The sequence below is a fragment of the Chiloscyllium plagiosum genome, chromosome 2, assembly GCF_004010195.1.
Source record: "Chiloscyllium plagiosum isolate BGI_BamShark_2017 chromosome 2, ASM401019v2, whole genome shotgun sequence".
NCBI classification, from domain to species: Eukaryota; Metazoa; Chordata; class Chondrichthyes; order Orectolobiformes; family Hemiscylliidae; genus Chiloscyllium; species Chiloscyllium plagiosum.
Window position 1 is genome coordinate 55,626,251 of NC_057711.1, and position 144,179 is coordinate 55,770,429.

General features: G+C 40.4%; 1 protein-coding gene across 3 annotated transcripts; it reads right to left on the reverse strand.

Moving 5' to 3' along the window:
* Positions 1 to 37,668: 37,668 nt before the first annotated feature.
* On the reverse strand, positions 37,669 to 109,025 carry st8sia4 (ST8 alpha-N-acetyl-neuraminide alpha-2,8-sialyltransferase 4). 3 transcript variants are annotated; one of them, XR_006314569.1, is made up of 7 exons: positions 108,164 to 109,025; positions 106,590 to 106,721; positions 86,220 to 86,477; positions 74,783 to 75,076; positions 41,092 to 43,054; positions 39,124 to 39,220; positions 37,669 to 37,998 (listed from the first exon to the last, which is right to left on the reverse strand). XR_006314569.1 is itself a non-coding variant. In XM_043709956.1 (5 exons), the coding sequence occupies exons 1-5, from the start codon at positions 108,268 to 108,270 to the stop codon at positions 42,778 to 42,780; spliced, it is 1,068 nt and encodes a 355-aa protein (XP_043565891.1). In that variant the 5' UTR covers positions 108,271 to 109,025; the 3' UTR covers positions 40,728 to 42,777. The 3 variants fall into 3 exon arrangements, 1 of the variants encoding a protein (XP_043565891.1); XR_006314568.1 differs by lacking the exon at positions 37,669 to 37,998 and having other exon boundaries at positions 38,020 to 39,220; XM_043709956.1 differs by lacking the exons at positions 37,669 to 37,998; positions 39,124 to 39,220 and having other exon boundaries at positions 40,728 to 43,054.
* Between the last annotated feature and the right edge of the window lie 35,154 nt (positions 109,026 to 144,179).

The following is a 144,179-nucleotide window of genomic DNA, read 5'->3' on the forward strand; positions in this document are numbered from 1 at the left end:
GGGAATGTAATAAGATTGACACATGCAAACAGTAATGTACTGCAGGTTGACCGGAGTGATGGCAAATAGACTGATTAGCTTCTTATGTGGATTTTATATGAAACTCTTGGATTTCATGTTAGTAACCACATGTCCTAAATAATTCTAACAACTCTAACATCAGGGTGGCAGAGTGGCTCAGGGGTTAGCACTCACAGCCTCACAATGCCAGGGACTCTGGTTCGATTTCACCCTCGTGGATCTGTGTGGAGTTTGCACATTCTGTGTCTGCATGGGTATCTGACGGGTGCTCTGGTTTCCTCCCACAGTCTAAAAATGTGCAAGTTAGGCAGTTTGGCCGTGCTAAATTGCCTGTAGTTTTCAGGGATGTGTCAGCTAGGAGGGTCAGCCAAGGGAAATACAGTGCTAGAGGGTTGGGTCTGGATGTAATGCTGTTCGGTCTGAACCCGTTGGTCCAAATGGCCTGTTTCCACACTATAAGAGATTCCATGAACTCACATCATTCTTATGGCAAAATCTAGAATCTTTCTGTCATCTTCTGAATATAACCAGGATCCAAAATTCTTCACGGGGGTTAAGTGGTGGCATAGTGGTTCTATCACTGGACTAGTTGCACAGAACCCCTGACTAATCTGGGAACATGGGACCGAAACCCACAAGGGCAGATACAGAATTCCGATGATAAAATCTGAATTCAATAAAACAAAATCTGGAATTAAAAGCTAATCTAGTGTCAACCATGTAACATGATTGTCATAAAAATGATCTGGTTCATTAACGCCCTTAGCTACTCATCTACATCAAACTACGACAAAGCTGAACTGAAAGGACCATCTGGCATAGACCTAGGAACTGTAATAAATAATGGCATACACAGCCCTGTCAACCATTCTTTACCAATATCCAGGGGCTTGTGCAATAGCTGGGAGAGATGTTCCATAGGCTAGTCAAGCTGTAGTCTGGCATAGTCCTGCTAAGGAATCATACCTTACAGACAATGCCTCAGACCTCACCATTGCTGCTGTTGACTGTGTCCTGTCTTATTGGCAGAACAGAGGTGCCAGCATAATGGATTACAGTCAGGCAGGATTCCGGTAGAGGAATCTAAAACATTGGCTCCAGACTCCATGATATTTCATGGCATCTGGTTAAATGTGGGAAGGGACATCTCCTGATTACCACCCCTCAGCAGAAGAATAAGTACTCCACCATGTTGAACACCAGTCAGAAGAAACAATGAAGGTGGTAAGGACATTGAATGTCAAAGTGGGGACTTTAATGTCAAAGTGGGGGACTTTAATGTCTATCATCAGGAGATGCTCAGTAGCATCACTGCTGATCAAACTAGCTGAGTCCCAAAGGACAGAGATGCTAGATTGAATCAGATGCAAGTGCAACAAGGGGGAAGAAGTTCTTTGACAACATCATCATCAATCTATGAGTGACCACTGCTCAGTCCTTGTGGAGATGAAATCTCAATTTCATATTAAAGATGCCTTCTACTGTGTTGAGTGAGACAGAAATAATAACACAAAGCAGGGTATCCATGGGGTACAGAATTGTATTCAACCATACTCTCTAAACTGATGGCCCAGACAAGCACTACCCCCTGCCAACACTGCCACTCTACCATTGCAATCAAGCTGAGAGGTAAACATTGGTTCACTGAAGAATGGAGGAGGAGCCACTGCAACCACAGGGAAGTTACACAGCAGGACTATTTGCATGTCTAACATCAAACAGCAACATGTTGATGAAGGGCTCTTGCCTGAAACGTCGATTCTCCTGCTCCTCTGATCCTGCCTAATCTACTGTGCTTTTCTAGCGGCCCACTCTCGACTCTGATCTCCAGCATCTGCAGTGGTCACTTTCGCCTTGCAACATGCAATAGACAGGCTAACCAATCCCACTATTAAAGGATGAGGTCTAAGCTCTTGGTCCTGCCATAACCAGTTGTGAATAGTAATTAAATAACTGGCCAGAGGAAGAGGTTACACAATATATCCCACCCTCAACAATTGGATAGCTCGGCTTTTCAATGGAAAGGTTAAAGTATTTGCAAAGATCTTCAGCCTGAAGTGCTCAGTGGATGATCCATTTCAGCCTCCTCCTGAGTTCCTTAGTGTCACAAATGAAAGTCTTCAACCATTTTCATTCACTCCACGTGCTTTTAAAGAATGGCTGAAGACACTGCATACTACAAAGCTATAGGCTCTGACAATATAACTCAAGACTTGTGCTCTAGAGCTAGCCACGCTCATAATAAAATTAATCCATCACTGGCATCTACCCGGCAAAGTGGAAAATGACTCAGGTGAGTTCAGTGCACAAATACATCCAATCTGGCTAATTATCAGCCTATCAGTCTATTCTTAATCATTAGCAAAATGCTGAACGAGGTTATCGACAGTTACATCAAGTGAGGCCCCTTTCGGTCATGGCTGATCATGGGTTGCATCCTAGTTCTAACTTTCTGCTTCCCTGAAGCAACGTCGCTTATGACTGAAGAGACAAAGTGCTGGAGTGACAGTCCTGGTTGCAGTGGCCACATCTGTGTGTGGTCGTTGACCTGCTAGAACTGCTGCACTCCTTCCTTCATGCCCACTTGTCTGCTGCAGCGCTCTTCGGCTTCTTTTCCCCTGTTTTGAGGTGTTGGTTCAGGATGCTTCTCCATCTCGTGTGGTCAGCTGCAAGCCTTTCCCAGGACTCTGTAATGATAACAAGTGCCTTTATGTCCCTCATGCAGACAACCTTGTAGTGCAGCTGGGGACACCCAGTGGGTCTCTTCCCAATGCAAGCTCTCCATAGAGGAAATCCTTTGTTCTGCTGCCTGAGCAGACTGTACATGCTGGGAAGATCAGCATGAGATAGGACCACAGCGTTGGACACTGTCTTGCCAGGATATGCCCAGGAAATGGTGGATACTCCTCAAGTGGAAGGTGTTCAGTCTTCTCTCCTGTCAGGCATATGTAGTCCACATTTCACTGCCGTATAGCAATGTGCTTATGATGCAGGCATTGTAGACTGACATTTTTGTCTTCACTGCCAGCTTGGGATTTGTCCATACTTGAGTTGTAGGTGAGCAAGAGTTGAGACTGCTTTCCCGATCCTCTTGTCAATCTCTGGGTCCAAGGAGAGGTTGTCAGTGATAGTAGAGCCAAGATAAGTAAACTGATGGACGACATTGAGTTCATAGTCGTTGATGGTGATGACTGGCGGTGCCTCTGGGTCCTGTCTCAGGATGCTTGTCTACTTCAGAATGATAGTCAGCCCAAAATCCTTGCAAGTGTGAGAGAGGCAGTCTGTCAGTAACTGGAGTTCCTGCTGGGTGTGTGTTGCAACTGCAGCATCATCGGCAAACAGCATGTCCTTGATAAGTGCCACAGGTACTTTTGTCTTGGCTCTGAGACGAGCCAGGTTGAAGAGCCTGCTGTCTGATCTGGTGCGTAGGTAAATACCCTCCATTGCGATGCCAAAGGCATGTTTCAGGATTACAGCAAAAAAAGGTTACATCAAACGCCACTTATAAATGAATAACCTGCTCGCTGACACTCAAGCTGGGTTATACCAAAACTACTCAGCTCCTGACAGCCTTTGCCAAATGTGAACAAAGAGCTGAATACCACAGGTAAGTTGAAAGTGACTGCCCTTGATATTAAGGCAGAATTTGACTGAGCGTGGCATCAAGCAAAACATGTTCAGCAGAATCTGGGATAATTCTCCACTGGTTCAAGTCATACCTGCCATAAAGGACGATAGTTATGATTGTTTCATTTCAATCATCTCACCGCCAGGACACTGCTGAAGGAGTTCCTTGGAGTAGTACAATTGACCCAACACTCTTTAGCTGCCTCATCAATGTCATTCCCTCCATCATAAGGTTAGAAGTGGGGATGTTCATAGATGATGGCATAATGTTCAGCACCATTCATGACTCCCCAGATATTATGCAACAAGACCAGAACACCACCAAGGACAAAGCAATGCAGTTGATTAGCATTCCATCCACTACTTTCAACATTCACTCCCTTCTCCACCAATGCATAGTGGCAGCAATGTGTACAGTTTAAACGGTGCATTGCAGTAATTCACCAAGTCTCCTCCAACCATGACCAAACCATGACCTTTACAATTTTGAAGGACAGCAAATACACTGGAACACCACTACCTGCATGCTCCCCCTATAAGGATTGCACCATGCTGGTATGGTACGTTATTGCCATTCCTTCACTGTTGTTGGGTCAAATTGCTCAAATATTTTCCTAATAGTTGTGAGTGAGTGAGTTGTAGTGGTTCAAGAAGACAGTTCACCACCACTGTCTCCAGGTTAATAAATGTTGGTCTAACCAGTGATGGCCATCATATGTGCACAAATTTTAAAAATATCAAAATGTGCATAAAAGTCATGAATTATGTACAGAAAAATGAATTTTACCATTGCTTTGCAGAAAGGGCAAATACCATCCTGTGATTGGCTTTACTCAGGCATTTGTCATTTTAACACACCCTTCAATTAATCGAATTATTAGTAAATTGCTTATAGAGACAAGCAAATTTTGAATTGATTTCAGTGTGAATTTTGCTTCCTGCCAGATTTGTTTTTAATTCAGGTAATAACATTGACACTTTACTGGAATGCCAATGAACTGTTGCTGAAGCTGTTCCTAAAATGGCAAAATATTTATCTCACAGGCTAGATTTTCTTACAATGTCATCCAAAAAATATTTTATCTGTGCAGACAGAAGCATTTATGAATGTTGACAGTGTTAGTCAGGGAGGGATATCCAGTGACACCCCCATTGGTTCAAGCTGACTTATGAGACCAGCTTTAGGTAAGATAATTATGATAGGACCAAGGGAGTATAGTCATAGAGTCATAGAGGTGTACAGCGTGGAAATAGACACTTCGGACCAACCAGTCCATGCCGACCAGATATCCCAACCCAATCTAGTCCCACCTGCCAGCACCCGGCCCATATCCCTCCAAACCCTTCCTATTCATATACCCATCCAGATGCCTTTTAAATGTTGCAATTGTACCAGCCTCCACCACTTCCTCTGGCAGCTCATTCCATACCTGTACTACCTCTGTGTGAAAAAGTTGCCCGTTAGGTCTCTTTTATATCTTTCCCCTCTCACCCTAAGCCTATGCCCTCTAGTTCCAGGCTCCCTGACCCCAGGGAAAAGACTTTGTCTATTTATCCTATCCATGCCCCTCATGATTTTGTAAACCTCTATAAGGTCACTCCTCAACCTCTGACGCTCCAGGGAAAACAGCCCCAGCCTGTTCAGCTTCTCCCTATAGGTCAAATCCTCCAACCCTGGCAATATCCTTGGAAACCCTTTCAAGTTTCACAACATCTTTACAATAGGAAGGAGACCAGAATTGCGTGCAATATTCCAAAAGTGGCCTAACCAATGTCCTGTACAGCAGTAACATGACCTCCCAACTCCTGTACTCAATACTCTGACCAATAAAGGAAAGCATACCAAGCGCCTTCTTCACTATCCTATCTACCTGTGATGCCACTTTCAAAGAGCAATGAACCAGCACTCCAAGGTCTCTTTGTTCAGCAACACTCCCTAGGACCTTACTGTTAAGTGTATAAGTCCTGCTAAGATTTGCTTTCCCAAAAGGACGATAGGTTAGATTGCTCCACATGCAATGCTGTGGAATGGAGCAGGCCAATTGCCAACTCTATCCAATGCAAGACCCACATTGTATTGGAGGCCTAAACAAATTGAAGAACATTAGTTGAAATTAGTGAGTTTTGAGAAGATTTGTAGCTCAGGTTGAGGTTCTGGATGTAGGTTTGCTCACTGAGCTGGAAGGTTCGTTTTCATACTTTTTGTTACCATACCACGGTAGCTCAGTGGTTAGCACTGCTGCCTCACAGCACCAGGCTCCCAGGTTTGATTCCAGCCTCAGGTGACTGTGTGGAGTTTGTACGTTTTCCCTGTGTCTGCGTGGGTTTCCTCCAGGTGCTCTGGTTTCCTCCCACAGTCCAAAGATGTGCAGGTAAGATGAATTGTCCATGTTAAATTGCCCATAGTGTTAGGTGCATTGGTCAGAGGGAACTGGGTCTGGGTGGGTTACTCTTCAGAAGGTCGGTGTGGACTTGTTGGGCCAAAGGACCTGTTTTCACACTGTAGGGAATCTAATCTAATCTAAGTAACATCTTCATGAGCCTCTGAATGAAGCACTGATGGTATAGCCTGCTTTCTATTTATATGTTTGAGTTTCCTTGGGTTGGTGATGTCATTTCATGTGGTGACATCATGTCATATGATGATGTCACTTCCTGTTCTTTCTCTCAGGGGATGGTAGATGAGATCCAAGTCAATGTGATTGTTGATAGAGTTCTGGTTGGAATGCCATGCTTCTAGGAATTCTCGTGCATGTCTCTGTTTGGCTTATCCTAGGATGGATGTGTTGTCCTAGTTGAAGTGGTGTCCTTCCTCATCCGTATGTAAGGATACTAGTGAGAGTGGGTCACATCATTTTGTGGCTAGTTGGCAAACGGCTCTGTCAACCCTCCAACCCAATCTTTGTGTCCACTACATGGATGACACCTTTGTCATCACTAAACAAAACAAATTAGAGGAAACCCTCAAGACCATCAATAATACCCTTACTGGCATAAAATTCACTTCAGAGGAGGAAAACAACAACAAACTGCCACTCCTGGATGTTGCAGTAGAATGAACGGCCAATGTGGAACTTCAGACCAGCATCTACAGGAAAACAACACATATGGACCAAACATTGAACTACAGAAGCAATCATCCCAACGTCCACAAATGAAGCTGCAGAGGAACTACGCAGAAGAGAGGAAAATCATCTATATAATGTATTAAAAAAGAATGTGTACCCAATGAACACAGTCTGCTGATTTCTCAGTAACAAACCAAAACAAGCAGACAAAATGCATCCAGAAACCCAAGCCACTCTCCCTTACATCAAAGACATCTTGGAAATGACTGCCAGACTCCTTGGCATCATGGTTGCCCACAAACCCACCAACACACTAAAACAGCAACTAATGAACTTGAGAGACCCAATACAGATAACAAGCAAAACTAATGTCATCTACAAAATACCTTGGAAGAACTGTAACAAACACTACATTGGACAAATAGGCAGAAAACTAACCACTAGGATACATGAACATCAACTAGCCACAAAATGACATGACCTATTCTCACTAGTATTCTATGAGGAAGAACACCACTTCGACTGAGACAACACATCCAGCCTAGGACAAGCCAAACAGAGACATACACGAGAATTCCTAGAAGCATGGCATTCCAACCGGAATTCTATTAACAAACACATTAACTTGGATCTCATCTACCACCCCTGAGAAAAAGAACAGGAAGTGACATCACCAAAGGAAATGATGTCAGAATAGGAAATGACATCACCAACTCAAGGAAGCTCAAACATATAAATAGAAAGCAAGCTACACCAGCAGTGCTTCATTCAGAGGCTCACTGAAGATGTTTCTGTATATGATGACGAAACATCTGAAAACGAACTTTCCAGCTCAGCGATTAAACCTACATCCATTAATTGAAATATTTCAGTAAGCTCCTATTTGAGGTCTGTTCAGAAAATATTTCAGATATATTTTCAGTAGGGTCTTATCAATAATTCCTAAAATAAAGTCATCTTATTTTAGCCCAATTTCTGATGGAAAATTCACTCACCAAGAGACAATAATAATTCTGATTCAGTTTACATTGTCCCATCCTGGAAGATGTGATGGGCTTGATTAAGATCACTAAAATGGGGTTAGAAAACCAAATATTCCTAGTTCGATATTATGTGCAATTTTGGTGTAATTTTCTTTAGACTGATTTAAAATCTTTTAATTCCTGTTTGGGTACTGTGCATAGTAGACAGATATGAATCAGTTTAGATGAGACAAATATGTGGTTTTATTTGCAGTTGCCCACTGTATGATTCCATCCCCTGGTAATTGATCTAGCCGGGGGCTGAGGGAGTAATTGAAGTCACCACCTTGAGTAACCAGATCTCTTGGGTTTTGGTTAAGCACTTAAAACAAATTACAGAAAAGTTATGTTGTGCAGTTCAGTGTATACATATGAAAAATGTTCTTTTGCAGAATAAACAGCAGTATTCTGCGTTACTAGGAACAAACAGAAAGACAACATAAAAGGAGATGATTAATGAATATAAATGTTATTTTGGATGTTGGAAATAAAGATTGACTCATCCTGTTTCAAAATCATATTCAAACAGTCCACATCTGTGAGCTGAGTCACATGCAAAATATCATGTCACAGCTGAACAATGGCAGAATGCTTAATGTTGTATGTGGGCCAGAAAGGGTGAATACTGAGGAGTGCCATAACTGCCATCTACTATGAGATTGGAGGAGAAAGTGAGGACTGCAGATGTTGGAGATCAGAGCTGAAAATGTGTTGCTGGAAAAGCGCAGCAGGTCAGGCAGCATCCAAGGAGCAGGAGAATCGACGTTTCGGGCATGACCCCACTCTGGCCTATCACCCTCACCTTGACCTCCTTCCACCTATCACATTTCCAACGCCCCTCCCCCAAGTCCCTCCTCCCGACCTTTTATCTTAGCCTGCTGGACACACTTTCCTCATTCCTGAAGAAGGGCTCATGCCCGAAACGTCGATTCTCCTGCTCCTTGGATGCTGCCTGACCATCTACTCTGAGATTGCCATGTAGGCTTGTGGGCTGAGCCCAAAGGAGTGAGATCTGACATTTGGTCCTCCTCAAAGTCTCTGAAACGATGCAACCTGTAACTAGCTGCTAACATACAACAAACTGTACCTACAAGGACTTGAGAATATGGTGCTGGAAAAGCACAGCAGGTCAGGCAGCATCCGAGGAGCAAGGGAATTGATGTTTCGTGCATAACCCTTCCTCCTCCTCGGGAGCTGGTTTTCCTTTACCATACTAGATAAAGTTCCATTTCCACATTGAGATTAACCTCCATCGTGTTGTGTGGCACTCTCACAGTGCCAAATAGGACAGATTTCAAACAAATATAGCAACTCAAGACTGAACATCCATGCGATGCTGTGGGCCTCAACAGCAGCAGAATTCAGAATTGTACTCCAGCAGTCTGCAACCGTGTGGCCTGGCATATCGCCTCCCCCCCACCCCCAAGCCATTACCATGAAACTAGGCAATAAACCCTGCTTCAATGGAGAGTGCAGGAGAGCATGCCAGGAGCAGCACCAGACATACCTAAAAATAAGGTGTCAACCTGGTGAAGCTACCAAACAAGATTGTTTGCATAATCAGGAAGTGATAGAGCTAAGTGACTGCACAACTAACAGATCAGGTCTAAGCTCTGCAGTCCTGTCAAGTCAAGTTCTGAATGGTGGTGGACAATTAAACAACTTGCAGAAGGAGGTGTTCCACAAACATTCCATCCTCAATGATGGAAGAGCCCAAAACATCAATGCAAAAGATAGGGCTGAAACATTAGCAGTAATCTTCGGCCACAACGTCACGGTAGGTGCTGCAAGACGTGTCAGAGTGTGGACATGAATACCACCATTACACGTGTGGACGCCTCCCACCTTGTACGTGGCAGGTATGCATGTGACTCAGCCAACCTTTCTATCTTATACGTTGCAGGCAACAATGCCCTGAGGCATGGTACATTGGGGAAACTGAGCAAAGGCTACGGCAAACAGACAGGAGGGTTCCCTCCCAGTTGGGGAACACTTCAGTGGTCCAGGGCATTCAACCTCGGAGCTTCGGGTGACCATCCTCCATGGCGGACTTCGGGACAGGCAGCAGTGAAAAGTGGCCAAGCAGAGGCTGATAGCTAAGTTTGGTACCCATAGGGAGGGCCTCAACCGGGACCTTGGGTTCATGTCACATTACAGGTGATTACTATTGCACTATATACACATACAGACACTCCTACACACACACACACACACACACATAGGCACTCCTATACACACGGGCACACATATACACAGACACGCACACAGACACTCACACACACCCTTACAGACACACATGCTCCCACACTCAGAGACTTAGACCACTCTACACGCATGCACACACATTTACACTCTCTTTCACACACACTCACAACCCCCCACTCCAGATGTGCACACGCACTCCCACACTCACACATGCGCCCCCTCACAGACTTAAGACACTCTGCCCTCACTACGCACACATATACACTCTCTCTCACACTCACAAGCCCCAACTCAGACAGACACACACACAGACAGACACAAAGACCCACATGCACACATATATTTCGTGGGGTGAATTTGTACTTGCAGAGTTACATTGTACTTTGCTCAAAAACTGCATGCATTCATGTAAAACTGTGTTATCTCACTTTTTAGATTAGAATCAATCTAAACATCATGGCATAGACAGAGAACACAGGGTAAACACAAGGACTGCAGATGCTGGAAACCAGAGTCCAGATTAGAGTGGTGCTGGAAAAGTGCAGCAGGTCTGGCAGCATCCGAGGAGCAGGAAAATCGATGTTTCGGGCAAAAGCCCTTCATCAGGAATAGAGGCAGGGTGCCTGCAGAGTGGAGCGATAAATGAGAGGGGTTGATGGTGGGGAGAAAGTAGCATAGAGTACAATAGATGAATGGGGGTGAGGATGGAGGTGATAGGTCAGAGGGGAGGGTGGAGTGGATAGGTGGAAAGGAAGATAGGCAGGTAGGACAGTTCATGAGGATGGTGCTGAAGAACTTCAGGACAGAGAAGATGACCTGGGCGTTGCAGTGAGAGAGACTCACTGAGATTCTTGTAGAGAGAGGAGGAAAACTACTTCAAGGCAGGCATCCTTGCAAGACGATTCACAGTAGGGTTAAAATCACCTAGGCAAAAACAAGGACTGCAGATGCTGGAAACCAGAGTCTAGATTAGAGTGGTGCTGGAAAAGAACAGCAGTTCAGGCAGCATCCGAGGAGCAGGACAATCGATGTTTTGGACAAAAGCCCTTCATCAGGAATAGAGGCAGGAAGCCAGCAGAGTGGAGAGATAAATGAGAGGGGGGTGGGGGTGGGGAAAAAGTAGCATAGAGTACATTAGGTGAATGCAGGGGGCTAACACCTTCAACATAACAGCTAACATCAATGTGGGCGGCACGGTGGCACAGTGGTTACACTTCTGCCTCACAGTGCCTGAGACCCGCATTTAATTCCCGCCTCAGGCGACTAACTGTGTGGAGTTTGCACGTTCTCCCCGTGTCTGCGTGGGTTTCCTCCGGGTGCTCCGGTTTCCTCCCACAGTCCAAAGATGTGCAGGTCAGGTGAATTGGCCATGCTAAATTGCCCGTAGTGTTAGGTAAGGGGTAAATGTAGGGGTATGGGTGGGTTGCGCTTCGGCAGGTTGGTGTGGACTTGTTGGGCTGAAGGGCCTGTTTCCACACTGTAATGTAATGTAATCTAATCTAAAATTGTTACAGCTAACCTGAGAATGCAACTTTTAAAAAAAGGTTTTGTGATTTACACATGAAAGAAGTGAAACTATCATGGTATTCGAACAGATGAAAGACTCAACAGACAATCAAGGTATTTTTTCAATGTATAATTTCAGTTCCATCACACTGTAAACTTTTGCTATAAATTCTGTGCCTTACCATTGTGTCTCCACAATCACCTGATGAAGGAGCGGTGCTCCGAAAGCTAGTGTGCTTCCAATTAAACCTGTTGGACTATAACGTGGTGTTGTGTGATTTTTAACTTTGCAAAAGCAGAGTTAGCAACTCGCTGATAAGCTAGTAATCCCAATGTAGAGTAGTCAAAATGTCAGGGCATTTAATTGTCCTGCCCTTTAAGTCTTTCTTAAGTATATCTTAACTATTTTTTTAAGGAAGATTGCTTAGTGTTTAACTTTGATGAGAGAATCCTAAGGATTTCCATTACTGGACTAATTTCGTAACCGTTCATTATTCCAGTAGAGATGTTTCTGCTTTGTAGTTTGAAAGACAACTACAAGCAGTTATAGACCCTTGTGGGTCTATGAATGAATGAATGTTTGTTATGTTTGTTGTATGGAATTGTGAACTTGAATGAAATGCTTGTTGTTATTAGACTTTATTTGGTTGAAGGAATGTAAATGTAGTAATGAGAGAACTTTTTTCAACACAGTGAAGTCTTCAATAGATGTGGTGCTTTATTTTACACAACATTACTTGATCTTTAAGTCAAAAATGATGGTGCTGGAAAAGTACAACAGGTCAGGCAGCTTCGAGGAGCAGGAATATCAATGTTTTGGGCATAAGCCCTGCATCAGGACTGTGATCTTGATCTTATCGTTGCTTGGAGCCTGAGAGTTGCCTACACTGGATTCTAGAGGAGTTGACAAGGTAGATATAAGGACAAAGTGTTGAGTGTGTAGGACATAGGTTGGCATGGGTTAGCACTAACTTGGCACAGGATATGTAGGTAGTGACACTGCATGGGTTGGCATGGATTGGACCTGAGGAGTAGGTTGAGGTTAAGGCATCAGGGTTGAAGGAATGTTACACATTTTGCTTAGTTGAACACCAACACAGTGCTGGTACACTTAGGCAGGCCACCTGCTTGGCTTGCCTCTACATCTACCAGCATCCATTCTCCTTCTGGGATTGCCGAGGCCACCTCCTAGGGAACCACAATGCCAGAACAAAATTCTAACCTCCTAGGCCACTCTTCTGGATAAGGTTTGTGGAGACAGGGAGCATCCCACGTCTGTGCTTTCAACCTAGGAGAGAATACTCACTTGTGTCTCTATTAAGTCTAATATTCCAGATGCTTGATGAACCTTTTTCTCAACTTATTCAACTGCCTTTGACAAATTGTGCACATATACCTTCAGGAGCCTCCAATCCTTGGCCCCCTTACAGATTTCAATCCTTTATTTAATATTGCCTCTCCTCCAGCTTCCCAACGAAAGAAACAAGTACAGGTAAATGGGCTTCGTGTAGTTTGGTATTTCTTGGGTGGCATAGACATGGTGGGCCAAAGGGTCTGTTTCTATGCTGTATGATTCTATGATTCTAAAATGGATCTCATTATATTATTCCTGACATCATATTTCAGCTCTCATGTCTCCGCCTACTCCACCTGCCTGTATCCGTCCTCTTGAAGTCTCCCACTATAAATTTCGCATTTCTGTTTCATATGATCTACAACTTTTGAAGTATGCTGTTTTACGAGTTTAGGACTGAAATGGTTTGAGGATGTAGGTTGTTTTTTGAGAGTTAACTCCCACTGTCCTATTACTATTTGTTCTGAAGTGGATCACAGGAGTGTGAGAATGAAACTTCCTTATGATTTGGACAGAATTTTCATGTTTTAAACATCTACTTCAATCTCTTTGAGGCTGGACTTAGTTGGTGAAGTGCAGTTTGATTTGAAAACTAGGTAAAACACACAGACTAAAAGGATTGACTGGATTTGCTTGAAGTAATGGGTACAATTTGTTTTTGTGTGCAGTTACAAAAATATAAAACATTCAAGCTCTAACAGGCATTCTAGCTCAATTTACAAGCACAGTGTCTGTGTTCAGAAAGGAACATGTTGGCATACCTGCCAGAAGTGCATCTATCTAGAATCAATAAACATTTAGCATCAGTGTGTATTTTGTCTATGAGTGTCAATACCTTTCATAAATTTCTAAGTATAAAGCACAGCATCTTAGACATTCCCTGCCAGAGATAATATCTCTAATAATGTCTTTCTACTAGTCAATAATCAGGTAGGGATAAAACAGACTACTGCCCAAGACGAGTTTCACCTTTACAGTAAGTTTGAAGATTCTGCCAATTACCTTTTGTAATTAAATTCAATTATATTGAGCTATCTCACACTAGCTAAAATCGCAATTAAACTGGTCAATATTAATTCATATGATGAAGATAAACAATGCTGCCAACTTAAATATTTTTAATTATAAACCTCAGAAGTCAGTGTTATCTCCTCATGCACACTTGTGGTTCCTTTCAGGAATGGTAGGGAAGTGATAGAAGGATTGTCAGGCTGATAATCAGCTCATTCAACCACATCATGAGCACACATGGATCTACATATCCGGAGACAGAATGGGAATCCAGAGCTTCTAGCTTAGACACAGGGGTGTAACACTGTGCCCCAGGACATCTGGGAAGCTGTTGGTGGTTTAAATATTTACCACCCAATTGGAAAAGCACTTTAAGATTTCATCGTAATGCAATTTTTAAAATGGAAAACTTCAATTTCAGTGATGACACTTGACAATCTGTTTGACACCCTGCCTGATATTAATTTTTTGTCAATGTGTATATATTGCCTTCAATATCATAACACTTTGTGAGGCACTTCATATTATAAAGCAAAAAAGGGATTTATAAGAATATTCTGGGTCAAACGAACAAAAACCTAGTCAGAGGTATGATTTATAGTGTGTCCTAAAGGTCAAAGATGAGGTAAATGGGTGGAGAAAAGTGGGAGGGCATTTCAGAAATCAAGGCCTGAGCAGCTGAAAGCAGAATTATTAAATTTAAGGTTGCACAAGATGCTGCAACTGGGGAGTGTTGGTGGGTAGTAGTTATGGAGGAAAATGGAAAGGTCATGGAGGGTTTTGAAAGCAATGATGAGAACTTTAAAATCAAGAAGTTGCTTAATTGGGAGCCAGTGTAGGTGTGTAAAATCTTATGACCTTAAGAAATAGGAACAGGTTTAGGCCATTTGTGTCCTCCAGCCTCCTCCGCCATTCAATAGAATTGTGGCTGATCCGACATGTCTCACGTCCACTTACCTGCACTTTCCCCATAATTCTTGATTCCTCAAGATCAACAATCTATCCATCTCAGCCTTAAATATTCACAAGAACTCTGCCCCCATAGCTCTCTGCAGCAAGGAGTTTGAAAGCTTCAAAATTCTCTAAGAAATTATTCCTAATCTCTGTCCTACACTGATGCCTCTTTATTCTGAGACTATGCTCTCCAGTCCCAGACTCTTCCAGGAGGGAAAACATCCTCTCAGCATTTACACTGTCAAGCCCCTTAAGAAGCAGGAGAGTCGACATTTTGGTTATAAGCCCTTCATCAGGAATGACAAACGGCAGTCTTCACTTTCTCCCTAATGGAGGGGAGATTTGGAAACTGGTGAAGTCGATGTTGATGCTATGTGTCATAGGGTCCCAAGGTGGAAGATGAGGCGTTCTTCCTCCAGTTGGCAGGTAGCATTGATTTGGTGGTGGAGGAGGCCCAGTATATGCATGTCCTTGGGGGAGCAGGAGGGGGAGTTGAAGTGGTTGGCCACAGAGCAGTGAAATTGTTTGGTGCTTGTGGACCAGAGATGTTTCCTGAACCACTCCTCAACTTGGCGTCCTATCTCCCCAGTTACAGGAGACCACATCGAGAGTAACAAACACAGTAGATGAGAAGAGTGGATATGCAGGAAAATCTCTACCAGACTTGAAAAGTTCCTTTATAGCCTTGAATAGAGGTGAGGGGGGAAGGTGTGGGCGCAGGTTTTATACCTCATGCGGTGGCAAGAGAAGGTGCCAGGTGTGGGGAATGGGTTGGTGGGAGAGAGGCGTGGACCTAATGAGAGAGTCACAGAAGGAATGGTCCCTGCGGAACACAAATGGGGGTGAGAGGGAAATATATTTTTGGTAGTGGAATCTGACTGTAGGTGGCAAAAATGGCAGAGGATAATGCACTATTTCCAGAGATTCATGGGGTAGAAAGTGAGGACCAGGGGTGTTTATCCTTGTTGCATTTGGAGGGCTGCGGTTTGAGGGTGGAGATGTGGGAAATGGAGGAAATGCGTTGGAGGGCATGTTGATCTTGTGGGAGGGGAAATTGTGATCCTTGAAATAGGAGGGCATCTGGGATGTCCTGGAGTGAAATTGCTCCTCCTGGGAGCAGATACAACAGAGGCGGAGGAATTGAGAGCAAGGATTGAATTTTTACAGGAAGGGGGATGGGATGAGGTGTAGTCATGGTAGCTGTGGGCAGTGCTGTGTTTAAAATAGATGTCCATGTTGAGTCGGTCGCTAGAGACAGAGACGGAGAAGTCCAAGAAGGGAGGGAGGTGTCGGAGGTGGTCCAGGTGAACTTGAAGTCAGGGTGGAAGATATTGGTGAAATTGATGAACTGTTCACCCTCCTCATGGGAACATGTATGCCTCCGATACAGTCATTAATGTAGCGAGGGAAAAGGTGAGGATGGTGCCGGGTTAACTCCGGAAGTGGGAGTGTTCCACATACCGTACAAAGATGCAGGCATAGCAATCTTATAAACTTGTATTTGGTTGCCCCTTAACCTCCTGCATTCCAGTGAAAACAAACCTAATCTATCCAACATTTCTTCATAGCTAAAATTCCCATCCAAGGAAACATCCTGGTAAATCTTTTTTGTACCCTCACCAAAACGTCCACATCCTTCTGGTGTGTGGTGACCAGAACTGCATGCAATATTCCAAGTGTGGTCTAACTAAAGTCCTGTAAAGCTGCAGCATAACTTGCCTATCCTTGTACTCAGTGCCCATTCCAATGAAGGTAAGCATGCTATAAACCTTTCTTACTACCTTATCTACCCGTGCTACCACCTTCAGTGAACTGTGGACCTGCACACCCAGAACCCTCTGCATATCAATGCCCCTAAGTCATTCACTATATAATTTCCAATTGTACACGACCTTGCAAAACGCATCACATTTGTCCGGATTAAACTCTATCTGCTATTTTTCTGCCCATGCCTCCAACTAATTTAATATCCTGCTGTAACTTCTGGCAATCCTTCTCACAATCCGTAACTCTACCAATCTTTGTATTAGTGGTTTTGGAGAAGATTTGTAGCTCAGTTTGATGATAAGTGTGTAAGCTAGCTTGCTGAGCTGGAAGATTTGTTTTCAGATGTTTTGTCACCAGACTAGGTAACAGCATCAGTGAGAGTCTCTGGTTATGCACTGGTAGTATGTTCCACCTCTCTATTTATAGGTCTTGATTTGTTAAGGTGGTTGACACTCACTGATGATGTTACCTAGTATGATGATGAAACATCTGAAAACAAACCTTCCAGCTCAGCGAGCTAACTTACATACTAATCTTTGTATCAGCTGCAAACTTACTAATTAGACCAGCCACATTTTCCTCAAAATCATTTATGTAGACCACCAAGTCCCAGCACTGATCCCTGTGGACCACCACTAATCACAACCCTACATTCAGCAAAGCATCCTTCCATCACTCCCCTTTGTCTCTATGACTAAGCTAGTTTTGTATCTAGCATGCCAGCTCACCCCTGGTACCATGTGACTTTACCTTTTGTATCAGTCTGCTACACTTCCCAGAGGAGTTCATCAATACCTCATTGAGTCAGTGATGACATGTCATGGAGAGTGACGTGCAGTTCACAACATCACAGATGGCAGTCTTTAACCAATTCAATTCACTTCACATATCAAGAAGTGGCTGAATGCATTGTGTACTTCAAAGGCCATGGGCCTGATAGCATTCAGCAACTTTGATGAAGACCTGTGCTCCAGAACGAGCTGACCCCGGGCCAAGATGTTCCATTGCATCTATCTGTTAAATACCTGACAATATGGAATATCACCTTGCTATGTCTTGTAAAGAAATAATAAGGACAAATCCAATCCAGCCATTGATTGTACTATCAGTTCAATCTCAATCATCAGTAAAATGATGGGAGAGTTTGCCAACAGTAACATCAAGCAGCACTTACATAAGAATAACCTGCTGACTGACATGCAGACAAGGTATTGCCATGGCCAATCAGTTCCTGACCTCATTATTATTCTAAACATGAACAAAAGAGCTGAACACCAGAAGTGGGGTGAGTGTGAATGCTCTTGATATTGAGGCACAATTTGATGGACTATGACATCAAGTCGCCCCAACAAAATTGGAGTCAATGGGAATCAAGGAAGAGTCTCCACTGAATGGAGTCATACCAAATATAAAAGAAGATAGCTGTGGTCAGGGTCTGAGAGGGGATACATCAGACCTAATAACTGTGGTCTGAGGAACTAGGGACCCTCATGTGCTCAGGCTGGACATGGGGCTCCTGTGCTCAAGTTGTGAGTGTGTGATTTTGTATAGGGGTAGGGCAGGGGTGGTGTGATTAGGGAATGCAAGAGCAGCACTGAGGCCTGTGATTTCTCTTCCTGCCCTGTTTGTGGTCTTTGGACGTCAGTCACCTTAGCTCCAGCTCCAGGACTTCTCTGCAGGAATTCCTCAAGGTAGTGTCTTGGGCCCAACCACCTTAACTGCTTTAACAACCAACTTCTTTCCATCATAAGGTCAGAAGTGGGATGTTTGTTGATGAATGCAAAATGTTCAACAACATTCATAATTCCTCAGACGCTGTTTCCTTTGTTTGACTCGAATTTCAGCTCAGTGGTTTGGAAAACTTCCCTAAATGACAAGCAAATTTGGAAACTCCCCAAAATGTTTTTAATTTTCTGTTTCAGGGACATGAAACAGATTTCTAAAAAATTGGATGAAACAAAAACAGAACCCGCTGGAGGAACTCAGCAGGTTTGGCAGCATCTGTGCAGAGAAAGAAGAGCTAAATTTCAATTTCAATTCTGAAGAAAGTTCACTCGACTCAAAACCAGCAGCAAGGATTATATAATTCATAGATGGATTAGTGGTAAGAGGAAGAGCATCTCTGCTGAAGGTGGGAGGGATGTGGGATTCATTGACCAAAAGAGCAGAAGAGGCAGGAGCTTTTTAAAGTCATCACAGTTTAAAGCACTTGCAGGACTACATGAAAAGTAGTGTTCTGCAGGGCACCAAATTGGTTACAGGAAGATGGAAATAGAAGCCCACAGCCCAAGGCTGAATAAAACGTGAGTGTGATAAGGGTAAACTAAGCTTCCTCATCCTTCTCAGTCTGACTACAGAATCAGTTGCATTATCCTTTTTTTAATACCTCTTCAGTGTTGTCCAGTCAGGAAAGTTCCTGCTTGACGTTTTAAATTTATGAAATGTGGTTTCAATGATTAAGCCAGAATTTATTATCCATTCTTAACTGACCTCGATAAGAAGGTGGTTAGCATTGTTGCCTCGCAGTGTCAGGGGCTTTGTACGATTCCACCCTAGAGTAATTGTCTGTGTGGAGTTTACACATTCACCTTGTGTCTCTGGGTTTTCCTCAGATGGTCCGGTTTCCTCCCGCAATCCAATGCTGTGAAGGTGTGGGGAGCATTAGCCATGCAGGGTTACGGGAATGAGTTCCTCCAGTAATTTCTGTTTTTGTACAAAGTTGGGATTGTTCTATATTTTATGCTCATTAAAGTAGAGGTTGCGCTTCCACACTCTACTTTCAAATGATTGTGTATGGTCAGGTTGTTTAATCTAACTTACTTCTCTTATAAACAAGTGTACAACATGGTGATCTAGTTAACATGATTCAGAAGCACATCCAGCACACATCTGATAGTGCTTGAAAGCCAACGGATAAGATGATAATGACAGTGGTTCTTAAAGATCTGTAAAACTCCACTCATATCGTTATTGTATTTAAGAGTTGTTCTGCCATAGAGCTGGAGAAATTGACTTCACAACAGGGCATAGAAGAATTCTATGGCTAGAATGCAGTTTTCAGGAAGTCCTCCATAAAAAGGAGGTGTTTTGAATGATGGTCATTTTCCAATTAAGAGAAGCAGCAAATGACTGAAAGGGAGTTACTGAAAGGGTAAGTATAGTTTCATTTATGTCAAAAAATCAGTGATGCAAATGAGGAAGGAACTTGTCAGTCTTTGAATAGCTACTTAGGTTGGTGTGCTCACAGAGCACTACTTCCTGCTGCAACTCAGTTAATACACTTGTAGCTATGAATCAGGTGGTTGTGTGTTTGAATGCAATCTCATAAGATTTTACACTGAATGTGAGCTCAATGCACCGCAACAAAAATCGTAGGACATGTGGGCCTTCACTTAGCTGTCTCACCCACTTTAATTTCTCAGACAAAAGCTTTTAATTAGCATGGGGTGGGACTGGCCTCCACCTCCAGGTGAACCCCAACTGCGGCCATCACTTCTCCACATAAGCAATATGATTGACTTCTTCATGGATGCTCCTTGTCCAGTTTGGGTACGGCGGGGGGAGGGGAATCAACAACAAAGTTTTCCATGAGTCAGTGGAGATGTAACATTTTTTCGTGAAAGCTTTGAGGACTTCCTTGAAGTATTTCTCTCGTGGTAACTGCTTAATTTGATGGAGCTCTGAGAAAAGAGTTTGCTTTGGAAGATATCTTCCAGGTTTGTGAATGATAAAGAGAATGAGATATAGATACAGCACAGAAACCGACCCTTCGGTCCAACTTGTCCATGCTGACCAGATATCCCCACCCGGCCCATATCCCTCCAAACCCTTCCTATTCATATTCCCATCCAGATGCCTTTTAAATGTTGCAATTATACCAGCCTCCACCACTTCCTCTGGCAACTCATTCCATACACACACCATCCTCTGTGTGAAACAGTTGCCCGTTAGGTATCTTTTATATCTTTCCCCTCTCACCCTAAACCTATGCCCTCTATTTCTGGACTCCCCCATTACAGGGAAAATACTTTGTCTATTTATCCTTCCATGCCTCTCATGATTTTATAAATCTCCATGAGGTCACCCCTCAGCCTCCAACGCTCCAGGGAAAACATCCCCAACCTATTCAACCTCTCCCTGTAGCTCAAATCCTCCAACCCTGGCAACATCCTTATAAATCTTTTCTGAACCTTTTCAAGTTTCACAACATCCTTCTGATAGGAAGGAGACCAGAACTGCATGCAATATTCCAACAGTGGCTTAACCAATGTCCTGTACAGCCGCAACATGACCTCCCAACTCCTGTACTCAATACTCTGACCAATAAAGGAAAGCATACCAACACCTTCTTCATTATCCTATCTACTTGTGACTCCACTTTCAAGGAGCTATGGACCTGCATTCCAAGGTCTCTTTGTTCAGCAACACTCCCTAGGACCTTACCATTAAGTGTATAAGTCCTGCTAAGATTTGCTTTCCCAAAATGCAGCACCTCGCATTTATCTAATTTAAACTCCATCTGCCTCTTCTCAGCCCATTGGCCCATCTGATCAAGAGCCCATCATAATCTGAGGTAACCTTCTTCACTGTTCACTGCACCTCCAATTTAGTGTCATCAGCAAACGTACTAACTATTCCCCTTAAGCTCACATCCAAATCATTTCCATAAATGATGAAAAGTAGTGGACCTAGCACCAATCCTTGTGGCATTCCACTGGTCACAGGCCTCCAGTCTGAAAAACAACCCTCCACCATCACCCTTTGAGCCAGTTCTGTATCCAAATGGCTAGTTCTCCCTGTATTCCATGAGATTTAACTTTGTTAACCAGTCTCCCATGGGGAACCTTGTTGAAACTCTTCTGAAGTCCATGTAGATCATGTCCACCATTCTGCCCTCATCAATCCTCTTTCTTATTTCTTCAAAAAACTATCTCACTTAACATCGGCTTATTGATAATAACCAGTGCTTAGCAGAAGCGTTGAATGTTAGCTTGAGAGAGGACACTGTTATTTGAGCATCTCTCCTACCAGTGGATTGCAGGATTTTGTGGAGACATGATCAGTGACATTTCTCGAGGGATCTGATTTTGATTTAGAGTTTTAGATTTTATTGTCACATGTACTCAAGCACAGAAGTACAAGCTTATGGTGTAATATGTATAATGTTGCCACACAAAGTGCAATGTTAGGTACCAAGGTACCTAGGTACAAAAAAGTAGTAAGAGAAACAGAGTTAAAAAGTTAAGCATTACTTCATTGATTAAGTAGAAAAATAAGGTAATAATTAACATTAAAGTCTTTCTTAATTTAAAGTAGGAAAATAAAGGAATATGTTAGAAATACAGCAGTCTTTGATGAGTCCTCTGATTATTTTGCTCTCCAGGAGACATCAGCTGCCTTTTCTTGACACCGTGATTGCAGATACTGTTGCTGCCGTGAAGCTGCTGCCTCTCTGATCACCCCCAGTGATCACCTCAAGAACATGCCCAGGCAGGACCCACTCACGCACTGAGCCAAGACACGAGCTGGCAAGAGACCGGGCTGACATATCACCGAGGGACCAGGCTGAGATCTGCCACAAGCCACCAAGAGCCACCGAGAAGCTGGGCCAAATCACCACAAGCTGCCAAGAGACTGGGCAGAGACCACTGAGAGACCAGGCCGAACCACCACAAGCATCAAGTGACCAGGCCGAGAGACGCTGAGAGACCGAACCAACATACCACCATGAGCTGCCAAGAGACCAGGCCGAGGCTTGTTGTTTGGCCCTGCAGGATACCTATCACCTTATAACAAATTTTGATTTGCTGAGTGACCACGGGGCCATGAACACGATTTTCTCTGAGGGAAACCAGCGGTAAAAGCTGTATATGACCATGGCCATGATGAAGGTCTTGCCCAGGCCGGTGGGTGTTTTGGAAAAGGACTTCCTGGCCATGTTAAACTGTTAGGGTCGGAGCAGGTAGTTACTGGGGGAAATTGACACACCACCAGAGGATAGGTTAACACCAAAGAGAGAGGCTGACAGCAGCCTCTCAGAGTCTGGCATGGGGCTGTTTAGGCACCGCTTAGCCTCAAAAACTGCCACTACCTGCACATTGTCATCATCCCAATCCTGGAATCCATTCCCTAGCTGGGGTTGCTACAGGCTTGATCTCAGTGCTGCTCCCACCCTGGGACTGAGGCTGGGACTGAGATTGGGGCGCTGTGTTGCCCCAACTCTGAAACAGTGGATGCTGCCACCCTCTGCTCATTCGAGAAACATCTCAGGAATGATCCAGATGGTGGGTGTGATCATCTGAGATAGCTGCTTTACATTGTCCATGTCTCTGATGAATACAGAAGGGCAGGGAGAACTATTACTCTATATACTGTCAATTTAGTACTAGGTTTGAGGTCTTTCTCATCAAATACACTGTGCATGAGATGGTCAAAGACAAAGTTGGCACAGTGGAGGGCATGTTAAGTTTCATCTATTATCATGATGAAATTTAACCTCGCTGAAAGAAGGCTCTCAAGATATAAGAATTGATCCATGTTATCGACTGACTCACCATGAATCATGATAGACAGGACGTGGATGTCAGGAATCCTAACCCTCCTGAAAAGTTCAGAGAACTTAACAGCAAAGGTTTAATTCACACTTGGGAAACTGATGTATTTTCCCAACTGCCTCAATGAAGTTCCCCCACCCACCATCTTAAAATCTAAAGGTAAGCCCAGAAAACTCCCCCCATGTTTCTGTGGTTTCCCACATGTAAGAGAGTTTCTGATTAGTACAGGTCAAACTAATAATCTCTGGCTCTTAAGTTGCTGAATTTTACATTAATCTTCATGAACAGCTTAACACATGTTGACAATAAATTACTCTTGAAAAATGCAGAAAAATCTTCCAGATCAATAAGTGTGTAATATAATAGAGAAACAACTTTCATAGTTGGAATTAAACATATCAGATAAAATCAATTGCTTTTGCTTTAGATATGTTAATGGACTTGCTTTTGTCAGAAAACAGGTGGAAGGATATTGAAATTATCTTCTTTACTGTGTTCTCCTCAATTAGTTTAGTTTCTAAATATTCTTAAATTGATATTTTGTTCAGGGAAAGGTACCAGGATCATCTGAAACCATCAAGTCAAAAAACTTGTTTGACAATGTTGGCAGATGCATTTCTGCACAATTGAACTTGGTCAAACATTAACACCAGAATTTAAATTAATACCAGAAGTTAAATATTGGTTTAACCAGCATTAGATCCGTATACAAATCTTTCCATTTTAACAGTTAAGATTATTGGTTTTTGTTTATAACTGTTTTTTTCTTTAAAAAAGTGATAGATCTATCATTTGGTGCTATTTCTGCATCTGAATGAATAACCTTTCAATCATTTCTGGAATAACAGTGGATGATAAATATATTTCCTGATAAGGTATGCACATTCCTTTTGTGCTGTTCAGAATCAGTGATGACTGGCAGCTTGAATTATTTAGAATTCAACTAGTTCAGCATTGTCAGTCTTCACTGTGCACATGGTAAATAAACATGATATAGTTGACTTTTTGATCATGTTAAATTCATGTGTTGACAGGATACCGATTGCAGTGGGCCTTAGTGCAATACAATCTAAAGTTTGCACATCTGAGGTTTCTCTCAATTAAGCTCTGGAATCACTATTGCTTTGAATGGAGTCTCACATGACTTGAATTAAATGGCAATCCTGTGTCATTGCCATTCATATTTATAGACATTTTTTATTCATTTTATCAGATTAATATCCACAACAACTAATGTTCTATGTAGGCACATTGCAAAAACCAAAAACTACAAAGAGCTGTCTTTAGTGAGGCACAAAGCTACGATCCTTAATCAGATTCAGCAGTTACTTCTAAAGTAAAACAAAGACTTGTGGATGCTGGAGATTTGAAACAAAAACAGAAATTGCTAGAGAAATGCAGCAGGTCTGGCAGCATCTGTGAGAAGAAAGCAGAGTTAACATTTTGAGTCTGGGTAACTCTTCTTCAGAACTCTTCTGATGAAGAGTCGCAAGACTTGAAATGTTAACTTTATTTTCTTGCCACAGATGATGCCAGATCTGCTGCTTTTCTCCAACATGTTCTATTTTTGTTTCAGTAGACCTCTCCTGTATTTCACACGGCAGAAGAAATAATTCAAATTTCATTTGATCTCATAGATTTTGAATCAAGATGTAAATAATATTATTTTCTTTTGTGAGCTCTTCACCTTTATTCAGGTCTTCCTGAATAGTAGTTGAACCAAATGCTGACAGAAAGTTGTGGATGGGTCTTGCAATCATGAAGGTGCTGTACTGCTATTGCGCTGACTGCTGGATAATATAGAAGAATTAATATTTTAGGCAAAGTAACCCAAAATGTGCTTTAAACCATACTGCTGAATTCTGGGAATCTAATGGGTTAATTTAGGAATTCAGGCAAGTTCACCTTCATGATTAAAATCACCCCACAGAGGCTAATATTCCATCACCAAGTCACTGTTTATTTTCACATGGCCGTATCTCTGACATTCAACTTTTTATGTCAGCCAGGGCTCCCTGATTGGACTGGATTAACAGCCCCAATCAGGGAAATCATATTCTGTGAAGTCCAGCTGGCTGACCACGTTACAATCACTACAGTGTTTGTCAAAATCAATCTTCAAACTCTTGTCAGCACTTGGTTCAACCACCCAGGAAGATTTGAGAAAGGGGAACAACATTCAATTTATTAATTCATAGAGTTTGGGCATCACTGGCTGACTTAGTATTTATTGTCCATCCTTAACTGCCCTTGATCTAAGTTACTAGGCCATTGCAGCGGACAGTAAAGAGACAAGCACATTGTTATAGGTTTGAAGTCTAATGTAGGCCAGACCAGGTAAGGATGGCCTAAAATAAATTAATGAGCCAGAAGGGTTTTCAATGATGATGGTTACATGATCACCATTAGATTATCTTTTGTTTTTTTTAAAAATGCAGACCATTTTTCCATTTGCTGCATTGGAATTTGAACTCATTCTTCCCGGAATCTTAGTCTGAATTCTGTATTACTAGCCCAGAGTCGTTACCACTACATCGACTTCAAAAAGAAAAAGAGGAGTTGCACTCCAAATTCAAAATTTATTGAAATTATTAATAAAATGAGATTTGGACAGGTTTGTTATTCTTGTGGATTATTTTGTGGATTGAATAAAGGACTATCACAGTAGAAACTGTTTTCAATTAGTATCTTGTACTTCTGGACCCAGGCTATCAAGGTAACAAGCCTGTGAAACAGATGGGAGAAAACTGTCAAGAAAAGGAAATGATATCTGAGTGTATTCCATGAAAGATCAACTAATTTTATTTGGTGCTGCCTTGCCTCCCATTATTTAGTTAGCATACAGAGCAAAGTGGAAAAGCTAATTTGCCAGAAGAAATTTTGAGGAATATTTAGTCTTAGCTTTAGTTATACTATATCTGCAAAATTCGAGATGTTTTATATAAATTTAAACCTCTCCATGACCTTGCTCTCCCCTATCTTTGAAACGTCCTCCAGGTAGAGAATTTGTCTGTCCTGCATCAATTCGTTGATGCTAATTATTTGGATTGAATTGTAATCATGCATAAATGTCTTTATGTGATCTCTATTCTCTCTCTCTCTCTCTTTCTCTCTTTCTCTCTCACTCACTCCCTCTCTCTCTCTCTCACACACACACACACTTGGAAGGGCTAAGTTTACACATTCTCCTCATGTGTACATGGGTTGCCTCTGGATGTTCCGGTTTCTTCCCACAATCCAAAGATATGCAGGTTAGTGAATTGGCCATGTTAAATTGCCCATAGTGTTCAGGGATATGTAGATTAAGTGCATTAGTAAGGGAAAATGTAGAGCAATAGGGTAGGGGAATGAGTCTGGGTGGGTCAGTGAGGGCTTATTGGGCCAAATGGATCAGTACTAAGCTCTGCTGTCCTGCCATATCGAGTCATGAACGGTGTCAGACAATTAAACGACTAATAGTAGCATATTCCAAAAATATGCAATGAAATCATATTGGACTTGAAACATTAACTTCATTAACCTGCTGATTTTCTCCAGAACTTTCTTTTTTGTTTAATCAGACCTCCAGCATTTGCAGAGCTTTACTTTTACAGAAAAATATCCCCATCCTCAATAATAGATGAGCGCACTACATCAGTGCAAGAGGTACCACTGAAACATTTGCAATCAGCTTCAGTCAGAATTTCCTAGAGGATGATCCACCGTAGTCTCCTTCTACACTCCCCAGCAATGCAGATGCCACTTTTTAGCTAATTTTATTCAATCTACATGATGTCCAGAAACAAATGAAGGTGCTGAACTCTGCAAAGTCCTGACAACATCCTTGCAGCAGCATTGACCCTTGTTTACTAGAAACTGATGGAAAGAGGATATCAATGCTGCTATCAAGTAGCAGTTGCAAAGAAGAACCTGCCCACTTAGCTCCTGACCAATTTACAGCCTTGACTCAAGCATAGACAAAAGAGCTGATCTCCAGAGGTGAGGTGAGAGTGACAGCCCTTGACATCAAAGCAACATTTTCTCAAGTGTAGCATCAAAGAGTTCTAGCAAAACTGAAGTAAATGGAAATCAGGGAGTAAATTCCCCACTATTTGTGATCATAATTAGCACAAAGAAATATGGTTATGATTTTTGGAGGTCAGTTATCTCAACTCCAGCACAGCAGGAGTTCGTCAGGATAGTGTCCAAGGCCAAACCATCTTCAGCTGCTTCATCAATGACCTACACTCCATCATAAGGACAGAAGTGGAGTTGTTCGCCAATGACTGCACAATGTTCAGCTCTGCCGACAACTCATTAGATACTGAAGTAGTCCGTATCTACATGCAGCAAGACTGACCAATATCCAGGCGATAACTGGCAAATAACACACCTGGTCACATGTGACAAGCAATGATTATCTCCAACAAGATAGAATCTAACCACTGCCATTTGTCATTCAGTAGCATTATCCTTGGGTTTCTGTTGACCAGAAACTGAACTGGACCAACATTGTAAATACTGTGGCCACAAAATAAGTCAAGGGCTAAGAATTCTGAATTGAGTAACTTACCTCCTGACTTCCTAAATCCTATCCACCATCTAAAAGCACAAATCAGAATAGTGATGCAATATTCCATGAGTATGGGATGAGTGCATCCCAACAATGCTCAAGAAATTCACTACCATCCAGGACAAAGCTGTTCCATTCACTGGTACCCCATCTACCACTTTCCACATTCAGTCCCTCCACCCCCAACACACAGCAGCAGAAATGTAAACTATCACAAGTTGACCTGTAGCAACAAACCCAGAAACTTCAACATCAACTTCCAAACCCATGATCACTTCGACCTTGGAAGACAAAAGGCAGACGAATGGGACCTTGCCACCTGCAAGTTGTCCTCCAAGCCACACACCATCTGACTTAGAATAAGTTGCTGCAGTTTCACTGTCACTGGGGCAAATCTTGGATCTCCCCTCCAAACAAGACTAGTGCTGTACCTGCACTTGATAAAGTCCGGTCACCACTACCTTCTCAAGCGTGATTAAGAAACAAACACTGGCCTAACCAGTGATGCCCATATCTCATGAATGAATTTCAAAAAACACTCACACATATTCCTGTCAATGCTGGTGGCTCTGGTGGCTGCATTCCCAACATAAGTATTAGGATCATAATCCAATGATGTTTCAGCTCAGATTGTCAATGTAGGAGTGTATTGGTTGAAGGCAGTGCCACCACCAGGGTAATATAGGAATAGCAGACCAATACAAACAAACACACAAATTAGGAACAGGAGTAGGCCATTCAGTCCCTTGAGACTGTTCCTCCATTCAATATGATCATGGATGATCTGATTGTAACATCAGCTTCAATTTTGTATTTGTCCCAGTACTCTTTCAATCCCTTGTTTGTCAAAAAGATATTGACTTTTGCCTTAAAAATATTCAATGTCTCTACTTCCACCACTTTAGGATGAGAATTCCACAGACTCCGTAACCTCTGAGAGAAACGATTTCTCCTCATCTCCATCTTAAATGAGGGAGTGATTGTTTTTGCTCTGTATCCTTTTGTCCAGGACTGTCACACAAAGGGTAGCGTCCTTTCAGCATCCTCCCTATTCAGGATCTTATATGTTTTAATAAGAACACCTCTCATTCTTCTAAAGTTCAGTGGATACAGGCATGACCTGGTCAATCTTTGTTCATAGAGTACTCCCTTAAACCCAAGAACCAGTCTAGTGAATTTTCTGTGAATGGCTTCTAATGCAATTGCATCCTATCTTAAGTAAGATGATGAAAACAATACACAGTGCTCCAAATGTGGTCTCAGAGTCAGAAATGTAAAGCTACATGCCGAAACACAGAACCATCGAAAACTATACAACTTTGCTTGAATTGATGTCATGATAGGTTTGGAAAATTAGGTTGTCGATTTTCATTTTACTGTAATTATCCTTGTAAAGACAGCAAGGCTGAGAGGGGCAAGACTTTCTAAAGGGTGATAAGAAGAATTTTCTTGACCAGCATGTTTCTGCTCCAGTGAGGAAGGAGACTTTGCTGAATCTGCTTACATGGGATGCTGAGCTTTATAAATAGGCAGATAGTGCACGAAAACAAGGAAGCTATGGTAACCCAAAGTAAAATGTTGATCCAGCTTCAACTGGAGTAATACATTTACTTCTGGATACTGCACCTGAGGAAGAAAGTGAATGACTAGAGAGATGAGGACATTAGTTGGGTAGATAATTTGAAGCATTTGGGCAGTTCTCCTGCAGAAGGGGAGATTGAGAAGTGGTTTGAAAGGGATATTCAATATTGTGAGGGAAATGCACAAAGTAGATGGGGGAAGCCTATTCTCTTTGGCATAAACATTGAGAACTTGTGGACACTGATTTAAGATGTTTGGCAAATAAGCCACAGATGATATGAATGCAGAGCTTTTTTACACAGTGATGGGATAGGATCTGGAATGCACTGCCTGAGTGTGTGGTAAAGTGAGACCCTAGCTGAGATGCCTTTGTTTAGAGTCACTCAGATCAGAGTGTGCTGTAGCTATTTTATAATTCTAAAGAGAAGCCTTTAAGAGGTGGAAAGAATTGGATTAGTTATAACTTATATTTAAAGGTGAGACATAACTGCAAGATTGGAGTACATATATGCAAATTGAATGAAAAAGACAATCTCAAGAATCAGTTTTTCACACAGATCACATCAACCATGATCATCACTAAATATGATCAGTAAATGGGCTTCCTTGTTTCCGATTTCACGTTACCTCATCCATTAGAACGTTTTCCTGAGGTGCCAATGACCACAGGAATCCTTAGGAATTTCAAAGCAAAAATGCAAATAGGGACTAGACTGAGGCGAGTGGGGTGAAAGGTACGAAGTCCATGCTTGACACCATCTTGAATCTGTATTCCAGATCACACAATATGCAAGACAGCAGATTGAGTGACCTGGTATTTAAGAAGGGGCATAAGGCAGGAATATAGCATCATCCTGATTGTTCTCTGTAAACTAGATGCAATGGCCTCATGATGTAAAACATCACTTCCTCCAGATGCAGGTGTACTTGCCCCTGTTTTTACTGCTCCTTACAGTTATGGAACATCCTGACCCGCTAAAGTGAGGAAATAGTGTCAGACCGTATTTTGCAATATGTTTGGGTGATGTGCCCGCTGAAGTTGAATAACTGAAAATCTGCGAAGAGTTGGATGTGAACCTGTCAGCATCAGTAAATATAAGAGAATGGTGTGGCGTATACAGGACTGATGCCTGATTGCTAGAGGTTTTGATGGGTGAGGGATAAGGGGTGTCCTGCACTGAGGATCAGAAGAGATTAATCATGCAGTGGGTAGGAGATGTCAGGTAAAGATGCATTCACTGAATTTGACCTTCTATGTGAAAGCATTGCACTTTCTCTGCTATTGTTATGCTTGGTCTGTGTGACTAGATTCTATGAAATGACCTCACTGGGCAACTGCTCTTGTTCCATTCCTAGGTTGTGGCTTGACACCATCTTGGCACTCTCAATAGAAATTGACCCATCGGGCAGATGCAGCATGGCTTAATGAAAGGCAGGCCGTGTTTAACTAACTTCCTGGAATTCTTTGAAGACATTATGAGCACAGTGGACAATGGGAAACTGGTGAATGTGGCGTATCTGGATTTCAAGAAGGCATTTGACAAAGTCCTGCACAAAAGACTGCTGCAATAGATAAAGGTGCACAGTGTTATGGGTAATGTATTAGCATTCGTAAAAGATTGGTTACTGACTGAAAAAAAATTGGGGATAAATGGGTGTTTTTCTGTTTGGCGATCAGTGGCTAGTAATGTGCCTCAGGGATCAGTGTTGGAACTGCAATTGTTTACAATTTACGTAGATGGCTTAGAGTTGAGGATGAAGTGTAGTGAGTCAAAGTTCACAGATGACACAAACTTCACTGATGACACTAAAATGAGTGGGAAAACAAAGTGTGCAGAGGACACTGAAAGTCTGCAGAGGTTAAGTGAGTGGGCAAGGATCTGGCAGATGGAGCACAATGTTGCTAAATGTGAGATCATCTAATTTGGTAGGAATAACAGCAAAATTGACGATTTTTTAAATGATGAAAAGTTGAATCATGCTGTTGTGTAGAGGGACCCAGGTGGCCTTGCGCATGAATCACAATAAGTTGGTTTGTAGGTATAAGCAGGTAATTACGAAGGCAAATGGAATATTGTCCTTCATTGTGAGAAGGATGGAGTTTAAAAATAGAGAGGCTATGCTACAGTCAATAGGATGCTGGTGAGGTCACACTTGGTGTACTGTCTTCTTACTTAGGAAAAAATGTACTGGCACTGGAGAGGTGCAAATGAGGCTAACTAGGTTGATTCTGGAATTGAGAGAATTGGCTTATGAGGAGAAATTGAGTAGACTGGGATATACTTATTGAAATTTAGAAACATATACAATTATGAAGGGAATAAATAAGGTAGAAGGAGGGAGGTTGTTTCCACTGGCAAGTGAAACTAGAACTGGGGGGCATAGCCTCAAAATAAGGGGGAGCAGATTTAGGACTGAGTTTAGGAGGAAGTTCTTCGCCCAAAGAGTTGTGAATCTATGGAATTCCCTACCCAGTGAAGTAGTTGAGGCTTCCTCATTGAATGTTACTAAGGCAAAGCTAGATGGATTTTTGAACAGTAAAGGTATTAATGGTTATGGTGAACAGGCGGATAAGTGGAGCTGAGTCCACAAAAAGATCTGCCATGATCTTATTGAATGGCAGAGCAGGCTCGAGGGGCCAGATGGCGACCCCGTCTATATTTCTCATGTTCTAACAATACTCCTGGGCAGAGTTTGAAGTAGGAAGGGTAGAGTGCATGTTCAGGTGAAAGGCAGAGAATGGGTTGATAAAACCCCCAAAAGTAATATCAGATCAGGAACATGACATGATACCATCCACTTCCGTGTTTGACCTGGGCAGAATTACAAGCAAGTCGTAAACCTCTGTGGAGCTGTTAGGAGAGTAATCGGAACATGTAAATAAAAGGGCTAGCTTAGCATTCCAGCTTTGATAGTGAGCACCAGGATTTCCTCAGCTGTGTGGAACTTTCCAAGGTCAACTAAATTAAGATATAAAAGGAGGTCCTTGTTCAATTAGAAAACCTTCAAACAATGATTCTGTAGAGCTCCAGCCATGGGCCAATGAAGAGCTGCAGCTCACAGTACTCTTTCTTGAAGAGTGCTTTCATTGCTGGAGAGGAGTTATTTATCAGTTCACCTTGGATATCACTAACCTTCAGTTGGATTTCACTTCTGTTATCCTTCACCATGGTATGCAGGGTTTCCTTGGATTTCTAATCAGAAACATTTGGCGCAATAACACCAACAGCACTAGCAGCAGGAACATCAGCAGCAGCACAATTCACCTCCTCATCAGTAATGTACTGCTCTGCAAGGCAGAGATTATAGAAACAAAGGTCCAGCCTGAAGTAGGGGATACCCTGAATCAAGGATTGCCAGCAGTGGATCAATTCTCCCAACATGTATAGCCTCAGTTTCTCAGGGAGACAACTGTTTCTCAACAGGCACTGTTGATATCTGCAGCCTCCTACAATAAGGCCTACATCATTATAAACCAAATGGGCACAAAGTCCATCAAACTGGACTCCATCTCTGAGGAGGAGTCACTGGACCTAAAATGTTAAGTCTGATTTCTCTACACAGATGCTGCCAGACCTGCTGAGTTTTTCCAGCAATTTCTGGTTTTGTGTTTCTTTATTCATTCTTGGAATATGGTAGTCACTGGTTGGCCAGCATTTATTGCCCACCCTAGCTGTCCGTGAATGTTAAGAGTCACCCGTATTGCTGTGGATATGGATTTACATATAGGCTAGGACAGCTGAGGGAGGCAGATTTCCTTCCCTGAAGGATATCAGTGAGCCATGTGGGTTTTTCCTTCAATTGATAATTGTCATCAGTAGATTTTTAACTCCAAATTTTCTTTTTAAATTGGGCTCAAATTCCCCCATTTGCCGTGGCGTGATTCAATACCAGGCCCTCAGAACGTTAGCTGAATTTCTGGATTAATTATCTAGCGATAATACCACAAGCCAATCACCTGTATGAATGCTTCTCTGTATTTGCAGGAGATGAATGTGCACAATATAGCCAAATGTGCACTGCCTACTGGCTGTGCCTGACACAAGGCATATGTCTGACTCCCTTTGAGGAGCAGTCAGTTGAGCTGGTAGAGAGGAAGGTGACAGTGCCTGCGCTGAAGATTGAATCACTACACCATCAAGTAAGAAAACTTCTACTCTGATCCTCTGAGCTGTGTATGAAGCCGCAATGCCTTAAAAATGTTTTGGGTAAGGCTGCCCACTCACAATACTAGAGCCCACTGTAAATGATGAGACTCTGTGCTTACTCATTAGTGAGCTGAACAATCAGTGTCCATCAAAAGACTGTCACTTCAAGACAGCCCAGAGGTACCATGGTTTTCTGCCTCCCCTCTGTCTGGGGCCCAGTTGTCTCCATCAGGCCATGCAGAGGAGATTGCATCTGCCCCAGTAAGGAGAGCCTCTGCAGCCTGACTACTGGAGTGGACTGCCAGCGTAACTTGAGGCAAGCTGGCAAAGCAGTCAGTAGGCTTTTTCAAGTTCAACTGTGGCCATTGAGGTAGTGCCCAGACATAGCAACAGGAAAAGGCAGGTGACAGAATCTTGAAATCGATTTGGGCACAAGGGTGTCAATTATATGTCAAACCAAGCACTGTTCACAAATATAGCATTTTGTATCGCATTAATGTGTTCTCTTTCTTCTAAACTTTCGATTTGTTCTGTTTCTGTTATAGCCAATCTTGAAAAGAACTAATCACTGTACATCATATAAAGCTGTACCTGAGGCCTCCAGTCTCTGCTTATTTCAAGGAGAAATATCACGTTGGGGAACCAGCACCTTAAGAAGGATGTGTGGGTTTGGACAAGCATTCAGTATTATGTAGGCCCTCTGTATCTTCGCAATCGATGAACAGTCCTTGCTCACTGATGTTTGAGGAATGTGTGTGTAACTGCCATGTATTCAAGCATAACTTCACACTGACAGGTCTCATTTAGCATGGAGATAGTACAACACAACTTGATGAAAGGTATATTCATTTTGAAGATGGGACTTAATTTCCACAAGGACTATGTAGTGATCACTCTTACCGACACTGTCATGGACAGATGCATCTGTGACAGACTAATTGGTGAAGATGGGATGAAGTATGCTTTTCCCTCTTTATTTTCCTTCCATTCTCCAGATCCTTTTGACATCCATAATAGCCATACCTTTCAAATGTAACTCCCTAACACATTTTCATACCTTCATCCATGACTTTTCGGTTGAGCCCCTTTAAGCTTTGAGCCTTTTTTTGTTTTGAGCACCCAATGCCTGCCTCAGTGACGTTCAATTATGTCAATGGTTAGGCTGTCTCGCCCAGGTAATCTGGCTGAGCTAAACAGTCTGGATAATATACAGTGTATATTGTGAGATTGGTTATGAATGAGACTTCTTGAGAGCTCAGAGGACATAGCAATCTGCACCCTAACACTGTAAAACATTAAGGAATGTCTTTGTTTTGAAGAACCCAGACTACTGAAGAAGTAGCCTCCAGAGCCTCCAAGAAAAAGGCTATCTATCAGGTATAATGTAATATGTATAACATCAATGTATGTTTTTCTCACTTTTGTCAACAAAGTTGTGAACCATGGCATTAATTCCAGCAAGTTGGGGTGTAAGTGAACATTCATGGAAAAAACAAAATCAATCCTTGCCATTTACAGTCTACAAGTCCACCCTACCTGAATATTTCTGAGAATTTAACACCAAAACATTAAAGTGATGTCAGCAATCAGTATTTAGAATTTTCTCTTCCTTCATAGTTAAGTTTCCCCGACCACCTTTATGGGCTCAGGGGATTCTCCCACATTATTCAAAGGCAAGACTCCTCACAACTGAATCATGACAGACACAACAATGCATTGGGGCAAAGCCAAGTACTTCCGAGAGAGGAGAAAATGCAGGCTGTTTGTCCCCAAGTGGGCAGCACAGTAGCTCAGTGGTTAGCAATGCTGCTTCACAGTACCAGGAATCTAGGTTCAATTCCAGCCTCGGGTGATTTTGTCTGTGTAGAGCTTGCACATTCTCCCCGTATCTGTGTGTTTCCTCCAGGTTAAGTGGATTGGTCATGCTAAATTGTCCATAGTGCCCAGGGATGTGCAGGCTAGGTGGATTAGCCATGGCAAATACAAGGTTATGGGGTTAGGAAAGGGGGTTAGCACTGGGTGGCATGCTCTTCGGAGGGTCAGCGTAGACTTAATAGGCTGAATGGCCTTTTTTCCTACTTCGGGATTCTATGAGTCTAAGCCTAAATTTCTCAAGCAAGATGTTACAGTATATTGGCATAGGTAAGTTTCATCAAACGTTTGTTCCAAACTTCAGCACTACATTTCTCCCTTTGACAAATTGGTTGAAAGCAGAAAATTTCAATTGTCACAAAACCATAGGGGTTCCTTTGACAACTTAAAAGCTGTACTGAAAACCACACTGATTTTAGCAGGACCAAGTTATGAGAAACCACTCAAATCAGCCGTTGATGCCAGCAACACTGGATGTGAATGTCACCTCGAAATTCCTGTGTTGTTCCTTATCATTAGTATTTAATTTTTCTTGTGTGCAAAAGAATTAACTTGGCCAGAGCTTTTCTGACAAAGGGATTCACAACCCACCGTGCCAAGATCTAATACAAACACAACCCCATGATTACAGTTACCCTGCAGATATTTAATGTTCCAAGGTACATGATTTGACAGGAAATTACACATTTCTTTCTCACTGGAAGCACCCTATTTCCAGCAGTGCTAGAAGCTGCAATAGACTGGTCTGAACCTAATTGCAGTTCTCAGAGTCTAGGCCCAGAATCCAGGATGTGGTAAGCAAGGGACTCCTCAGGGGATGGAAGGGAAAATAAGGCTTGTTGAATGATGTACATGTTGAGGCAGGGGAGGTCAGGATGACAATGTTAGTCAGAGGTTGGGAAGGGTGGCGGGGGTGGGGAGTCATATCATAGAATAGATCTGAATAGCTGTAAAAATTGGGGAAATACCTTCACAGCTCTGATCTCATCTTTACATATAGGTCAAAGATAAACATCTCAAACTCTAAGAAGAAAGTCGGTTAGAGTACAACTAATGTCTTGCTCGTGCGTGCAGCCTCCAGACTACAGCACAAAAGCAAATCCCTGGGAGCAAGTGCGTGTACACAGACTGAGAGCTGGAAGCTTACAATCTTGTCGGTGTCCTCCAGGCAGCGTCAGTGGAAGATCTTCTCATTAGCATGTGACAGTTGGTGCAAGAGTGACTTTCTTTGTACTTCATGATTATCATTCATCCTGTATGCCTGATATGCTCTTATGATGTGGAAGAGCCAGTGTTGGACTGGGTGGACAAAGTTAAAAATCACACACCACCAGGTTATTGTCCAACAGGTTTATTTGGAAGCACTAGCTTTCAGAGCACTGCTCCTTCATCAGGTAACTAGTGGGGCAGGATCATAAGACACAGAATTTATAGCAAAAGATATGCTGTTATCAGCATTTCCACTGCCAAGACTCTGCCTCACTTTCAGGCAGAAAAGATTGTGTCAGACCAGACAGCAGCAGCTGTTTCAGAATAGGAGCATTGGGAAAAGGCCTTGGCACGATTTGAAGGATGTGGAGGTGCAGGTGTTGGACTGGGGTAGATAAAGTTAAAAATCACACACCAGATTATAGTCTCTTGGTGTTGTGTGATTTTTTGATTTGAAGGAGGAGGATGAGAACAAAAGGTATTCTCTCTGTCTTGAGGAATGCGGGGCCTTTATTTTCCTATCCTGAGGCATTTTACCATCGTTTTCACAACAGACTCGGGAAGTGACAGTAAGATGGGAGGCAAATCTCTGAGAATTGTCTTCATGCTCATTTGCTTTTGGTAGGGATGAGAATTCCTCATTATGGGTTTCGGGCAGAATGTTCCCTCCCCCAACAATGCATGCTCATACCTGAAGCCTTCAATAAGAAGGTCATTTGTTTCCTTGGAAAAGTACCCAGCAGGAGTCACATTCCTCAAACAGAAAAAAAATACTCTGGATCACTGCTGGGAAACTGAATACTCTGCCTCAAATATAGGCAATACAAAACAAGCAGCACATAAAAGGTAATCTGCATGTTTAATTGGTCTTGTAAAACTTAAGTCAGCAGTGTTGAGATTGAATAAGGCTCTGGTCAGACTGCATTTGGAATATTGTGAATTTGCAGTTTTGGGCCTCATATTAAAGGAAGGATGTATTGACTATGGAGGGGTCCAGAGGAAGTTTACAAGAATGATTGTGGGGTGGGAGGGCTTGTCATATGAGGGGTAATTGAGGACTCTGGGTCTGTACTTGATAGAGTTTAGGAAGATGAGAGGGGGAGTCTCTCAAAACTTACAGAATACTAAGAGACCTCGTTAGAGTGGATGTGGAAAAGATGTTTCCAGTAGTGGGAGAGACTAGGACCTGAGGGCACAGCCTCAGAGTAAAAGGATGACCTTTTTGAACTGAGATGAGGAGGAATCTCTTCAGCCAGAGGTTGGGGAATCTGTGGAATTGATTGCCACACACAGCTTTGGAGGTCAAGCTATTGGGTGTATTGGCAGTTTAACGTTTCCTAATTTAGTTTAGTCAGAACCCTCCAAATTCTCTGATTTAAATGGATACTTTCATGGTTCTGGGCATAGACAAATTCTGCAGTGGTATTTTCAATTTCCTCCAGAGTCTGTTATGATGCGGCTTCCATAGGGTCCCCATGTGCAAGTTCCATCTGCACTGGAATAATGGCTGTCTGGCCATCGGAAAATCTGGGTCATGATTGCATTCCCTAAAATAAGGAACAGTTTCTTAATCAAGACTAGCATTGAATTTTCATGCAGCAAGTTTAATATTATAGCTCAAACAGATTTTTTTAAAAATCAACTTGTATAATCAGTATTGGGGAAGAATATACATTAAAAATTAAATAGATAGTAAAATGGAATGAAATATAACTATTATGAATGTGATTTAAATTGCCACATAGCACGTATGAATGTGTCAACAAAGGCAGTCAGTCTGTAACGCAGAGAGGCACTAACAGCACAGGTTCAATTCCTGGAACAGCTATGAAGATCCCACCTTCTAAACCTCATCCCTTGCCTGAGGCATGATAACCCTCACATTAAACCACCAGCAGCTGTCTCTCTCTCTCTCTCTCATGAGAGTGGGACTAAAGCGATTTTGCCTTTCCTTTCAACATGTGTATGGACTTTAGATGAGGGCATACCTAGGTTTGTGTCTGATAGCCTTGTGGTGGAGGATCCTGTCAATGCCATGTATCAAACACAAATTAAAAACCATTTGGAAGACACACTAGACAAACAACTAGCATTCTGAACATGAAACAGTTTTCTAATGACAAGTGAATAGATGTAACAATCACTTTTCTCATGTATGGGGGTTGTACATTAGTTGCCCATGAAGAAAGGCTAAACCATCAGAACAATCCATAAGCATTCATTTTCCATCCATAACTAGTGAAAATCAATTCCAACGATGCGAAAAGGAAGACAGGAAATTAGAATGAAAAAGAGCTGAATATTTGAAGTGTTTGAAAGTAAACCTTATTAAAACCTTTATTTGCTTTCACACAGAATTGTAACAAAATGTAATAAAGCTTCCAGGACTCATAAATAAAACATATATATAAAACAGGACATTAACCTGCAAGAATAAAGGATTTTTCACAGTTGGGTGTCATGACACATACATTTTGTTTGTTTACAGCTCAAGATGATTTCAAAGCAATTCAGTTTTCTTGAGGAAGGCAGCAGACATCTGTGGACAAGCCTTGCTTTTCCTTTTAGCTGGATTAAGTAAAATATTTTTCTTTATATTTCCCAGTAAGGTAAATCCTGATGTGTGAATAACTGCAATAATCAGTTTTCTACAAAACCACTAATTTACTCACTTTTATAACAGTTTACAGCTATTTTTCCTTTTGACTCATTTCTGATTTCTCCGAATAATCCTCTGGTCCAGCTGATTAAGATGGAAATGAGGAGTTCCTAACAACAAAATATAAAGATAGCTGAATATAAATTTCTGCAGGTAGAACATTTTGTATAGCAGCTTGCTTTGCCTACAGACAATTGAATTTGCCTCTAACTGATTCTTACTTGGAAATCTCTGATACCACCAGAGTATCAGACTGCTCCCAAACATTACCTCAGTCAGGACTTTTCAGGAGCAAGTGAAGGCATTCTTAATAGGTATACTCTGTATAAATTATAATGAACAGCCTACAGTATCAACAAAAATGATATTCTGTCAACATTTACAGAACATGATACTACATGTTATATCATACTATTTCCTTTTGGGGGAATAAAGTCTACCCTTAGCATTGCAACCGTACTCCCTTCACTCTGTTTCAAATAATGCAGCATCTCTATAAATCCACCCTCAACCCCCCACAATGTGGCTGTCAATCCTTTACATTCCTGGATAACTGTTTCTGTGACATTAGAACTTCCTAAGTACAAACTTTCCTGTTTGACTTCAGCCACAGCAATGGAATGCTATATAAGTACACAGTTCACTTTATGCCAATTTATCCATTTTCCTTAAAACAGTGGCTCTCCTGGAAGCTTACACGTGACTCTTATCTATTATCCTGCTTAATCTAGGTACTAAGAGTCAGGGTCATTGGAAGTGGTTGCATATAAATGCCATATAGGGGACTCATGTCACTGATGGCCTTCATGCCAGCTTGAGCCTTGGCACTGCCTCCTATTGTCCATTGCTGTAATTTTATGAGGAATCAACTGGGGAGCTGCTACCTGCTGCTATTCTAAAGAATGGCATTACCTTGCAACTCTGACTCCCAGTTGACATGTTTCGCTTTTTATTCCCCATCACCTCCTCCTTGTATATGCTTCTGAGATGGATATACAGGGAAAGTGGGCAGAAGCTATGAATACTTGAGCGCCACCTGCTCAGAATGAAGAACGTGGAGAAGGTGATGCCATGACTGCAGAGTAGTCGTTCAGTCAGTAAGCCGGTGTGACTAAGATCCACCATGCTGAACACTCTCCATGGAAAGAACTCCATGATTCCTTCTTGGACAGCCTGCAATATTTATGATTGGAGAAACCCCTGTTCCCAATGCTCTGCTATTGACAGAGAGTCCTTCAAAGATGCTAGCAATTGAAGACTGTGCACCATGTGGCAGAGGAAGGGAAGTGAGAAATTTGAGGAGATGAGGCTTTTAAAGTTGAGGAAGGGGTTTGAAATTTTTACATGAAATTGCTGAGAGACAAACTGGATTGCCACAGCCACTGATGAAGTCTCTTAACAGGGTAGCACCATGAAGGTTCAATGAACAAGTCTGTTTTCAGAAGGTGAGGAGTTTTATTTTATTCATTCACAGGATGAAGTTGTCCCTGGCCAGGCAGCATTTATTGCCATCCCTAACTGCCAAAAACGCAGTTAAGAGCCAACTACATTGCTGTGGGTGTGGAGTCACATGTAAGCCAGACTGGGTAAGGAGGGAAGTTTCCTTCTCTAAAGGACATTGGTGAACCAGACAGGTTTTTCTGACAATCGATGATGGATTCATGGTCATCATTAGACTTTTAATTCCAAATATGAATTAAATTCAGATTCTGCCATCTGCTATGGCAGGATTTGAACCTGGGTCCCCAGAACTTTATCTGGAGCAACTATCCAGTGATAATACCACTAGGTCATCACTTCCCCAAATGGTCTCTATGATGGGCAAGAAGAGAGATGTTTGAAATAGACTATATCACTTGATTAGCTCAGGTCATGGTATTTATATGGCACTCCTTTCTAGTCTAGGTTTGGAAAAATATGAACCAATGTTGTAGATGCTCCTCATCAGAAGCATGCAGACACAAGGATCTCTTCATCTTACCTTCAATAACCATGAAGAATGGCTGAAACGTCTGACTAAAAGTGTAAATTCCTTGTCTCTGGTTTGGTTCCATATCCTTCTGCTTTCTGGATACTCATCAGTTACAAATTAAAAAATTGCTAAGACAGAAATTATTTGAGAGTTAGTGAGCACTGCTCCTTACTTTTCTTTTTGTCAACCAGTCTGTTAAAAATTGTTTTAAAAGGCTGTGCGTAGGTTTGCAGGCCATTCACTTGCTTGTAACAGTTTTACGCTATTCTCACACCAATACTTATATCGATGGAAATGCAAATGAGTAGACCCAGAAAACCTGTGCATAACTGCCTTAAGGAGTTTCCAGTGTATGTAAATTTTTAAAATTGTAACAGCAGTGTAGCTCAAGTAATTTCCAAGTCACTCGAAGACTGTGGTTCTATTCCAATATTTGCAGCAAACAATCTGTAGAAATAATTTTAAACATAGCAAGGTTCCAAGTCTGAGAAAGTCCTGAATTACTTTTGCCAGTTCCCAGTGTTGTTGTCAGATCTTCACTACAACCACATGTCTATTTAGTGTAGCAAGAGACACACCTCAACACCAGCAACTGGGATCAGGCACTGGAGACCTGCAATCCTCCGAGATGAGTTTTAAAGAATTGCATAAACAAATAACTTAAAAAAACAAGCAGAATCTTTACAATGCTACCACAGAATATACAATTTGATCCAAATACATTACATCATATTTACAGAAAGGAGAAATGGTGCTGATGGCAGTTCTGTGGTTAATAAGAAAATGCATCATCAGTAGGGTTTTTCCACTACTCACAGCATGAATCAGAAGGCTTGGCAGAGGAATTGGTTCATGAGTGAACTTTTGAAATGTAATAATTTGATTGAAATCAAACAATTCCTCATGCTTTAAGGATCTGGTAATCTGTGCTTCTGTCTAAATAAGACTTGTGCTTTTTATTCTGACCACTTCTTTATCTCCTGTTTCCTCCTCCTAAAACCATGTAGTAATTGCACAAGACACTTTACCCTAGTAATTCCCAAAATGTTAGTCTTTACAAGTAACTTCTTACAGGATCTTTGGTACCAGCAGAAAGGGCACCTTTAACTTTTTACAGTTCACATTCAGCACATTACATAAGACAACTGCTTTACATTCATTGAGCTATAAAACTACCAACGATACCGAACTGGAGTGCTAACAGGCCTTCAGTCCTCTCATAACTCTTATAACGGATATTACCCTTGGCTGATTCACATAAGTAGATAAGAATGTTGTGGATTGAGACTGTGACTCAGATGTATAACACCTTGAAAGCACTTTGGCATTGATTGCTTGCTGAGACAGCTGCTCAAGACAAATACTGACCTCTCGTTAACACTAAGCCTGATTATTTCTCAGGTCTTCTGAGGCTACAACAAATGCAGAGCCCTACTTCTGATGACAGTGATCACAGGCCTGAACCATTCTGTCAATCAATATTCAATCATTGTTAACACATCACTGCTTGATCTTTACTCCTCACAGTGCGATTATATTTATTATTTCTTCACAACAATCTGAGGCTGTAAACGCAGCTGGGTGAATGGGCACTTTACAGCATTGTTGTAATTATTACTGAGGCGTTATCTTTTCACATAAAATCTATAGTGTGCAAATATTGCACTAACTCTGGGTTTAGCTGTGGCTTCTAGGTTACACACATTTCCCAGTTGTTAGCTTCAGAGCTCCTTTGTCATGTAAAGATTTTAATGTTTTGAATTCCAGTGGCATCCGATGTGGCCCAGCATTAGAAAAATATCTATACTTTAGGTTGTCATAGTAGTGGTATTTAACTGGTGTTCCTTTTGAATCTTTTGGGAAGGGCCAGTATCCATACAGGTGAATTTCATCACAGAATCGAGTTGCAAGTGTGTACATCAATAAGCCAGTGCTTGGTCGCTTGATGTAAATCTTGTTTGTCAGCCAGTATCTGTAATGAAAAACAGAGAAATATTGATAAGGTAAGAGTAAATTCCTTTGTCTTACAATTTCAAAAATGGCCAGGAACATTCCTAACATAGGCTCAGCACCATATAAAAATAATATACTCATCTCTGCCTACCCAAATTTGCTAACCGCTAAGCTCTACGGACATAATCAAATGTCACCAGACATTTACTGCTTATGCACAGGTATACATTTACATCCTTGGATAGATTTTGGAAGGCTGATCAGGGTATTGGCTGATCAGGGCATTGGCTGATCAGGGCATTGGCTGATCAGGGCATTGCCTGGCAGGTTGCTGCTCCAGGCCATTCTTGGAGGCCATAAGACCAAAAGACTTTCCAATATAGGAGCAGAATTAGGCCATTCAGCCCATCAGGTCTGCTTCACCGTTTCAAATCCATCCTCCTGCTTTCTCCACATAAATTCAATCCCCTTATCAATCAAGAACATATTGATCTCTGTGACACTCAATGGCTTAGCCTCCACAGCCCTCTGTGGCAATGAGTTCCACAGATTAACCACCCTCTGGCTAAAGAAATTTCCCCTATCTCAGTTCTAAGGGGTCATCCCTTCACTCTAAGGCTGTTGCCTTGGATACTAGTCTCTCCTATGAGTAGAAACATCTTCTCCATGCCCACTATATCCAGGTCCTGTCTCAATGAATGTGGCAACCAATTAAATGGATGCTCCACAATAGTTATCTTGTTCTCGATCACAGGTATTTCAACTGGCAGGGTTACCAGTTCCAGGTGCAGGTAGAGAGGTTCTAGAAGGGGATTGAGGTGGGCAAGTGAACTCAACACCGGCCAGGAGCAGCATGACTTACAGATCCAGAGGACTGCTCCTGCTCCTCTAGGTCCATGCAAGATATGTTAATCTTACATTTCAAGTGCTTCACTGGCTGGACTGTTAGCTGGTATTGGAAAGAGTGCCATCAATGAGCTACTTCAATACGCAGTCTCCTGAATCCACTAACACTTCCCAAACCCTGCTCCTGGGGTTGTACACAAACTACGTGTGGTAGCTGTCACAGTGTTCTCCCGAGGAAACTGTGGAAAATCTCTAGGGATGAACCGCTTTAAAATCTGGTCAAACTGGACCCAGTACGAAGGTGAACCAAGTTTAACTGATCAAAGACTACTCACTTTTGAGATGTGGATGGCTTTACCTATAATGCAGTTCATTAACTTTTAATTAAGTGCAGTACTGAAATACCTGCAGAGATCTGTTACTTGCACAGTTGATGTTCACATTATTCAGAGAGTGCTCGATGTTTTCTATTTTATTTAACTGTTGTAATGGCCTTAGTGATGATCTAATTTTCTTATCCTTAGATGGACAGGCCTCAATGCAAGTAATCTGGTTTCAAGCATCTTTACCATCTTATTTTACAGAAGGTCCCAGGATATTAACATTCACTGAAAATGTTTTTTTCAGACTTAGTAAAAACTCTTCGCAAGAAATGAATGTACTAATTGTGTCACAGAACCGTAATCCCTATAGAATGCTTTATTTACAATATATTTACATGGATTAATATCACGTTATGAGAACAATTTAATTTGAACCAAACAAATCCATTATTTACTAATTAGAAAGATAGTAATTAAACCATTAAATCTCAGCATTTAGATACATGATCATTATAAAGGATGAGAGTTACTGAAGAGAATTAAGGACAATTACGATTATACTGCCAGATTTCAGAAAATTAAATGTTAATGTTGGAGAGGAAATCACAAAGGATTAATTGGAAAACTGCATTAATGTAATTGAAGAGGAATTACTTTCAGAAAGGAATGAGGAACGATGCAATTAAAATGCACACCACTGAGAAACAAAAGAATAAAGACTCGACTTTACAAAATTCCGTAACTGGTACAAAGTCTGTAATGTTCTAAGGCTACATCTGACCTATACACAGCTCAGTCTTACAAAATATTTAAAAGGTTGAACATGGTTTGAAAATGTGTTGATTAACCTATATTACCAGATCCAGAAAACTTCAGCAGAAAAGATTTACAATCATGTTACTGGGACTGGAGGGTTTGAGTTATAAGGAGGGGATGGATAAGCTGGGATTTTTTTCACTGGAGCGTAAAAGGTTGAGGGATGATCTTATAGAGGCTTTTAAAATCATGAGGGGCATAGATACGGTGAATAGCAAAGGTCTTTTCCCGAGGTTAGGGGAGCTCAAATCTTGAGGGCATAATTTTAGGGTGAGGGGGAAAGATTTAACAGGGATCTGAGGAGCAACTTTTTCATGCAGAGGGTGTTTCTTGTGTGGAATGAACAGCCAAAGGAAGTGATAGATAAGTGGCAGATACAGTTATAACATTTAAAAGACATTTGAAAACACATATAAATAGGAAAGGTTTAGAGGAAATGGGCCAAAAGCAGGCAAGTGGGACTAGTTTAGTTTGGGAAATTTGGTAGGCATGAACGAATCGGATTTCAGTGCTGTATGACTCTATGACTAAGTCCCAGCAGTTGAACAAAAAGGCAGAGAGATGCTCTCATGTACTTCAGTCATGGAAATGCGGCCAGTAACTATTCAAACCTGCCATCACACTCCAATCTGGACAGTATCCTCTGACGTCTACCGCATGCTGTTAATTAAAGGCCCCTATGATAATGCAAAACAACCAATATGATTCAATGATGGAGACCTGCAATCAATTTGAAATATATTTGAAATGTTTACAAATAACTAAATCAATCTTAAAAATAAGCAGTCTTTTGTTAAGTGCTGATAAGTTGTTGTTAGTGCTGGGAGATAACTCACCTACTCAATTTTGTCTCTCCCTCACCTCCAATAGATAATATAAATGTGAGATCTCCGACTTCGGTCCTGTCAATTTTACTTTAATTAATTTAAAAGGGCCTCTCAATTCATGATCGAATATTAACTCAAAGGGAGTGAACTGAGTAGATTCATTTGGGCATCTCTAATGGCAAACAATACAAATGGGATACCTTTATTCCAATCATGCAGGTAATTCTGAGAATATGCTCTCAACATGGTCTTCAAGGTCTGATGCCACCTTTCTAAATCTCCTGGAGATTCAGGATGATACGCACTGGATTGAAAGTACTGTATGCCTAAGCTATTCATAACCTCCTTAAACAGCCAAGCAGTAAAACTTGACCCTTGGTCGGACTGAATCTCTCTGGGTAGCCCATACTGTGTGAAGTAAGCTACTAACTCCTCTACCACCTTTTTTGCCTTGATACTCTGTAATGGAATTGCCCCCGGAAATCTGGTAGATACATCCATTATGGTTAACAATTACAGGTTCCCAATTTTAGTTCTTGGGAGGGGACCTACACAGTCAATTATAACCCACGTGAAAGGTTCTTCTAATATGGGAATTGGCAACAAAGATGCTGGTTTTATTACTGCCTGTGGCTTACCTACCATTAGGCATGCCTGACACGTCCGGCAAAAGTTAACCACATGCTTGTGCATTCCAGGCCAATAAAAATGTTTTTGTACCTTAGCCTGAGTCTTTCGTACCCTTAGGTCACCTCCTACAGGTAGTTCATGTGCTACCCATAACACTTCCTGTCTGTATGCTACCAGCAACATAATCTGGTACACTTCAGCCCACTCCTCCTCTGCACTCATCTGCCTTGATCTACATCTCTGCCTTAGGATTCTATCTTTCAGATAATAAACCTCTGAAATATTCTCTGCCTCCTTTTCAGAGTACGCATCCACATATATATCTTTTATTATCTTGTCTTGCTGTTGCAAGTGTCTTAGTCTTTCATGACTAAATACTTCTGTCTGACCCTCTACCTGTTCGGGTTTTTCCTACACCATTACATCAAACAGTGTATCCGCTAACTGATCTTCAACTCCTTCATCTTTCTCTTTACTTTTCGCTTTGTGCTGTGACTTATGATAGTGGGATCTGGCTACTACACAGTCTGGGAAAATACCAGGATATTTCTGCTTTAATTCCTCAGTTTCTTGGTCTTCTTTGGACTTCTCCACAACAAGGTGTGTCACTCCCAACTTGGATCCTGCCAAATCATTCCCAAGAACAAACTGAATTCCTAGAACTGACACTTTGTCAATCACTGCCACTGTAACTTCCCCAGACTTGAGTTGGTACTGCAACCTCATCTTATATAGAGGAATGCTAAATTTCTGTCCATTTATCCCACAAATTACCACACACTCGGGTAACTGATCAGAAAGAGTGCATATTCGCTCATCCGTTACTATCAGCGATTGGTTAGATCCTATATCTAGGAGAAAGTGAGGACTGCAGATGCTGGAGATCAGAGCTGAAAGTGTGTTGCTGGAAAAGTGCAGCAGGTCAGGCAGCATCCAAGGAACAGGAGAATCAACGTTTCGGGCATGAGCCCTTCCTCAGGATAGATCCTATATCTCTCAAGATTATAACTTCTTGTCCTTCTCCCTCTGTTCTTTCTGAGTAAACCTTACCCACAGAGATGAATTCTTTGTGGAGATCAGGTATTAATTCCATACCCATCCCCTGCCGAGGCTGTGCACACTCCTGCAGCTCCTTGACTCTTCTTGGGGTCTCATTTACTCCCTTCACTAATGCCACTGACTTAGTTTCGTTTATCACATCTTCTCCACAGTGCCTTTCTTTAACGACCAGCACTGTGACTTTACATGTCCCACTTTACCACAGTGGAAACACCGGGAGCCTTTAACCTCCTTTCCACCCTCTTGGGCTTCTTTTTTATCTTGTGGTAAATTCTTACTAGTGCTCTCTACTCTTGGTTTCGTAGTGTAGGATCACCCCTTCTCCCAACTTCTATCCCTCACAGGATGAAATTCTGGCCAGAAGCTTGTCTTATGCACCAACATGTATTCATCTGCTAATTCTGCTGCCGTTCTCAGTTCCTGAACTTTCTGTATCACCACGTGAATTCTTACCATCTCTGGAAGTGAGTTTTTAAACTCCTCCAGCAGAATAATCTCTCCTAAAGCCTCAAAGATCTTATGTGTTTTCAAAACATGCAAACATCGATCAAAATGACTGTTTAATTCTTTCAAACTCAAAATAAGTCTGACCTGGTTCCTCCTTTGTGTTTCTGAACTGCTGTCTATATGCTTCTGGTACCAATTCATAAGCACTTAATATAGCCTGTTTAACCTCTTCATAATCTCTTGACCCCTCATCTGACAGTGCGGCAGGTACCTCACTAGCTCTGCCTACCAATTTAGTCTGAACGAGCATTACCCATAAATCTCCGGACCACTCCATCTGCCTAGCCAATTTTTCAAATGAAATAAAGAAGGCTTCAACATCTTTCTCATTAAAATATGGCAGAGTTTAGACATATTTATATATATCACTCCATCCTGTTAACTTGACTTTGCTGACCAAATAGCAACGTCTCATGTTCAAATCTCTCTCTTTTTGTCTCTCCCTTTCTTCTCTCTCTCTATGCTCAGCAAGAACCTTCTCTCTTCTGACTCCATTGTCCTCAATTTTCTACCTCTACTGCACTTGTCTGTTTCTCTAACAAACCTAAGTGTTTGAATAACTCCCTTACAATTTCAGCTTTACTTTTGTCCTTGGTTAAACCCAAATCTAACTTCTTCACTAATTCTAAAAGTATGGCCGTTTTCTTTCCTTCTCAACTTTCTTGGCAAGCTTGAGAATCACCTTCAAATCCCAGAATCTCTTTAGCAACTTTAAGAGCAACTTCTCTCACATTAAATTTACTCAACCACAAGTCACCAAAATTAACACATTGTCTCACTTACATTTTATTTAAAGATCTAGGACACTAACCTGCAAGTTTTTAAATCTGCTTGCACTTCTTGTACCCCCAAACCTACTTAAATCTGCCTAAGACAGATCAAATCTCAGACCCAAGCTCCCAAACTGTTACGACACAGGGTAAACTCTCCGACTTAATTTATAACCAGCCACACAGAAAAGATTTATCCCGTGCAGTAATTTGTGAAAATTTGATAGACCAAGAACTAGTTAAAGATAAAAATAACAACTTTATTTCTTAAATTATAGCAGAGAATAATTAACTGACAATTATTTACAATTCCTCCCTCTAACCTATCTTTTACCTTCCCTTCTATAATACTCTTCAGATAAAACTCCCAATTAAGATTACAGAAAAATCCAAATTTTTAAACCAGCCAGCAGTCGATTCTTCCCTTTATCTTCATCAGTAGATTGGCTCTCCAGGTTTGTGTTGAGGTTTTTCTCTGTGCAAACTGCTTCTCTAGACAGGTACCTCTCAGCGTTCTGACTAGCAGACTACATTTGTTGGTCGGGTGGCAGATCTCCTCCAAACTCTTCAATTTTCCCCAGTCTTATGCCCCAAAACAATGGATTGTGTCATTGGCTTTTAAGATTGTCAATATACTCAATTCAAGCATGGTTGAAATTTGGTATTTTTCGAGGTACAATTTAAACTGATTGGCCGAATTCGAATCTGTTTTGTCATTTCTACCCCAGTAGCTGGAGCACATTACATTGTGTGTTACTGAGAACACTTGGTACTGTCACTGCTAGCTTTTACTCTCTTAAAGGTACAATACACCCACATCTTCATAACACTTCTATCCCCACTCTCCAATCCTGTCCAAATCCTTCTGCAGAGAGAAAGTGAGGAATGCAAATACTGGAGAGTCAGAATCAAAAGGTGTGGCACTGGGAAAGCACAGCAGGTCAGGCAGGATCCGGAGCAGGAGAGTCGACGTTTCAGGCATAAGCACTCCACACTCCTGATGAAGAACTTATGCTCGAAATGTCGACTCTCCTGCTCCTCAGATGCTGCCTGACCTGCTGTGCCTTTCCAGTGCCACATGTTTCGACAAATCCTCCTACAGCCTCCCCACCTCTGAAAAGCGACCTGTCCCTCTACCTATCTTTGTATCATCTGCAAACCATAGCGACTTTACCTTAGTAACAAGGACAGGACACTCTGCTTCCAAAAGGAAGCAAAGCCCAATGTTTTTTGCAACTCCAAGAAATGTCATCAGAAAATAAATGACCTGTGGTTCCACTGGACTTGCACCAGATCCATTTGAAAGGAGCAGCATGCTGGTGAAATAATAAAGGAAAAGCAGTTTCTAGTGGTCACCAGTTTCTGCTGGAATGCCTCACTGGACAGCCTGGATATCAATATGAACGTTACCAAAAATAAGATAGAAAGGGCCTTCTTTAAGCAGGAACAAATTGGTTTCTTAACTTTCTTTCGTTCTGTGAGTACAACACTAGTTGTTCAAATCTCTCATTAGAAACACTTTATCATTCAAGTGAATCTACTTTGAATCTATTTCTTGGCCTCAGTATCCTCTGTATTGGGGTGTCACTGCTGGTTTTCCACCAAGTTTAAAATCAACGTGATTCCAAATCTGTTGTTCAGATTCATCACTGTCTCTTTTTTCTTCTCAAAGCCTTTCTTTAAAGTAGCTGAATTTGATTTTCATATCTATCTACATTGGCAATCTTCCTTTTAAAGATCCATATTCATTCTGTGTGAAGTTGTTTTATTCCCCCTGTCCATTGAGAATGTTACTATTTAGGTTATATTTCCATACTTTTCTTTTCCCATTCACTTAACTGCCGTACTTTTGCATTCAGTTCTCCTCACAATAAATTATAATGTCCAATACATTTCCTAATTAATTGCTGTACCTGCATACTAGCCTTTTATGATTCATGCCATAGGACACCCAGGTAACTCTGCATCTCAGTGCTCTGAAATATTTCACCATTTATATAATATGCTTTCTTTTTTTTCTTTCAGCTCTCGTTTTCACCTTTCACATATCAAAAAGGGATCTGGGACCTCTGAAGGTCAGTCCACCAATCTCTTCATGCTGGAGGGCTTCCTATGGGCTTCGTAAGACTTCTTACTGTCCTTAATTAGATGGTTAATGAGATTACTGACCACTAATTGGCCTGCATGTCAAAAATCATGAGCGGCATCATGTACCATTGTAATGGGTGGGCAGAACCCCGAAATGCAACTATCATTGGGTACCAAACCAGGAAAAAAATGCAATCCATCATATCTGCCATTTTGTGCACCTGTATTTGTCCATACTCTTCCAGTGTGAGCTGAAAATTATTGTAATTAAAGAGGTATCTTGGTACAACTACAGAATGTATAAGATCTGTACAATCAGGTCAAGCACTGTGTGTCTCCTTAAACAATCAAATTGAAGAATTACTAATTAACCACAGAGTTTCACCCAAGAACAGTAAATTAAAACAGTTAATTCAGTATGAAATGTTGCTGTCTGGTACGCTTTAATAATGAGTAGCGTTGTTAGCCTTATTTGTTATATCTATAGTGAAACACAGCTCATTATCTTTAGGGGGAAGAAAGCAAATTGCCAAATGAGTCCTATAAATATTTTACTTCTATTTCCAATGGACAGGTGGATATTGAGTACACAAATACACAAGCCAAAAGAAAGCTAAATCTTCATCAAAATCTCCACTAATGGAGTTTCCATTTCAGCTTTGTGGAAGCAGTTGAATTCCTTCAGTTATATCTGAATACTCAGTGAATAGGATATTTTTCCTGCAAGCTTCAGGAGTCTTGATGTCAGCAAGAAAGAACAGCAACATTTTATGGTGCTTCTGAGTTCACTGTTTAATTAAAGATGGAGAGTCAGCCCTAACAGAGGACCAGGAGCTCTATAGGTTGTCGTAGACAGTACTGAGGCAGCTAGGGAGAATGTCAATATGTTTCAAAACAAAGGCACCCTCATTGAGGTGATAACTGATAACTGATAACGTTTTATAGAGGTGCCAAGGATGCAGGCCCCACTGGAGGGAGGAGAATCTAAGAGCAGCAATTGGAGGGTGACTCCAATTGGAAGAGGAAGAGTAGAATATTTCCCTCCTTGATTTGACATGAGCAATAATTAGAATGATATGAAAACATGGAGGGATGAAAAATTGAGAATCTCAACATGGAGATTTCTTTACTAATATCCTCATGTCTTCAAAATCCCATCTTTGAGCAGTGACTACCTTATTTACATGCATTCATCTCTCATTAAAACCTCAATGTGCCTTATTTTTACACCCTTTCCTATTCTCTTTTCCTTCCCCCAGAAATTAGACACACAAATTCCCAACATGCAAGTCAGAGCAATATTTGGCAGCTATAGTTTACCAAGTGATTCTTATGACCACCATTACACTGCTTCTTCATAACATCTCTCCATGCTCCATGATCACCTTTACCATTGACCCTTCATCCACACAAATCTAATCTACAAACCACCAATCTCAGTACATCATCATGACTGCTCTCACACGAAGTCATGCATCATTTCAGCCCTTTAACAATCTACTTTGGAACTCAGGGACACTGATAACTTCTCTGCTTCTGTCAGATCATAATGCATGCAGGGACACACAAGCGTCTCATGTGACCAGTCTGTATTTATGGCTCTTAGCTTGCTTTCTTAGTGCACAGGGTCCTTAATACTCAGCTATAGGCTACCAGCTACTGTGGCTTGCCTTGTAGTGCAGAGAGAGAGAGAGGCAGCTCACTTGTCAAGATGACATCACTGAACAGTGAAGGGGCTAGTTATGTTGTTCTATGGCACCATATTGTGGCAAAGTTACACCTACAGCAAGTGTCAGCAGTTTTTCATAGAGTCATAAAATCCCTACAGTGTGGAAAAAGGCCATTTGCCACAATAAGTCCACCAACTCTCCAAAGAATAAGCCATCCAGACCCATTCCCCTACATTATTACTCTACATTTCCCCTGACTAATGCACCTAATCTACACATCCCTGAACACTACAGCCAATTCACCTAACCCGCACATCTTTGAACTATGGGAGGAAACTAGAGCACTCGAAGGACCCACGGGACACAGGGAGAATGTGCAAATTCCACAAACTCCAAACTTTTGTGCCAAACACATTGATTTTCATATGTGACCTTTTGCATTTAGCCAAAGAGAAGCTGTCCTGAGCAGGGTGAAGGAGGACCATAGTCAACCAAGAGGTATTGCTACTATCAGTTATTAGGCTTGTCCAATTCCAGTCAAGAAAGTTGACCTTGGGTGTCAAGTCCTTGGTCCAATCAGAGTCCAGGGATCTGTGTCCTTGCATTCCAGTAACTGGATCACTGTTGGACCGGCAGGTCAAATGCAACCAGTCCTGGAATTGTAGTTATATCAGTTGAGGTGCCGTGGATAGGCCAATTTTTCCTGTGATGGGAAAAAGGGCAGAAATGAGTCTGATGGAAGTGAATAGAAGAGCAGTTAGTGATGGTGCAAAAGCAAGAGAGGTAATGAGGTATTCCTAGTGAGTGGGAGAAAGTGAGGACTGCAGACGCTGGGGATCAGAGCTTAAAAATGTGTTGCTGGAAAAGCGCAGCAGATCAGGCAGTATCAAAAGAGAAGGAGAAGGAGAATCGACATTTCGGGCATAAGCCCTTCCTCAGAAATGAGGAGGGTGTGCCAAGCAGGCTAAGATAAAAGGTAGGGAGGAGGGACGTGGGGAATGCGATAGGTGGAAGGTCGTGTTGCCATGGTCTGGCGATGGAGTAGGCCAAGGACCTGCATGTCCTTGGCGGAGTGGGAGTGAGTAGGAAGTGCAGAGGCAAGAAGGGTAGATGGTTTGGGGGGATGAGATGATTTCAGAGTCATTGAGTGGGAACAATGCATGTAATAGTGAACCTTATATCCACTAGCTTTAGGGAGAGTTGTGTACCACAGCAGGATTAGAATGAGCACTGGTCTTGTGAATCTGAGGCAACAGAGAGAACATGGTTGCATCTTCCCTCCCAGAATAAAGAATGTAATTGAACTTCCTCCTGAACCACTGGGAATTCTGCATGATGCAGGACACAGCATTGGCCCAGGCTATAATGTGAGTCCAGGTTCAATATCGTGACATGATCTCCTGTGGTGGTCTGCAGGAAAAAGGACTGCCTTCCTCTGCACTACCTCATCCCCCAACATGTGCAAAATTCTGCCCATGAGGCAGGAAGCAACCTGTCTTTTCCTGAACCTCCTCCCCATGACTAAGATAACACTATCCACTCTCTCCGAGGAGAGTGGTATTAGTAATGCTCACTTTTGTACTCAAGTGAACACAGTAACAAAATAAAACAGTTCTGAAGACAATTTAAAATTGATTCTTGGAGCAAAAGGTAAAAGCCTGTGTTAGATCGATCAAAACTGGTCTTTATTGTCTGCCTAGCAACCTGTCAGTAAGGCTGCTGGAGTCTCACTGGTACAACAATTAACAGTGCAATGATTCAATGGGCATTTTGCTGACTTTGGATTTTAATGGCCTTAATAGAACATGAAAGGAAATATATCTTTTTCCTAAATCTGCCACTCACCTTACATTACAGACAATGACATAGTACAATCAATGTTTAGTCTGCCCAGGATGCTGTTGATCAAATCACCACTTAACACTAAATGAACCTGAGTTACTGCACGTAATCATTTTGTATCTGTCTGCATCAACCCTCTAACAACCCTGAGCTTTTATTGATTCGCAATTACAGAAAGATGGAATTATTATTCTACACTGACATCCTGCCACTATTGCTAGCATTAGTCTAAAGCACTTTAAAAAGTTATCTATAGTTGATAAAGACTATTTTAGTACCTCTTAAGAATTCCAAAATGACCGCACTTGATCTCTACATTCTGTGGAAATGGAAACTATTGCTGACAAATGGAAGAGAGGTTTGATTGTGTTTCATTCTGAGTGAATAAACAGCAGATCTGTATTGATCCAGCATGAAGTCAGATACGAGTTGAAAGTTTTAACATGTCTCCAGTACCATTAAAGCAAAAGATTTCTCTGTTTGCTTTTTTATGTTGTGATTTAACTTTAGAAATGAATTCTGTAATTATTGCAGTTCTTGTTGTTTTGGTCTTGTACAAATTTCTGTACTTATGCTGGATTTATACTCATGTTTTCATATTATAGTTTTTATCCTAAAAGAGAAATAACAAATTCTGGAAGCTCAATGAGAGGAAAGAATATATGAAAACTCCATTTACCCCGGACTAATAGATAAACTAATAGATCATTATGGCTGCAGCACCAAATAGCACACTTTCAACTTTGATTCTATCAAAACTCTTTCTGTTGACTGCCAGCCAATCAGCCCAGAGTGCTACTGTCCATACTCAAACAGTAAGGTCTAGAATCAGGCCTTCAAAGCATAGAGCTGCTCAAGGTCATCCTGTAAAGCCATTGACAGTCTCCCCCACTAAAGGTTACTGGCTTTTCAACAAGCCATACTGCATTCACTGGGACAGCATTGTGTAGGATCGCTAGAACAAAGGCATAGACATAAAGGGTATGCATAAGGGTGACTAGGTGACTTCTGTATGCAATGCTGGATGGCTTGAATGTTAAATCAAGTTTGGATTTTTTTTCTTAATGGTGTATTTTGTGGCCAAGGGTTTGCAGTAATAAAGGTAAGGAAAGGTGTGACTTATTGTTGAATGGGAATTAATGTTGCATTCATCAGCGCTGCAGTCAGATGAGTCGAGCACAGGCAGCTCAGCTGGAAAGCAGTCTTTCTCCTTATTTCTACTTCTTCGCAGTTTACCACTGGCTTCAAGGTCTCTGCCCTAATGGCTGTGAGCCATTCCTGATACAGTGTGGACCCTGGGCCTGAAGGATTCCTCTCGAGTCATCCAAGCATCAGAACTATTCCTTACATACCCACTGGTCTGCTCGATGCCATTTCATACAGCATGGTCTCGAGTTAAACATGTATTGCCCACATGTGGGTTGGTTGCATTCTAAAATCATGAGGTTTGTGTTCAGCAGACAGTCCTGGTGGCCCACCGTCTGGTTTTTCATGGTGCCTCAAATGCAAAAGGCAAAGTAGATAATAGCAGAACAGATGTGTCCTGAATACAGCCAAGACACTGATCCTGCTCCTCAACCTGCATATGGTCAGATCAACTGGATATAGATGCAATGGAACCATGTGCAGTTGTAGGACATCTCCAAAGTTGGATTTAAATACTCGCAAAACAGTTGATGTATCATCAATGGCAGTCAGTATCATGGGGAAGACCAAGGTCATGTCAAAGCTATGTCCATGCACTGCCAACTTTTCTTTGGAAATGCTCTCTGTGTATACTAAATGTCAAAGTTCTAGTTTACACAACACCAAAAAACTAACAGTGGTATTTTAGTGATATTGCATAAGCTAGGGAGGAAGGAACCACATGACAAGATTCAAGGGCAAGGTGATATTACAGCCAATGGCAATGCTGCCAACCATGCTTTGAGACCCCAATTCTGCTAATAACAGGTGGCCTATTTCAGTGAGCACCATCTATTCCAAGCAAAAACACTGATTATGTTAAGGTGTGAAATCACATCCTCGAGGCCCTAGGTGGATGTGGTGTCCTACTAACATTGCCCTCCCCAAGCCATCAAGTACTCCATCCTCTCTAAGCGGTTTCTCCTCCCTTCACTCTCTATGTCATTCTGCAGGATAAGATAGGAATTATAGCACTCGTGACTTACAGCAAGTAATTTGAACAGAACTCTTGAAGTCAGATCAATGCCTTCACCACATATTGCACAATCCCATGACGACCTCACCAACTTTAATAAACAATATAAACTCCAAACTCTTCAAGTTCAGCAACAACCAGTAGTAATCAGTCTCTCGGTTTAATCTCAACTTTAATGTGGCAACCAGTTCTATTTGCCTCGAACTATTCAGCTCTAGCATGTCAGGTGGCTGAGTTTGAAGCAAGGATAAAGAAAACCTGGATCACTGAGAGACAATTTAAAAAAGGAATGCAATAGTTTTAAGAAGTATTTTATTTCAATTTATCCTGTGAATGGGATGTGGGAATCGCTGGCAAGGCCAGCATTTGTTACCCATCCTTAATTGCCCTTGCACTGAGTGGCTTACTCGGGCATTTATGAGGGCAGTTACAGTTCAGCCACATTCTGTGGGTCTGGAACCACACATAGGCCAGACCAAATAGGAATGGCAGATTCCTTCCCTAAAGGAATTAAGAAACAAAGTCAGTTTTCATTGTTGGTGTTCATTATCATGGTCACTATCACTAAGATTAGCTTTATTTTCCAGGTTTATTAACTGAATTTAAACTCTACAAGATGCCCTAGTGGGATTTGTACCTGAGTCTCCACAGCATTAGCCTGGACACCTAGATTACTAGTGTCAAAAATTGTGGTGCTGGAAAAGCACAGCCGGTCAGACAGCATTCAAAGAGCAGGAGAGTCAACATTTCGAGCATTAGCTCTTCATTAGGAATGGGCTTATGCTCAAAACATCGACTCTCCTGCTCCTCGGATGCTGCCTGACCTGCTGTGCTTTTCCAGCGCCACACGTTTTGACTCTGATCTCCAGCATCTGCAGTCGCACTTTCTCCCATCTCAATTACTAATTCAGTGACATTGCCACTTCACTACCATCTCTCCATTAAAACAATAATTTGGAATCCTTGGAGTAAAATTAAATAAAGCAGTAAAAGAATCAGGAAAGGGTTTAAACTAGTAAAGGACCATTTTAAGACTAACATCAGGAAATTCTTGTGGATGCAGTAAGTTTAGGTTGCAAAGCTGGACTTGTGGCCCTTGGAGGAAAAGGAAATGAGAGGAATTCCAATAGAGGTGTACAAGATTAAAACAAGTTTGGAAAGGATAGACGAGGAAAAATTATTCTCATTAGCTGATGATGCAAGAACTAGGGGACACATTAAATATTTTGGCCAAAAGGTGTGGATGATTATAAGGAAGAAGTATTTTATACAGTGAGTGGTCATGAGCTGAAATTTGCAGCCCATGTGTTCATTGGAGTGGAGACATATCAATGACTTCAATGATCAATTGAAATTTGTTGGGCACTTAAAGAAAATACTTGCATGACTGTAAGGACTGAGTGGCTCCAACAACACTCAAGAGGCTTGACATCATCCTGAGCATAGCAGTTTGCTTGATTGGCACCATATTCCTCCCCCACTGATGCTCAGTAGCAGCAGTGTGTAGCATCTACAAGATGCACTACAGAAAGTCACCGAAGATCCTCAGACAGCACCTTCCAAACCCATGACCACATCCATCTAGAAGAACAAGGGCAGCAGATACATGGGGACACTACCACCTTCAAGTCCCCCTCCAAGCCACTCATCATCCTGACCTGAAAATGTATTGCTGTTCCTTTACTGTCACTGAGATAAAATCCTGGAATTCCCTCTCTAGGAATCCCCTCTCTAATGGCATAGTAGGTCTACCTACCTACGGTGCATGGACTTCAGCATTTCAAAAACACAAATCACCAGCACCATGTCAAGTGCAACTAAGGATGGGCAATAAATGCTGGCCCAACTAGTGATGCCCATGTCCCAGAAGTGTATGACAAAAGAGGATGGGGCTGAATCGATTGTTCTATGGACTGGCATAAGCTTGGTGGGCCAGAAAGAGTTGAGGAAGCAAAAGCCTTTGAGTTTGTTTTACTATTTTCCTGATCGATGAATGAATAAACATCAAAGAGTGTTATTCATCAGTAATTCTGATGAGATTCTATTGGCATGCATGCCTCCAACTTGGTGTCATTTCCTTTCTACTTATTCTTTTTCTACTATCATACAGAGTGAACACTGTGATTGCTTTTTCATTCGAATCCAGTGTTAGTAAGGACAATACAACAATGCAATTGTCGGATTTCAGTGTGCATATGTTTCCCAGACACTGGAGAAGCTCATCAAGAAGAATGCAATACTTCAAATGTGATTTCAAAGACATTTCAAACACTGCCCATGCACAGTTATTCTGCCACTGCAATTATTTTCTGACTTTGCCTAAAGGTATAAATATCAAAAATATGGAAAACAGGGCAATCATATTGCCAACTCTTCCACTTGAATAGCTTATATTGCAACGAAAAGAAGTGCAGTTGAGGAAAGCAAGTGGTAGCTGGTATTTAACACCGGGATCTGCGGCAACATGTTTTACATTAATATATGTATTCACCTTTTCAATGTTAAAGATATGCACCAAACTTTTCACTTGAAATTGTAATCTCATTTGTTTTGATTAAATTTATTGATGCTTTTTTGTCCCAGACAATATCTTTATTCGTTGAAACTTTATTGCTGGAACAGCACAGCAGGTCAGGCAGCATCCAGGGAACAGGAGATTCGACGTTTCGGGCACAGGCCCTTCTTCGGCCTGTGCCCGAAACGTCGAATCTCCTGTTCCCTGGATGCTGCCTGACCTGCTGTGCTGTTCCAGCAATAAAGTTTCAACTTTGATCTCCAGCATCTGCAGACCTCACTTTCTCCTCCAATATCTTTATTCGTGCTAGTTTTGGTCACTGGCCACATTAACAATAAAACAAGTTTGCTTCTCAGAACTAAGGGCAGTATTATTGTAAAACCAGTATAAAATATGGCATCAGGAAAAGGAGTCCCAGAAACACAAATACTAAATATCTGATATAGAGTCATAGAGATGTACAGCATGGAAACAGACCCGTCCATGCCAACCAGATATCCCAACCCAATCTAGTCCCACCTGCCAGCAGCCGGCCATATCCCTCCAAACTGTTTCCTGTTCATATAGCCATCCAGATGCCTTTTAAGTGTTGCAATTGGAGTAGCCCCCACCACTTCCTCTGGCAGCTCATTCCATACATGTACCACCCTCTGAGTGAAAAAGTTGCCCCTTGGGTCGCTTTTATATCTTTCCCCTCTCATCCTAAACCTATACCCTCTAGCTCTGGATTCCCCCACCCCATGGAAGAGACTGTCTATTTATCCTATCCATGCCCCTCACGATGACGCAACATGACCCCCCCAACTCCTGTACTCAATACTCTGACCAATAAAGGAAAGCATACCAAACACCTTCTTCATTATCCTATCTACATGTGACTCCACTTCAAGGAGCAATGAACCTGCACTCCAAGGTCTCTTTGTTCAGCGACACTCCCTTGGACCATACCATTAAGTTATAAGTCCCGCTAAGATTTGCTTTCCCAAAATGCAGCACCTCGCATTTATCTAAATTACTCTCCATCTGCCATTTCTCAGCCTATTGGCTCATCTGATCAAGATGTAATCTGCAATCTGAGATAACCTTCTTCGCTGTCCACTACACCGCCAATTTTGGTGTAATCTGCAAACTTACTAACTACACTTCTTATGCTCATATTCATAAGACCAGAAGACATAGGAGTGGAAACAAGGCCATTTAGCCCATCGTCATTTAATCATGCCAGATGGGATTTCAATTTCACTTACCCACACTTTCCCCATAGCCCTTAATTCCTTGCGAGATCAAAAATTTGTCAATCTCTGCCTTGCAGACACCCAACGTCCCAGCTTCCACTGCACTCTGTGGCAATGAATTCCACAGGCTCACCTCTCTCTGGCTGGAGAAATGTCTCCTCATTTCCGTTCTAAATTGACCCCCCCTAATTTTAATTTTAAGGCTGTGCCCACAGGTCCTAGTCTCCCCGCCTAAGGGAAACAATTTCCCAGCATCCACTCTTTCTAAGCCATGCATGATCTTGTAAGTTTCTATTAGATCTCCCCTCAACCTTCTAAACTCTAATATGTTTTAAAGTCATTCTTGTATTTATAAACCAATATTCAAAAGCTCTGATCAATGGACTCAAAATTACAAGTCTGATCAAATTTTTCATTTGCATCATGGACACTAACATTAAATTTCCAACTGTACAGCAGGCAGACAGCTATGTGATATTGTTTACATTTACTCTTTTGGTTGGTTAATATTTTACTTTCTTCAATATGTCATATTGTTTGCATTAATAGATGGGCCAACAGGTTTGAAAAATTTGCAATGTCACTGGATCTCACATGATTTCAGGACTGCGAGACAGTGCCTCAGGTTAGTAGATTTATAATGCACTTTATAGGCAAACGTTGTCGTTTATAGGGAATTGCAAGAAACAAAATCAATATGAACTGTTGTTATGGCATCCTTCCATCTTTGAGAGACAATGCAGCAACCACTCATTTCAGATGCAGTGAGTTCTAATAGAGCATTTTCGCTGATGCTAAGGAGGCCAACCTTCAACAGGCAGGATCTGCCACAAGTGTCACATATGAAGGTATCAGGCAGGTGTCACTATTGTTGCTTTCAATAGTGGTATCCATTGCCAAGCCATTGTAGCCACTGGTCACAGTGGTGGTGCATGCGAGCCCACAGGAGGTGTCAGCTATTTTCTCTGGCATCAACTAAAGATCCAGTAGTGTTACATAAGACGATGAGGTATAGGAGCAGAATTAGGCCACTCAGCCCATCGGGTCTCCTCCACTATTCAATCATTGCTGATATGTTTATCAATATTACTACAAGCTTTAGGGCTTTAATGTCAATTTTGCACATATCCTTGAAGTGGAGTTTTGAACACTAACTGGTCATCTGGCTCCATCTATCTCAATATACAGGAAGACTTTGGATATGCAACTGTCTTATACACTGCCTTAAGGCATATTTCCTCCGACGCCTGGAGGAACAACACCTCATCTTCCGCCTTGGACCACTTCAACCCCAGGGCATCAACGTGGACTTCACCAGTTTCCCCATTTCCCCTCCCCCCACCTTACCTCAGTTCCAACCTGCCAGCTCAGCACTGTCTTCATGACCTGGCCTACCTGCCAATCTCCCTTCTCACCTATCTGCTCCACCCTCCTCTCCGACCTATCACCATTATCCCCACCTTCACCTACCTATCGCCCTCTCAGCTACCTTCTCTCCAGCCCCACCCCCCTCCCATTTATCTCTCCATCCTGGACGGGGGGGACGGGGGGAGTTGACTATCACAGTATCATCAGTGTAGATGAGATCTCTGATCATGAGGTAATTAGCTTTTGACTTTGTTTTCAGATTTACTGTACAGCTGTCCATCTGATCTGGTATGTGCAAGTAATGAAGAATCTTTCCACATCTGCACGGAAGATAAAAGGTCAGGAGCCTGAAGAAGATGATGTCAAACAGAGTGCGCGAGTGAGAATACAGCCCTGTTTCACTCTACTCCTCACAATGAAACTACTGGAAATTCAGACATCAAACTGAATAGTGCAGTGCACTTTGTCATTAATGGAGCATATGACACTGAGAACCTTGCAGTGGGCAGTCAATTTTCCTTATGTTATTATAGAGTCCTGCTCTGCTTACGATATTGAATGCCTTAGTATAACCTATGAACGTAAGATAACTGGGTACTCTCTATTCCCTAACCTTCTTGTTTGGCTGGTGTATAGAAAAGATCTTGTCCACAGTGGATCTGCCAACATGGAAACAGCATTGTTCATCTGGATGCCCTCTATGTACAAGCAGAACCTAACAAAGGCCTTTCTCACAGATCTCAGGAGCAAAATTCCCCTTTACTTGCTACAATCTCATCTGTTGCCTTTATTTTGTATATGATGTTTTTCATGTCTCACATATTAAAAAAATTTAAATGTGTGGCAATAGATGGGATTTCCATGCTTGAGCAATTTGCTAGGATTTCATTCTAATCAAGTATTTGGTATTTGGTATTTACTAAGATATGTGAGATTCTCAGTGCTTCCTCGTAAATTGCATGGAACTACAATCTGTAGGCATGGAAATGGTTGGCAGGGAGGTAGAGTGGAAGATGGGTGCACAGGACTTGGTTCCTTTGTCTTCATCTGCTTTAGCTTCTTCTTTACTCTCACTAGCAACATTCTCCAACATGGCATTAATAATTGTGATATTACAACTGGCTTGGTAACAAACTTGAGATTGCTGAAAGAAGGCACATGTTTTTGTGTTGCAAACAACATTGCAAGAATCCAACATTTCAAAGGGAGCAACAACTTATTTTGCACAGAAAAAGGATGCTGATTGATTGGCAAGTTGACTCTGATTAGTTGGGGTATTGTGATGGAGAATGTGCTCAAGAATTATTGTCCCTAAGGATAATCTTAACTGATTATTAGTGCAATTCTTAGCACACATACAATTGATCAGCGAGTGCTGTTCAATCGCAGAATCACATCTAATGTTAGACATTACATTTTGTGTTTTCCAAACATGCACTGGATGAATATGGCCAGCATTCTGCCTATTATAATCGGCTGATTGAATGAGTTGCTTGGTATGACATGCCAGTCACTGGGATGCACAGCCTACATATTTGACATCATGGCACATTATATACTGAAATTCATACACGTTACTGATTTGTGTGGTCAACAGATGCCAGATTAAGAGGAAACACGTCCTAATGACTGGTGGATCATGTTGAATGACAGACATTCAGAATTTGATTAACTCTTGTTGTCAAGAAAATGGGTCCTTATAAAGTTGTGAATCTTTAAATCTTTGGGGAGAACAAGAAACAGAAAAGGACCACAACACAATTGACATTTTTGCCTGATGGAACAATGGCTTATTTAAAATTAACATAGCAGGCCTGAAAGTAAAATTTGATTGTGATGAAGACCCCAGGCTCCAAAAGCCATTTTGTTGAGGAACTATGATAGGAACATCTTGAAGCAATCACTGCTTCTCAACAGGGAGACAGAAAAAGGCAACATGACTGTCGCATTGAACCAAATTATCAAAAACCTAAGCACCAGTATATGAAAGCATAACAAAGGAGTAATTGCTCTCTCTCTCAGGACCTGATCCACTCAGTCTACTTGTAAGAGCAACTTCCAGCTATTCAACTAAAGACTCCATCAGAGTTATTGAATCCATCTTCATTTTTTTTCCAATATCTTCACTTTGGAAGAAGAATCTTCAAGCCTGCCAAGGCTTACAATGATAGTTCATTTTGGTCTTATAATCTTCACACATAACTTTTATGCTTATCATCTTTAAGTCCTTGTGTCCTTATTCTTGTTGATATCTTTATCATTATGACTTGACTAACTTACAGCAGCAGTTTTGCAACAAACTAACCAGTCATCCTTTTTCAGACTCAAGTTTTGCTGATAGTTACTTTAAGTTGAAACACTTGAAAACAAGAAAGGGATGACATGGGTTACTACAAATTCTTAATTCACAGACCACTCCAACATATAGTGATTAGACTGTATCCATTGTATATGATCTAAACCTCAATTTTTAATGAAAAGTGGAATTTAATCTGTTGTGAGAAAAGCAACATTTTGAACTGCAAAGAAATTGAAAGATGGTCAGAAGTAATAATTCAAACTGTTGAAACCCAAACCACAAGTTGTAACTGCAAGCTTTGTTTGTAAGAATACTAACAAGAACTTAAGATGATGATTTCAATGTCTTAAAGTTTATGTCATGAGTTTTTAAATTGGCAGAAGTTATTATCCTCAGATATGCAGCATGTAAAAGCAATTGTTAGGACATAAAATATCTAGTAAGACAAAGAGGCAGAAATTTCTAAGAATATTGGTTAAGAATTTTGATTTCAGTCCAGATTAAATTGAATTGGAACCAGAACAGATTATATTAGCCCAACTAGAGCTAAAATTAAACTGGAAATGGAGCTGGAATTTAAGGATCAGAGAGAAAAGCAATTATAACAAGCTTCAAAAGAGATGGAAGACAATCCAGAGAAAATCAGCTCGAGAGGGGCATAGATCTTTTTCAGCTTTGAAGCTACCATTTGGAGCTACAAGTTCAGAACGAATGAGACCAAAGGCAACTTGAAGTTGTGAAGGAAAATCTTAGAGCAGTAACAACTTCAACTCTTGTTTCACCAAAACAGGCACTGAAGTCCTCAAGTTCTCCAAGTTTGGTCCCAAGTTTGAAGAGATAGATGTAGAATCCTCAGTTATTTCTGGTCAAGGTACAAATACTTCAAAATGTGTTGCACTGATGATCCAGTAAACTTTACACAAAAAGCCCAGAAGATCTGTTTTACTTTGTCTTCTAAAGTTGGAGAGTGTGACAGCAGTCATCCTCCACACTCACCACCACACCTAACTAAATTAAACCACTGCATGCTTAATCATGAAAATGGAAATTAGGAGAACAACATTGGAAAACTCCAGAAATAAAGTGAATAAGACAAGAAACTCAAGTACCAACAACATTTAAGGTAACAACAATTCTTGCAAACAGCCATGGAGCACAGTGGCTTGCCTGCTCTCTGTGTGCCTCTGGGTCTGTCAGCTGAATTGCAAACATTGCCTGTCAGCCAACAGTGAATGAGTTAATCCTAAGAAACCAAAATATTAGGGTTGCTGAAATGAAAAATGGCATTATACCCAACAGTACATGGCATTACATTGGTACCAGAACTATGCTGTTTAGTTGACTGGCTTCAAATAAAACTGCAATAATATGCACAATACATTGCCCTGGAGGTATTTTTCTTCAGTTAAAATATCAAGGGATTTAGCATTGAAGTACAAAGTGGTCATGGTCTAATTGACAGGCAGATCAGGCTCAATATACTGTTCTTAAACATGCTATTTGCTGCAGCAGTGTCAGAGACAACAAGAAGTTCTCAATTCAATCTTTATTCCATGTTGAATTAGCAACAGCACAGTCAAGTGGTAGTTAAGAGTCTGATGCAATTACTTTTACCACTGCTGGGCTGAAAAACTGAAGAAAATCTGATCAAGTTTCCCAGTCCTAACCATTAATCTGCAATCTTGGTGAACACAGAAGTGCAGTCACCATCAGGTTCAGTTGTGATGACTTCCATTCTCCATGGTCAGGCCTGAGTACTGGAGAAAATGCCTGCTGTTTGTGGAACCCCATGCCAGCATGATTTATAGTCTTCAATAGAGCAGAACAGAAAGGTTGGGAAAGAGAAAATATACTATGTTTGTAATTTTAAAAGTTCATACAGTCAACTCAATAAATTTAGAATTAAGGAGAAGAATACTCAAGAAAAATACAAAAATGAAGAATTATTGAAAATGCGAAATGAGCAAGAATGAGGGGCACAGTTTTAAAGTAATTAGTCGAAGTCATATTAAGAAAGATGTTTTCACATGAAGGTTTAGAGTCTGGAATGGACTGTCTGAGAGTGTAGTAGAGGCTAGTTCAATTGAGGTATTTGAAAAAGTGCACGGATATTTGTAAAAGATCAGTGTACAAAGTTTAGAGAGAAGGCAAAAGAATGACAGTAAGTGAGATGCTCCTTTGAAGAGCTAGCTCATAACAAAATTATCTGCTTCTGCATTGTAACAATTCTGTGCAATGAGCAGATATTAAGCAATTTTACTGAGATAGTACAGCTCAGCACAAAAGAATAAGCAGAGAAACATTAATTGGGGTAATAAAATATCAAATAAATAATTGAGATGAGCAGACTGAAAATCTTAGTACTGTACTGTTTGTGCAAGTCTAGTCATTTCAAAATACACTCAGTGATTGTGATTTGCTTCTTGCCAACATCCTATTCATTCACAATATTGACAGCTGTATCTCCCTCAGTGAAATGCAGTGGAATTAACATTCTTCCTGTCAAAACACCTGTAATTGTAAATGTTGTCTTTGTTGTCAGTTGCTTCCTCATTAATTGTGCAGAATGTCTGGTTATGGAGGTGGAGGATTGGGGATTTGGGGCTTGAGGGAAACGATAAGTAACATTTGCCGTCACCTAATTTGGCCTCTTCCTTACCCTCACGAGCAGCATTCTCCAGCACAGTATCAATAATTTCAATAAAGGCCAAGTCTATGGATGTAAGAACCTCCTCGTCAAACTGGAGATTCAAATTCAAGGCTGGTGTGACAGTAACAGAAAGCATCAAGAAAGCTGTCAAAGTCAGCTGGAGATGCCCAGGGGAGATCCTCAGTAGTGTCAGATGAAGCTGCTTCCTCTGTTGGTGGTCTGAATTAGTACTGCTGTTGGCAGCAGAATTCACTCTCAACTCCACTTGTGAAAAACAGCTGATATGTATAGTCAGTGCAACATCAAAAAAAACACTCCAGCATCTTATCTGACCACAGCCTCCTGATGTGAGGGAAGATGGTTTTGTGAAAGAGGAGTATAGCAAAGGTTTACCAAATTGATTCCGAGGATGGCAGGACTGACGTGCAAGGAGAGACTGAATCAGTTCGGATTGTATTCAGTAGTTTAGAAGAATGGGGAATCTCAAGGAGAACTACAAAATTCTAACTGGAATAGATGGGCTAGATGCAGTAAGGATGTTCCTGATGGGAGGGCAGTTCAGAACCAGAGGTGATAGTTGAAGGACAAGGGATAAAGTTTCAGAATGTTTTCACAGCACAAACGAGACCAACATCATAGACACCATGTTTGACAATAGAAGCACCTTCTGCAAACTTGAGATTCATCAAAACTCTATTTCTAATTCCTAATTCACACCAAATCACATTCCACTCTTGTCCCTATACACAATGACTTCCGTTGACTCCCGGGTAATGTGGAATAAATAGTTAACTATACATTTATTTTAATAATAACTGAGTATGTCCATAAGGAACTATGGCATAGTGTCCCTAGATCACATGGAGCAGGGATCCAAGTCTGTAGAACAGAAGTGTCCCCATTTACCATCCCTTACAAACAGTTTTGTTCAATAAAGCCTGCTAACATTCGCATATGAGAATGAGGACCTGTTCTTACTAGTCAGTAGCAGATAGGATACAAGTCTAACAGCAAGGCTGACCTATGATGTATTTAATCTTTTAATTCTGGCCTTTTAAGCATTCCCATTCACAACCAATGGTACCAGATAGTAGCTCAGGCTTGAAAATCTGAAATTCCCTTCCTAAATCTCCTCACGTCTCTACCTCTCTTTCCTCCTTTAATAGGAGATCAAGGCCATCAGCAACTGTTTCCCAATTTCCAATACTAATATTCACCACCTCCACACCTGCTTCCCAGTGTCCTTATAGTGGATGTATGGATGCTCTGGTGGTTTTGATGCTGTGGTCAATTCACTACATGTAAAGTCTCAGGATATATGGCTGTCAGTTCATCGAATGAAAGTGGTTGAACCAACACAGATGTCACTGGTTTAATAATAAGTTGACAGTAATAATATGCTGAATTAGTGTACTCCAGAACTAGTGACTTTACCCATCAAGAGGTGCAAGTACATTTCTAAGACAGTGAAGATGGGAATGAGTTCAGCCTCTTCTCCTGCCAAGTATATGTTGGCTGGCGCTTGAAACCTGTTCCATTCTGCTTCCGCACTTTGCTCGTAAGTGCCGGAAAACACGTGTTCAATCAAATCAAGGAATTGATTTTTTAAATCTGATAGTAATATGGCTGACATTGGAATGGGGCTGACATTTCTACTTAAATGAGAAAACTTCAAGGGTTATATACTAAGTCTGGTGCACAGAGGTAGTGACTGATGTATGGGATGTGAGCACTACTGGCTCGGCCTACATTTATTATCCATCTCTGATTGCCCTGATACAGTGAGCTGCTTTGTTAACTTAAAGCAATCTTTTTCAGTTAGACACCCACAAATCTATTAGGTAAGGAATTCTAAGGCACAGTGACAGTGAAGGCACAGTGATATAGTTCAAGTCAGCTTGGTCTGTGACTTGAAGGTTAACTTGTCAGGGTGGTGATTCAATGCATCAGCACCTTTAAACGTGCTGGGATCATAGACTTGGAAGATGCTATCATAGGAGACCTGGTGAGTTACTGCAGTGCACCTTGAAGATTGTTTTCACTGTGGTCTTATGCTGAAAAATAAATGTTAAAGGTAGTCGATAGGGTGTCAAGCAAGTGGACAACTTTGTCCAATTGGTTTCTTGAGTATTGTTGGAAAACCATTCAACTAGGCCAATGGAGAGTACTTCATCACACTTCTGACTGTAGGTGCCACGTAGATGGTGGCCACATTGGAGAGACAGGAGGTGAGTTATTCGCCACAGAATCCCTTGCCTCTTGTAGCCACAGTATTTATATATCTGGTCCAGTTTAGTTTCTGGTCAATGGTAACTCCCGGAAGCTTAACAGTTGAGGTATTCAGCAATAATAATGATATTGACTGTCAAAGGTTTCAAGTCTCGCTTGTTCAAGTCGGTCATGTTTTTTCACTCATCGAATATGAGCATCGCTGGTTGGGCCAGCATTTATTGCCCCATTCTGAGCTACCCTTGAGAAGGTGGTGAGCTGCACTCTTGAACCACTGCAGTACATTCACTCACAATGCCATTAGGAATGGAGTTCCAGGATTTTGGGCCAGTAACAGTGAAGGAACAATGATATATTTCAATGTCACAATGATGAGTTGGTCAATGGGGAACATGCATTTTGTGGTGTTCCCAAGAACTCTACCCTCTGGAACTCTTGGAGAAACAGGTTGGTAATTACACAAAGCTTGTTGTATCATCAAAGCAAAAACAGTCTCTATCCCATGTGGTGTATTTTTCTTCGCCATGCTGTCTAAGTTATATTCCATTCCCACTCATGCACTGCAGTTCCAATGTAGATGATGATATTCTGGGTTAGGGATGCAGCTGATAGCAATGTCAATCTCATTTCAGAACTGGTCTTTCTCCTCTGTAGAGGAACAGAGTGTTGGAGTATTGACATGCATCATGTTCATTGACCCTATTCAATTTGAGAGACTCATGGAGAGAATACATTCTGAACCATTTGTAGCGTTTTATCATCACAAGTTAGAATTGATCATTACAGAGGTTTTAGCTGCAAGTTTAAAAAAAAACACAAGGTAATCAGGAAGCGTTACCTTGATTTTGTGAAAGAAAAATCATGTTTAACCATGTTATTGGAATTATCTGTAGGAAAAACGTGCAGCTCGCTAGGATTTAGAATTGAAATGATTTCAATCTGATTGAAAATTTCAAGATATTAACAGGAAATGAGAGGGTTGATTAAGATAAACCATTTCCACTAGTTGAGGATTCTAGAAATAGGGGACATAGTCTGAGAATCTGGGCCAGACCATTCAGGAGAGATGTCGGGAAGCAATTCGAGAGACAAAGGATGGTAGATGTTTGGACCTCTCTTCCACAAACAGCAGTTAATGCTGGATCCGTTGTCAGTTTTAAATCTGAGATGGACAAATGTTACAAAGCAAACATATTAATTAATGGGGCCATGGCAGGTAAGTGGAGTTAGGCCACAAATCAGCTATGATCTCATTGAATAGAAGAACAGGCTTGAGGGGCTAAATGGACCACTTCTGTCTCTATGTTCTCATGGATAAAGGGTTGCTTATTAATGTACTTGGACTTCCAGAAAATATTTGACATGGTGCCACAAAAAAGGTCATTTACAAAATAGAAGTTTATGGTATAGGGGGTAACAGTCAAGACTGGGGTGCTGGAAAAGCACAGCAAGTCAGGCAGCATCCAAGGAGCAGGAGAATCAATGTTTCGGGCAAGAGCACTTCATCAGGAATTGTAGGGGGCAACATACTAGAACAAATAGAACTGACTGAAAACAGAGTTGTAAAGCTGGGTCTTTTTCTGATTGTCAGGAAATGTTGAGTGGGGTATTGGAATGGGGCCTCTGTGTTGGGGCCTCAACTTTTTATAACCCACTAAATTTCCAGATGACACACAAGTATGTACGAAAGTATGCTGCGAACAGGATGTGGGGATATTTCATGCTGAAATAGATAGATTTGACTATGTATTCAAAAGTCTCCCAGATTGAATATAATGTGGAGAAATGTGAAATTGTTCACTTTGGCAGGATGGATTAAAAAAAAACCTAGTACTAATTCCACCAAGGATGACTACAGAGTTCTGAGATCCAGACAGATATTGGCACTTGAGTCTTTTTTTTTAAAGGAATAATGTAAATGCATTGGAGATGGTTCAAAGGAAGTTGACTAGATTGAGACCTTGACTGACAATGTTATCTTATGAGGATAGGTTGGTCTGGCTGGGCTTGTTTATCACTGGACTTTAGAAAAGTGAGAGGTAATTTGATTGATATAAATAAGATCATGAACGATCTTGACAAGGTGGCTGTAGGAAGGATGTTTCCTCTTGAGTGTGAGTTCAGAACCAGGTGGTACCATTTCTAAATTAAAGATTGCCCTATTAGAACAGAGTTCAAGAGAATTATTTTCTCTCCGAGAATTGTGTGACTTTAGAACTCTCTGCCTGAAAAGGGATGGAAAAGAGATCATTAAATATTTGTAAAGCAGAAAGAGATAGATTTATATTAGGCAAGGATATCAACGGTTATCATGAAAAAATGGAAATCTAGAATTCAGAACACAAACAGGTCAGAACCAATTTTACTGAATGTCAGAGCTTGCTCTTTGCAGCTGATCTCTTCTTTCTGAAAATTGACGAAGACCGAAGCATGGATTTTCAAGGGTAGGTAATATTCCCAGACAGAAAAATGGGGAAAAGGCAAAAAGGTTAACTTTGTTATTTAAAGGTAACATTAATATAATACAGAGATGATCTTAGTTCTAAGATCAACTTGTAGAATCAGTCTGGGTAGAGATAAGAAATAACAAAGGCAGGAAGTCACCTGACAAGAATAGTTTACAGGCCGTCTAACAGTAAACATTGCATTCAACTGGGTATGCAGGAAGTTATAATGAAAACTCGTGAGAACAATGCACTGATAATGAAGGGTGATTTTAATTTATACATAGATTGGACGAATCAGTTCAGCTACAGTGAATGAACAAATCATACTACTATTGGATAATGGGGGCACCACAATGGCAGCCATGGGGTGATCCCCAGAGAAAACTCACTAGATCTCAGAGAGATTGACACTTTGCCAAAATATGGTAAGAGTCAGCCCAGGGAACTCAAAACAGAAACAGATCAACCATGATCTTGTTGAATGGAAGTGACCATAAGGCTATATGACATAAGAGCAGAATTTGGTCATTTGGCCTATCAAGTCTGCTCCGCCATTTGATCATGGCTGAAATGCTTCTCAAGCCCATTTTCCTGCTTTCTCCCTATAATGTTTGATCCTTCTACTAATCAAGTACCTTATCTATCTCTGTCTTAAGGATACTCAATGATTTGGACTCTACAGCCTTCTAAAAACTGAAGAAATTCCATCTCATCTCAGTTGGGCGGCACGGTGACACAGTGGTTAGCACTGCTGCCTCACAGCGCCAGAGACCCGGGTTCAATTCCCGCCTCAGGCGACTGACTGTGTGGAGTTTGCACGTTCTCCCCGTGTCTGCGTGGGTTTCCTCCGGGTGCTCCGGTTTCCTCCCACAGTCCAAAGATGTGCAGGGCCGGGTGAATTGGCCATGCTAAATTGCCCGTAGTGTTAGGTAAGGGGTAAATGTAGGGGGATGGGTGGGTTTCGCTTCGGCGGGGCGGTGTGGACTTGTTGGGCCGAAGGGCCTGTTTCCACACTGTAATCTAATCTAATCTAATCTAATCTAAAGGGTCGATCTCAGTTCTAAAGGGTCATCCCTTCACTCTGAGGTTGTGCCTTCGGGTCTTAGTCTCTCCCACTGGTAGAAACCTCTTCTGCACTTGCAGGCTGAGGGTTTGAATTGTCTACTTCTCCTAATTTGTTTGTTCCTATGTCACGAAGGCTAGCAGAGTCATTGGTTTCTTTTAGGGAAGAAAACCTTCCTGAAGTGTGGTGCCCAGAATTACACAAAATACACTCTTTTTTTCATCGTCTATAAAGGTTCACTATAGTTTATTTTCTTTGATAGTCTATGCCTCTGTGTATAATGCCTGCGATACCACATATCTCAATGATCATTTTTCAACGTACATTGCTACCTTCAACCACCTTCAATGACTAGTGCATATAAGCATCAAGATTCCTCTGCTCCTGCACAATCTTTAGAATTGTGCCCTTTATTTTACAATGCCTCTTCTTGTTCTTCCTACCAAAATATATTAAGTTTCATTTCTCTGTATTAAACCCGTCACATGTCCACCTTTCGACCAACCTTCCTGTGACGTCTTGAAGTCTATCACTGTCATAGATCATAGCACAGATGAGCATAGTTCGAAGTTTTGAACCATTTGCAAGTACTGAAAGGTCCGATTTTGAATCTATGCTGCCACTGTCCTCTTTATTCCATCAGCTTTGAGTTTGATAACAAGACTGTTGTGGGGCATTTTATCAAATGCCTTTTGCAAGTCCGTGTACATGGTATCAACTGCGTTATTCTTATTAACCCTCTCTATCGCATCATCTGAAAACGCCAAAAAGTTAGATAAATAAGATTTGTCTTCATAGGACACTCACTGAAGAATGTTGAACATGGTTACATCTATGTTATTGGAAACATACATAGGATTATGAAGCACCATTCATCACATATTATCTAATTTATCAAATAGTATAAATATTTGTGCTTCATGATATTATTTTGGTCCAACATTTAATGTACATTTGAGCAATGAACATTTTAAACTCCCAGTTCATTCATAAACTTCAGCAGTATCCTTACAACTGAGTAGTTAAGAGGAAAGCATATTCCACTGAGTTGAATCAACGTCCCTGAGGGCTGCAAATGGAAGATTGTTGCCTACATACTGAATTCTCTATTGTCACATTATATTGTTTGATGTTTTAAAGGTAGTCTGGGAATGAAAGTTTTGTTCAGAGGTTTCCCTCATCAAACATCATTACTCTCCAGGGATTGGATTGAAAACTGTGCATTGAATGAAGAAACTTGTTTCTGGTCAGCAGTTTTAAAGCATAAAACATGATAATGAATGATCACTAAGAAAAATCAGTCAGCATGTAGGTATCTCCCATCATCATATTTAGGGATTTGGGGAAATTTGGAACAATGTACTTCCTCTTTATACCAAAGAAACAAAAAAAGAACAGTTTTAAACATTTATTTTAAAGCTAGCAGGAAAACATAATGATTACCAGGATTAATGAGGACTATGAAACTCAAATCAGCCACTTATTTGAGTAATAGAACAACATGTTCCCGTTGATTCCTAAGAGGTAACCTCCCATTTAGCTGGAATGCACTTGCAATTTTCCAATAAATTAATGGAGTGGAATCTCTGATTCAAACCAGACTGATATACAATGAACAATTTTCACCTTAAGCTAAACATCCCCACTATGCAGTGATTTAATTTACAACATATTCTTTAACATGGACGCAGGGTATTTGTTACTTATATAGCACGCATTTGTAACATCAGTAAAGATTATTTACAGCTTTATTCGTGAGCAAACCATTCACTTCCATGAAGGCAGACACTCATCAGACAAAAGTGCATTACAGAAGGGTGAATGGCTATTAACTTTTCAATAGTAATCTTTTGACTTGCACTGCCTTGGAATATTGCTGATAGATGAATTTATGGTTGGGAAAGATTGTAACTGCAGAAAAATTAAATGATGATATCAATCATAAGCCCTTTGCACACTATCCTACTGAGAAAAGATTCATTTTTGTGCACTGTTCAAAATAACGCCAGGCTCCAATCAAATTTTTCTTCATGTCACCTATTCTTTATCTCATTTAGTGTTGGGAAGGTTACACACTGACACTTACAGATTCAAGCACTATGATTAAATTGCAAGGTGATATATTGTTTACATGCACAAGTCAAGTTATGCAGAAAATACGTGCAAAACCGATTACTCGTTAATCTCAACAGCTTCTTTTTCCAACAGCTTGGATTAAAGTGTTTGATATTTTTCAGAAAGCTAATTGTTCATACAACAGTTCACTCATATTACCATGCTGAGTGTTTAATGTTGCTGGTCTAAATATCACACATCCCTGACCAGCAGAGATCCAAAATTCTATCTATTTCACAATCCAACACACATAGCGAATCTCGTCTGAGCAGTGAAGATACACTTACCCTCGGACAGCATGTATGAGCCGCAGGGATGGGTAAGCTGTCTGAATATTCAGTCTGTTCTTCAGAATCAGCTCATTTACATATTCAACGTATTTTTCCCCACCTTTGACCATGAACGCAGGGATCCACAGAACACTGTCATTCAACACTGTCAGTCTGTTGACAAATTTCTCTCGGTCTGTCTCATTCCGAAGACTTCCAAAAGCTCTTTGCACGACTGACGGATTCATAGTGACAAAATCAGATTTGAGTCCAACATCATTAGCGTATTCCACAAGGGGTGCAAGATTACACCTGCACAAATAAAAAAAAATGTTCATTAGATTCTGTTCTAATAAATGTATGCATTAGGATTCAGAAATAAACGACAGCCTATGGAAATAATCAAAAACTATTCAGACAATCTGTATTATTTAATGTGAGTACGATTTTTGTTCTTATAATAAGGCACAAATAAAAATCTGTTTGCACCAATTTTTGAGCATAAGGTCTGCAATCTGCAATCTCTCCATTTCCATTGGAAATGAGGTGGGCAGCAGATAAAATTCACATTCCCTGATTACAGCATGGCCACAAGGTACTCCCATGATCCAGTAGTCTTGGTGCACTGCTGTCTGCTTCTGCACAATTTAAGTGGCTGACTGGTATTCTCAACAAAGCATGTGCTGCAGGCCAGTTCAACTCTGTGTTGCATAACATCTGCTGGGGGAGACATCAATGAAACAAGGACCTCATGGGAACAGCTCATGATGATGTACACTGAGCTGTGTGTGGAATTGAAAGGCCCGCCAGATAAGCTCCAGTCACGCTTAGCATTATTTGATAAATGTTGTCCAGTTGTAGAATCAAATCTAATAGTGGACACTGTGTCTTGTGTTTTGCAAGCTTAAATTGATTGGGCACAGTCAGTACTTTGCTCACTATGAACAAGTAAAGGGATATGCTGTGAGATATGCTTCAACAGTTTGGGGGATATATGGCCTACATATGTAGCATAATGGAAGCTGCATATATTAATATGTACGGCCACATTCTTTGTTGACAGAAATAATATGTGCAATCACAGCACAAGTTTAATCTCAACAATGTAGGTGACAACCATTTTCCAATTTTTTTTTAGGCAATGACATGACCAATCAGAATGAACCTGCTTGGTTTAAAATTTAACAAAGTTTGGCAGTTAACTGTCTATCATCATCTAGATAGAAGATACTGCCAAAGAGAATGCACTATCAATTAGACTCTAATTGCCAACTATTAATTACTCTCCTCTCAGACAGTATAAATGTTACTTTCCCTTTACATTAAGGTTTCTTGCAAGGGCAAACTGAAAAGATCAACCTAGTTGAATTAGAATTTCTACAATTTAAAACATGTGTTCTCAGTCAATCTTCATCTTGTTCTACAACTACTCTCTTCAAAAAGAAAGGGAGTGATAAAATGAGTAATTACAGACCATTCAACCCAACTAAAGGTGATGGGAAAATTATTGGAAATATTTTGAGAGATACGACAAATAGAGTGATGCAAATTAATCAAGGACAGTTAATATGGATTTGTTACAAGTAAGTATCAGCTAATAAAGCTTTTGAATATTTTTGAGTAAGTAACAAGGATGGATGATAAGGATAGCATGTTTGATGGATTCTAAGTAGATGTTAGGAGCGCTATTGACAATGTCCGAAGTGACAATCTGACATACTGACCTCTGCATTGTGAAGGCTGAGTGCCAGCTTTTAGACATGCTTGACCATGACCCCACCATTGAACACCAGACCATTGTGTCCACAACGGCCACTAATTTCATTTCATCCTGTGATCTCCCTTCTGCTGCCTCTAAGCTTACAGGCCCTCAAATCTGCACAGCTCACTTCTAACTCCTTCCCGAAATCCACAAACAGGACTGTCTGGGAAGATCCTTTGTTTCTACCTTTTCCTGCCCCTCAGAACCCATCTCGTCCTACCTTGATTTGACTTGTTTCTCCCCTTGTCCAGTTCCTTCCCACTTACACCTGTGATTCTTTCGATGCTTTACATCAGTTTAAGAATTTTTAGTTTGCGGGCTCCAGTCGCCTCCTCTTCACCCTGGGTGTGCAATTTCTTCACACGTGCACTCCCATCAGAATGATCTCAGGGCTCTCCACTTCTGAACTGTCCCCAATACCACTACCCTCCTCCCCTGGCTGAGCTCATCCTCACCCTGAGCAACTACACCTTTAACTCCTCCCACATTCTTCCCAAAGGTGTGGCCATGAGCTCCACTTCTGCCTGTCTCCTTGGGGGCACGTGGAACATGCCTTGTTCTAGTCCTACTCCAGCACTCACCCACAACTCTTTGTCCGGAACATCAATGACATCATTAGTGCTACTTCTCTCTCATTCAGAATTGGAAAAAAAATAATCAATTTCACTTCCAATTTCCACCTTGCTCTGACCTTCACCTGTCCATCTCTAACTCACCCCTTCCGTTCCTTGACATCTCTGTTTTCATTTCTGTGGATAGGCTGGCCACCAATATTTACTACAAACTCATGACTCCCAGAGTTACCAGGACCATACATCCTCACATCCTGCTTCCTGTAATGATTCTAGTCCATTTTCCCAGTTCCACTGTCTCTGTTGCATCTGTTCTTACAATGCCAACTTCAACAAAGGAGCCTTCAAAATGTCCACTTTCTTCCTCAATTGAGGACTCCTCATCACTGTTGTTGACAGGGCCCTCAGTAGAGTCCAACCCATCTCCCACACTTCAGTCTGCACCTCCTTTCTTTCCTCCCACAGCAGTGATAAGGTCCCCATTGTCCTCACCTACCATCCCACCAGCATCCACATCTAAAGGATCATTAGATGCATTTCTGCCACGTCCAGCAGGGTGCCAACACCAGACATATTCCCCTCCTCTCCTGAGTCAGCTTTTGCAGGGACCATTCCCTTCGGGACACCCTGGTCCACTCCTCCTCCATGGCCAATGCTTCCTCACACCTCCATGGCACCTTCCCCTGCAATCGCAGAACTTGAAACACCTATCCATTTACTTGCTCCCTCCTGACTATCTAAGGACCCAGACCCACTTTCTAGGAGAAGCATTGATTTATCTACACATCATTCAATCCAGTCTACTGTATTCAGTGCTCACAATGTAATCTCCTCGACAGTGGGGAGATGAAGAGCAGACTGGGTGATCACTTTGCACGATACCTATGTTCTGTCTGCAAAAATAACCCTGTGCTTCTGTTTTCCTTCCACTTCAACAGACCACCATGTTCCACCACTATCTTTGACTTGGGTTTGTAACAGTGCCTCAGCAAAATTCACCCCTGGCTGGAAGAACAACACCTCAGTTTCTGCTTGGGAAACCTGCAGCTTCTGGACTCAACGTCATGTTCAGTAATTTTAGGGCCTGTACACTTTCTCCCATGTCCTTACCCCAATCCTCTCACACACCAAGCCTTGTCATCACATGAGATGCTACCACAAAAAACCCATTGTTAGTTAATAATGGTTCCCATTAGTAGCTATTCATTCTCTGAGGCTGACCTTTACTCAATCCTTTGTCTGCCCAATTATTGCTCTCTCTCTCTCTGTTTCTGGGCTCTATCTCCACCTATTGTTTACTCCTTTCCCCTCCTCCCACCCTTTTTCTAGGATAAATGCTTTTCCTAGCTATTATCAGTTCTGAAGAAGGGTCACTGGACCTGAACTATTAATTCTGCTTTCTCTCCACAGATGCTGCCAGACCCATTGCGTTTCCACAGCAATATCTGATTTTTTTTCTGATTGCCAGCATCTGCAGTTCTTTGACTTTTTTTTTTAAATGACAGGCTAGTCAGAAGTTTAGAAGTTAATGGAATCCAAGGGCTAATGGCAAGTTGGTTCAATGGCAGAAAGCACAGCGTAATGGTTGACAAATACGTTTGCAACTGGAAGGTTGTTCCTAGTTGGTTTGGACAGGGTACTGGATTACAAACTGTTCATTGTTTGTATCAATGATTTAAATTCAAATGTAGTGGGCATGACTAAGAAGTTTGCAAATGATATGGAAATTGACCACTTGGTCATTAGTGATTCAGAAAACTGTCATCTGCAGGAAAATATCAATGGATGGTGACATAAGCAGAAAAGTGATCAATAAAATTCTAGATAATTATGAAATAATGGTACTTGGGGAGGCCAAAAAAAAAAAAGAAAAAAATACACAATAAGTGGTTGAGTACCCAGAAATGGAGAAGAAGAGGACTTTAGAATGCGACCCCACAGCTAACAGGGTTCCTGAAGACACAAGGCAGACGGATAACTTAGTCAAGAAAGTACATAGGACACTTTCCTTCATTGGACAAGGTCTTAGATATAAGGGATTCTATGCTCGAAATCCAGTGAGCTGAATGAAGAGTAGTTTCATCAGTCATTTGACAAGATAGAGTCATAGAGTCATAGAGATGTACAGCATGGAAACAGACCCTTCGGTCCTACCTGTACATGCCGACCAGATATTCTAACCCAATCTAGTCCCACCTGCCAGCACCCGGCCCATATCCCTCCAAACCCTTCCTATTCATATACCCATCCAAATGCCTCTTAAATGTTGTAATTGTACCAGCCTCCACCACTTCCTCTGGCAGCTCATTCCACACACGTACCACTCTGAGTGAAAAGGTTGCCCCTGATGTCTCTTTTATATCTTTCCCCTCTCACCCTAAACCTATGCCCTCTAGTTCTGGGGCCTAACCAATGTCCTGTACAGCCGCAACATGAAACTAGACCTTGACTAAATCCCAATGAGAAGGAAAACTGTGGTGGAAAGATTAACTTAGAGAAGGTTCAGTGCCAAGATTTCACAAATATTTCTGGTAATCAAACTTATTTAAATAGGATGCAAAAAAAAACCCAGTGTTTTCTCATTTTTCAATCCTCTATTTTCTTGCACTGGAATCAAAAAACATAGCAGATGGTGAAAATTGGATTCAGTATGAATCTGGAATTTTAAAAAAACTAGGCAAATGGCCAACAGACAATGTAAGGTACATGTTTATTGTTGTTAAAAACCTATCAAGTTCACTAATTCCCTTAGGGAAGGAAATTTGCCACCTGTTACCTGGTCTGACCCAAACATGACTTCGGACTCACACCAGCAATGTGACAGCAATGACTCTTAACTGCCATCTGAATAATTAAGGATGGGCAATAAAGGATGCCCTAGTCAGTGGTATCCAAATCTCATGATAGCAAGGACTTAGAATCAGCTGGGCTAGTGCCAGAATTAGAGATACTTTGGCCATACCGCCAAACAAGGGCTCGATGCCTCTGTCTAGTATAAACAAACATTAAGAATCAATTTATTTCCATGCAGAAGGAATCATTGACCAACAGCTAACAAATAGACAAAAAGAACTAGAAGCACAATGCAAAGATGTGCCTTAGTCAAAGCACAAGTCACACAGGTCAACTCCTTTACATGATGACCCTATCTCAGTGAAAACTGGGGTCAAACAAAGCTGTGTCATTACTTCTGCCTTTCTCACATTGCAATACATGATCTTACCTCCAGCAAATTATGCAAGACATGGAGATAATATGAATGATTGATGGATAACCAGAAGAGAAAGAGAATAGAAAGAAAAATGGAAAAAGGAAGTGAAAGAAAGGAAATGAGAGCTGGAGGTAAAGAATTGTTTGCTTTGGAGATTGAGGGGATAGAAACACAAAGGAAACGTGGAAAGGCAGTTGGGGGAGAAACACATGAAGGATGGTCAGAACGAAAGCAGTTTTACAATAGTGGAAGAATTATTGAGTACAAGAAAATTTAAAAATGAACTAGTAAAAGAAAATTCAAAAGCCGACAGACTGGATAATACAGAGAAGCTTAAAAAGCTGTACACTAACTCCCAGAAAACTGTCAAAGTCACTCTCAAAATTTACAGACTCTTAAATCTATTTGTGCAAACAGACAAGGAGAATTGTCATGGCTGTACATGTTTTTATCAGTGGTGCATTACCAACAAGACCAAACCCTTAGTGACTCAATCGAGCTGTTCATTTTGTCATGTTGAGCCAAACCTGGGAAGAACATTTACGAAAACATGAATGTTTAGATAATAAATTACTTCTATCAAAGGTTCGTTCTGAAGTTCAGCACCGCAGTGGCTCCCCTGATGAACTTATTAAAGGCAAGAAATTTGAATGGACTAAACAATGCCAGGATGTCTTTGACAATGTGAAACCTGACAATTTCACCAGTTTTAGCGGCATCAAGTTAAAAGATGGCACTTAAACAGGTACTGAAAAATGACAGGCCACGCATTCAAACCATCTCTTCCAATCACTGGAAGACAAGACTTAGTTGAAATGACAAAGAATCATAAAATCATACAGAATACAAGAAGATCCTTCAGCCGAATTAACCTGTAGTGCCAAAATATATCATTACCTCCACTAGTACCACTTAGCTGTACCAGGTCTTGAATGTTATGACACTTCAGATGCTCATCCAAGTTCTTTTAAATGTTGGGAGATTTTCCACCTCAGCTAATCTCCTGAGCAGTGCATTCCAGACCCTCAAAATCCCGCAAGTGAAAATATTTTCCTAAAATCCCCTCTAAAATCTCCTGTCTTTCACTTTAAAATTATATCTTTGTTATTGACACTTCAACTAAGGGACACAGATTATTTCTATTAGCTTTATCCATGCCCATTATAATCTTGCACACTTCAACAGGTTCACACCCCAACCTTCTCTGGCCAACTCTCATAGCTGAAACATTCCATCCCAGGCAATATACTCGTGAATCTACTTTGCATTCCCTCCACATGCAGTCATGTCCTACCTGTAGTGTGGTGACACAGAACACCAGATGTGGCCTCAGCAAGGTTCTGTACCACTCCAACATAACTCCCTGCAGTTATAATCAATAACTATATCGATTTAGCTTTTTCTGACTTTTTATTTCTTTAGCGTAATAAATTTATGATCTTGTGTTAAAATAATCTTAGCAGCCCAGTGTGAATATGTTCAGTGACTAACCACTCTCATAATGAACTGCAAAATAAAACTTGTGATCTATCAAGCTAGGTTTCATTGAGATCTGATTTGTCCAGTGTTAGCATCAGCTAGGTTCATAACTCCAGCAGCACTTGCTCAGTAAAGATGTGCTCGCTAATGCACAGTTTCAATGACTAATGTCCAGACATGATAAAAAGAGCCAAACTCCAGACAGAAGGTGAAACATTAGACTACATTTAATTGAATATGACAATAAGGAACCCTAGCAAATTTGGAATTAATAGGAACATGTGGAAAAATATGAGCTTATGCACCTTGGCAGGAAGTACAGAAGAGCTGAATATTATTAAAACTGGGGAAATACAGCAGCAAGGTACAACACAGAGGGTTTTGGACGTTTTAGTACATGAATCACTAAAAGCTAGTACCCAAGTTCAGTGGGTATAAGAAAAGCAAATAGCTTGTTGGCCTTTACTTCAATGAGAATAAAGTCTAAAATAGACAGGTCAGCTTTTGCCCGAAACATCAATTTTGCTGCTCCTCGGATGCTGCCTGACCTGCTGTGCTTTTCCAGCACCACTTTAATCTAAACAAAGGTCTTGCTAAAACCATCCATTAGACCACAGCTAAAATACCGTGAACTGTTTGATCTCTTTATCAAGAGAAAGATGTATGGCACTGAAGACAGTTCAAGGAACATTCACATGTTGATTCTGGGTCTGGAGACATTTTCTTATGAAAGGAGGCTGAGTAGTAGGGGCTTGTACTCATTGGAGTTCAGCAAAATGAGAGAAGACCTTATTGAAACACACAAGATTCGTAGTGGGCTTGACAGGATCGATGCGGAAAGGCTGTTTCCATCTGTGTAAATTGGCAACCAAATCTCAGGTTAATGGGTCACTCTTAAGGCAGAGATGAGGATGAGGGTAGTGAATCTGTGGAATTCTTTATCACAAGAGGCTGTTGAGGGTGGGTTGTTAACTCTATACAAGACTGAGATAGACAGATTCCTAATCAGTAAAGGTTATGGAGATGGGACAAGAAAGTGGAGTTGAGGATTATCAGATCAAACATGGCTGTATCTAATGGTGGAGTAGACATAATGTATTGAACGGTTTATGTCTGCTCTTACATTTTATTGTCAACAATGTGTATATATTTAGCTTTGAATTAGTTTATTCCACTTAACTACAGAAAAGCTGTATTTTTTTTTAAAGCTGTTCAGATTCCTAAGAGCCAGGTTTAAACATTAAGTTAGTAAGTAGAATATCTTACACGTACCAAGTGACAGGTAGGTTGACTGCCCCAAAATGGACCATGCAAAATGTATTTTGTGTGTAAACTTCACATCATTTGTAAATTGGTGAAGGGTTCTTGAGCTCCTCTCTGCATGCACGTGTGAATAAACCATTCTATTTTGGACTCGAACTGCGAAAAGCATTGACTCTGTTACTTAATGCTGCCCATTGGGCCTTTCACAAAGGCTGTAGCACTGCAGCAACACTGCCAAGACCCTGCAGTCTCAGGCAAGCAATCATCTGGCTGTCTTCATGGATAAGATGGCAGCTATCAGGGGGAGCCATGTCCAGCACTTTTAGAGTTTACTGAATATGCAAATTGATCCACCCTACGCTTAGTTCCTCAGCATAACAGGGGATCCTGAACACACTCTTGTTACTCCTACCTCACTCAGAGACAGGGCAGTCCCATCAGGCAGCCAACACACAGAGATTCCACACCTCCCCCCACCCCACAACCTGAAGAAGTCTCCTCCCAGCATACTCCAGAGATGGCCAGACATTCCACTGGGAGTTCAAGCCAAGGAGGGAGCACAGCGGTTGTTCCTTGGATAGTGAGTTTCAGCCTCTAGCTGAGTAAGTGAAATTCCAAACATTCACCTTCCCTTCCTGGTAGCCCTCTCCATCAATCCCAGTGATGTTACACTTCCCTAACACCACACTCAACTTATCTCTCGGAGTCTGCATCTACTCACTTTACCCTTTGACCCAGGCATATGAGGTGAACATGTCATGTCTGGTAGTGCACTGATCCACTCATGGAAGCCAACGAGTGCTGCTCACTGTTGATAACCTCACTCCCACATGGCCCCTCTCCCTCCTGTGTTCTGTTATCTCCCACAACATTTAGTTGAGTTGCCCTCTTTGGTCCTGTCAGCTCCCCTATCCCATCATTGAGCCCCCACTCCATATCATTAATCACTCCAACAGGTAAGAAAGTTATTCAGTCATTGATAATAGTGCTGGCTCCCTGTAAGAGGAGCTCACCTCTTTTCACTTGGTGGCAAGTTTTCTCATTATAACAAATATTTTTTCTTCAGATAATTGTCCAATTCTCTCCAGAAGGCCATAACTGAGGCTGCCTTCACCACATCTATAGGAACTGCATTCCAGATCCTCACCACCCATTGCTTCAAAACATTTTTCTTCATGTCACTGTTCCTCCTTTCACCAATCACCTTAAATTGACAACCTCTCATTCACAATTCTCCCATCAATGGGAACAGTTTGTTTCCTATTTGCTCTGTCCAGACAACTCATGTTATTGAACACTTTGATTAAATCTCCTCTGAATCTTTTCTTTGCCAAGGAGTATAGCTGTAAATTCTCCAGTCTATTCACCTCACTGCTGGAAGTATTCTTTCAAGCTTCTCCATACCCTTTTTGCCTCTTTCCTAAAATGTGTATCCAGAACTGGAGATGTACTTCAGTTGAGCCACATAGTGTTTTGGATAGGTTTATCATAACTTCCCTGTTTTTTATACTCTATTTCCCTATTTATTAGGCCCAGGATCTTAATTAATTGAGGTGCCCTGCTACCTTCACTGATCTATACACACATAACTCCCTGTAATCTAGCACCCATTTTAGAATTAGACCCTTGAGTCCTGATGAAGGGTCCTGCCCAAATGGTCCACTCTCCTGCTCCTCTGATGCTGCATGACCTGCTGTGCTTTCTCCAGCTCCACATTTTACTAACTCAGAATTACATCCTTTAGCTTGTTTTGCCTTTGTTCCATTTTTGTACCAAAATGTATCACTTCACAATTTAGTGCCATAAATTTTAGTAAGTTAATTCATTGTTAGAGACCTTATCAACAGTACAGACTGTTTGCTTACCCAATGCAACGTTTGCTAATCTAGCCTTAATGAAGGGGAAATAGAACAAAACAGAGCATAGCTAAATACTGCACCAGTAGTTTTTACTTGCATTACTCCTTTTTTGTTAATAATAATGAAAAATAGATATTAACAAATTGTTGTAACTTTTCCCCAAGTGATGAATAATTGCTCTCAGTTAAAGTTCATTCATGTTTAAATTTCCACGCAACATGCCTGTTTTTTATTCTCTGTATTAGATACAGCATTTTCCTTTATCAAACCTATAATTTCTCAGAAAACATCAAATCCATATTTTGCAAGAAGAGCACATTTACATCCTTTTGTTAGTTTTTACATATCAAAGGCATAAACAATGGTACCATCTTTACCATGCTCGTTAAACTCTTTCCAACATTTTTACCTTTACATAAAAATGATAATCAATCTGGGCACAATACTCCGAAATTTTTACTGAGCCCTTCATTACAAAAAACATTTTAATCATCACTGATTTCTTTCCATTGACCTCATTTTTTTAGACATCTGTTTGCATCCTAAGCTGCAGCCAGGATTGAAGGCTTGGTCTCTCACCATAATGATACAGTTAAAATCAGGAATTCGACATGTAAGTGACAGTCTGGCTTTATACCACTATGTGGCTTGGTCTACAAAATCTAGAATGGTTTATCCTAATGTCCTGTGTAGTGTTTTGTAATGAGGTCAACCAGGTGAGCCTCAGAGAGTATGAGTTTTCTGATTGGGTTGTTAATCTGGTCCAATCAGGCAGCCCTGGCTGACAGATAAGAAGTGTCAGAGGTTATGTTCGCTCTGACAGACTCACTCTGAGGAAGCCAGACTAGGGTCAAGTACTAGACATGTGTAACTAAAGGGCAATTAGGTAATGGGATACCAACCTCTATGGAGTTATTTCACCCTCTGTATTTGGAGTAAGCAGACACAAGGACTTTATGTATTCTGCTCTTAAGACTCAATAACGTCCTTCAAGCATTATGCTTTAATGTTACTCTATTCCAAATGTTACTCCACAAAGAAAGCACAAATATACATTGCTTTCTTTATAAGGCTCCTCTTCTGTTGAAATTTCGTTCAATTGGGAAATTTGAAAAATTGAATTTGAAGAAAGGACTTCTTTGAGAGAAAGTGGTTGTCTCTCTTATACATTGGACCTGATTTTAAACCATTCAAATATGATAAAAGTACAAAGAATTAAAATAGTGTTCAAGCCAAAGGTAGACTCATGCTTTAGAAAACCACTGTTAATTGAAAAGATGGTGAGATCCTACTATAGAGAGGGTCCTACCTTATTATAAATTCATGACTGTCAATCTCCTTCCCACATCCACTACCCAGAAGAATCCCAGAATTTCCAACAACTGCACAAGTACTGAATCGCTTGTTCTTCATCGGGGACACTTCAGGGAGAAGCCTGTGCAAATTGTGAGAGATGTTGAGGGTTCGACGCCTGTCCAGCACATAATGAATTATATCTCCTGGTTTCAAACTGCTTTTCACCACTGATATATCTCTCTCAGCATCTAAAAAGCGAAGGATATCCTTCCTGCATTGGAAGAAGTGACATTCAGTCAAAATGATAAATTACTCAGAAACCGTACTTTACACATTTTGTGGACTAAGGCAACATAACAAAAAAAAGAATAAAATGCATTTTTCTCTCAATATGAGGGAATAGGACTGCTGGAAACATTCTCTCCATTATAATAAATTTTCAAATAGACTAAAATGATCATAAGGGCACTTCAAAACAATGATCAATTCAAACATGAAACACTGTGTGCATTACTGGGCTCCTCACCAGAGCCATGGAGAAGCTCCATTTGGTAATCAATAGTGAGGATTCTGAGTCACAGGGAGTAGATACAGCAACTTCTTTTTTTTTAAACTTTGAAGGCATGGGGGTGGAATATGATTAGAGGTTTTCAAAAATGACAAAAATGCATGGACGAGATAAACATAACTTATTTTCCTTGGTACATCGGTGAAAATAAGTTGACACAATCTTAAGCTGAGAGACAAAGGAGAAAATTTGAAGAAACCTGTCCATGCAGTGTGTTATGAAGTATACATATTGTAGTGGTGATGGTCACAACTAAATTGAATGCGAGAGTCAAAAAGATACCAGACTAATTATTAAATAGAAAATATAAAATAATACGATTTGACTACTTTTGAGAATTCAACAAATGGGACTGCATGTGGAGTAAGCAGACACAAGGACTTTATGTATTCTGCTCTTAAGGCTCAATAACATTCTTCAAACATTATGCTTTAATGTTTAATCAAAAACTGTGTGCGTATAACTGACTCAGGAAAGGTAAACTAGCACAAACATGTGAAAAACGATGGTCTGCTCCTTCTGATCCTGTAAGATCCAAATGTACACTGTACATTATTACAATGCATTGAAAAACCATTCATTGTTTACAGTTTTGTCTTTGAAATAAAGAATTCACAATATCACTTAACATGCCATCTTCTTGGACGTGAAGGAGTTTTTCTTGTCACAGATTTGCACTTGCAGAATTTTAGGTATTATTTTCAAACAACACTGTCAACATAGTAAGTTCCTTGGAAAACACTTTGCTTTATACATAAATAGGAATTGCAAAGACATGGTAAGTGGTGCTATTAAATCACTGGTCTCATCTGCCATACATTTTTTAAAAGAATAATACTTTGAATAACAATTACAATCAAAGCTGAAAAACTGTGTTCAAAATGTTCATATAATGGATATTGTATCTGCTGCATTTCTGAATTTATGACATATAGCTGTATAAACAGAATTTTCAGAATGAAACGTTACAGTGAGCCACAAAACAGTTCACTAGCACTGCTGTCCAAGCAGACAAATATTTTATTTCAATAGCATCCTACTTCAGTTGTAGGATCCTGTTGCTGTTTCCAGTGGGTGCAACACGTATTATTAAAGGAATTGGCAGAGGCTTAAATTGAAACAGCATAGGAGGTTTTCTGAATTTTTTTTTAGTGAGTTCAAAATGCTTTTCTTGGAGTCACAATGACTGGATAATTTTCTATCAATTCTTCTGTGGCCCACTTTCCAGACTGCCTCTCCCCATTTCTAGAATGACTATCCAGTTCAGCTGCATGGGGGACGATACAGTTTCCCCACACCTGGCCATGCCCCCACCCTTCCCCGATCTATGAACTATTGTCACTATGAATTCGGTTGTACACCTCACTGATGCCAAAAGGGCAAGTGGAGCAAAGTCAGCATCCACCAAAATAATCTCTAAGTCAGTATCTTGAGTTGTAACCTATTTTATATATAATATATAATAGCATCCAATTTCAGATGTCCGACTGAAAAGAATGAAAATTATATGTGAAAATCAAAGAAGAGTGTTATTGGTGAGTTATTCTTGTCTCTTATTCCAATACTTCCTGGGAACAGGTCACCAGTCTGGGCCAATGAAAACTCGATGTGGTCAGAAAGAAACATCCTCAAAAAACTGCACCCTGCTACTGTTGTGGGCTTTTAAAATCGATAACGTAGCATTTTCTCAAAATTCTCCACATTAAACAATGCACCCCTCAGAATTGCTTTTGAATGAGTTGGGATCTCAAATTGCTTAGAAATTTCAGGGAAATGAATGGAAAAGATTCCTAAATTTAAAATTTCTTGCAATCTTGTTATACAAGTTATACCATCTCCGCTTATTTCTTATTTATCTCTAACATTCTTCCTTGAAATAACTGAACATATTATCAGCTCATATAAGTCAAACTCTTGTAAGATATGAGTGGCATGCCATTTCCATTAAATTCAATTTTGTGTCTCATATTATTGTGGAGTATCACACTCAATTGACAAATCTGCAATAGCAGCATATAATTTTGGGATATCACAAGTTTAAATATTTTCTAATCATATTTACTTAGAAATTAACATGTCAGTCACATGACAGTGCTAGTGTAGAGAAATAGTAGCCTTAGTAGACCTTAAAGTCATCCTGTCACCCAATTAATGTGAAAACCTTGACTCTTAAAAACCATAATTACTATCGCTTTCAACATTTTCTGCTCTCCAATACTCTTATTTTTTGATATTTTAAAATTTTAAATGAGAATTGTAATACTGGAAAGGAGTAATCTTCAGCACAAACAGAATTCTAAAAGAAAATTATATATTTTGCGACATGAAGAGAATTTTTAGAAATCAGATTCGGTCAAGAAAATATATTTTATCAAACCACACAGCAAGGTATAAGTTGTTGATCACAGCCACAACTAGAATCCAGTTCTATTTGCCTCTCTTTGCTGCTAGTTTGGACTTGCATTCGCTAGAGTCCAGAATTTAAGAGAGTTAAGATAATTGTGTAATAAAAAGTCAAGGGCCAATTTTCAAATTTACACACTTGGTTCCTGAATTTTAAGTTCATCGAGTTAAACAAGGCTCTGTGGTAAATGACAATCCAAGTTGGAACTATCTGAATTGGGTACATGTCCTGATTAACCCCTTTCAACTTCAGGTGCAGAGTGCCTGGACTCAAGGACAAGTATCTGGGTGTATTGAATCCAATCACTCTCTACTTGAAGCAAAAGAGCCAGTCAAAAGTATTACCTCCTTCCTGATAGTATTTAATTAAACTTTAATATCACCAAATACCTTAAGGGTCCAAGTCTTACTTTTCATTAATTATTCCCCCATAAACAGGGGAATAGGTTTTGGACTATTTTTTTCCTTGATATACAGAACTAAATGACATAACTTAAGTTTTTTAAACACTTAAACATGTATTAAAATAAATCATGCAATTCAGTGTTGATATCAACAGCATAAATCATAAAACTAGATTAAGCCCAGAAAAATAAGATCCAAAATTGAAACTTTAACTGTAAAAGACCTAACATTTGTCAAGGAAATGGTTAGCCAATAAATGTTAAAGTAAGGCATTTATTTCCCAAGTGTGTGTGTGAGACTTATTGGTCTGACCTTTCACACAGATGGAGATGCTCTCCATTTTTAAAGAAATGGTGATGGAGACAAAATCCGAAATCCTGCAGGTGAGGGGTTAGATATTGGCTCATCTTTGGTGAATGGGGGTCATTTGCACACTTGTGCTTTGTAGGGACTGACTCAGTAAGTTCTGGTTTTGTTAATGGGATTTCCAAAACATGACTTGTGTACTTTAAGCCTGATGTATAAGAAGATCAAAAATTGCTTGATTCTGTGATAAGCTAAGAAACCTTTTCATGAGGTAAGAAACCATTTTGAAAAGGGTCCCATGATCTCTTCGGAGGAGGTCAGGTACTCTTTGGTGAAGATAAAGTGTACGTTGTACTTTGGGAAAGGTCAAGTGCCCTTTGGGATTGTTAAAGTAGATGTGAATATGCATAATAAGTGCACAAATGCATCAGACTGTCAAACTCATTGGAACTGTCCTTATAGACATCAATCTCTTAAGGCATTTAAATCTGCTACTTAAATATTTGAAAAAACTGCCTACAGTCCCTAAAAAAAACACTTACTATTTTACAGTCTGTTGACATAAGACTGCAGGCTATTATTATAGGATTAATGTTGTGTGAAATTTTACAAACTTTTATTATTACAATAGATATTACAAAATCAGTTTGGTTCACATTTCCAAGGGGTTATACACTTTGAACTTTAGACAATGAATTAAAATGTTTTTTTTAAATAAGGAATTAAAGAAAGTATAATACAATGAAGTTATTTTTATCAATGAGTGGTATTTTTTAAACAGTGAGTTTAACAATAAATAAATAAGAACTTTATTTAACCTGATTATGGGTCCTGAGATCTACCTAGGGTGTAAAACTGAGTTGGCATGGTAAGTGAAGGGTGGTGGGATGGGAAGGGGACATTAACTAGTTTGAACTGACACTAAGTTAGAGACTATTAAAAAACATGGGGGGAGTGGTAGGGGTATGGAGGGACATTGGTTAGCATAGAGGGTATAAGGGGCCATGGGGATGGGCAGTCATTCATGGGCTTATATGAAAGGTGTATAGAGACATTGGAGTGGGTAAGGGAATAGATGGAACATGAAGAGTATGTAGGGGGTTGTTTTAATTATCAGTTTGCAATGTTTGTTCATGTACAAGTATAAGGGAAATAATCATCAATACATTTATTTTGATGCATGTAGTGTCTTATCAATGTAGTCACAACTGCTGTAAAGTGAGTCAGCCAGTTGCTTGACAGCTAGTATTGACTCTTGTGAACAATGTTTACAATAAACTCCATTTTTAACCTCCTGTATTGTTCTTAATGTATTTTTAAAATTTATATTCCTTCACAATTTCCGCTAGAAACTAACACTATTAAATTGAATACACAATGAGAGAAGAATGAAAGGCCTATTTATCTAAATGAGAAAGATTTTCTTAAGGGATTGGACACAGGAGGTGAATAAACTGGGAACTTCAAAGTTCTCCCAAGGGTTTAATGCAAAATCTGTTATGTGAAGGTACATCTGAAGTGAGATACTGTCCCAAGCAAGTGTGCGTGACTGGAAATTTGGTATACTGTGGGAGTTGAACTGGTCAAGTCTTATTTTTATTCTTTCCTTTAAGTTCAGTAGTCTAGTTAAAAGGTTAACAAGGTAGCTAACTCAACTGACTGAGGGACAGTTAACAGTCAATCACTCGTATCGTGGATAGAGCCTCAATAGGTGGTGATTACTATTGAAGTTTAACAACTGAGTCATTTCAGACAACCCCAGCTCTATATAAAAATTGTTAAAAGTGCATGTTCAGTAGAAGGCATATCACGAACAAGCAAAATAAAGAAAATTTTGCACACCATGGGAGTCCAGTATACATGGGAATTGATGTTTTCTGCATTTTTTTTTCAATCATAGTAGTTTGAAAAGTTTTTTTTTAACAGGATAAATTGAACCCCAGGATCAAGAACCCCAGCACATAACAAAGAGGGACATTACAGAAAACTAAGTTCATTCGTTGGCAATAGTTGCTAGCTTGACTTTTTTGGAGTGATTGTAATGAGGTCAGCCAGGTGTAGCTCATAGAAAATGAGTTCTGTAATCTGGTCTAATCAGGGAGCCCTGGCTGACAGATAAGAACACGAGTGCCACAGGGTCTATTCACTCTGAGGAAGCTGGATCAGTGTCGAAATCTCTCCATGTGTAAAGAAAGGTGATTTGGTGGCAGGATACCAGCCTCTGTGGAGCTATATCACTTTTATTATAATTAATTTTTAGATTAAAGGTAGCAAGGAGAAATATTTTACAGATTAAAAATGAAAACTCTAGTCAAAAATTAAAAAAAACACAAATTAAAAACTAAGTAAATAGAGATTCAAGTACAGTCAATGTGTTGTACCTGCGTGATGTGGGAGCTGGTGGACCTCACTGTCGTTCACAGAGACTACATCTGTAGCAAATCTTGGTTGCTTAAGGAACTCTGGCTCAGAGTTGATGAGTTGGAACACATCAGCGAGCAGTAAAGTTACCTGGTCAATGTGTTTCAGTTAGATTAACTACATCAAGTTCAGGTGATCAGGGACAGGAGGAAGTGGCTATGAGGTAGGTCGGCAGAAGGATCCAGGAGATGGTGCTTCAGGAATCACATTTCTTGAGCTTGTCTAAGAGAATTGAGATTCTTGCTCCCTGTGTGGATGAGGGTAAGGGCTGTAGGCGGAAGAAGCAAACTGACCATAAGCACAGAGCCAGGATGGAAGGCTGTGTTGTCTGCCTGAACCTGGGTTCAACATATCTCATCTGGTCTGCAGAGAAACTTGGAATGGGGCAGGCAGGGGTGTGAGGACAAGGTGCAGTAGTGGTGATCCACATGGGTACCAATGATATGGTGGAAAGAGGGAAGAGGTGTTGCTAAGGAAATATGAGCAGCTAGGGGCGAAATTAAAAAGCAGAACCAAAAAGGGTCATAATCTCCAGATTACTACCTGAGTGATGAGCTAATTCACAAAGGGCCATTAAATTAAAGAGGTAAACGTGTGGCTCAAAAATTGGTCTGTGAGAAATGGGTTCAAATTCATGGGACACTGGCACCTCTGCTAGGAACGGAGGGAGTTATTCAGATGGAATGGGCTCCACATGAATTATGTTGGGACCAGAGTCCTGGTCAATCATATAAATAGGGCTGTGGATGGGACGTTAAACTAAAAAATATTGAGAGGAAGGGTGTCCAGTTGTGTGAAAAATTTGAAGATCAAAGTTAAAGAAGAAGATGAGAGTACAGATTAGTGTTGCATCTGATAGCTACCAGAAAAGGATAAGAAGACTCAGATTGTGTGAATGTCACATTTCACAAGCAAATCATACTAGAGCAGGGAAATTTGATGACAGAACAAAGTTAAAGGATTTCTCCCTGAATGTATGAAGCATTGGGAATAAAATTTGTGACTTAGCAGCACAATTAGAGACAACTGTGTATGATTTGGTAGAGATTACTTAGATGTGGTTGCAGGGAGGTCCGGTTTTGGAACTGAATATCCAAGGTTACTCAATATTTTGGAAGAATATGGAGGAAGGAGAAAGAGATGGTATAGCTTTGTTAGTGAAGGAGAAAATTAATTCTGTAGTGAAAAAATTTATCAGCACTGGAGATCAATACACAGTGCAGTCTGTATAAGTAAGAAATAGCGAGGGAAAAATGTCCCTGGTGGGTGTAATCTATAGGTCCCCAAGGAGTAGTCCTGCAAAGGGGCACAATATAAACCAGAAAATATTGGTGGCTTGTAAGAAAGATACAGTCATAATTATGGGTGATTTTTAACATGCATATCAACTAAATTAATCAAATTGACAACGGCAGTCTCAGTGGAGAGCTCATTGAATGTGGAGATTGTTTGTTTCTTGGAGCAATATGTTAGAGAACCAACCAGGGCGTAGGCTACTCCTGGATTTGGTGTTGTGTAATGGGGTGGGATTAATTAATGATTTCATAGTAAAAGATTCTCAAGGGGAGAGTGGTCATAGCATGCTAGAATTTCACATTCCTTTGGAGGATGAGAAACTCAAGTCCCACACTAATGTTCTGGAGTTAAACAAAATTACACAGGCATGAGGACAGATCTGGCCTCATGGGGGTAAGGTAGGATTAACCATGGCTAATCAAGGACGTTTAAGATAAAATTAAAACCAAAACCAGGGCATACCATATTGCCCAGATGAGTGGTAAGCTGAAAGAGTTAAAGATCAACAAAAGAATATCAAAACCATTACAACAAAGAACAAAGGTAAGTTGTGAAAGAAAACAAATTCTAAGCAAAGGTTTCTAAGTATATAAAAGGGAAGAAGAAAGCTAAAGTGAATGTTGGTCCCTTGGAGGACAAGAGTAGGAAGTTAATAGCAGGGAATGCAGAAATAGCAGTCACTAAATTAATATTTTGCTTCAGTTTTCATGGTGAAGAACAATAGTACCATCCCAAAAGTAACGAGGTAATGGTGAGGTTATAGAAAGGAAGGAACTTGAACAATCATCATAACCAATGAAAAGGTATTAAGCAAAGTATTGCGATAGAAGGCAAATGAGACCCATGGGTTGATGGCTGACATTCTATCATCTTCGAGGAGGTGGCAGCAAAGATTGTGGACCATTGGTTATAATATTCCAAAACTGTCTGGATGCAGGAACGGTTCCAGTGGTTTGGAAAAATGCAAATTTGAAAAGGAAAGGAGGCAGAAAGTAGGAAACTACAAACTATTTAATTCAGGATGTGCCATTGCAAAATTGTTGAAATCCATTAAGAAAGAATAACAGGGTATTTGGAAAGTCAAAATACAATCCACAGATTTCAACATGGCTTTATGAAGGGAAATCATGTTTGACTAAGTTGATAGCATTTTTTGAAGAATGAATGAGCAAGGCAGCTTTGGGGGATCCTATAAGTGTAGTGTGTCTGGACTTCCAGAAGGCATTTAATAAGGTACTGCATTAAAGGTTAATAAGCAAGGTAACATCATATGGGTTGGTATAATTTATTCATTTGGATAGAGAATTGACTAATCAACAGAAAGCAGAGAGTTAGGATTAATGTCTTTTTTTTTCTGGTTGGCCAGATGTAACTATGGGGTGCCATAGGCTTCAATCACTGGGGACACAAATATTTATAGTCCAGGGATAGAAGGTGCTAGGCCAAATTTGGAGATGACACGAAAATACCTCGGGACAAAAGTTGAAATTTACAAATGGATATGGATAAGCTGCGTAAATGGGCCAAAGATGAATTTTAACATGGATAAGTGTGAGTTTATCCATCTTGTTTGGACAAAGTCAGAAGTCACACAATGCCAGGTTATGGTTTAACAGGTTTATTTGAAATCTCAAGCTTTCAAAGTACTGCTTCTTTGTCAGTTGAAGACTTCACTTGATGAAGGAGCAGTGCTCCAAAAGCTTGCGATTTCAAATAAACCTGTTGGACTATAGCCTGGTGTCATGTGACTTCTGATTTTGTCCACCACAGTCCAACACCGGCACCTCCACATTTTGGGTGCAGGAATAGGAAGGCAACTTATTATCTAAATGGAGAGAAAATTTAAAATGCATTGATGCATTCTTAAGTCCTCATGCATGAATCATAGAAAACTAGTATGCAGTACAGCAGGTAATAAGCTAATGCAATTTTGGTATTTATTGCTAAAGGAATAGAGAAAAAACATAGGAAAGTATTAGCAAAAGTGCACCCAGTGTATTGTGGATAATTTTGATCCCCTTAGTGAAGGAGAGATGTAGTTGCACTAGAGGCAGTTCAGAGGAGGTTCACTAAATTGGATCCAGAGATGAGGAGTTTGTCTCGTGAAGAGAAATTGAGCTGTTAGGCCTATACTCTCTAAAGTTTAAAAGAATGAGAGAGATCTAGTTGGGGTATATAGGTGCTAAAGGGGATTGACTAAGTAGCCGTAGAAACGATGTTTCCTGTTGTGGGGTAATGTAGAATGCATGCGTGTGCGCGTGCATGTACGTTATACCGACTCTCTGCTTTCTGTTGGTTAGTCAATTCTCTATCCAAATGAATAAATTACCCCAATTCATATGATCTTACCTTACTTATTAACATTTTCTGCAGTACCTTATTAAAGTTTTAGGATGGGAATAGCAGATTTAAAACTGATGAGGAGAAATTACATCTCTCACACATTCATGAATCTGTGGAATTCACCATCCCACACTATGGTGAATGCCTGGACATTGAGTAAATTTAAGGAAAAAATAGAAATATTTTTAATCAGTAATTGGCTGAAGTGTTATGGTGAACAAGCAGGAAAGTGGAGCTGAGGCAGAGATAAGATCAGCCATGACCTTACCAAATGGTGCAACAGGCTGACTTGCCTTCTCCTGTTTCTAGTTCTTAGAGTTATAGAATCATACAGCACAATGCATGTCGACCTGACAGTCCAATTTGACCTAGTCCCATTTGCCAGCATTTGGCCTATACCCCTCTAAACCCTTTCTATTCAGTTACCCATCCAGATGCCTTTTAAGTGTTGTTGTTATATCCATTTGCACCACTTTCTCTGGCAGTTCATTCCATACAAGTACCAACCTCTGTGTGAAAACGTTATCCCTGGGGTCCTTTTCCCTCTCATCTATGCCCTCTAGTTTTGGACAACCCCATTCGAGGAAAAGATCTTGGCCATTCACTGTATTCATTTCCCTCATGATTTTATGAACCTCTATAACGTTACCTCTCAGCCCCTGACACTCCAGGGGAAAAAAAGCTCCAGCCAAGCAGCCTCTTCCTACAACTCAAACTTTCCCATCTTGGCAACATCCTTGTAAATCTTTTCTGCATCCTCTCAAATTTAACAACATCCTTCCTATAGAAGAGTGACAAGAATTGTATGCAGTATACTAAAAGTGGTCTCACCAATGTCCTGTACAGCCGCAATAGGACATCCCAATTCCTACACTCAATGTTCTGACCAATGAAGGCAAGCATGCCAAATGCCTTCTTCCACTCTGTCTATCTGTGACTCCACTTTTAAGGAACTATGCATGTTCTTATGACCCCTACTGAAAAGTAAAGAGGTATAGGATGAGGGCTAACTGTAATGCTGCCCAAAATCAAATATCTACCAAGTGCTACTATCTCGTTTTATATTTCACACTTATAAGTGGAACTGAATAATGCAAGATGCCGATTGTATTTTCCACAACAATTCAGTGCCTTCAAGACTGAAGGGATAAGTCCATTCTACAAAGCTTTTACATTGTTGTCATAGCATTTGAATGCAAAGTTGATTCCTGTTTACCTTGGAGATGGTCAGTTATGAAAGATTTCACAGCTAAAAGGGAAATAAAACCTTCCTAAACACTGAAAGATTCAGATAGAATGCTGATGCTACTGTAGTGTAAAGGTTTCCTGTTTGGATGGCCTTATTGCAAAACACTTCCTCTAATTCTAAATTGATAAATGACTGCAATTGAAATATTTTTAAAAGCTGGCATTCAATGATTAAGACTGCAAGTATCTTCATCAGGAACTTCCTCACCATTGTCTCTTCAAAAAAGGACATTTATGGAAGAACTTCAGCTTTTTGGGTTTCAAAGTTTAGTGTCACCTTCAGTTTCAGCAGAACTGCTCAGGAGGCTACATATAGCAAAGGCATGAGGCCCTGTTAATTAATTTCATTTCAGCTACACTGTCCTGTAAGCATTAAATGGGGATACAAAGTCTTAAATGTGTATGATGAACAGAACTAACTGCCATCGCAACATTGACCGCTTCAACCTGCCCACCCCTCTCAACCACTCCAAGCCCTCACCCTCACAACATTCATCCCTCCACACCTTTCACTCCAACCGCAATGTCACCATCAAACCAGCTGACAAAGGGGGTATGGTGGTAATATGGTGCATCGACCTCTATCTCACCGAAGCCAGATGCCAACTCACTAACACCTCCTCCTACTGCCCCCTCAACCACGACCCCACCTCTCGTCACCAAACCAACATCTCTTAGATCATTCACAACCTCATCACCTCAGGGGATCTCCCATCTACAGCCTCCAACCTCATAGTTCCCCAACCCCACACCTCCTGGTTCTACCTCTCACCCAAAATTCACAAACCTGACTGCCCCAGTTAACCTGTTATCTCCGCCTACTCCTGCCTCACCGAACTCATCTCCTCATACTCAACTCCGTCCTGATCCCACATATGAACTCCCCACATATGTGCTGGACACCAGCCATGCCCTCCACCTCCTCCAGGACTTTTGTTTCCCTGGCCTCCAATGTCTCATCTTCAACATGGACATCCAGTCCCTATAAACATCCATCCGCTTTGACAAAGGCCTCCAAGCCCTCCGTTTCTTTCTCTCCCACTGACCCAACCAGTACCCCTTCACCAACACACTCATTTGATTGGTGGAATGGTTCCTTATCCTCAACAATAACTCCTTCGAATCCTCCCACTTCCTTCAGATCAAAGAGGTAGCCATGGGCACCCGCATGGGCCCCAGCTATTTCTGTCTCTTTGTAGGATATGTGGAACAGTCCCTCTTCCAGTTACACCGGCACCATCCCTCACCTCTTCCTCGGCTACACTGATGACTGTATCGGCATCACCTCGTGCTCCCACGAGGAGGTTGAACAGTTCATCAACTTCACCAACACCTTCCACCCTGACCTTAAGCTCACATGGATATCCTCCTTTCTGGACCTCTCCGTCTCAGTCTCTGGGAACCGACTCGACATGGACATCTATTTCAAACCCCGACTCCCACCTCCAGTTCTGTTAAAAATGCTGTCCATTACTCCCAATTCCTCAGCTTCTGCCATATCTGTTCCCAGAAAGAGGAATTCCACCTCAGGACATTCCAGATGTCTTCCTATTTCAAAGACTGCAACATCCCCTCCCATGTGATCCAACAATGCCATCCAGCACATTTCCTCCACTCCCCGCACCTCTGCCCTCAAACCCCACCCTTCCAACCACAACAAGGATAGAAGCAAGGATAGTCCTCACCTTCACCTCCAGATACAGCGCATTATCCTCCATCATTTCTGCTACCTACAATCTGACTCCACCACCAAAGGTATATTTCCCTCCCCACCCCTATCTGCATTCTGCAGACACCATTCCTTCCGCAATTCTCTCATTAAGTCCACTCTCCCCTACCAACCCACCCCCCACATCCAGCACCTTCACTTGCCACGGCAAGAGGTATAAAACTTATGCCTGTAGCTCTCCTCCCACACCTCCATCCAAGGCCCTAAAGGATAATTTCAAATCTGGCAGAGATGTTCCTGCATATCCCTCCTCATCTACAGTGTCCATTGCTCTTGATGTGGTCTCCTCTACATTTGGGAAACAGGATGCCAACTCATGGAGTTGTTCAGGGAACATCTCTGGGACACATGCACTAAACAACCTAAAGTCATGTAGCCAACCACTTCAACACCTCCTCCCACTCCCCCAAGGACATACAAGTCCTGGGCCTCCTCCACCACCAAACCAAAGCTACCTGCTACCTGCTAACCTCATCTTCGATCTCGGAATCCTCCAACACCACTGCATCAACATTGACATCACTAGTTTCCAAATCTCCCCTCCCCCCACCTCATCTAAGATTCAACCCCCCCCTACTCAGCACTGCCCTCTTGACCTGTCATATCTATCCATCTTCCTGCCTACCTATTTGCTCCACCCTCCCCACCAATCTATCATAATTACCTTCCACCTGCACCCACCTATTGCCTTCCTAGTTATCTTCTCCCCAGCCCCAACTCACCCCCATTTGTCTGTCAGCCCCTTCCCCTGTCCATACTCCTGGTGAAGGGCTTATGTCCGACTCTCCTGCTCCTCGGATGCTGCCTGACCTCTGTGCTTTTCCAGCGCACTTCTCAACACTTATCCTCAAAAAAGAAGGATCTATTCTGTTCACCATACTAACAGCCTAAAAAACCTCTTGTTTCACTGATATTTTTCCAAGTTAATATTTAGGGACTTTTATTATAATATATATAATTTATTTTAAGTGATAAACTGTATGTTGCAATTTTATTCTTCAGAATCATCAATAAGCATTCTTGGAAGGGGATGAATCAACTATATGATTTGAAGATAGCACCAAACTGAAAGGAAAGATTGTGGCAAAGATTAATGGTAAACCAGAGGATTGGGAAATTTTTTAAAAATGATCAAAAAGGAGAGAAAAAACAAAATTCTGAGGGTAAAGGTAAAAGCAACATAATCCCATGTGGCAACCCTCTCAGTAGAGACAGAAAAACCAGTGCTTAAGCTGAGGGTCACAATTTCTCAGACAAATGGAGAGGTTATGAAGAAGAGCCCTTGATTTTAATCTCAGCGAGTGCGGGAACTAGCAAGTCACACAAAAAAGGATAGTAAGAGCTTATTTAACTATAAAATGAAAGAGACAGATAGAAATGAACATAACTTCCTTCAAGAATGAGGCTGGAGAAATAATAGTGGGAGGGAGGATATGCCAAAAGGCTTTTATAAATAATTTGCATCTGTATTCACATTAGAATAAACAAATGGCATTCTAAAAAATACTGTATAATAAAGAGATAAAACGAGGGAAGGAAATAAATGCAATAAATATCTCTGGAGAAAAAGTGCCATGCAAAACATTGAACCGATGATCATTAAGTGTCCTGGATTTGATGAGTTGCATCCTGAAACATTAAAGGAGGTAGCTGTGGAGCTGGGGGATGAACTGGTAGCAATCTACAACAGTACTTAGATTCTAGAGAAGTCACAGAGAATTAGAAAACAGCATTGGAGAAAGGAAGGGAAACAAAAAGCAGGTAATTATAGATAGTTAGCTTACCATCTGTCATTAGGGTCTATGATGAAGGTGTACCAGGAAAGCATTTAGAAATGTAATCAAACAGAGTCAGCATGGCTTCATGAAAGGGAAATCATGCCGGACAAAACTATTAAAAATATTTGAGGAGAGAACAAGCAGGATAGATAAAGGGAAACCAGTAGATATTTTGATTCCCCAAATGGCATCCAATGAGGTATTGCATATCACGCTACCATGTTAGCTAAGAGGCCATGGTGTTCCGGGAGTATATGAGGATGAGTAGGGGACTGGCTTACTAATAAAATGGCGTTGGGTAAATCAGATATTTTCAGAGTGGTAATTTTTGCCTAGTGGAGTACCATAGGGATTAGTGTTGGAGCCATGACTATTTACAAGAAATGTTAAAGACCTGAATGAAGAAAGTGCACTCACTATCATCAAGTTTGAGGACAACATAAAAATAGATGGGAAGACAAGTGGTGATAATACAACAAAGTCTGCAGAGAGATATAAGCAGGTCATGTGGGTGTGCAAGAACTTGGCAGATAGAATATAATTTGGGAAGATGTAAGGGACTACACTTCAACAGGAATAAAAGAAGAACTGAATATAATTGGAGAAAGACTGCAGAAACCTATTTAAGCTGTAGCGGGAAGAGATTTGGGTGTCCTCGGGCATCAATCACCAAAAGCTAGCATACAATTAAATAGGTAATATGGAAAGCAAATGGGATATCACCTTTATATTACAGGAGTCAAGTATCAACAAAAAGGATTGTTTTCTAAAACAAGATATTAGCCAGCCCTAACGTAAACTGTGAATAGTTTCCCATCCCTTTTCTAAAACAATTTATTAGCCAGTCCTAACGTAGACTGTTAACAGTTTCCCATCCCTTTTTCTAAGGAAAGATAGGCAGACTTTGGAATCAGTCTACTCAAGGCTCACGAGGTTGACTCCTGATTTGGAGGGATTTTTCTTATGAGGAGTATGAGTAGGTTTAAGACAATGACAGGCACACTTATTGAAACATTCAAAATTTTTAGGGGGATTGACAAGATAGATGCTGAGACATTGTTTTCCCCTTGTAGGAATATCTCAGACAGAGATGTGGAAAAGTTTCTTCTTCCAAAAGGGTAACGAATCTGTGGATTTTGTTTTACTGCAGAGTGCTGTAGAAATTAGGTTGTTCAAATTTATTCATGGCTGAGACAAAAAAAAATTTAAATCATTAAGGGAATCAAGAGTTATGGGGAAAAGGTAAGACAATGGAATTAAAAATTATCAGCTCAGACTAATCTCATTGAATGGCAAAGCAGATACAATGGACTGAATGGGAGAATTCTGCTCCAACGCCTTATGAATGAATAACCAGCGCACCACTCTGGTGTTAATTCAACAAATAAATACATATGGCATAATGCATTGTCATAGATAACGCAAGAATATTTTGAAATGTTAGAAGGAATGCCTGGAGTTTCTTTGGCATTTGACTGAATGTTGAATTTTCCATGAGTATTTTAACTTGCCACCCACGGACACCCTCATCAGTCTGACTGAGCTTGTGGAACAGCACTTGAGTGAAGGTGTTTGCATAGCATCACTCAGGACCTATCTTGAACAGAGCAACTCTAGGTCAGCCCACAGCAAAACCCCAAAACAAAGCCAAGCCTCAGCCGTATGGTTAACATTTACTTCAGGATCCGGGCCAGCAAGCCATCGTAGTGCCTGCTGGTTACGTAAACTTGAGACAGCAAAAGAATCCTACTGGATCTAAAGAAAAAGATAACTCAGAGGCCGATATTCAGGACAGTGCGCACCCTGGAAAGTCCAACTACATCTGATTTGGTATAGTTAAATTACTTAGCAACATCCAAATCAGAACTAATCAAAATAAACATCTGGTTAAACAGCCACCCAGTTCTAATGGAGGTCAATACCGGTGTAGCCATTTCTGTGAATGCAGAACCTGTCTTTAACAAAGTTTGCTCTGGACTCCAACCCTTAAGTTTGCACAAGATCTCGGCCAGACTGATAATCTGTATGGGTTCCCCGGTATAGGTTAAGGGTACAACATCAGTTCTGGTCTCATATGAAAAGCAGCTGTTTTTGTTACCACTGATTATAGTGAAAGGCTCAGGTCAAAGTTTGATGGGGTGCAATTGTTTGAGAAAGATTCACCTAGATCGGGGGCTTCACTTTTTTGATTTGAAAATGACTGCCTAAATAAACACTAGGTGGTTTTTCTAGGGACTGTCAAAGAACCAAGGCCACCTTGCATGTTGACCAAAAGCAACTCCATGATTCTGCAAGGCTCACCCAATGCCATTTGCCTTATGGACAAAAGTAGAGACAGAAATCAGAGGGTTGGAAAGTGAAGGAATCCTCAAACCTGTCCAAGTGGCAGAATGGACAGCACAGGTCTTACAGATTGTGAAGCCCGATGTTTGCCCTTGTGGGGATTTTAAACAAATGGCAAACTGCTTTTCACAGTTTGGGTAAATACCCAATCCCTCACATAAAGGACTTATATGCAAAGCTGGAAGGGGGTGCTGTCCTTCATGAAGCTGGACATGAACCATGCATACTTGCAATTGCAGTGAGATGAGGATTCCCAGAAGCATGCTCCAGTTAATGCCCGTAAGGGTTTATACCAAAATACAAGTCTGCCATTTGGAGTATTGTCAGCCTGTGCAATTTTTTCAGCAGATGGTAGAAAAACTGCACACATCTTTTGCAATACATGGACTCACGAAAGGGTTGGTCACAAAAAACAGGCCATTGTTTACCAGCAGGGAATTTGAGTAGTTCCTAAAGTCAAATGGTGCTCAACATACAAGGACAGCTCCATAACATCCATCATCAGAGGAGCAGCCCAAACTTTGAAGGCAGGCTTGAAGGTACAGCCAACAGCTTCACCAGGTACCAAACTGTATCACTGGCTGCTATTTGGTTATAGGACCACAGCTCATACAGGAATAGCTCCAGCAGAGTTGCTAATGGGGACAAGGCACTTCACCAGGATAAAGCTGATCTTCTGGACTTGGATAGGAGGATGAAATGGCATCAGGAATGCCAATTATGGACATATGACTCTGCTAAGCAAGAGAGACAGTTTACTATAGGGGACAAAGTTTGGTGTAGGAACCACAGCTATAGCCCTACATGGGTAAGAGGCATAGTTGACAGGGGATCAGGTCCAGTGATGTATAAAGTTCAGATACAACAGCTCTGAACAAGCACATGGACCATATGAAAGCTGAAAAGTCGCAAATGATGCAGGTGCAAAAAGTGCCCAGCTCCTCGACAGCTTTCTTGACTGTTGTGTAACACATCCGTTCTCCCTCTCCATCAAACCTTGAAGGTAACTCCATCTGAGATGGACCCGGAGGATGTCATTGCCTTGACACCTTGGCCTCGTGAAGAAGAGAATGAATTTCTTCCAAGAAGCTGTAGTTGCTAGAGGCCGGCTACTGTGTATTACGCTCTGTCCGCATCAGAGGCCGAGTTGGAGGAATCTGACCTAGTGCTAAAACACCCCAATGAACAGGTCTATGTCCTTGGAATCCAAGGAGGAGGTACGTAGTAATTGTAACGAGGTCAACCAGGTGGACCTCATAGAATATGATTTCCCTGATTGGAGCTGTTAATCTAGTCCAAACAGGGAGCCCTCTGTTCACTCAGAGCTAGCTCTGAGGAAGCTGGATCAATGTCAAGGACTTTTCTAATGTAAACAAAAGATGACTTGGTGATGGGATACCAGCCTCTGGAATTATTTTGCTCTCTGTATTAAGGAATTCTTCCTTATCTCTATCCTAAAAGGCCTTTCCCTTATCTTTAAACTGTGACCCCTGGTACTGGACTCCCCACTCTTTGAGAACAACATTCCTCCATTTACCTTGTCCAATCCTCTTAGAATTTTATAGGCTTCTATAAGATCACACACTCCCTCCCCTCACTTCTTGTAAACTGTAGTGAATATAGTCCGAAACGATTCAGTCTCTCCTGTCATTCCAACCATTCCTTCAGTCAGTCTGGACAACTACTTTGCAGTCCCTCTATAGCCAGAACATCCTTCTTCTGAAGAGGAGACCAAGACTGTGCACAATACTCCAGGTATGATCTCACCAAGGCCCTGCACAATTGCAGCAAGACATTCCTGCTCCTTTACCCAAATCCTCTTGCTATGAGGCCAACATATCATTTGCCTTCTGCACCACATGCTGCTTTTGCATGCTTACTTTCAGCAACTGGTGTACTAGGACACATAGATCTTGTTACACATTCCCCTTTTCAAACCTATCATCATTCCCATAATAATTTGTCTGTCTGCTTGTGCTACCTTACATTTAACCACATTATACTGAATCTGTTATATTTTTATCCACTGACTTAACTTGCCCAAATCACAGAGAAACTTCTCTCTATCCTTCTCACAGTACAGCTTCCCACCCAACTTTACGTCATCTATAAAGTTGAAGATATAACGCATAGCTTCATCTAAGTCATCACCTCTTGTGGCTCTTGCATAGGGACATACTGAAGCCTGATTGTGATATCCCTATGATTAAATAAATTACAATTTCAATTGTCGAGTTTCTTGTATTGGTACTTTTTCAGAAAACAGCATTTGCAAAGAATGATCATTCCGCATGAAATTATATTTATCCCACCTTCAGGAGAGTAAAAGAGGAGAAACATATGAATAAAAGAAGTATTTTTAAAAAGTGATTTGCTTAATTGGAAAGATCTATGTAATATTCTAAATTAGAAAGCATGATGGGATCTGTAATCCTGATTTCTCTTCAAATAAAAAATTGACTGACTATTATCTTATTTGCTTTCACAAATTTCTTACAATCTATAGAAGTATCTACAGCCTCTCATGTGGACTCTCCTTTCTAGCAAGCCTGCCTTTGATAACTAGATGTATCCAAAGAGCTATCCATTAATATAGTTGCCATTCTGTACTGTGTTGTTTGAGGGCAGGGGAGGGGGAATTAAATATTTCTCTTTCCTGTTATTTCTTTGAAAATATTGTATCCTGCTTAGTCCACTTTGATTCTCAGTGAATACCATCTAAATTTAGTTGTAACTTCAATATCAACATCAGAATTTAATTGTAAAATGCATTCAGGAAAATGTATTTTTCCTCTATTGTATTTCCCCTGAATTGTATCTCTGATTCATTTTGCAAGTCTAATAAACTAGACCACCAGCTATGTTACTGCATTTCAGATTTAATCTCTTTCAGTTACATTTTTTTTCACAGCAACATTGAGTATGAGATTGCAGCCCTGTGGACTTGCTGCTATTAATACCAACTAATGTCTGAGGAATATACTTGGTTCATTAAACATTTCTATCATCAATGCTCATATTAATCAATTATGTAATTCATAAAATGAGTACTGACTACAATTTAAAACATTCAGCTAAATGTCAGGTAGCGGGAGGGGTGTGGGGGCAATTGTCAGAATGCAGTCTGGTGACTAATAAAGTAGCAATGAATTTTCTATTACAATTAATATGCTAAAGACCCAAATAACTCTTATCTCTGTTTTTTTTTGGTTCTACTTAGATCTGTGATCACACAGATTGGCTACATCATCAGGAAAACAGAATGTAAACTTACTGAGCTTTGCTAGGTAAAATGTGGCTTCAACATACAGCAAAGCTCGAAAAACCTGAGATTAACTTCTGTCTGTGTTCTCTTCCCAACTGTGTTCTAAAGTTCTGTTTTTGCTCTTTTGCTGTTAAAATTGTTTGTAAATTAGTAGGGCACCTCTGAACAAGGGGTAAAGTTAGTCGTCTTAAGAGTGTAGACTTCACCATGTAAACACAGTTTTTCAATGCTTACAACATTAGATGACTTTACTGTAATCAACTTCTTAAACTTTATACCTGATCTTGATTACTAAGGACGCATTGTTTTTCCAACCTTCCACAGAGTGTTCGAAACGTGGAAGCACATTCTTCCTGTTTGCTTTATTGGAGGTGTTAATCATCAGTCTGGTTGGAATCGCCTCTCCATCTCTGTAACAATTAAGATTTAAAAAAAAATAAGTTACTATAGATCTTGCTTTCAACCATTTATCGACTCCAGTTTACGCGAGATAACCACTTAAATGTGCATCTCGTATGTTGCAGGAATACTACCCAGTAGCAATTGACCATCATTCCGATGACACCAATTGCTTCACTCATCTCACTAGTCACGCACAGACAACCCTGTTTTCCTGTTTATGTCATTAAATGCACTTCTCTTTTTTTTTACCAAGCGCACGCGATCTCGCCACAGGTTAACTTGCGAACTATGCCTGAGAGCTTAGTCTTCACCACAGCTCCCCATCCAGCAAACGCGAGAGCTTGGCGGTAATCGTCTCTCACACCATCCAGCGGACATCTGACTAAATGACTTTCTGACAAACGCTGAGAGCTGACTTTCCGTTCTCAAACCGCAGCCTGCCTTGGTTTCGGAACAAAAGAAAATTATCTTTTCTTTTCGACAGACCGCTTGTGTAAAATTACTGAAAGAGTTCCAAAAAAATCAATAACAACCTAATATAAAATAATAACCGACTGCAACGTCATGGAAACCAGTCAAGCGCATTTAAGTCGCAATGACAGTTTCATAAATGAAACAGTGAGCTTAAATGTCAAATCAATATTAACGGGAGAATCACTTAATAGTTCTGCACCCTTGCAAAGTCAGTTAAAAGAGACAGACTCGTCACACAGACGAAAAAATGTGTTCCTTTGCAGTGCTGAGCTTATTGTGACTTCGCTTCAACATCAGTCAAATCACAACCATTCAGTATGTGTACCAGACCAAATACTGGCGCGCTAACCACATCTGAGGTACAGGCACAAGCCCACCTACTGGAGAAAAAGAGCTGCCAACTCAGTAAAACACAACACAAAGACGACACTAATTTAGAGGAGGTTTGCTCCAGGAACAGAAATACAGTTCATTTCCAATATCTAGAGTTGCCAATTTTACACACACACGCACACACACAACACTCTAGTACTGTCATCAGATTCCTGCCTTTTTCCTTTCACACTAGTTGTATATGTGTGTTGGGGGGGGGGGGGGGTACGCGGGAGTGAGGTGGGGTTTCGTGCAGCGCAGACTTGCCTTTCTCACCGATTCACTTCCACAAAGGTTTCATTTCCAACCCAATACTTTTCCTTCACAAAAAAAATGTTAGCGAGCCACGTCGTCAGTACAAGAAATCACAAAGACTAAGCAGCAAAACGAAGTCAATTTTAAATGTGCATTTACAAAAAAAAACTCTTCCGGAAACAATAATAGGAGCTCTTAAAATTAAATCACTTGTGGATTAAAACGTTATTTGTCAAATTAAAATCAAAATTAATACAACCAAACCAATTGAATTTATTGATTTGCAGGCAAACTCCTTTAAAAATATTTTCACCACTTTTTCATTTAACATGATAATAATGCACATTACCCCATTTGCGTTTGCTGGTGCTCCGATCTTGTTATATCCTTTGTTTTAAAACAAATGACTATGATACTTATGGTACATAATGTCCAACATTTTCGATGGAGACGCATTTTTTCTAATATGTGTATCTGGTGATATATAGAAATAAAAGAGTCCGCTTTCCCTCCCAGTCTGGGAAATAAGTAAGGCGCAAAGGTTTCTGTCTGAGAGACTGAAGACAGACAGTTCACCACACGCCCCTGCTCCTCCTCTTTCTCTCGCTCAGTGAATCCACTCAGTGAGGAAGAACGAAACACAGCCCTCCCTGACTGACATCTCCTGACGCCAATAACAGCGCGGACACCGCTCGGCTCCTCGCCTAATCGCCCGGGTTTCACCAATAGGAAAGCGAGATTGCTGTTCCCTGAGGGATACCTGATTGACAGGAGGCAGGCGTTGTGCCAAGTGTCTTTAAAAAGACAGCGGGCGTCTGGCGAATGGAAAAAGAGAAGCGAAAAGGGCACTTTCAGTGTTGAAGTATTTACAGGACTGAGGGTTTATTTTCGAAAACGAAGTGGGTTGAAATAAGTTGAAACGAACAAACGTTTCCTGCGTGCTGTACATCTCAGAACCGTCCTTTAACCTGATCTGAGTGCGTCCACACTTTTTGCATTTGGTACAGCGTTAATGAGCTGAGTAGGACTTTACAGTGAAGACAGACCTGCAGCAAGTTAATTCTGAGTACATAAACCAGACAGTCTAATCGATATCTGTGCACAGCTCTTACGTGTACTCATTTGACTCAAACAATTAATTACTGCACATACTTGTTCCGAAACTGATTGCCAAATACTGGCCATTTCCTGTTTTGAAGCCTAAAACCGCCTATTTCCAATCGATCTTTACATTGTTCCAAATTGATTCGAGTTGTTTAACTTACAAAGTTAGGACTTTTAACTAGCTGTCCTTTAGTATTGTAGTGATATTCTAGTAGTTGCTGTAGAAAAGTGTTGTGAGAAAATCTCTGCCCTGTGAGATAAGTGTTGTGTGAATCCCTAGGTATAGTTCTTTGTTTTTAAAACAAAATTCATGTCCTCTCCAAAGCCTCTGGTCAGCCTGCAGAGTGCTGAGTTTGCTTGTGGCTGATTTGGTGTGGTTGGAGAAAATATTTATAAAGCAGAACTTACATCTCTTATATGATTGGGTAGCGTATATGAAAGCACAGTATTCAGATGGTTAAGTCATTGTCTAGTTATGTTTATAATAGCAATATATTCTGCCCGATGCTGGAATCTGAAACAAAACCGGTAGAAAAAGCTGGAAATGGTCAAACTGTTCGTCCACTGGGCACATCTAGCTAAAAGGAAATGCAAATACATTAGCCTAGTAATTTTCAGCGTAGCAAAGATTAATGATAAGTCACAGGATTGGGAAAAAAATTAAAACTAGCAAACCACAACCAAAAAGAAAGAAGGATGAAATACGTTTTGAGGATAAACTTGGAAAAAGTAGAAAGATAGACAGCAAGAGCTTAATATATAAAAGTAGAGGCCTCTAATTTAACAAGCCTGTCAGAGAAAGAGGAACCTGAAAATAGTAGAGGTATCTTGATTAAACTTAAAATATAAGCCATAACTATTAATTTAACCTGAGGCAGTGTTTTGTAGAGGAATAAGACGGTGTTATTTTCTGGGTCTGTAGATTGTGAAGGAGCAAAAATGGCCTTTAGCACAGTGATATGTGCTTCTTGTCAGATGTGGGAGCTTAAAGAGAGTTTAAGGGTTACTGCAGATTATATCTGAAATAAATGCTGTTGGTTGTGAATCTTATCAGATTGAATGGATCAGTTGGAGACACAGTTAGAAGCAATGAGGAACTTGCAACATCAACAGTATGTGATGGATGGCAGTTATAGGAAGGGGGGAAAGTCTCAGATACTGTCACATAGGTGGGTTAACTCCAGGAAAGGTAAGAGAGGTAGGCACCAAGTGCAGGAGTCTTCTGTGGATATACTCATTTCAAACAAATATGCTGTTTTGGAAAATGTGTGATGGATTCTCAGGGGAACGTAGTATGAACAGCCAAGTTTCTGGTATTGAGACTGGCTCTAATGCAACGAGGGGTACGTCGGCTTCCAAGAGTTCAGTTGTGTTAGGGGATTCTGTAATCCGAAGTACAGACAGACATTTCTGTGGCCAGCAGCGAAAAAGCAGAATGGTGTGTTGCTTCCCTGGTGCCAGGATCAAGGATGTCTCAGAGGGTGCAGAATGTTCTCATGCGGGAGAGGGGCCAGCAAGAGGTCATTGTCCACATTGGATCCAATGACATAGGAAGGGAAAAGGATGAGATTCTGAAGGGAGATTACAGGGAGTTAGGCAGAAATTTAAAAAGGAAGTCATCGAGAGTAGTAATATCTGGATTATTCCCAGTGCTATGAGCTAGTGAGGGCAGGAATAGGACAATAGAGCAGATGAATGCATGGCTGAGGAGCTGGTGTATGGGAGAAGGATTCACATTTTTGGATCATTGGAATCTCTTTTGGGGTAGAAGTGACCTGTATAAGAAGGACGGATTGCACCTAAATTGAAAGAGGACTAATATACTGGCAGGGAAATTTGCTAGAGTTGCTCGGGAGGATTTAAACTAGTAAGGTGGGGGGGTGGGACCCAGGGAGATGATGAGGAAAGAGATCAATCTGAGACTGGTACAATAGCGAACAGAAGTGAGTCAAACAGTCAGGGGAGGCAGGGACAAGGTAGGACTAATAAATTAAACTGCATTTATTTCAATGCAAGAGGCCTAACATGGAAGGCAGATGAACTCAGGGCATGATTAGGAACATGGGATTGGGATATCACAGCAACTACAGAAACATGGCTCAGGGATGGGCAGGACTGGCAGCTTAATGTTCCAGGATACAAATGCTACAGGAAGGATAGAAAGGGAAGCAAGAGAGGAGGGGGCGTGGCATTTTTGATAAGGGATAGCGTTACATCTGTACTGAGGGAGGATATTCCCGGAAATACATCCAGGGAATTTATTTGGGTGGAACTGAGAAATAAGAAAGGGATGATCACCTTATTGGCATTGGATTATAGACCCCCAATAGTCAGAAGGAATTGAGAAACAAACTTGTAAGGAGATCTCAGCTCTCTGTAAGAATAATCGGGTGGTTATGGTAGGGGATTTTAACTTTCCAAACATAGACTGGGACTGCCATAGTGTTAAAGGTTTAGATGGAGAGGAATTTGTTAAGTGCGTATAAGAAAATTTTTTGATTCAATATGTGGATGTACCTACTAGAGAAGGTGCAAAACTTGAACTACTCTTGGGAAATAAGCAGGGTAGGTGACTGAGGTGTCAGTGGGGGAGCACTTTGGGGCCAACGACCATAATTCCATTAGATTTAACATAGTGATGGAAAAGGATAGACCAGATCTAAAGTTGAAGTTCTAAATTGGAGAAAGGCCAATTTTGACAGTATTAGGCAAGAACTTTCAAAAGCTGTTTGGGGGCAGATGTTTGCAGGTAAAGGGACAGCTGGAAAATGGGAAGCCGTCAGAAATGAGATAACGAGAATCCAGAGAAAGTATATTCCTGTCAGGGTGAAAGGGAAGGCTGGTAGGTATAGGCAATGCTGGATAACTGAAGAAATTGAGGGTTTGGTTAAGAAAAAGAAGGAAGCATATGTAAGTTATAGACAGGATAAATTGAGTAAATCCTTAAAAGAGTATAAAGGAAGTAGGAGTATACGTAAGAGGGAAATCAGGAGGGCAAAAAGGGGACATGAGATAGCTTTGGCAAATAGAATTAAGGAGAATCCGAAGGGTTTTTACAAATACATTAAAGACAAAAGAGTAACTAGGGAGAGAATAGGGCCCCTCAAAGATCAGCAAGGCGGCCTTTGTGTGGAGCCGCAGAAAATGGGGGAGATACTAAATGAGTATTTTGCATCAGCATTTACTGTGGAAAAGAATATGGAAGATATAGAAAGTAGGGAATTAGATGATGACATCATGCAAAATGTCTAGATTACAGAGGAGGAAGTGCTGGATTTTTTGAAACGGGTAAAGGTGGATAAATCGACTTTATATAGGTTTACAAAATTATGAGAGGCACGGATAGGTTAAATTGGCAAAGTCTTTTCCCTGGGGTCGGGGAGTCTAGAGCTAGAGGGCATAGGTTTAGGGTGAGAGGGGAAAGATATAAAAGAGACCTAAGGGACAACTTTTTCACACAGAGAGTGGTACGCGTATGGAATGAGCTGCCAGAGGAAGTGGTGGAGGCTGGTACAATTGCAACATTTAAGAGGCATTTGGATGGGTATATGAATAGGAAGGGTTGGGATGATATGGGACGGATGCTGGCAGGTGGGACTAGATTGTATTGGGATATCTGGTCGGCATGGACGTGTTGGACCGAAGGGTCTGTTTCCATGCTGTAAATCTCTATGACTCTATTGAATATATTTTGCAGTAGTCTTCACAGAAAAAAAAAAGCAGCAATTCAAATTATTAAGTAATCAGTGGCAAAAGGAGGAGAATATTTAAATTCAATAACTTTTACTAGTAAAAAGTGCTATGGAATCTAATGGGTATAAAGGCCATTAAGTCCACTGACCTGATGGGATGCATTCTAGTACAGTAAAAGAAACTGATTAGGGATAGTCAACATGGCTTTGTGTATGGGAAATCATGTCTCACAAACTTGATAGAGTTTTTTGAAGAAGTAACATAGAGGATTGATGAGGGCAGAGCAGTGAACGTGATCTGTATGGACTTCAGTAAGGCGTTCGACAAGATTCCCCATGAGAGACTGGTTAGCAATGTTAGACCTCAAGAAATACAGGGAGAACTAGCCACTTGGATACAGAACTGGCTCAAAGGTAGAAGACAGAGGGTGGTGGTGGAGGGTTGTTTTTCAGACTGGAGATCTGTGACCAGTGGATTGCCACAAGGATCAGTGCTGGTTCACTACTTTTTGTCATTTACATAAATGTTTTGGATGTGATCATAAGAGGTACAGTTAGTAAGTTTGCAGATGACACCAAAATTGGAGGTGTATGAGACAGCGAAGAAGGTTACCTCAGATTACAATGGGATTTTGATCAGGTGGACCAATGGGCTGTGAAATGGCAGGTGAAGTTTAATTTAGATAAATGCGATGTGCTGCACTTTGGGAAAGCAAGTCTTAGCAGGACTTATACACTTAATGGTAAGGTCCTCAGGAGTGTTGCTCGAATAAAGAGACCTTGGAGTGAAGGTTCATAGTTCCTTGAAAGTGGAGTTGCACGTAGATGTGGTGTAAAATTCCAAGCAGTGGAATGTGGTGAAACGGTTAAAAATTATGTCCCAATACATGTGTGAATCTAACCGGAATGGAGGTGTTGCTTAGTCCCGTGTGAATCTTCTTATCTGTATGTAACCAGAATGGAATGTGTTTTTTAGCCTTGCTCTGCTGTTCACATGAATGTTTATATCTGGAAAAGAATAAAAAGCTGGAAAAGTCTCCAGTTCGGTGAGTCTGCTCCGGGGTTACGTTTAACCGCCGAGCGTGGGTTGTTGGCAACCGCTCTACAAGAACTGACGGCTCCCAGTTTTGGTAACATGTAGAGTGAGTATAAACCAGACCCGTTGCCAGACCCGTTGTAAGATGAGACCTGGTTTTGGCGACGCTGCGGGGAATAAAATGCTCATATTCTAGCAGACTCGCCTCTTGGTCGTTTGTTCTGTGTCAGACTACTCTCCTACGAACCTGACCTTGAGAATTTTTTAAAACAGTAGACAAGATAGTGAAGGCAGCATTTGGTATGCTTTCCTTTATTGGTCAGAGTCTTGAGTACAGGAGGTCATGTTGTGGCTGTACAGGACATTGGTTAGGCCACTTTTGGAATATTGCGTGCAATTCTGGTTTCCTTCCATTCGGAAGGATGCTGTGAAACTTGAAAGGGTTCAGAAAAGATTTCCAAGGATGTTCCCAGGGTTGGAGGATTTGAGCTATAGAGTGAGGTTAAATAGGCCAGGGCTGTTTTCCCTGGAGCATCGGAGGCTGAGGGGTGATCTTATAGAGACTTATAAAATCATGAGGCGCATGGGTAGGATAAAGAGACAAAGTCTCTCCCCTGGGTTGGGAGAGTCCAGAACCAGAGGCCATGGGCTTAGGGTGAGAGGAGAAAGATACAAAACAGACCTCAGGGGCAACTTTTTCACGCAGAAGGTGGTACATGTATGGAATGAGCTGCCAGAGGAAGTGGTAGAGGCTAGTACAATTGCAACATTTAAAAGGCATTGGATGGGTATATGAACAGGAAGGGTGTGGAGGGTTATGGGTCAGGTGCTGGCAGATGGGACTAGATTGGGTTGGGATATCTGGTCGGCATGGACGGGTTGGACCGCAGGATCTGTTTCCATACTGTATATCTCTATGACTCTAAGTAGTTACAGAGATAGTGGATGGCCTGTTAGTAATATTCCAGAAATTCTTTGATACTGTAGAAATCCCAGAAGATTGAAAAACTTCTGATGTAACATTTTATTGATAAAGGGAAGGAGACAAAAGTGCAGGTAACTAGATTCCTATTAACTTAACTTATATTATTTGGAAAATGTTATAACAATAAATTGGATCTAGTTAAAGGTTTTGGTAAGTTAAGAACTCGGGCAATACAAAGACATCAATTGGAACTCAGGTGGGGCTAGGTTGCATAACCAGAAATGACTAGTACTTGGTAGCCAGTTTCTGAAAACATATAGGCATTATTTATTTGTTTGAGTCACATGAGTACACACAAGTGTTATGCACAAATACCTATGAGATTGTTTAGGTTTTGTCATCAGAATAACTTGCTACAGACACACCTTCACTACAAAGTCCCACATAGACCATGAATGCTATACCTAATTCAAAGGATGGAATAGCAGAGTAGTTAGTAATGCATAATGTAAAAGAGCAGAATCAGCATGGCTTCACAAAGGGGAAATCATACCTAACAAATTTATTAGAATTTGCTTCACTAAATAATAAGCAGGATAGTTTAAGGAGAAGTAGTAGATGTAATATATTTAGATTGTCAGATGGTAATTTGATAAGGTATTGCACACAAGGCTACTCAATAAGATGAGCCCTGGTCTTGGAGATAGTATATTATGCATATTGCACTGACTAACAAATGGAAGATAGAGAGTTGTGAAAAAGGGACAGTTTCATGATGGCAATCTGTAACTAGTGAGAGCCACAAGGATCAACTATTATTTACAATAAATATTAATTAATTGAGTGAAAGTGAATATGCTATCACCAAGTTTGTGAATGACTCAAAAATAGATGGGAAGTGGTGAGAATGACACAAAGAGTCTGCAAGGGGAATTTGGACAGGTAAGTGATTGGGCAAAGACTTGGCAGATGGAACAGAATGTGGGAAACTTTAGCAGGAGAGCTCCTGAATGATATATAAATTCTCCATATCATTTAAATGGAGAAAGATTGGTGAAAACTGCAGCATTATGGATCTGGGAGTCCTCTTACATAAATCACAAAAGATTTGCTTACAGTAGGTAATAGGGAAAGCAAATGGAATGTTGGCCTTTATTTCAAATGAAATGAAGTATAAATGTAGGGAGGATTTGCTAAAACAATAGAAGGCACTAGATGCACTTCAGCTAGAATACTATGATCAGTTTTGGTCCCCTTATCTATGGAAAGACATACAGACATTGGAGATAGTACAGAGAAGGTTCACTAAGCTAATGTCAGGTAAGTTTTATGAGGAGAGGTTGAAAAGATTGGACCTCATTGATATTTAGAGGAAGGAGAGGCAACCTTATTGAAACATAAAAGATTATAAAGGACCTTGTCATGGTCCATTTGGAAAGGTTGTTTTCCTTTGTGGGAGAATCTCAGACCAAGAACACAAGCTCAGAATAAGGGGTTGCATATTTAAGATAGAGCTGAGGAAGATTTTTTTCTCTGAGAGGGTAATGAACCTATGGAATTCTGTACAGGTTAGATTGTTATTTATATTAATGACTGATATAGACATATTTTTAATAAGTAAGGGTATCAAGGATTATGGGTAAAGGTAGGAAAGTGAAGTTGAGGATTATCAGGTCAGCAATAATCTCATTGAGTGGCAGAGCAGACTCAATGGGCTGAAAGGCCCACCTCTATTCCAATATATTTTCATAAAATCCCTATAGTGGATCAAGCCATTGTGTCCACATCTAATCTCCAAAGAGCATCCCATCCAAATGCGTCCCCCCTACCATATCCCTGTAACCCTGCATTCCCCTTGGGTAATCCATCAAGCTTGCACATCCCTGTATGCTACAGGCAATTTACTATGGGGATAGCAAAGAAACAGGCAAAGAAGCCTCTTGCTGAATGCTACGTACACCACCCACTTGACTGATCGACTTAGTAAATGCATAACACAACTAAGAGATTGGATCTAAGCTCTGCAGTACTACCCATCCAATTTTGACATTAGGTCAGAATGTTTGCCCATGGGATTGTGCAAATCAGCACCATTCAGGACTCCTCAGATACTGAAGAACTCCATGTCCACATGCAACCAGACGTAGGCTGACAAATAGCAAATAGTATTCTCACCATACAAGTGCTAGGCAATGACCATCTCCAATTAGAGAGTCTAACCATATTGATCTCACCCTTGATTGAAGGGCTTTCTCAGAGGGGGAGAAAATGTAAAATAAAACACTAATACTTAGAAATGAATGTACTAGTCACACTGGGGCATTGTTCTGAGGTGTACAGATCAAGTCAGACCAGCACATGTCATCTGCAAGTTCTACTGACTCTTTCTTCTGGGCTACCATAACAGAATCCCACACTATTAAAGCTGGAGCATTACCAATGAGCAGAAACTGAACTGGACTAGCTATATACATACTGTGACTACATGAACAGATCAGAGGCAGTGAATCTTGCCACAAATAGCTTACTTCCTGACTCCCCAAAGCCTGTCTACCATCCACAAGGCACAAACCCATACCTTCTCTGTTTTAGGCCTCAGGCTCCTTGTATTAAAATATATTCCAGTTAGGCTCGCTAAACTGTTATACAGGGAGACAGTACACCAAACTAAATCAGCTTCCCCACTCCTGGGTTCACGACACAGTAAATTTAAACATTCGGTACCTCTTAAAATTGCTCAACTATTCCTAACCAGTTTTAGAATAACAGATATCAGACACCAAGTTTATAACTTGAACTGAAATTAACAATTTATTATTCATAATGTAATTATAACAGAATATGGATAGGCAACAAGGCAATCTACTTAATATCTCTCATCTAAGTTTAATTTTCTATAATCAAAAGCCCCACTCACACACAGGCACGCAGAGAGACAGATACAATTAAGGGATAAATTAAAAGATTACAATTTTCCAGTTTAAATGTTTCATCATGGGTATCAGGCCTTCAGAAATTCTCGGTTAATAGAGTAGTTGAAAGGCAAGTAAAGTGTAGGTCTTGCTGAAATTCCAAAGTCATCAATGCCTGCAAACAGATCCAGTAGGCTTCTTACAGAAGAGTATTTTCTTAACAGAACAACAAGCAAGTTAACAACTGCAGTGAAAACCCAAGGGAGAGAGAGCAAAACACAGCAGCATCATCCGGAAGCATTTTTATACACCTTCATGGCAACAAAACCTCTGTTAGAACATGTTCACTCTTTTTTACCTCTTTATGATTGGTTGGCCAGTACTGATCTGCATTTGATTGACCAATTGAACATCACACCAGATGTTTTTTATTCATGGATGGAACGTGGATGTTACTGGTTGACCAGCATTCATTGCCCATCCCTAGTTGTCTTTGAGAAGGTGATGGAGAGTTGCCTTCTTGTACTGCTGCAGTCCATGTGCTGCATGTTGACCCACAATGCCTTGAGGAGGGATTTCCAGGATTTTGCCCCAGAGACAGTGAGGGAATGGTGATATATTTCCAAATCTGATGTTGAATGGCTTCAAGGGGAACAGGTAGTGGTGTTCCCATGTATCTGCTGTTGTTGTCCTTCTAGATGGAAGTAGTCATGGGTTTGAAAGGTGCTGTCTAAGGATTTCTGGTGAATTTCGGTAGTGCATCTTGTAGATAGTACATACTGCTGCTTCTGAGCATTGGTGGTGAAGGAAGTAGATGCCTGTGGTTTGATGCTAATCAAGTGGGCTGCTTTGTCGTGGATGGTGTCAAGCATCTTGAGTGTTGTTGGAGCTCCACCCATCCATTTGAATGGCTTTATATTCCTTCACACTTCTGACTTGTAACTTGCAGATGATGGAAAGGCTTTGGGGAGTCAGGAGATGAGTTACTCACTGTAGTATTCCTAGCTTCTGGCCTGCTATTATAGTCACTGTGTTTATTTGGCAAGTCCTCTTGAGTTGGTGGTCAATTGTAACCAGCAGGAAGTTGATAGTTGGAGGGTCAGTGATGGTCACACCATGTAAAGGGGAGGTAGTTATTGTCTCTTATTGGTGGGTCTGGCATTTTTGTGGGTGAATGTTATTTGCTACTTTTCAGCCCAAGCTTGGATATTGTCCAGATCTCTTTGCATTTAGACACTGACTGCTTCAGTATTGAAGGAGTTGCAACTGCTGCTGATCATTATGAAATCATTGGTGAACATTACCACCTCTGTCCTTAAAATGGACGGAAGATATTTGATGAAGCAGCTGAAGATGGTTGGGCCTAGCACACTATACTGAGATATTCCTGCAAAGGTATCCTGAAGTTGAGATAACTGACCTCCAACAACCACAACCATCTTTGTATGTGCCAAGTATGCCTCTAACGAATGGAGAGTTTTCTCCGATATTAATTGATTACAGTTTTGCTCGGGCTCCTTGATGTCTTAATCGATGAAATGTAGCCTCGATGCCAAGGGCTGTCACTCTCACCTCACCTCTGGAATTCAGCTGTATTGGCCATGTCTGAGCCAAGGCTGTAATGAGACCAGGAGCTGAGTGGCCCTGCTGAAACCGGTCAGATTGCTTGCTCATCTTGTCCAAAACAAGCTGCTGCCCAAGTTTCAAAGTATCATTCTCAACTTCAGTTTGCAGTTTGAAACCAAAATCAAAAAGAATTAAAATTTTAAAAAAATTAAAGGTCCCAACAAAACTCACTTCTTTCTTATCAAGCCTACAGTATCTTACTTTCTAGACTCACTTATTACAATTTTGACTTCTATTTGCATCCCTACATTTGAATTACTGACTGAAGTCCCTAAAGTCTGAAGCAAACAGAATTTCCTTCCCTTGGAAATTACTCCCATATCACAATTGCCTTTTCACACTTGTCCCTCCTGGTCTGAGCAGCTGAATTACCCATAATGCTTTCACACAACTACTGTCACCTTTACTGTTTCCCAATGCCAAAACAACTGGTTTGCGAGTGAGATACACTTGTGCAATTCCTTCACTATATACATGGTCCCATTCTTCTATCTGGTGGTGACCTGTTCCCTGACAGCCTATACTTTCTTATGGCTGCAGGATGTTCAGATCTGAAATGTTCTATCTATGAACCTCTCAACCTTGTGAATGTGCCTCGAGCTGCCACTCAGACCCCAAAACCTGGAGCTTGAGTAGCTCCGGCTGGAAGCACCTCAAGCACACGTGACCATCAGACCATCAGGAGCATCTCGAATTTCCCACATCGTGCAGGATTTGCAATTCACAGGCATCAGCTCTCCAGTCCTATCAGGCTGATGTAGAATAAGGACCCTTGCTTTATTTTATCCTACTCCTGCTTAAATATAGATTAGAAAAATATTATTATAGAGTCAGAGAGTCACAGAGATGTACAGCTCAGAAACAGACTCTTCGGTTCAACTCGTCTATGATGACCAGATATCCCAACCCAATCTAGTCCCACTTGCCACCACCCAGCCCATGTCTCTCCACACCCGTCCTATTCATATACCCATGCAGTGAATTTGCATTAATGAAACAAGTGTTATAGCAGAAAGTACTTGTTTTTCATGTTAATGTTAACTCCAGTTCTCATTTTCCAGAGGTTACCTGAACTGCTTATTCCAACAATTTCTGTGTTTCGTTTAGTCATATATATTTGGCACAGTACTTAAAAGTTCCATTCTAAACTATAATTTTCACATATTCACAAAGTTAAGCTTTCATTTTCAGTAAGAAAGAAATCACTTTCACATTCCCATGACATTTCAGAGTGTGTTGCAGTTAATTAAATATTTTAAAGTGAAATTAGTTTGGTCATGTATGAAACCAGAGAAAGACCTTTTAAACATCGCAGAATCGCAAAATAGTTACATGACTGAAAGAGGCCATTTAGCCCATCATACCCCAGTTTTCTGCAAGAACAACTCAGCTAGTCATGCTTCCCCTCTTTTCCCCTGTAGCTCCCCTAAATGATTTTTTCTTTAGATGCTTAAACAGTTCCATTTTTGAAAGCCACCACACAGTACACACAAGATTTCTAACCACTGACTATGTACGTTAAACAGAGTCACAGCTGTACAGCATGGAAACAGACCCTTCAGTCCAACTTGTCCATACTGACCAGATATCCTAAATTAATCTAGTCCCATTTGCCAGCACTTGGCCCATATCCCTCTAAATTCTTCCTATTCATATAACCATCCAGAAGCCTGTTAAATGGCATAATCGTACCAGCCTCCACCACTTCCTCTGGCAGCTCATTCCAAATACACATCACCCTCTGTGTTAAAAAGTTGCCCCTTAGGTCACTTTTAAATCTTTCACCTCTCACCTTAGGTCTATGCCCTCTACTTTTGGACTCCCCCACCCCAAGAAAAAGATCTTGTCTATGCCCCTCATGATTTTATAAACCTCTATAAGGTCACCCCTCAGCCTCCAACACTCCAGGGAAAACTCCCAAATAGGTTCCAGTCTATTCAGCCTCTCCCTGTAGCTCAAAACCTCTAACCCTGGCAACATCCTTGTAAATATTTTCTGCGCCCTTTCAGTTTCATAACATCTTTCCTATAGCAGAATGACCAGAATTGTACATTGTAACATGCTGCTACTGAGCCAGCAAATCCTCAACCTTACTTATCTGTTCCCCCTCACCAAAATAATTTTCTAGCTCACTATGCAGGACAGAAGACAACATTGATGCCATCATCAAATAATTATTTCCTTCCCCAGAAATGATAGCAGGATTGCTGAGCATTTCCAGCATTATTTTAATAAAGCTGGATACATGTTATGTAAAAAATTCACGATTAAAGTGAAACTGAAGTCATTGAGGGAGGGAAGGTGGGGAAGATACAGTGACAGGAGGACACATTACCTATTGAAAATAAAAACTTAATTAAAACAAACCGAGTAAACAGGTTTTGCTCATGTTGCTTTGCTTCATTTTGCCAATGACCTCAAAGTTGAGATTTTTGGTTCTCAACTTCTCTATCATAGAGTCATAGAGATGTACAGCTTGGAAATAGACCCTTCGGTCCAACCCGCCCATGCCGACCAGATATCCCAACCCAATCTAGTCTCACCTGCCAGCATCCGGCCCATATCCCTCCAAACCCTCTCTATTCATATACCCATCCAAATGCCTTTTAAATATTGCAATTGTACCAGCCTCCACCACTTCCTCTGGCAGCTCATTCCATACACGTATGCCCCTTAGGTCCCTTTTATATCTTTCCCCTCTCACCCTAAATCTATGCCCTCTAGTTCTGGACTCCCCGACCCCAGAGAAAAGACTTTGTCTATTTATCCTATCCATGTCCCTCATAATTTTGTAAACCTCTATAAGATCACCCCTCTGCCCCTGACCCTCCAGGGAAAACAGCCCCAGCCTGTTCGGCATCTCCCCATAGCTCAAATCCTCCAACCCTGGCAACATCCTTGGAAATCTTTTCTGAACCCTTTCAAGTTTCACAACATCTTTCCAATAGGAAGGAGACCAGAATTGCATGCAATATTCCAACAGTGGCCTAACCAATGTCCTGTACAGCCACGACATGACCTCCCAACTCCTGTACTCAATACTCTGACCAATAAAAGAAAGCATATCAAATGCCTTCTTCACTCTGCTATCTACCTGTGACTCCACTTTCAAGGAGCTATGAACTTGCACTCCAAGGTCTCTTTTGTTCAGCAACACTCTCTAGGGCCTTACCAATAAGTGTATAAGTCCTGCTAAGACTTGCTTTCCCAAAGTGCAGCACCTCGCATTTATCTGAATTAAATTCCATCTGCCACTTCTCATCTGATCAAGTTCCTGTTGTAATCTAAGGTAACTTTCCTCGCTGTCCACTGCACCTCCAGTTGTGATGTCATCTGCAAACTTACGAACTATACTTCTTAGGCTCGCATCCAAATCATTTATATAAATGACAAAAAGTAGAGGACCCAGCACTGATTCTTGTGGCACTCCACTGGTCACAGGCCTCCAGTCTGAAAAACAACCCTCCACCACCACCCTCTGTCTTCTACCTTTGAGCCAGTTTTGTATCCAAATGGTGAGTTCCCTCTGTATTCCGTGAGATCTAACCTTGCGAACCAGTCTTCCATGGGGAACCTTGTCGAATGCCTTAATGAAGTCCATACAGGTCACATCACCCACTCTGCCTTCATCAATCCTCTTTGTTACTTCTTCAAAAAACTCAATCAAGTTTGTGAGACATGATTTCCCATGCACAAAGCCATGTTGACTATCCCTAATCAGTCCTTGCCTTTCCAAATACATGTACATCCTATCCCTCAGGATTCCCTCCAACAACTTGCCCACCACCTACGTCAGGCTCACTGGTCTATAGTTCCCTGGCTTGTCCTTACAACCCTTCTTAAAGAGTGACACCACATTAGCCAATCTCCAGTCTTCCAGCACCTCACCTGTGACTATCGATGATACAAATATCTCAGCAAGAGGCCCAGCAATCACTTCTCTAGCTTCCCACAGAGTACTAGGGTCCTGATCAGGTTCTGGGGATTTATCCACCTTTTTGTGTTTCAAGATATCCAACATTTCCTCCTCTTTAATATGGACATTTTGCAAGGTGTCATCATCTATTTCGCTACTTCTATATCCTTTTCCACAGTAAATACTGATGCAAAATACTCGTTTAGTATGTCCCCCATTTTCTGCAGCTCCACACAAAGGCCACCTTGCTGATCTTTGAGGGGCCCTATTCTCTCCCTAATTCCCTTTTATTTCCATAATGTATTTGTAAAAACCTTTTGGATACTCCTTAATTCTATTTGCCAAAGCTATTCCATGTCCCCTTTTTGCTCTCCTGATTTCCTTCTTAAGTATACTCCTAATGCCTTTATACTCTCTAAAGATTCACTCGATCTATCCTGTCTATACCTTGCATATGCTTCCTTCTTTTTCTTAACCAAACCCTCAATTTCTTTAGTCATCCAGCATTCTCTATACCTACCTTTACTTTCACCTAACAGTAATATGCTTTCTCTGAATTCTCATTATCCCATTTCTGAAGGCTTCCCATTTTCCAGCTGTCCCTTTACCTGCAAACATCTGGCCCTAATCAGCCTTTGAAAGTTTTATTAAAGTTCTTGCCTAATACCATCAAAATTGGCCTTTCTCCAATTTAGAACTTCAACTTTTAGATCCGGTCTATCCTTTTCCATCACTATTTTAAATCTATTGGAATTATGGTCACTGGCTCCAAAGTGCTCCCCCACTGACAGCTCAGTCACCTGCCTTGTCTTATTTCCCACGAGTAGGTCAAGTTTCGCACCTTCTCTAGTAGGTACAGCTACATACTGAATCAGAAAATTTTCTTGTACACACTTAACAAATTCTTCTCCATCTAAACCCTTAACACTATGGCAGTCCCAGTATATGTTTGGAAAGTTAAAATCCCCTGCTATAACCACCCTAATATTCTTACAGATAAAACTGAGATCTCCTTCCAAATTTGTTTCTCAATTCAATGGAAATCAGTTTTTCTCTATCTACTCCTTCTAACCACTGTTGATTTTGAACACCTCCATCGAATTTCCTGTTGATCTTCTTTAAAGAGAACAGGCTTTGTTTCTGTGACCCCCATCAAAAAACTTAATTAAGTTGGTTAAACATGATTTGCCCTTATCAAAATTGTGCTGGTTCCTTAATTAGTCCTCAATTGTACGGATGAATATCAGTTTCTCCTAATCATCAATTCTAAAGGATTTCCCATCACTGAAGTTAAATTGGTTGGTTTTGTTTTATATCTCATTTGAAAGCTAGCACCTCTGACAGTACAAGTTTTTCTTCAATATTTCAGTGAAGTATCACCCTAAACCCAGTGCTCATTTGCTGAATTGTTACTTAAGCCTATTACCTTCTTACTAAGAGATAAATTTTACTACCTGGGCATGCTGACATTTTCACTGAAACTAAAAGTAAAGACAACTGAGGTTCAAAGTAACTTCAACAAAATGCAGGAACATCATTTTTAGCTTGGATACTTTTGAAACGGACAGGAAGGACATAGCAAACCCACTCATTTTCTCATCATTATTTTACTAAACATGACAATAAGTTCTGTAGAACATACAGTTGCAGAGTAACCTGAATATCCAAACTTAATGGTTCTCCACAGGATGTTCTTCCTCCCTCCCACCGCAGTTCCTTGACTGTAATCAAGGGAAATTTTGATTAGAACTTGATGAGGACTTCCATTCTTAATTTACTAGTCTCACTATAAATGCCCTTGAAACATTGTGGCCTATAGAATGAGATTTAACTCAACTTTTTTTGAGCACATAGTAACTTCATAATTACTGCTAAGCATCTTCACCGAAGAAGTTCATTTTATGTTTGTGGCATGTAAAATACATAATGCAAAAAACTTTTAAAAATGAAATATGTTATTTTTTTATAAAATGTAGCTTCTATATTAATCTAATTCTAATGAGTGTTCATTTTGCAAAATAAAATAAATATGAATTATAGTAAATGCTTTTAGCTTTCTGATTTGCTGGTTGAATACTGCAAACTGATTGGTTGCTTATCTGCTTGTGGATGTCACTACTGATGCATGCTTGGAGATCCCTTTAGTTGAGCATTAGATTTAAACAGATATCATTCCAGGGATAACCATGCTATAGAACTCACTCGATTTTTAAGACAAACCTTTCGGATTTGACAGCAAAATGCAGTCCATTTAAGGATTTCATGTCACTAAATATTTATGAAGCACAGTGCATACAACAATCTGTACAAATGCCAAAATATATTATCAATGAATTAGATTTGCACTTAAAGAAAACAATGATGTGACAGAAAACACAATGAATAATTAACCCTCTACTGTAAAAAGATGCCGAAAAATATTTGAAATCTCCAGTTGAACTGAGCAAAGTGCTACAGGATCTTTTAAATTTTGGTTCATGATCTACAAACACGATGTATAGCCTTTTTTGTCATGTGCAGACAGTGATAAAATGAAATGTGAAATGTAATATAGTGAAAATCTCAGGATATGTCAAAATAATTATGAAAGTAGGCCATGTAGCAACACAGTAAGAATTCACAGGATGAGAGTATCACTGGCTGGGTCAGCATTTATTTCCCAGAAGGCAGTTAAGAAGCAGTCATGTTGCTGTGGGTCTGGAGTCAGATGTAGGCCAGACTAGGTAAGTATGACAATTTCCTTCCCTTAGTAAACAAGATGGGTTTTTTTTCCCCGACAATGGTTTTGTTATCAGACCCTGAATTCTAGATTTTTATTGAATTCATATTCACTATCTGCCACAGCAGGATTTGGACCAAGGTCCCCAGAAAATTAGCTGAGTTTCCTGGATTAATAGTCTAGTGATAATACCACTAGGCCATTGCCTCCCTATATAAGACTTTTGCACCTCCTGCAACAGTATTCTTGTGTAATATACAAAATGTTTAGAGAACAAAAACTAATGAAAAAAAGCTACAACAAAAGCAATCACAATTTCAACTATGTATTAGTTAGCATGCAAATATACCCACAGCTTTTTATTAAGAGAATTTGTGGGCTATTGTGAATTGTCAAAAAACTTTGATTTTTTCAATTGTTTATGAAAGTGGACAGAGGTACGTAATCCTCCGTTCTCTCAATCTCATTATTCTCTACGTCATACACAGTTCAAACTAACAATTTTCTTCCTTGATCTGATCCCCTCTAATTGACATTGGCGCTTGTTTTTAAACTAATTTTTGCCCTATTACCTCTTTCCTCACTCCACTCTCACACACCCTGCCACCAGTTTAGCCGCCACAGCCATGCCTGTATCCTATCTGCTAATGATATTCCAGAGGGTCAATTGTTACTGTTATCTGTCGGTAAGTTCTGCTCTTGAGACACTACTACTAATTCCCTCTGCTACTACTGGAGTTTCCTCTGATATTGCCGAAAATTAAATGTCAATCAAATTTATTTTAGAATTTACTTCAAGCAGATAAGCCACTTTTGATTTATGTAACATCCAATTACCATAGTTTTTTCCCTTAAGGAGGAGCCAAGAAGTGGGACAATGATAACTGACTTGTTATAGATTACGTGCATTCATAATACTGTAAGAGCTTTGAATACTGATCTTCAGATGGAATCATTTCGCATTGAGCCAAAACACCGACTCTGCACATTTCATGTGCATTCTTGATTTGTATATATATGTATAGGTGGTGAGGGGAAGATGAGCAAGGAAAGAAATAATTATACTCTCAACTCAAAAGGCACATTTTAACCACTTTAATTCCATGAAATTCAAATTAAAAATACAGAATGGCTGCCAAATGCAAAAATGAAATAGTGACTTTTGAGAAGATGTGTAGCTCAGGTTGAGGTTCTGGATGTAGGTTTGCTCATTGAGCTGGAAGGTTCATTTTCACACATTTCGTCACCATACTAGGTAACATCTTCAGTGGTCCTCCAGATGAAGGACTGCTGATGATCCCTGCTGTCTATTTATATGTTTGTGTTTCTTTGGGTTGGTGATGTCATTTCCTGTGGTGATGTCATTTCCCGTTCTTTTTCTCAGGGGCTGGTAAATGGGGTCCAAGTCAATGTGTTTGTTGATAGAATTCTGGTTGGAATACAATGTTTCTAGGAATTCTCATGTGTGTCTCTGTTTGGCTTGTCCTTGGATGGATGTGATGCCCCAGTCGAAGTTGTGTCCTACCTATCTGTATGTAAGGATACTAGAGAGTGTGGGTCATGTTGTTTTGTGGCTAGTTGATGTTCATGTGTCCTGGTGGCTAGTTTTCTGCCTGTTTGTCCAATGTACTGTTTGTTACAGTTCTTGCACGGTATTGTGTAAATGACATTAGTTTTGTTCGTTGTTGTATAGGGTCTTTCAAATTCATTAGCTGCTGTTTTAGTGTGTTGTTGGGTTTGTGGGCTACCATGATTCCAAGGGGTTTGAGTAGTCTGGCAGTCATTTCCGAGATGAAGGTGAGAGTGGCTAGGGTTTCTGGATGCATTTTGTCAGCTTGTTTGGGTTTGTTGCTGAGAATTTGGGGCAGCATGGTGGCTCAATGGTTAGCACTGCTGCCTCACAGTGCCAGAGACTCAGGTTCGATTCTAGCCTTGAGCGACTGTGTGAAGTTTGCATATTCTACCCGTGTCTGCGTGGGTTTCCTCTGGGTGCTCCAGTTTCCACCCACAAACCACAGATTTGCAGGTCAGGTGAATTGGTCATTCTAAATTGCCCATAGTGTTATGTGCATTAGTCAGAGGGAAATGGGTCTGGGTGGGTTACCCTTCGGAGGATCGATGTGGATTTGTTGGGCCAAAGGGCCTGTCTCCACACTGTAGGGAATCTAATCTAAATCGGTGGACGGTATTCATTGGGTACCCATTCTTTTTGAACACACTGTATAGTTAATTTTCCTCTGCTCTGCGTAGTTTTCTGTGCTGCCAAGTGTGGTGGCTTGTTGAAATCATGTTCTGATGCAGCTTGATTTGTGGATGTTGGGATGATTGCTTCTGTAGTTCAATATTTGGTCTGTAGGTGTTGTTTTCCTGTAGATGCTGGCTGTTCACTCTAGTGCGACATCCAGGAATGGCAGTTTGTTGTTGTTTTCCTCCTCTTTAACGAATTTTATGCCAGTAAGGGTGTTATTGATGGTCTTGAAGGTTTCCTCTAATTTGTTTTGTTCAGTAATGAAAAAGCTGGCATCCACGTAGCGGACCCAAAGTTTGGGTTGGATGGTTGGCAGAGCTGTCAGCTTCACTTCATTCATCAGGAAACTTTAGGAAACAGTAATGCAGAACAGAATTAATAATCACATTGCAAGTAGTAAACAAACTTGGATTCTTAAGAGTGATCTTTAGCTAACTTTCTGAACCTTTTTGAAAAGATAGCAGAAAAGCTTAATGAAGGCAGTGTTACTGATGTAGTGTATGCAACAGATGTCTGAGATAAATGGACAGTAGCAACAGAAATATAAAATTGCTTGAGTGCCAGAAATAATATGTAATTGTTCATGAATTTTTTGACTGTAACACTGTGGGCTCATTTTATTTTGTCTAAGTGTCATTTCCATCACATTCATTGGAATTTTTTTTAAGGCCTAATGATACCTCTCACTGTGCCTAACCAAAATCACCTCATCAACATCCTATCCCGCCACTCAAGTCCCCTATTGCTGATTCCTGCACCGTCTTGTCATGTGCTATTCGCAGGACAACCGGCCGTCCACCAGATATCTGCAAAGTGACCAATATCCTGGGCACATCTGGATAAGTGTTAGCAATCCAGCAATGCTCCTCACCAGCAATGTAATGGCACAACAGCCACAAAATCACGATGTTTATGGCACGGAGCCAGAATGACTGACTCTCTGTTACACGTACAGCACCATTCTCCCACCCAGTCATTGTTTAACCACCGGGCTATCCAGTTTACCTGTCCTTAACTCTCAATTAAACAGCCCCTTTAGCTCACTGCTACTCTGTTCCCAAATTTGTGTAATAGCCCACAGCTTGTGATTGTCCAGGAGGGGAACATTACATGCAGGCAAAGAATCAAAAAAATTACAAATATGATCTTATATTTACAGCCAGCAAAAAAACCCAAACAAAATGAATAGAGGCTGCAGTTCATCCCCAAAATATAAACTGATTGCTGGCATGTTGAGCCATGTCTATTTTATATTCCATGATGCTGTGCTGCATTCAACTCCCACGGACCACAACTGGGTGTCAGTCAGGTCCTGTCTGGTTTCTAGCTTCTGATGCAGCTGAATTCTGTCATGCACAAGGAGACCGTCTTCCTCTCCAATATCCCTGCCCCCCTTCTGCTCCCCAGAAGAAGACTTCTCCCTTTCCCTCAGCATCCTGCACATCAGCTGGTTGCCTACTCCAATTGTACAGAGCACTGTATGCCAGGATAATATGGTTCTCTATGTCTGGATGATACTGGAGCCCTCCCGCTGTAGGTATTAGATTGATATCTCAGTGTGCCATACAGCATAATGTTCCTCCCCTCCACCCCCAGCTAGTTCCTGACTGGCAAACATGACACGAAGCCCGTCGGTGTATCTGTGCAAAAGAGCACATCAAAACAACAGTATTGATAGCCTTTGGACTTTGGCTGAAATGTCAATATATGAAAAGGAAAGGTGTAGGTGCACATGGATAGGTGCTAAGTGAACAAGTCCAAAGAAAGGCAACCAAGCAGACATGAGATACAGCCTGTCCAATCTATGAGCCTGGGGCCTGTCCCTGAATGCAAAGTATCCTTGCAGCAATCTTTCAATGCCAGTTGCTGTTACACACTGAAATTCAGTCTGTGTTTCCTAAGCATCTTGCAAGTCAATCAGAGAGGTACCATGAGGATCCTGAGAGATTAGCAAATATCAGAAGTCAGTGTCAATAGATGTGGGAGTGCATGTGAGTGGTGCACATGCAGCAAGCCCTGAGATACTGTTTTGTGTTGAGCAACTTGGAGGCTCTAGTAGGCAATGGTGAGCTGAAATCACAAGGCCTGACTTCCATTTTGAGAATTCTTGGTGTCTAGTTTACTCGTGGTGGGTTGTAGGACATGAAGCTGCAAGTTAATGTGCTAAGATGTACAGGTAAAAAAGTAATTTACGAGGAGTAATTTGCATGAATAAGAGAATCTCTCCTTATCAACTAAAACTTGTTTGAAAGATGCAATGAGTTGTTCCTTATGTTGAGATTGGCCCCATTAGAGTGGTCATGTGCTTCTGCCACATTTCTTGCCACAGCCTATGTCATTTAGACCATTGTAAGAGTCTGCCACCTATTACCATAAAACATAGGAATAGAAATAGACCATTCAATACATTGAGTCTGGTCTGCCCATCAATATGATCATGGCTGATTTGATAATCCTTAACTCCACTTTCCTGCCTTTTTGCCATTACCCTTACTGATTAAATATTTGTCTATCTCAGCCTTGAATATACTTAATGACTCAGCCTTGACAGTCCTCTGAGGTAAAGAATTCTACAGATTCATCCCTCTGAAGGAAGTAAGTTCTCCTCATCTCTGTCTTAAATGGCAACCTCTTATTCTGAGATTATGTTCTCTGGTCTTAGGATGTTCCACAAAGGGAAACAAATTTCCCACATCTATCCTGTCAAGTCCCCTAAGAATTTTATGTACTTCATTAAGGTTACCTTTCATTCATCTAAACTCCAATTAATACAGGCCCAACCTGCTCAACTTCTCCCCATACCCCCTCCATACTGAAATCAACCTAGTGACCTTGCTCTGGACTGTTTCCAATGCCAATATATTTAACCTTAGATAAGGGGAGAAAAACTGTTTTTGGAATTAATGTTGTGGTCTAACTAGATCCTTATCTTTGATTTAGTGAGTGGTGTGGGGTATGGTGGGGTATAGTGAGAGATGGATAGCCACCTCATATGTCTTCTGGTTAAGTCTCTTTCTGAAGTTACCCTGACACACAACATCGCATGGATTCCTTGCAAGACTTTTTGAGATGGAACTGAATTTACATCTGCGGTCTGATTTTCTTTAATGCAGCAATCATCTTTTAAAAAAAACACTTTGGAATTAAAAGTTAAAAAAGACCACAGTACTTTGGGGTCCTGATCACTCACAAAAGTATTGGGAATAAAGAGCACAGATTTAAAGTAGCTAATCAATGGAACAGCAGTGATGCGAGGGGAATCTTTTCCATACAAGTGGTTAGGTTTGGAGTGCACTGCCCAAGAGTGTGGTGCAGCAGGGTGAATCCAACTTTCAAAGGGCATTAGTTATTTGAAAAGACACAGAGAAGGCAGGAGAATGATACTCGGTAAGACGATTATATGAAGAGGTAATGATGGGCTCAATGGCCTCCTTCTACAAATATTACAATTCTATGATTTTGTCTGTAATTCTATGATGACAAATATGAAGATAATACTTCACCAGTTAGTGGCAAATGTAGTGACAGATTTCTAAAATAACATTGTAATAATGCTTGTAATTCTATCATTTTTTTTATTGTAGCGGATGTCTCAAAATTCTCCGCAATTCTGTAGTGAATTAACTGTCAATATGAGATGATATTCTGTACCAATAACAACCCACAGTTAATAACTGATGAATAATTAGTTTTTTTTGGAGCGGCAAAGGGAGACAAGTTGGCTGCAGCAGGTGTATTACTAACTTATCATCAAAGGCTGCTGCGTAATTTTAAAATGCAGCTGAATAGGCATACAGGAGCAGAGGTTAACATCTCATTGATTGAATAAAATTTCCAGCATTTTACATTACCTCAGAATTGCACTGGAGAATGAAACTGATTAGTGCAAAGTCCGATAGAACCAAATGCATATTAATTAAGCACTAACTTATCAAAAGAATGAATATTTAATAAAATCAGCATCACAAGTTAAGACAATATGCAGTAAATTTAATTAATTTTTAAAATATTTATCACAATCTTGTTTACAATTACTTCTTATAGCTGTGAGTGATAAAATCTATTTACCTTAACTAATGGCTGAATTTAACGCAGGGAGACATCAGGCTTCATGATTTCTCACCCTGACTTTGTGAGACCACCTCCCTCTGGCCCAGGAAGCCACTGCCAAACCTGCTTAATCCATTTGATCAATGAACCATCACTAAATTTGATGGGCTCAGGACAAAAAATGGAAATTGGTTCATCACTGAACCTAATTCACAACTGACTGGCAGCAGCTGAGAATTCTGTCTTCATCCATTCTGTCTTCAGGGAGGTTTTGCTATTTTGTGCTCTGTGCAGTTGTGTGTCAGCACCACAGAATAAGAAGGATGTGAACACATTGGAAAGACAGTAGACATGACTTACAAGAATGGTTCCAGGGATGAAAAATTTCAGTTAGGAGGATAGATCAGAACTGTTCTCTCTGGAGAGATAAAGACTAAGAAAAGATCTGATAGAGGTTTCAAAATCATGAGCAGACTTGATAAATGAGATAGAGAGAAACCATTCCCACTCATAAAAAGATCAAGAACCAGAGGGCATAGATTTTAAGTGGTTAGCAAAAGGAGCAAATTTGATGCAAGTAAAAGACATTTCCACAGAGCAAGTAGTTAGGTATGGACTGCAATGACTGGAAGTGTGGTGGAGGCAGGTTCAATTACATAGAAACATCGAAAATAGGAGTGGAAGTAGTCAATTCAGCCCTTCAAGCCTGTTCTGCCATTCATTATATGGCTGATCATCCAACTGTTCCTGTTGTTGCCCTATATTCTTTGATCCCATTAACCCAAATGCTATTTTCAACTCTTCTTGAAATCTGACCATATTTTGCCCTCAACAGCTTTCTGTGAGAGTGAACTCCATAGGCTCACCACTCCCTGGGCGAAAAGACATCTACTCATCTCAGTCCTCATAGCTTACTCCATATCCTTAGACTGTGATTCCTGGTTCTGGACTCCCTTGTCATCAATAAACCTTGCCTTTGCTTCTGACTGTCCTCAAAACCAGGAAACATACTTGACAATGAAGTACATCATTATAAACTTCATGAGGATGAATAGACATTTGAAAACTTGGCAAGAAAGTGATAGCTTAAGTATAAAGAAGAAAGCTACAAAGTGATAAATTTTGGTTGGAAGAATATTGAAAAAAAGATTTACTGTTATATATTGTACTTTGTGACTTAAGGAACATGTTACAGTTAAATAATTATTTTTTGAAGTGTAGTGACTGTCTCATGTCGGAAATGATCCAGCCACAACAAATTCCCACAAATAGAAACCTGATAATGACCAGGCACTTTTATTGTCAAGGTTGATTGAGACCTAGATATTGGATGTGGAGTTAGAGAGAGCTAGGTGTGGCAAGGTGTGCTGGTGAAATATAGGCAATGCTGTGAGTTTTATCTCAGAAAATACGCCACTTGCCAAGGTCTTTCAATTTTATAGATAACTATAAGAAAGGGGTTTTGTTTTGTTGATTGTCAATAGTAGTATAGTACAATTGGGTGTCTGATAGTTCTAATCTCACCATTTTTCATCATTAGAAAAAAGGTCACTAAATTAAAACATTTAAATGATGGTAATGTCCTTATTTAGTAGAAAATGAAGTTTAGATTATTAGCAACAAACATATCACTATTTCAGTGATTTTTAGTGGCTGTCATTGAATTTGATATTTAATTGGCTGACTTAGCAGTTATTAGTTTATGTAAAAAGCATTCATTCCTGAAACAAAACCTGCAGTGGTTGTAGTTTAATGATACATTACTTTCTACCCATTAATGGTCATCATGAACATTTCAGGTTAATTTATGCTGAATTATGGAACAGAGAAGGGGAATAGAGTACATCTAATTCTTTAACCAGCTTTTAGTCCAGTTATAAAATATGCTGTCACATTAATTATGATAATAACAGAAATACTTGCTAGTACTTCAAAAACGTATCTTCATTTATAGAATTCTATGCAGAGAGAAACATGATTCTTGATATAACTGAATTTTGTGATCAATCAAATCCATTCTTAATTATATAATTGCAGCAAAAGTTTCAACAAAATATGTCCCCTTTATTTTAATATTTATGATGTTTGAAATTATATGCTTTGATTATGAAAATGTAAATGCTTCTATGCTTTCCTGTGGCCCCTCTGTCCACAATTTGTTAAAACATAATTTGTTTATTTAAAATGTGTCAGAAACTCCCAAAATGTAGAAATAAAGACGTTAATTATTTGTTTAGTAATATCTGAAATGTCTAAATTAAAGCCATTTGTTTTGAAAATTGTCTTTTGTAATGTTAAAAAAACTCTGAGCTATTTTTAATATTCCACTCTTGCAACATTCTGTATATTACCACATGATTATAAATAGATTTTTTTTAACATAAAAGCAAGCTAAAAGCACTTTTCATTAAACTTTTCCTTTAGTAGACAACTTAAGCTTTAAACTACAGAAGCAAACTCCTCCTTTCTCATTAAACAAAACTGGAAAAAATGCTGTCTCTAAGCAGACGTTCAATTTTCCTGGAATTAATCCAAAGTAATTCTCTGCTCCTAAGGAGCTATTATTTCTATTCTCTTCCTTTCTCAGCTTGGCAATTTTTAACCCCAAAAACTACCCTTCATAATGCATACTTATTTCAAGAGCTTCCTGTCTTTGGCTCAAACTGTGAGAATATTTGATTTTGTTTAAATCCCCATGAATTTTGGCTGTACGTTGAAAATGCAAGGTACTTATGTACCTGAATAGTGGACCTTAGAAATTTTCAACCTCAAACAGCTTTCTCCTGAAATTTGGCAGATGAAAGTATGTCTGTGAGTTTCTGGAATATCTTTGAAAACCTCTGGTCCAAAAGTCCATTTCAGTGGCAACTTGATTAACATATGCTTTACACCCAGATGGAAATGTTGATTGAGTATCTTTTAGAATTTAATTTTCTTTTGTATGGAATTGAATGGACATTTTAAAGCATAATTGACCTCTCAACACATTCCTGGGACTTGGAGGCTAACAGTTTATCCATTGGTAGCACAGATGTTATTGCCAATGTCCACAAATATTATGCTGAATGTTTGATTAAATATTGTAAAGATATGCGATTTCATTGGAATAATATGTTTTATGGTCTATATTGGATTATACAGTCAATTCTAACCTATGTTGGATTATGCAATCAATTATTGTCCAATTCTTTCACTTCTGGAACCTGGTTTGAATCCATTCTAGACATATGATGTGAATCATCATTACAGTCCTAAGTGAAATGACTTTAGAGAATCTCAGACCATATTAGGCACAAGTCCATTTTAGAAAGCTGTCTATAAATCTCTAAAATACGATCACATTGAGAGAAACAACTAAGGTATCTTACACAAGAAAAATAAACATCTCAATTGTATTTTTGGAGTTGCTTTTTTTGAGATTTTAACATCAGAAAAACATAGCTTTTCTCTCCAATTGACTGTGCATCATTTGTACCAAATGACACTGAACCTGGTACAAAATTAGAATGATGCTATTCCTTAGTACATATACACCTCATCTTAGTAAATGAAGCTTCTGAAGGAAATAATACACACATTGAAAAATAAAAGTCTGAAATACATTAGCAAATTTTGTTATTCATCCATTCAAGTTAATAATGTGCAGTAAATATACTTTGCATTGATCTTGTTGTGGCTGCACAATACACCAAACTCCTCAGCTTTTAATGTCTTTCCAGTCCAGACAAAAATTCACCTCCTTTCAGTTGAAAGCAAAATGGAGAAAAACAAACTCAGTTTAGAGAGACTACAGGGCAGTTGCTATTCTCTATATTCTAAGCATTGTGCCATGTTGTAGATCAATCATATATAAACTGCAAGAAACAATTTCAACAATGTCAGAAGCTCAAGATTGCAGATGCTGGAAATCTGAAATAAAGCCAGAAAGTAGATCAGATACTATCAATTTCTTTCATATTTCTGTTTTGTTGTTGTAACTGTTTTGCCACATTTTGCTGTGTGTTCTAACTTTTCCATTTGTCTCGACCTGTAATTTTTTTTTGAATACTTTATTTCATTTGTGTCCTATATCTTTTATAATTCCTGGCAGCATTTTCCTTGGCAAGTGGATCTCTTGTCCAAAGTAATATAAATTGCTCCTGTATCATATTAAATTCTTTTTGAACATCTCCTCTTCCAATCACTTATTGAATATTCTGGTAAGTTCTGTTTCAGGAAGGCAATTAGAGATAGTTAGAACTGGAACTGCTCTTTACACACTTTTATATTCATTTCCAGACCTATATATATATCAAGTAAAACTGAAACCAACACAAAAAAAACACAGTTCTAGTCTGTGTCTAATTAGAGACCTTGGAGTGCAGGTTCATCGCTCCTTGAAAGTGGAGTCGCAGATAGATAGGATAGTGAAGAAGGTGTTTGGTATGCTTTCCTTTATTGGTCAGAGTATTGAGTACAGGAGTTGAGAGGTCATGTCGTGGCTGTATAGGACATTGGTTAAGCCACTGTTGGAATATTGTGTGCAATTCTGGTCTTCTTCCTATTGGAAAGATATTGTGAAACTTGAAAGGGTTCAGAAAAGATTTACAAGGATGTTGCCAGGGTTGGAGGAGTTGAGCTTTAGGGAGAAGCTGAACAGGCTGGGGCTGTTTTCCCTGGAGTGTCGGAGGCTGAGGGGTCACCTTATAGAGGTTTACAAAATTATGAGGGGCATGGATAGGGTAAATAGGCAAAGCCTTTTCCCTGGGGTCGGGGAGTCCAGAACTAGAGGGCATAGGTTTAGGATGAAAGGGGAAAGATATAAAAGAGACCTAAGGGGCAATTTTTTCACACAGAGGGTGGTATGTGTATGGAATGAGCTGCCAGAGGAAGTGGTGGAGGCTGGTACAATTGCAGCATTTAAGAGGCATTTGGATGGGTAATTGAATAGGAAGGGTTTGGAGGGATATGGGCCGGGTGCTGGCAGGTGGGACTAGATTGGGTTGGGATATCTGGTCAGCATTGACGGGTTGGACTGAAGGGTCTGTTTCCATGCTGTATATCTCAATGACTCTATGACTCTATATCAGGTAGCATGGGCAGCACAGTGGCTCAATGTTTAGCACTGTTGCCTCACAGCTGCAGGGACCTGGGTTTAATTCCAGCCTTGGCGAATGTCTGTGTGGAGTTTGCACATTCTCCCCGTGTCTGTGTGGGTTTCCTCCGGGTACTCTGGTTTCCTCCCACAGTCCAAAGATGTGCAGGTCAGGCGAATTGGCCATGCTAAATTCCCCATAGTGTTAGGTACATTAGTCAGGGGTATATATGGGGAATGGGTCTGGGTGGGTTATTCTTCAGAGGGTCAGTATGGACTTGTTGGGCTGAATGGCCTGTTTCCATACTGTAGGTAATCTAATCTAATCTCTCCTGTTGTATCTCAAAGAACTAAGACCCCCACCTGAATGATGCACCACTAAGCTATTGTAACAAAAAAATATTGATTTAATTTGATTTTGATTTATTACTGTCACATATACCGAGGTACAGTGAAAAGTTTTGTTTTGCATGCAATGCAAAACATACCTTACAAACTGCCTAAGGGTAATGGAACAGAGTGATGAATACAGCGTTACGGCTGCAGTGAAGGTGCACAAAGAGCAAGATCAACATTAAATTTCAAATTTGAGAGGTCCATTCAGAAGTCTAATAACAGCGAGGAAGAACCTGTTCTCAAATCTTTTGGTACAAGTGTTTATACTTTTGTATCTTCTGCCTAACAGAAGATGTTGGAAGAGATTATAACCAGGGTGGGAGGGGTCTTTGATTATATCAGTTGCTTTCCTGAGGCAGTGAGAAGTATAGATGGAGTCATTGGATGGAAGGTTAGCTTCTGAAGAAACAAAAGTCAAATTACAATACAATCCCATGACTAATGACAAAACCCAGTTCTTTGGGAGCCAACAATCATGGGAGGCTGCAAGTATATCAGCTGACACCACATATCCAGGGCAATCTTCCATGGACAAGGTACGTTAGAGAGCTGGTAGTGGAGTCAAATGACACGCCTCATCTGCCCGCTATTATTATTTGAGCTGTGGGCCAATTGCATCCATTAAGCAGACAATTAATAGCCACTCAGGGTCAACTCTCACTGATACTGGAATTTACCTGTATGCACAATTCCCATGGACTGTCCTTGGTCTACACTCCTGAACCACTTCTAATGACAGCCTTGACTGATGAAGGATCACACTTTTACTGATCATTTTGTAACTCCCCAAATGATTTAGCAATAATCACCAGATTGATTAGACGCAAGCTGGAGGAGTGCCCAAAGTTCACAGACCTTGATCACACCAAGTGAACAACTAACTGTTGCTATGCCTCTGAAGTGAGATCAGTACTCCCCTTCACTAAATGTGGCCATATCCCGAATTGACAATATTCCCCTTTGATTTGACTAAGGACTACTCACACTACACTTTTGCACATGTCTTTTCATTTGAAGCACATGCAGTATGTTTGCCATAAGCTGCTGATACATGCTGCACAAGTGACATGACAAAACAAAATGCCTTGCAGCAAGATTGCCTTGATTGATGTCTTGTTGGCAAATGTGGAAAGCTGCCTGGCTTTCTGACTGCACTAAAACGTAAGTCAAGACATAACTGTTGTGATTTTGCAAATTATGAATGAACTGGCAATGTGCATAAAGGCCAGACAAAAATGCTATGACAGTCCAAGTAGGTACAAAATGAGTGAGCACCAAGAATGCAAGCTAAGAGCCCTGAGAACCGTGTTGTGCCATCACATGTGTTCTGCACAGGAAGTGGCCTGACAGTAACATTGCACTGTAATGTGAGCTCCAAACCTCAGTATTCATGCTGAATTGTAGAGTAGGTTTGTCTCAGATGTGCTGTGACAATGTCACTAGGCTGGAGCTTTACCATTGCCAATGTCCATGGGCAGAGGTTGCTGGTGGTTGCTATCCACAAAGCATGCCCTAAGATGTTGGTAAATGCTGAACAATGGATGACCATGAGAAGATATTGGCCAAGTTGCAGCTGCCAGAAAACCTCTCTGTTTTGGCAGCATTTGGTTTCTCACCTGTACCTGAGAGAAAAGCAGCTTCATTTAAATGAGCAGGATTAAGTAACAATACGATGTTAATACATGCATTTATGGGAGCAGCGATGAAGTGCTACTGTCTCTGAGTTAGTAATCCCCAGTTCTTAGGACATGGATTTGAATCTCATTATGTCAGAAGTTTCAATTCAATAAAAATCCGGAAATAAAATGCCAGTTTAACGGTAGCCATGAAACAGTTGTCGATAATGGACATCTAATAACTAATAACCTGCAATCTTCTTCCCGACCTCTCCGCCCCCACCCCAGTCTGACCTTTCACCCTCACCTTGACCTCTTTCCACCTATCACATTTCCGATGCCCCTCCCCCAAGTCCCTCCTCCCTACCTTTTATCTTAGCCTGCTGGACAAACTTTCCTCATTCCTGAAGAAGGGCTTATGCCTGAAACGTCGATTCTCCTGTTTTCCCTGGATGCTGCGCTTTTCCAGCAACACATTTCCAGATCTAATAACTAATGTCCATTAGTGAAGGAAATCTGCTCACCTCACTCAGTCTAGCCTACATGTGGCTCCATGTAGACTCACAGTATGAGGTTGATTTTGAACTGCCCTCTGAAACGATATAACAAGTTACTTAGTTCAAAAGCCAGCAATGCTGATGTCACATGAAGGAATTAAAAATAAGTAGGTGTTTATCATTCACTCACGAGATCTTATCTAGCTATTAACAGCTTATGCAGAAAATCAGACTTTTGTTTTGACATCAAGAACCTAATATTTTTATTCTCACTATACTTTCTCAGCTGTCTCAAAACATTTAGGCCACAGAACATACTTTAACAAAAAGGAGTAAAAAGGGACCAGATATTCCTTATGTATACCAGCCAATTTTCCTTTCTACTGAAGATAAAACACAACAAAATTGGTTTGAAAAGCTGCACAGACACTCAACAATTCTGATGTAAATTAGAGGGAAGATGAATGCTGGTGGAAAATAAGAAGAGAACAGGAAAGAATTGAAATAACAGAGACACTGCAACTTCAGAGAGAAGCTGCATTTCCATGGCAGCTTGAAGTCAAACCTTGCATAAGGCTTTCTTGTTGCTGGTAACAAGCTCAGGAACACTGGAATATATAAGAAAGGAAAATGCCATTGTAATATATCTTGCCAGATCCAATGTCCAGAAAACAATTTTGCAGAATATTCTCAACCCCCTTTATCAAAGATTAAACAAACTGCAAGGTTGAGAGAACTACACCTGAACTTACACAATGAACAATATTAATCAAGAATGTTCTCAGTTAGTCAAAAACACTTATAGTTTCTATCATCAGACACCAACAGGATTATATCTACTTCTTTAGGTTAATTGTGCCTCTAGAACAGGAAATGCATGCTTGCGGTTACCCATCGTAATATCTGCTGAATAGTGTCATTTCATGATACTTGTAGTGGGGAGACAATATCACAAATATAGTTTAGCTGTTAAGGTTACTAAATACTAAATGTTTATGCTTCAAGATCTTTCCAATTATTCATGGATAATTCAGCAGGAGGAAATTATTCCTTACATCTAAACTGTCAACAAGACTCTGCTAAACATACACCCTGTACACCACTCATGAACTCAAGCATCAAACAGCACAAATTTAAACAGAAAGATTGTTTAAATTGATAAATTCATAAGTACATAGATCATCATCAATTGTAGCCCTTCAACCCTATTAAAATAGAAAGAGATATTACTCCATCAAAGCACAGTTCAAATGTAAGTCAGCATGAACATTTTCCATGTTAATGATCTATTATGCTGCAAACCCTATGTCCTTCAATTGTCCATCATTCAACAAGTCTAGATGGATGGCCCCTGAAGTATTCTATTTATCCTCTTTCATGTGACACCAGTCCTCAGTCCTATCAATATTGATTTTTACAATCTTCATGTTGAAGACTACTAGAACATAGCCTTAGATAAAGCTCAGTTTATCAGCGGGTTCTTTGATTGATGTTAAAATAAAATCAATTGGAAAGCTAGCTAGAAAAGCTACCTCATCTTGAAGCAAGGATTCTTGTGCCTACATGGTTTTGGAATTTGTATTGCATTATTGCCAAGAGAAAGTGCCACCTTTAATGATAAGGTGATATATCTTTCATGATATTCTAATCGAGAGATATTAGAACTTATGTGACCAATGAATAGTAGCATTCAAGGAATCGGCCAGATTAATCTGGATTTAAGGTTGTAGTGAAATGCACAGTCACCATTATTAACTGGATCTTGCTGTATCCTTCAACTGAAGTTTAACATTATGACTGTTAAGGTAAAGTGGACCAATTAAGCAATGGAGCCATGGGGTTCATCAGGGTAAACAAAGGAATTTACAAAGTAAAAACACAAAGCATGAATAACATTCTTTCTTGAAAGGTCAGTTATAAATTAGATATTTGAAGTACAATTCAATTGTTAATATCCATTTGAAAATCCATTAAAGTTATGTTGCTTGATCATTAAAAATCATATATAAGTGAAAAATTAACACTGAAATAAAATTACATCATAAAAGTCTAAAGAATTAAACTAAAATTCCCTGTTACTGTGTGCAAATTATCTTTTGACATGTCACTAGAAATGGTACTGCTTGATATCAGGAACAGGTTGGCAAGGGAACAGGCTTGGGAGGAATGATGTCTTTGTTTAGTATTTTGTTGAGATGATAGCCATCTTCTGGAAGCTGAGGATGAAATAGTTTGATACTTTCACAGTAAAGGCTACCTTGTTGGTGTCCTCCTTGAAGGTGAGGTTTCCAGACTGAGACTCCATGACCAGTACCCCCGTCCAAGTCAAACAGCAGCAGCAAGGCTTCAGTGTTACTAAAGGGACTAAAGAGTATGGGAAGAAAGTGAGAGCAAGCTATTCAGTTGGATGGTCAGCTGTTGTCATATTGAATGGTGGAGCAAGCTCAAAGGGCCTACTCCCGCTCCTATCTTCTATGTTTTTATGCTACAGACAGAGCTTATACTTTAAGATATTCTTCTTAATTCAATGTTTTCTCTTTTGAAAATTGCCATTGCTTTTATTTCTAGCACTTCCACTCATAATCTACTCCACAAATCTCCCACCACTTTCATTAAAAACATATTCTCTAATTTATTTATTTTCTTTTGGACTCCTTAAATTTTAAATAGTATCTATTTTATATTCAAATCTAATAGGATTTTGTTTCTGAATCAAAATACTGAAATACCTATAAAGATTATAATTAAGTTATTTTTTTTAAATGTGAAATGCCATCACAGAAATACTTTCCTTCTAATTCTTTGTAATTTCATTCGTCAGCCATATAGACTTCCTTTGAGTCTCTTTAATAATTTACTCTCTTCCATGGAATCTGAAGGGGAAAAAAAAACTGAAGATGGTACTGTAGGTATGGCTTCACCAGGATTTGAAATAACTTTAGGATTCTGTTTAACTATAGAACCCAACGTTTCATTTGGCGTTTTTCTCTGTTCTTTAAATTTTCAACTACTTAACAAACTATTCACTAAAAGTCTCTTTTCGCGTGCACATTTAACATTTAATTCATATTCCCATGTTTTCTACCAAATTGCATTACTTTACGCTGATCCATGTTAAACTTCATCTGTCACCTCTCTGTGTACAGCCTGACTAGATTACTTTGTGTTATTTCAGTCATTGCAATTGATTTGCTGACTTTAACATGAACTTTCAGCTTCACCAATGGGTAATCTGGTGAAATGATTACCCACAAGTTATAAAACCACTTAAGCTTATAGACCTTTGTAGTTCTATAATTGGCAGGTGGGTTGCTTAGTCAGGTTAACAACATGATAAAAAGGTGAAATTGATCACTTGGTTCGATCAGTAAAATCTGACCATTTTAGACAATACCTATTCTTTATGCCATTTTATAAAAAAATTATAAACATAGCAACATCTAACACATGACTGTAAAACTCATCTTTTAGTCTAGTATCTCCCTGTACATCATCAATCTTTGTCATGTATCTTTAAATCAAACAAATAAGTTTAATTCTCGACCATATATCTCATGAAGGTGCTGGTCCTTAACCAGCCAGTTGCATTCAAATGCCCTTGTGAAAACTAGGTACAGACAGTTCTTCTATAACATGATGGTTGTGTTCTTGTGCCACCCCATGCTATACAAAAATCATGCAATAAAAATAGCAGTTAAAGAGTTGACAATGCAATCACGTTATAGCCAACACACATTTTAAAAATTTGTGCTTTAGAAACAGTGCCTTATAGCAGAACGACCTGTACATAGTAACTGCTGCCTCATGCCTATGCATCAAATTGTAATCTCTTTGATCCAATGTAAGTGTTCTGTGAAAGTAACAGTAAACATCTGGATGCATACTGATTCAGTTAGCATTCATCTTTTAAGATAGTTCAATAGAAAATAAGAAAATATGTTTCCTGTGCTTGGTTATTACAATAATGCAAGAGATAAGGAAATGAAGCACTTACGATTCAAAATATTATGTAGTCCATTTAGTTTGCAACGGCTAAATTGACTATATGGTTCCACATATTCTTCCTTTGTGATATCTTGACCTGCTAGGCGAAAGTGAGGACTGCAGATGCTGGAGATTAGAGTTGAAAGAGTGTGCTGGAAAAGCACAGCAGGTCAGGCAGCATCTGAGGAGCAGGAGAATTGACGTTTCAGGCAAAAGCCCTTTATCAGGAATCCTTGACCTGTGACAGCTAGAGTGACATCAAAGGATATTAAATTACCTATCTGGCACATAGCTTATACTTTGCATATGTTTTAAACTATAGATGTGTCATTACATTAATGAGTGTATACCAAATAAGAAATAATATTTAGAGGAGCAAATCTGATGGGCAAATCCAAAAGATGCAAAGACAATAGAGTCTTGAAAATGGTGTCTTCAATTGCCATACTATGGATTGAGATAATAATAGTGCAATTGGCAGAGAGGGGCAAATATTTACAAAACATGTTCAAGAGAACTGTATTGATCAACAAGGTTTCTACCTCAGCAAAGGAGACATCACTAGGTTTC

Bases quoted from the DNA above. Each gene is read 5' to 3' on its own strand.
- st8sia4 (XM_043709956.1), bottom strand. From the start codon at position 108,270: ATGCGTCTCCATCGAAAATGTTGGACATTATGTACCATAAGTATCATA. The intron at 106,722-108,163 runs GTAATGTGCATT...TAATTGTTACAG, and splicing joins CACCAGCAAACGCAAATGGG to AGATGGAGAGGCGATTCCAA. The intron at 75,077-86,219 runs GTAGGACCCTCT...TTATTTGTGCAG, and splicing joins AGTCATGAATTTATAATAAG to GTGTAATCTTGCACCCCTTG.